Source organism: Vulpes vulpes, unplaced genomic scaffold (assembly GCF_048418805.1).
Source record: "Vulpes vulpes isolate BD-2025 unplaced genomic scaffold, VulVul3 u000000652, whole genome shotgun sequence".
NCBI classification, from domain to species: Eukaryota; Metazoa; Chordata; class Mammalia; order Carnivora; family Canidae; genus Vulpes; species Vulpes vulpes.
Genome location: NW_027325771.1, coordinates 2,166,675 through 2,310,853, shown reverse-complemented (window position 1 = coordinate 2,310,853; position 144,179 = coordinate 2,166,675). Strand labels below are relative to the sequence as shown.

General features: G+C 47.0%; 1 protein-coding gene across 1 annotated transcript; it reads right to left on the bottom strand.

Moving 5' to 3' along the window:
* Positions 1–47,303: 47,303 nt before the first annotated feature.
* On the bottom strand, positions 47,304–117,678 carry ZNF366 (zinc finger protein 366). Its single transcript, XM_072745387.1, has 5 exons — positions 117,480–117,678; positions 66,933–68,194; positions 63,603–63,794; positions 54,435–54,609; positions 47,304–51,334 (listed from the first exon to the last, which is right to left on the bottom strand). Exons 2-5 carry the CDS (start codon positions 68,166–68,168, stop codon positions 50,844–50,846), a joined length of 2,094 nt encoding a protein of 697 aa, XP_072601488.1. The 5' UTR covers positions 68,169–68,194; positions 117,480–117,678; the 3' UTR covers positions 47,304–50,843.
* Positions 117,679–144,179: the final 26,501 nt, after the last annotated feature.

Genomic DNA, 144,179 nt, shown 5'->3' with positions numbered 1-144,179 from the left:
TTTTCTTTTCTTTTTCCTTTCCTTTCCTTTCTTTCCTTTTCTTTTCTTTTTTTTTTCTTTTCTTAGAGAGCGAGAGAGAGAATGTGAGAGCAGGGCTGTGAGGGGGAGAGGCGGAGAGTGAGAGGGAAAGAGGAAAGCTTAAGTAGGCTCCATACTCAGGTGGAGCGTGACATAGGGCTCAATCTCATGACCCTAAGATCATGACCTAAGCCAAAATCGAGTTAGACACTTAAGTGACTGAGCCACCAGGCACCTCAAGGGGGCTTTCAAAGTGACATTTATCCCATGAGAATTCAGGGGGGCTGAAGGCCTCATCTTCAGCCTTCCAGACACAGAACCTGGTTTGTCCTATACTAAGGGAGGGTCTCCTTCTCTGGGACTCTGTGTTAACTGAAGTCACAGAGATTAAAACATGCTAACCAGAATGCTGGATCTTTAACTTTCAGTGAAAAATATACCAGTGGTGGTGGTGTGGTGGTGGTGATGGTGGAGGAGGAGGGGAAGGAGGAGGGACAATTGATTAGGAACACAAAACAAGAGATGTCGGCTCTACAAGGTCAATTTTTAGGGGACACTAAAAGCTTCCTCCCTCCATCTCTTACAACTAGAGCATGCTAGGATGGCCATATCCAGTTTTTCATGTTTTAGATTCCATTTTCTATATTTTATGCTGCTCGGTTCATGCATCTTTCTCCAAAGTACAGTAACATTCCAGTTCTTGAGTTCTCCTGGACCGAAATCCTTGGTGCCCTCAGCTCTCAAATCATACAATTAGATTTTGTGGCCTATTCCTCACTACATGGGAATGCTTCTTCCTCTGGCTGATGTTTCCTTCTTTCTGAGAGAATATCATTTATTATAATGGCCTGGACTTTCTTTCATTCCCCCTTCACTCACACCCTCCCCCTCCTCATCCCTCAGGAAGATGGAATGGCTTCTCTTCTTGGTAAATTTTTGGGGGAAATGAGTATACATTTTCTTTTTGTCAGTAGACCTGCTCACAGAGAATGGAACTTCTGTGCTCCACCATTCATGCTTCCCACATAAGAGGCCCAGCACTACTCAAGGTGGAAAAGTCTACTTCATTCTGGGGTTCAGAATTAGGGAGATTCTCACATAGATAAAAGGCTTATTCCCTGATCTAGGTTTTTCAGGGAAAAGGTGACTATTTTGACCTCCATCTATCTTTCTTATTTTATGTCTCAATTGTTTCAGAAGTTGAGCAGGTAATAAATAATGCTATTTATGAGGCCCTATCAAACATCCTGTGGCTGTTAGATGTTTACCAAAGCCACTTCCACTTCTTGCAGCACTAGAGTGATCAACTCTAGTTGCTCTGGGATATGGACCTTCAGATTCCAAAACTGGGACCATCTCAGGCAAACAGTATGATTGTCTACCCTACTGGGTTCACAGGAAGATTGGGTTTCCCAGTTTCTTTTGTAGTTGGTTGAAATGGAGTTTGGGTGGTAATGAGGCCCCATCATAGTTTCCACAACCTTCCTTGCCTCTTTCCTTCTTATCTGCATGCCTGAAAATAAAAGATTCCAAGATGGTGGGGCCATTCCATGAAAGAAACCCAAGTCCCTGGATTGTCGCTTGGACAAACAATAATTTTTTTTCAAAAATATGGAATTATGTAGCTAATATAAAGTGTATCTTGCAATAGCTTTATGGTTAATTTTCCATATTTTGAATGTAGGTTCTCATAAAATAATGATTCCTCTGTGTGACTTTGACTAAATCTTTACAAATATACAAATAATTTATTGTTGAAAACTAAAGAAATTTAAACTCTGATTGTTTTAATACTTCTATTTGTGTGAACACACACACAAAAAAATCACACTGATTATAAACATGAGTGGAAGGAGACATTGATACATAAACTTTTAAGAGAAGGTTAAAATACTTTCCTTATTATTTTTGAGTACAGATGTGCCAATAATCCTGGAATTCCCATTGTTTCAGATAAAGTGAGGTCATTATGAAAAGATTTGGTTTGGGAGAGCTGAGTCATACTTCTGTATCCTGTCCTATCAGACTGCTCCCTAGTCTTTAATCTCATTAGAAAAATTGATAGTTTACACCCCTCAAACTGAGGGAAAGTGAACCTAAGGAACACCTCTGTCTCAAAGCTGGCCATTCTCTATATCCTACCTCCTTGATGTTGACCTAAAATCTTTACTTACAGATTTCAACAGGAAAAGAGTTAATAGATTTAGACTACTATTGACAAATTAATTGTCCAATGGAATAGTTGACAGCCTTAACAAGAATGTTAACGCAGTTTTTGCTAACTCAACTGATGATATAGTAGGAATTCATAACCTGAACTTTCATGAAAAAATAATCCAATGGCATTTGTTAAAGATGGTAAGGCTGACTTTATTTAGGACCATCATGATAGATGTAGGGACCACTTTGATGGAATTTTGAGGTGATGGAGAGAGATTGGATTCAACTTTGAAAGCAACATGGGCAAGTGGGAATTTATAGCTAAGGAATAGGGTGGGAATCAGTGCATGGAAGATTACTTAGAGGAAACATCAGGGATCAGGGGTGTTTGGCTAAACCAACCTATCAGCATTCTTACTGAAGATAGGCCAGGGATATGGGACACCACCTGGGGAATGGCTGAGAATGATCAACCATTGACAGTGGCAGGTTCTGATTAAACTGATTTGGCAGGGTTCTTGTTAAGACTGGATTTTGCAAGGAAGTGCACAGAGGGGCCTAGAATAAGGTTAAGCAACCTGACCCAAGTTTGATCAAGACAAGAAATTTCATCAGTTCCTCAGCCTCTAGGGCCTCTGGTGGGTCAAAGCATTCACAATGCAAGTTCTAGTAGACCATTCCTATGTGGAGTTTTCAGTCACCTGGGGAGGGAGACAATAAGCAAATAATTATAGAGTATGATAAGTATTAAAAGGGCACAAATAGAAAGCTGTAAAGGAAAATAAGGAGGGGCCACTTTGGTAAACCCATCAGGGGAGACGTTTTGAGGAGGCTTTGAGTAGAAGAAAGAGAAGGTGCTGGTCAAGAGACGAAGCCAGGGGGTGGGCCCCCAGGCCTAGGAGAACAGTGGTGGCATTGCTTTGGCACTGAGACAGGATGAGCCTGGTTTAGTTTCTGAAGCAGGGCTGGAGTGCATGAGGGACAATGCCGAATGCTAAGATGGAGAGCGAGCCAGGCCCAGAACACACTTTATTCGATATATAGCGGTGAACCAGTGAAGGGTTTGTGAACCAGGCTGAGATTGGATCTTATTTGCATTTTATTTACTTATTTATTTATTTTCCCATATAAATAGATGTTATAAGATACATGTCCATCACAGGTAAAAGCACCAGAATCAGATGGTGTAACAGGCAAATTCTGTTATTCTTTTTTTTTTAATTCTTGTTTTTTATTTTTAAATTGTTTTTACAGTTTTTATTCAAATTTCAGTTAGTTCACATGCAATGTAATATTAGTGTCAGGTGCACAATATAGCGATTCAACACTTCCATCACCCGGTGCTCGTCATGACAAGTGCCCTCCTTAATCCCCATCCCCTATTTCCCTCATGCCCCCTGCCTACCTCCCCTCTGGTAACCAGTAGTTTATTCTCTATAGTTAAAAGTCTGTTTCTTGGTTTGCCTCTCTCTCTCATTTACTTTTCCCTGTTTATTTGTTTTGTTTCTTAAATTCCACCTATGAGCGAAATCAAATGGTATTTGCCTTTCTCTGACTGACTTATTTCATTGCATTTTGAAGTGCCTTCTGTGAAGAGAACCAGTTGTAGTGGTTCACTTTGTAGTGGTTCATTTCAAAGCAATGAGACCAGTTAGGAGGCATTGCAGCAGTGAGTGAGAGATGACTGGGCTTCTGTGAGGCTGATGGCAGTGGGGCCCTAAAAATACACAAGCAACTATTTCTACAAGCAAATATCTGATAGTAAATACATGCTTTTTAAAAAATAATGACAATTGAGTATTTTATTTTTTTAAGATTTTATTTATTTATTAGAGAGAGAGAGCACAAGTGGGTTGAGGGGCAGAAGGAGAAGCAGACTCCCCACTGAGCAGGGAGCCCATTGTGAGGCTCGATTGGGGTCGATCCCCAGGCCCCAGGATCATGACCTGAGCTGAAGGCAGACGCTTAATCAACTGAGCCACCCAGGTGCCTGGAGAATCAAGTATTTTATTGTTAATGTTGCCCCCAAGGAATGTATTAACATTATGGAAAAAATAAATGCCCAATTTCCATTAAGTGCATAGAATTGGCATGTAATTTTTATGTAATATTTACTGGATTCTCATGCCCGGGCAGAAGAGAACACCTACACTAGCCTTAACCATAGGAGCTTAGAAGTAGTGACTGATTCTTCTGCCAAGCAAACTCCTGTTCTCTGTGATTAGCAGAGGCTGAGTCATGCAGGCAACAGGCCTGTTTATATACAGTTGTCTTAAAATAGGCTGGACGGTAGAAGGAAGGGAAAAGGTGGAAATCATATTCCCAAGTTGTTCTTACTAATTTCCTTTCGGGGGCATTGGGTGCAGAGGGCTCCATTATCAAAGATGTATCAGCTTATCCTGGGAGGCTTGCTTGGGTGATTGAGATGTTGGAAGTGGGACGAAGAGGGACTGCCCTTGAGGCCAGAACAAAAATCTGGAGTCAGCTTGGCTCTCATTTTTCCACAGGGCAAAGCAGTCAATTGTCTGTTTGTTTACTTAGTCACAAATGACATTTTGTTAGTGCGGAATGAAAGGAAAATGATAAGATTAATAAGTGATATATAAACCATCGTTTATACATACTCATACATAAATAAATAAACTATAAGGTAATTTATTCCACAAGATTTTAAACATATCAATAAAGCTCTAGTCCAGGATATAGAAGATACCACCACCAAATTATTCAAAACTGGTGTTAATTGTTGAGGAAATGCTGGTAAAAATTTCAAACAACTTCAGAAGCATAGGGAAAAAAATCAAAATTCCCTTTCTCCCTCTCTGTGGCCCCTCCTCCTCTCAAAGCAACCGCTGTTACCTGTGGTCCATATCCTTTCAGATTATTTCTATGCTCACACAAATTCATGTGGAATAGGTAACATAGTACTAACACATAGCATACAGCATAGATTTTTTGTTGTTGTTGTTTTTAGAGCAGGGATCCTACTACACATATTATTCTGTAAAATGCTTTTTTACTCTCTAGACCCTGTATGTACTTAGAGAGCCACCTCATGCTTTTTAATGAATGCATTGTTATTTTCCAGCATCCGATTGGTAAACAGCTAGGAAGTTATTTTCAGGTAATTTTCTAGGTAGTGGCAGGATTCTTTCTATGTGAGGGTAGACTGTACCCGTGCTGTCGTACGGTTTGCTTCTAAATGCTTTTAAACCAAGTATGGAAAAAAAAATAAATAAACCAAGTATGGGTAATGAACTGAGAGCCATTTGAGCTTACGGAAGACAAGGTTCTGAGACTCCAAGGTTGGAGAGGGCTGAGCCTTCCGCCTGCTTCTCAGTCCCGGGCCTTTCCTCTAGCGCCAGCAAAGCCACCATCCCCTGGGGACTGAAAGGGCACTGAGAGGGGGAAGACGCTTCCAGGGGAGAAAATAATACAAGGAAAGGAGGCAGGAAAGTGACACAACGGGCAAGGGAAGAGGGAAGGACAAAGGGAGTCGGTGACCTGGCCGGGGGCCCTCGAAGACAAGAGGGAGACTGCAGGAGGGACTAAGGAACTGTGTGAAGATCCTCAGAGCCATGTTTTTCAAAGGATATTCTGTTGCCAAAATAAAATTTGAGGGAGAATCAGAAAGCATGCACGTAGGAAGGACATTGTGAAACTTTGATTGAGTCCTGGCAGATGACTCAAAGAACATCGCCATGACTCAGATTGGAATAAAGAAGCATGATGCGAGCCTGAGGAGGGGAATGATTTTCACGTAGTTATTTTGGGGCCTGTGCCCAGCAATGATGAAGGCTGTAAAAACGATGTGTGTTGCCTCTGGACAAAATTGCAGTAGAGGTACCAACCCTGTCTGGGCCCCCCTTCCTCATCCTCAGCCTTCTTCCACCTTGGATGGCACCTCCATCTTCTAATGCCCTGAGTCACAGTGGTAGCTCCCCAATTTCTATAGTGGGGGCATTGGGGTCTCCCCAATTTCTATATGACATTTGAGAATGGTATAAAGCCAGAAAGACAAGCAGTTTCCAAAAGATGTTGTGATTCACATTCCACATAATATTAAGAGAGTTAGTCACTTCCAACAATATTTGCCTTATGATTTTTTTTGCCTTATGTTTTTAAAAAAATATTTTATATATGTATTTGAGAGAGAGAGAGAAAGAGAAAGAGAGAGAGCACAAGCAGGGGGAGCAGCAGAGGGAGAGGGAGAAGCAGGCTCCTAGTGGAGCAGAGCCCGACACAGGGTTTGGTCCTAGGACCCTGGGTCATAACCTGAATCGAAGGCAGATGCACCCCTATTTCTCTTACTTTATATGAGTTGTTTTGGAGCATTGGAAAAAGTGAAATCCTGCCCAAGCCACACACTTAATTATTTGTACTGCTAGCCATGGTCCTCATATTCTCTCCGCTTCCTTCTCAAAACTTGTTCTGAGGACTGGTGAGGATGAGCTGGGGTAAGGCACTTCTGGATCTGGATCATAGGCTCAGCTGCTGCAGTGACTGGGCTACCCACATGAGTCGGGGAACGAACCCTAACCCAAAGAATCCACCCATTTGGAGCGCAGTGTTAGTTGGTGGAGTGAGTATTCTGAAAGAGAAGTTGGTCTTCAGAGGCCCCAGATATTTGTCTGCCTCTCCACTTGCTCCCGAGGCCAGGCTAAACGAGAGTCCAGGGATTTAGTCGATGATTTTATTTTTTATTTTTATATTTTTTAAAGATCTTATTCATTTATTCATGAGAGACACAGAGAGAGAGAGAGAGAGGCAGAGACACAGGCAGAGGGAGAAGCAGGCTCCCTGCGGGGAGCCCAGTGGGGGAACTCAAACCCAGGAATCTGGGATCACGCCCTGAGCCAAAGGCAGACGCTCAACCACTGAGCCACTCAGGTGTCCCTTAGTCGATGAATTTAGGTTGGGGAGAAATTACACTATCATTGGTAGAATAAATAAAATATTGGATAGATTCTTGAAAATGTTAAGATATCTAAACAAAGATATCTTCATTGTGAGTAGAATGTGCTCTTTTAAATACACAGGGCCCTTTTCATACGATCAAGCATGATAAGGACATAGGAGCTGGGGGAAGGTCCCTGCAAGGGCTGAAAATAGACACTGCAGTCCCGGAGTTTATAAGGGGATGTTAAGATGGAAGTTTCAGCCTCGTTGTTGATGTTCCGCGAGTTTCATTCTCTACTGCCTTTCCTAAGGGGCGCAGGTGGATTAGTCAGAGACTGTGTGCAGGAAACAGAGACTACTCTAGATATTTTAATCAAAATGAGGATTATTTCAGGGAATTTGGTGGTTAGAAAGTTGTAGGAGGGCTGGAGGAATAGATTTTAGGTGAGGCCTCCAGAAATAACTTTTGGGACAGACACTGAATAGACCTCCAGGGGAGCTGCTACTCTGGCCGCTGCCTAGAGATTAGGAGTCAGGAAGCTAATGCTAGAACTTAGAACCACGCTGTCAAGCTCATACCATTGGAGCTGTGATCCTGAGAGAAGGAAACCTCTACTGTGGACTGATGCACCTGCTCCTTAGTGGCTGTGAAGCTAATGAGTGAACACCGGATCATGGAAGCCAAAAAGTAGTATCTCTATCTCTATGGCCTTGTTTGCAGGGAGAGGGTCCCTTGCCCCACCTCCCTGCTCCATTCCACCTTCTAAATCTTATTCAAGTGCCATCAATTGGCAGAACCTGATTCATATCCAGAACCTAACTGCAGGAGAATCTGAAAAGGATTATTTTCAAGTTTGCAGTATAGGGAAGCACACAAGAAAAGAAATTGTAATTGAGGACCCATTCACCACATCTGCTCCAGCAGGGAGGACGGGGCTGGGAGTGGTATCAGGGGCATGATTCCCATTTCCTTCAGGTCCAGGGAGAGGAGCCTCAGGGATACTAGTCAGAGAGCTAGAAATGTGTCCTCTGCAGTTTGCAGTTTTGGAGAGGGGAGCGGGGGTGGGGGGGAGGGTCCATTCTGACCCCTGCCTGGGGAACATAAGAATGAGAGGTGCTCTGACTGCAGGAGCCAAGGTAGTTTTGGTGCTGCATTATGCATTCAGGTCTGTTCTCTCAGAGTTGGGGATTCACAAGGAAGAAAGTAAGAGGAAGCATGAAGTTTCCAATGGACATAATGGCCCCCACTCAAGAGACAGCTGGTGTGGAATGACACCTGTGTGTGCAAGTGGGTTGTCTGTAGTGGAGGGGGAGCTGCAGCAGGAAGAGGGTGGAGGTCAGCTCTGAATTCTTAGGGTTTAAGCAAAGAGCCATAAGCATAAAGCAGGAGGAGACTGTAACAACCATATTTAAGAAGGACTCTCAAAAATTGACAGACCTTGCGCCTAAGAGAAAGAATCAAGGCCTGGCGAGGGCGCTAAAGGCTCCGGTCAGTTTCAGACAAGTACCAAATGGTCCCGCGTCCTTATATCTCCTCTCTCCCCAAATTCATGGGTCAGAAACTAGGGACCAGAAGGGAAGAAGTAGGAGTCGCGAGGTGGTGAAAGTGTCATGGACTCAATTGTGTCCCCACCCTCAATTTATATATCGAAGCCCCAAGCCCCAGGGTAGCCGATTTTAAGACAGGGCCTTTAAGGAAGTAATTATGGTTAAATGAAGTCATAAGGGTAGAGCCCTGATCTAGCAGGATTAGTGCCCTTATAAGAAGAGATACCAGGGAGGTCTCTGTGCCCCTCGTTAGGAACAGAGAGAAGGCAATTGTCTGTGAGCCAGGAAGACGGTCCTCACAAGGAGCTGACCTAGCCAGCACTTCCATCTCGGATTTGCAGCCTCCAGAACTGTGAGAAATAGATTTCTGTTGTCGACACTACCCAGTCCGAAGTACTTTATTGTGGGTAGCCCGGACAAATGAACATAGAAAGAAGCCCGTTTCTCTGTCTGATTGTTAACTTGAGTGTTAGGGGAAGTGCAGGTTCTCAACTTTAAAATGAGTTTGGAGTTTCCATGATTATATAAAACTAGGTATTTTGCTTACTGAACTGAGAACATGTTACATATTCCCAGAGAGTGGACAGAAACATCATGGGATTGTTCCAGATTTTTTTTTTTCCAGGGACTAGAGAGGAACTAGCCTGAAGAGTGAATTTAAAAAGAGACAGTGGGGACAAGAGAGAAAGTCATTTAATGAGTACATCCTAAGAATTGTTCTTGTTCAACATATTGATTACAAATTAGCCTCAGAAACCAGTACATCATGTTTCTTAGTCAAGATAACCCACATATCCTTAAGGAGATGGAACGACCATAGGCCATGTAGAAATGACTGTACCTGGCTGAGTGCACCAGTCAGAACTGGATCGGCTCACCATGGAAACAAAGACAAAGCGAGAGGGAGAGCAGGGTGAGGTTGTTGACACCCATCCAAGTCCAGCACAGGGGATGAGACTCTTGGCTCCATAGCCTGAAATATTTCCATTTCCATAGCAAACTGTCCCTCTGGTGGGTGAGAAGGCATCTGTCTTTCCAAGTAGAGAGATGCTCCTTAGGGTTGATTACTTACCATTGTTGTGTTCCATCATCACCTTTGGATAAACTGGCTCACCATGTAAGGAGAGAGAGAGAGAGAGAGAGAGAGAGAGGATGAGAGGGGTTGGGGGGAGAGTTGGGGGAGGGGGGAACAAGATGGTGTGGTGGGGGAAACCTAAGATTATTTCAGCCTCACAGTCGTATTTCTCATTGCAAATGAACACACTGGACACACTGTACTTCTGATTATACTTGGGCTTCCCATGGCTCGGGATGAGAGGAGGATGTACCAACCTGCTAAGACACGTTTTTGACTCTTTTGGATGATGTGACAATTCACGGAAAATTCATAGATTGTCATCCTGGTTTGTGTATATCAGTCCCAGTGAACTTGGTTAATGTGAGTCTGGCCCTACAGGAGGAGTCAATCCTCAGTGTCTGCCAAATATCAATCAATCAGTCAAGTACTAGGTTGATAAAATTTCTATGTACTAGTAAATTATCAAGGTAAATACTTTATTGTGAGTCTCTTGGCAGCTAGCGACATGCATTATCAAATGCATCTCCCTTTTCAAATGTACCAAAGGCCTATATAAACAGAGGAAGAATCTAGCTTGTGAGCCCTCCAAGAATCCATGCAGATCATGGCGTTTAAGTTGGAGTTGTTCAGTGAATCACAACCTAATTTTTTCTATTATTCATGGCTGTTTTGTTGTTGCTGAAAAAATGTTTACCAAGCAAAGAATCTTACAGCTTCTTACTTTAACGTATTAAAAAGCATTTGGCCCATGATAGGTAAACTGCCTCAGGTGTTCAGCACAGAGACCATTTATAATCAACGTGGAAGCAGCAATTGTGTAAAAGGTCTGACAAGGAAATGTACTTTCTTTCCAGGTACTGAGAGCCAAATCAGGGAGAGTGTACCCATTAGCCACCTCTTGTCTGGTTTCTTCAGCCACTTTGGCCCTTTTCTCAAGCAGGATAATTCTCATTACTAAAATAGCACAGCATTAAAGCAGGCAGGCCACATGATGTTTAGATGGAGTGAGGACCCGTGGCAAACATTCCTGACCTTCTACCAACATGAAACCAGAGTAGGTTAATGCCCTCTTTGCAGGAAGAAACCTTATCTGGTGGGTAACAGAGGATCCAGATTTCGATGAGAAAAGTTGACCCTGATAAAAGCAAAATATGTGCCCTCTTTTCACCACTTGTCTCTAAATCTTTTAAGTGACTGAACAAAATGAAACCATTCTTTCAGGCTTACGAATCAGCATTTCAAATATGTCTGTTTGTTTAATGTTAGATTTTGAAGATGTTTGACTATATTTTCAAAATTGGTATACCCCCTGAAGGAAATCAACACATTCTTTGAAGTCTAACTGTAGTTTAGATTGCTCAGTTGCCAAGCAAGGGACAACACAATGTGCTTGGACCCCCTCTCCTAAGTAGTAAGTAATTCTAGTAAATTCTAGAATTTAACCAGGAATGAATAAATGCACAGGAAAGTCAGGTGGATTTATGAGTTTAAAAGTCAATAAAGCTAAAGATAAAAACTTAGCAAGATTGAAATAAAGGACAATTCTCTAACTTACATACCATAAAATTTACCCATCGTGAGTGTTCAGTTATTTTTAACCAATTGGCAGTTGTGCAGCCATTTTTAGAACTTTCCTTTTGCCCCAGAAAGTTATCTCATGCCCATTTGCAGTATATTTCCACTCTAGCCTCAGGCTCAGACACTAATCTAATTTCTGTCTTTATAGATTTCTTATAAATGGAATACAATATGTACTCTTTTGTACATTTGGCTTCCTTCAGTTGGCATAATGTTTGGCTATTTGAATAACACTGTGATGAACATTTTGTACAAGCCTCTGTAGATGTTTGATTTTTACTTCTTTTAGGTAGATACTTCAGGGTAAGCTTGCTAAATTATATGGTAAAGTTACGTTTAACTTTTTAAGAAACTACCTACCAAACTATTTTCCAAAGGGGCCTTTCCATTTTATATGCCCATCAGCAATGTATGAAGGTTTCTATTTCTCCATGTCCCCTCCAACACTTGTTATTGTCTGCATATTGATTTTAGCCACTCTGGTGAGTATGAAAAGGTAAATCATTGTTGTTTTAATTTGCATTTCTCTGATGAGTGATGACATGAACACCTTTCATAAGCTTATTGAATATTGCTATATCTTCTTCAGTGAAATATCCATTTAAATCTTTTGCTTATTTTTTATTGGGTTATTTGTCTTATTATTGAGTTGTGAGAATTCTTTATATCTTTTGGATACAAGTCTTTGGTTAGATATGTGATTTGCAATTATTTTCTCACAGTCTGTGACTTGTTTTTTGTTTTCTTAGTGGCATCTTTTGAAGAACAGAAGTTTTTAATTATGATGAACTCCAATGTATTAATATTTTTATTTTACGGATCATCTTTTGGTTGACTGGGTTTTTCTTTTCTTTTTTGGTTCTACTATAAACTGATTCATGGGAACATATATTCTCCTCTGTCCCCTTTGCTATATCCCTAAATTTGCACAGAAGTATTCTACTGAAGGAAAACAGTGATAGGGAAGGATTTTCAGATTGGCACAATCGCTAAAAGACTGTATCAAGAATGGAGAAAAATGAGCCTGCATGATAAGGAGTGGGAACAAAACCAATGACACAGCATGGAAGTTACCATGAAACAAATGATTCAGGAACCCTGACATTAAATTAGTGTTCACAAGAGGATGGAAAGCAGGAGAGAAGTGGCTAACAATTAACACTATTGATTCTTTCTGGTAATTATTAAAAAAAAAAAAAAAAGCAGAGGCCTCTGGGGGGAACTTGAGTCGAGGTGGGCCATGGGAGGGGCAGGTGATGTCTTCCCTCCACCATCCTCTTATCTCCTTTCTCCTTATCTTCTTATCTCCTTATCTCCTAGATTGAGTGAGTTAGTAGAGTGTCAAAGACAGGAGGGAGAACAGAGGACTCAGCTGGTGACATACACAGAAAGTAACAATGTAGGAAACTTGGAGTCAGAAAGGCTGACTCCAGGCTCATATCCCGGCTCTTTCCTCAGCTAGCTAAGTCTCCTCAGGCCAGACGCTTGATCTCAGAGTGTTAGTTTCTTCCCCCTTTAAAATGGGAATAATAATTCCACTTCACAGGGGCTTGTGAGGGTCAGGGGTGTGTGTTGGGTGTGGGGGGATGCTTGTCAATGTGCCCGCCGCACAATAGGATCTCAGTAGACTCAACTACAAGGACCCAGAGAAGTGCTGAGGTGTGGAAAGTGTGCTGGCATTAGGTCCCAGAAGGCCCAACATCAAAACAACCATTCACAGCAAAATTCTACACCCCTACTGTAAACCTACCCAGACCCCAAGAATAAGAATCCCGGTGTCTTCAGTGATCTGATTTAAGAAGTGGAATATAGGCCAGGCTCTCTGGGAGAAAGAAACCCCATAGATTTTGTTGTTTTTTTATCTCAAGTTATTAGAGGTACAGCAGATCTTAGACTCCAACTGAAAGATAAATGATACTGGAGAATAAACGGGAGAGGAAGAGATTAGTTGAAATCTAAGCACTGTCATTAAAAAAGAAAAAAAGCAGGAAGAATGTTTCTCATCAGTCAAATGAAGGGGTTGGCATAACTAACCTCTGAGACCATTTCTTGTTTATGATTCTACCGTGAGGAAAAGCTTTTCATAGAAGCAAGACTGCACTTACCAGAAGGAGAGTTTCCAGAGAGATTTTTAGGTGGTTGATAAGATAGAGTTGCCCAAAAAATTCCCTAAACAGGAGATGAATTCTGAGTTAAATAAGAAAGCAGAAATAAAGAATTCCTACTGTAAGGCACATGCCAGTATTGAAAAATTACCATATAGAAAACACTGAGGACACATTTAATTCTATAGGTAGAATCTTTTTTTTTTTTTTTTTGCATAAGAATTCAGGAAACATCGATATTTTGGAATGTGACTTTGGGGTTGGCTAACTTTCAGATTGCAACGTTAGACATAGTAATTAAATTTGGAAAGGCCTGGAGATTTGCAAATGGGTTATGTGAATCAGGAAGACAATTGAGAGACAGATCATTTAAAGGGCCTAGACCTACACCTGGGCTTGAGGGAATACTGCGGCCCACATATGTCACAATTAAATAGATGGTCATTCAAAAGAGTATTTCCAGAAACTGGCAATTTGCCCCTAATTCTCTAGGTCTGCAAATCTGGTTGCCATCACCCAGCCGCTTACACCTACCAGGCAGATTTATTTGTGGCGTATATAATGGCTGTGACAAAGTTTTAAAATATACACTTCAATACTTAAATATGATGTTCTATAAAAATATAACTACTAAAATAACCTAGTCCTTGCACCTGTGCTGAATATTTCTCATTCTCCCCTCCATGTCTTCTCTTCATCCTTCCCTCCTCTGCTCTGTGCCCTGGGAGGTGGCCCCATTTGGCCTGTAGCTCAGGGCTCTTCCCCCACTAGGTCCCTGTGGGACCCTGGCAAGTACCACATCTCAGTGCTAGGTGTTAGGAAAGAAATCGGATTATATTTGTCAGCCTCGGGAGAATGGGAGTTTTGCCTGGGTGAGTGAGTGAGTGTGCATGAGTGCGTGTATACGTGTCTGTGTGTGCGTGTATGTGTTTAACTATAATAGCAACATATGCTGAAAAATTTCTGAGTGTATCAAACCATGTAGAGGAAAAATTAAGAGGCATCTTTTCCTTTTGAAACAGAAGTTCCTAAAGTTTCATACAAATAACCTACGTCATTTTATTTCATAGTTATCAGCACTGTCTCTACATGCGGCCTTTATACTGTGGTACTCACAGAACTTGGTTGTATACTCACAGCCGAAACACAAGTGAAGGAAATGCAGACTATTTTTTAAAAGATTTTATTTATTTGAGAGGGAGAGAAACAGATCGAGAAAGCATGAGCACGGTGAGAGGCAGAGGGAGAAGCAGGCTCTCCGCTGAGCAGGGAACCCGACGCAGGGCTCGATCCCAGGACCCTGGGGTCATGACCTGGGCCAAACAGACTGAGCCACCCAAGCGCCCAGGGAATGCTGACTTTGAACAATACTCTCCCTGAGATACATGGTCTCTCACTATCTCAGTTCTCTTCTCTCCAATGAATAACCATTTTGTTATGAAAACCCTGATAACTATAATCTTAGGGGAGTCTTTTCCTTTGGGACAACGTAAAGGTATTTTTGAGTGGAAGAAATATTTTAAAATTTCAAATATAATACATCACTGAGGTGCCTGAGTGGCTCAGTGGGTTAAGGGTCTGTCTTTGGCTCAGGTCATGATCTCAGGGTCCTGGGATCGAGTCCTACATTGGGCTCCCTGCTCAGTGGGAAGCCAGCTTCTGCGTCTCCCTCTGCCATTCCCCCTGCTTGTGCACTCTCTGGCTCTCTCTCTCTCTCTGTATCAAATAAATTAATAAAATCTTTAAAAAAGTACATCATTATGAATACTTTATGTTTCTTAAGATTTTATTTATTTATTTATTCATGAAAGACACAGAGAGAGAGAGAGAGGCAGAGACACAGGCAGAAAGAGAAGCAGGCTCCATGCCGGGAGCCCGACGTGGGACTCGATCTTGGATCTCCAGGATCACGCCCTGGGCCAAAGGCAGGCGCTAAACCACTGAGCTACCCAGGGATTCCCCATTATGAATACTTTAAGCAAAAACAAGTAAAATAAAGGTGCCCTGTTCCCCTCCCAATCCTTACCCCCAAACCGCCTCAGTTCCGTACTCAGGGATAACCATTGCTAAACATATTTTGAAAATACATGAATAAGTAGAACACATTTTCTTAAGACGTTTTTAAGATATGAAGAAAAAAATAGGAGAAAGAGAACTATCTCGTATCTTGCCCATTTGAGACTGGCAGAAAGGGTGACAGTGACACGAAATAGATTCAAGGTGAGAACGAAGCCTACAAAAGGGGGAAGCAAAGAGAACAAGAAACAAGGTTAAAAAAACATCTTGAGAGAAAAGTGTACCTCTGGAGAGGAATTCAGTTTGTTGGAGGGAAATGAAGAAGAGATTCAGTTTTACCAAGTTTTAAGAATTGAAACTTCCAGGGAGAAGTAGAGATAGAGTGCGGTTCACACAGCATGGGAAACGGCTCACTCAAGGGAATGCGGAGGGCAGGGGCAGAAGCGTGACAGGGTCCCCCTGGGCCATCCGTGAAATGAAGAGCGCAGGAGGTGACATCTGATTGCTAGATGCTCAGTTTTAAGTCCTTGGGCACAACCCATGCAGCACAGAGGCAAAGGGATGATGGGATGGACAAACAAAAACAAAGACAAAACAAACGGCTGGTTATGAGACAATATTTAAGCAGACACCAGAGATCCTGACATTAATGACCCCAATGGTACACTGGTGTTTTTTTAAGAGAAGGAGATTTGTAATTAGGAAGTATGACTAAGAAGATAAAGAGTGATGTCTACCAAGGAGGGCACACGTGAAAATCTTTCTGTTTGTTTATGGCTGTGACTGTTTGCAGACCCTACTAGTACTGATTTGTAACCAGACTTCTTAGACTTTCCTTTTTTCCTCCCCAGAATAGCCACCTCATTTTTGGAGATCATTGTGCTGAGATAGAACCCTAAAGGCATTTTGCATGAGAAAAGTTTGAAAATAAGATCCCGCACAAGCTTTCAGAGGACTAATTATGGGCTTGAGCCCCATTTAGGAAAGAGAGAAAAATCCTCCTTAAGGGGAAGTGGGAAGAAAAATGAGGAACAAAACTGCAAGAAAGAGGTAGGCTAAAGATGTTTTTGCTTGGTAGCTTTGTGTTATCAGTTTCTGAGTGTGGTGTGAAAAAAATTAATAGACGATGATTGAATAGGAAGTTGAAAAGTGGATAGAAAAGAATGAATTCTCCAAAGTAGGATTGAACTATTTTTGTTATTGTTATTAAGTACTTATTATTCATTGAGCTAGGTTTTTGTCTGTTTGTTTGTTTTGTTTTGTTTTGTTTTGTTTTGTTTTAAGTATAGGAGTGATGAAGGTAAGAAAGTTGTTGTCCAGGAAGACATAAGGCTTGTTTCATTACTTTTTTTTTTTTTTTAAACCTCCTTTGTAGCAAGACAAAAAAAAAAACCTCCTTTGTAGCACTTTTCCCACTAGAATATGTTGATCATTAGGTTGACATCTGGCTTTGAAAAGTCGGCAACCCTATTTCCCCTAATTATGGAGTAAATGGATGCCTAACTGTTGAACCTCAAGACCAGAAGGGAAGACTTTAGAGCAGGCATTTCTTCAGGCGGGCAGACCCAAGCCTGCTCGGCTGGCAAGTGAGTGTTTAATAGAAAGTGACAGTAAATAAAGGAGCAAAACTAGCTGTTTCTACCTCTAGTCCAGAGGAGCTGTCTAAACCCAGGGTACCAAAATGGCAATTTCACTGAACTACTCTTTGCAAATCGCACATGCTTATTAGTCACACGCTTTAAAAAAGAAAGAAAGAAAAGCCTACTTGCATTGAAGTCTGTAGAATATCAAGAGCCTCTGATATGGTTAGAATTCCTTTGATTATAAGGCACAGTGTGTCACGTGCTAATGCAAAAAAAAAAAAAAAAAAAAAAAAAGACCCACATGCTGAGATCCAGGGAATCTGATCACCAGGCTATGGGAAGGGTAAGAACCAAGTGGGCTTGGACACTGGCTCTGTTCTCTCCCCATCGTTTCCCTCCATCTTCTGGACCTTCTTTCCCTTTCCCTCCTCTCCTCTTCTCTTGGCCACTTCCTTCTTGCCTCTATCTACTCAGTGGACCCAAAATGACTTCTCCTGGGTAGCCCGCCTTCTCTCCCTCATCCCTTTATCTTTGCATGTGCTGCATCTTCACCCTGGAAGAGCCTCCCTTCTCCTTTCTAGCTTGGTTGGATCCTGTCTGCTTCTTCAGAGTTTCCTCAGGCGAAGCCTTCTCCAAGCAGCTGCCTAGATCCCCCAAGGCTGAGCAAATGCCCGCCTTCTAGGTTCACCCGTACTAACTATTTTGTCTTATGATTTTCCATGTATTGGGCTTCCCTGACCACTGTGCCTTACTTCCACTGCACTGGGAGCTCCTTGAAGGCAGGGACTGTCCCTTGTCCCCCTCGAGCTTTATACAGAGCATGGAAACATCTGTGAGTGGCATGCCCTGGGGTCATACAGTGCCCCTCAGACCAGAAGCTCAATAAACACTCCTTGAATGGATGAATGAATGGATAAATGAATTTGGTGCCTCCACTTCAGGATTACACATCAATTGCTTGTACTGTCCCCGCACCTAGTCTTCCCATTGTTGTTTTCCTTATCTTGGCATCAAATTCACTTCTGTTTGGAGTTCAAGCCTGGTAATTTTATAGTGCAAATCAGGACAGGTCTAGCTACGTAATACTGCACTGAAACCAACAGAGAAGGACACTGACTCACTTCTTGGAATCCCTGACTGAGAACTCCAGCTGGCAAAGGAATAGCACACCTGCAGGGAGATGACCCCAGATGAGTGGCTTTGTCTACATCCAGGATACAAGGTTTGCTTTGGATCTCAAATGACTGAGCTGGTTGGTGCTCCTCTTGAAAACTTCCATTCCCAACCAGAGAAAGTGTTGTAAAGAAAATAATGGTTTGTAATTTATATTTTTGTGATTTTAGGAATATTCCCAGGAGGCGCCTTTGTGTTCATTTGTCTCACCAGGCTTATAAAACTCTTGTTTGGGTTCTTTACCTAAACTGCAGAAATTGGTTTTAATGTTTCCTATTTGACTTCACTGTAGTCTGCGAACACCACATATTAGCCTTATCTATAATGCAAAAATAGTCTGTTTTACAGTTACCGGTTCCTCGAGGAGTCATTACTGCCCATGATAATCTAGGCTCATACTCACCTGTACAAGGAGGGTATAAAGTTGATTTGAACCCTAAAGTATTTCACCATCTAGTATAGGTAACACTATTCAAGCTCTTTTCCATAAGCAGCAAATTTTACTGCTGAGTTACAGGTGTCATAGTCCCAGTGGGGCTTATTGTGAATTCTTGGGATCTCAACATTAAGAAAAATCATGTCCTATTTCTAATTGGAAGCAAAAACAAATACATTGCATTTTTTTTAAATGAGAAAGTGGGATTTCACTCCCAAAGCTCATGGGGGAAATTCTTGGCTTACTTGATTTTGCTGCCACAACCACGGAGGTCAGAATGTCCTTAAGGCTACTCTGTACCAACTTGAGTATTAATTTCTCTCATGGCTAGTTTTGGTGTCCTTGTCCATAGTCATGTTTCACTCTCAAGCATCCTTTACTCAAAATAAATAAGTACCCAAAAAATATCCATAGTAGCCTGAGGGACATTCCTTACACAATGAGCATAAGAGGAGTTTCCAAGAAGCAAGTGATGTTCTAGGATGGGAAGGTCAGAGAGAAGCAGGTCAGTCTTGATTAAAAATAGCTACTTAAGCTGCAAGACTCTAATAGGGGTAAGCGCAAGGAATTTTGCTTTTATGAAGCCATGTAGATGCCTACGAAATATTTTGATTTATTTATTTCAACTCCAGCTTTTGGTTTCTGGGACATTTTGGATCAGGAGAAGCTGAAAGGAGGTAGCTTATAAGAAAACAATTTCCTTTTGCTGTATAAATAACCCGACTGGTGTGTGTTGGCTGATGGCCATACCCACTCATGAAGCTCCAAGCCAAGATTTGTTCTTTCCTAGGTTAAGATTTTTCCAGATTTTTAAGATTTTTCCACATTTAGATGCAACTGCATCCTTCCCTTATTAAGACTTGAGCAACTGAAGGAGGAATGGAAAAGGAGGAAGCTTGTCTGTCAGCAAGGTCACTAAATATTTCATTCCAGAAAGCCAACTGGCACTTGGTCAGCCATTCAGAGTTGAAAGGTCACCAAGCACCTGGATCAGGTGCTTCCTTCCTTATCTTAAGGGTACAGTTGCCATATGCTTGGACAGTATCAAATGTGAGCTGACCAATCAGCCTCCCAAATCTCCCTGCAAATCACACATCAGGCATATTAGATGATGCCAAGAATACTTTCTCTAGGCAAAAACATCTGCCCCACTTTCCAGTCCCTGATGTCTAAAATACCAGCAGTGAAGATTTTTATCTTTGTATTAAAGAACTGGGTTTATAAGCCAGAGGCGTGGGATTGGGTCATTGGGTTATTGTTGCAAGTCACTTAACCTCTTTAAGCCCATTTCTCGTCTATATGAGTGGATTAATAATGCTTTCTTTTAGGCTCTGAGGATTAAATGAGATATTAGCTGTTCTCAAATCTTGGTGCATATGAAAATCATCTCAGGTGTTGGTTAAAAGTGTAGATTTCAGGCTTTGTTCAGAAGATAATTATTTATTAACTTATTTTATAAATGTAAGGACATTACATATAAATATAAGTAATTGCTCTCATTATCCTGGGCATTCCTGGAAGGGTTAACATTTTGAATGTTCATCAGCCTATTACATATCAGGAAAGGGACTAGAGTTAAAGAAATTGATATTCCTTGAATAGCTAGCATGATCTAGACCTATTGCCCACATTATTTAAGTATATGAGGTAGGGATTATTATTCCCATTTTACAGATGAGGAGTCGAGTCTGAGAGAAGTGAACATTCTGCTTCAGCCTCAAAGGGCAGGGTCTGTGATCCTGCTTCCAAAGTCCAGGCTCTTTCCACTATAGCAAAATTAAATCACTGACAGATATGGGTCCTTTTCTTTCTTTTTTTTTTAAAGATTTTTATTTATTTATTAATGAGAGACAGAGAGAGGCAGAGACCCAGGCAGAGGGAGAAGCAGGCTCCATGCAGGGAACCTGACGCGGGACTCGATCCCGGGACTCCAGGATCATGCCCTGGGCCAAGGCAGGTGCTAAACTGCTGAGCCACCCAGGCTGCCCGATGTGGGTCCTTTTCTAAATGACCATAAGTGAAGATCAGACTCTTGGAAGAGGAAAAATACAAGTAAAAAGTCCTCAAAGTGGGCTTTCCAGAACAATATCTTTAGCATCATCCTGGGAACTTGTTAGAAATGTGGCGTGGACCCCACTCCAGACCTCTGGATCAGAAACTGAGGCTGGACATAGTTCCACAACTTGCCCGAAGTCGCACAAGACTCCAACTAGTTCCTCTCTACTCTCCCTTTATGACTTTTGGACAAACTGTTCAATGAACATATTCACTCTAAAGAACCTTGGGGTCACAATCCTTTTTGTTGCAATCCCATTCCTGATGATGCACCCTTCCAGCAGCCATCACACATGTATCCACCGTCATTGGCTCTATGGCTGCTGGATGTGCAAGTATGAAGGGGCTCTCACCTGACACCTTCATCTATGGATGAAAAAAGACATAAACTAATATTTACAGTGCAGGATGCTTTCAGAGAGGCTAGGCATATCAAACATTACCTGAGGGTGTCAGGAAACGGTTATGATGGCCAACATTTATTGCGCACTTACCACATGCCAGGAACTGCTCTAATTTTTATACTTATTTAATCATCTCAACAATCCCCTGAGGGAGGAACTATTATTATACCATCTCACTGATGAGAAAACAGTCACAGAGAGGTTATATAACTGGTCTCAAAGGCACACTGTTAGTGTAAACTAAGCATTTCTATTATGTTTTTTGTAAAAATTCAATACGGAGGACAACATATCTGAATTTTGTGGCACCTTGATATGACTCTTTTTTGAAAATGTTATTTACTTTAGAGAGAGAGAACATGAACAGGGGGAGGAGGGGTGGAGAGAGAGGGAAAGAGAATCCTAAGCAGACTCCCCACTGAGCACGGAGACCAAGCAGGGCTTGATCTCAAGTCCCTGAGATCATGACCCTAATATCATGACCCAAGCCAAAATCAAGAGTTAGACGCTTTACCGACTGAGCCACCCTGGCACCCCAACTTCACAAGACCCTGAAGAGCTGTTTTGTTATAGCTAATGTTTCAATATGTGGTAGCTAGGGTATTGTCTGTGGAAAAAGAATAAAATATGAAGTAGCCAAGGAGGCGGTTTTGATTTATTTTTAAATATTTTATTTATTTATTCATGAGAGACACACAGAGAGAGGCAGAGACACAGGCAGAGGGAGAAGCAGGCTCCCCACAGGGAGCCCGATGTGGGACTCGATCCCGGGACTCCAGGATCACGCCCTGGCTGAAGACAGGCACTAAACTACTGAGCCACCCGGGCATCCTGGTTTTGATTTTTTTTATAGTGTGGGTGGCTCATCCTTGAGAGCAATACTGGGGAGAAGAGAGTTAACTTGGTATAGACATATCATTTTCAAAACTGATAGCTAATTGCATTTAGGGGCTGTTGTGCTTGGATTAACTTTTCACTCCCTGCCCTGGCCACCCAGCCTGTCCTTTGGGAAAAGCCCCGTTTTACAGCTAGTCAAATGCTATATATCTTCAACCAGCCAGTTTGCTCTCCAGTGTGTGATAGTGGTCACAAGGGAAACTAGTAGAGATGACTCAACATGACCCATCCCTGCCACTAGAAAAAATATCCCAAACCAAGACTTACTGGCTCTGATTTCTTAGTGTCATTTATCTAAAGAGCAGCAGCATCTCATTGATCCTATAGGAATCCCCTCCAGAGAGAGGATTTCTCAGAAGTGCCTAAGTGTGCAAGATGAACAAGAATCCAAATTTGACGTGAATGAGAGAGAACTGCGAAAAAGAAGACTCAAGAGACATTTCAGGAACGGGTTGTTTGGGAATGGAGTGTAACTAGGCAAGTAAGGCAGAAATGGTCTATCCTAGGACAGGCGTAAGGTCTGTTCTCACAGAGGAACTGAGTAGGAGCTGGGAACGAGAGTAAGAAGGGTAGCAGCTTCCTGGGTAGCAGCAGTTTTCACTCTCTTGTCTCCCTGCTCAGGGAACTGTCCCCTACATGTGGTTGGGCTCCTAACTCCTGGGTCTGAATTACATGACCTGTTCTTTGTTAGGCGTGGTTGACTGGTTCAGGGGACCTCTGCACTAAATGGAGCCAATAAGATTTCTCTCTGGAGGATCTGGAAGTTTGAACTGAGAAGTATGGCTATCAGGAGTTCACGGTGTTGAGCGAGGGCAGTGTTCTGGAACTGTCTGGATCCGCCTTGGGTCCAGCCCTCCTTCAGGCTGGTTATTTAGCCCTTCCTGAGATTTCCTTATTCACTTGTTACTTACCTACCTTTGTTTAGGTTAGGTAGGTTTGATTTCCATAATTTGGGATCAGAAGCATCTAATCGAAGACTTTCAGAAAGCTGGCAAACACCTCTTCAAGCTTCAATGCCATCTTCCCAGTTCTGATTGAAACTAACTTCTCCTAAGTAAGATTGACAGCTTAATTAGCCAGAAATTAAGGATCCATTGAAGTTTGAGACTACTTAAGAGTGGAAACCAAGAAAAGTAGCCTCTGTCTCTCACAAATAATTTAAATTATATCTCAGGGAATGAGATTAAGGACCGATTGTGATTGACTGCAGCCGGGGGTAGCTGAGCAGTCTGCCACCTGATGATGGCTAACGTTCTGAGAACATGTTACTGGCTGACAAGCCAGACTTGTTGCATCAGAATATCTAGGGCCCAGGAACATGCATTTTAAATAAGTTCTCCATCAAGTTTTATGTTATGTTTGAATATTTTACATGTATGTTATTTTTTGAATATTTTATATATATTTTATATATATCTGGTATATATATATATACACACATATCTCAGGTACTTAGTTCTTCTAAATATAAATATATATTTAGATATATATCTAAATCTAAATATATATATATCTGGTATATATATATACATACATATCTTGGGTACTTAGTTCTTCTAAAACATTTATTCTCAGACTACTAAACAAATCACCACAAACTAGGTAGCTTAAAATGACAGAAATGTGCTCTACAACTCTTCTGAAGTCTAGGAGTCCAAAATCCAGGTGTTGGCAGGTGCATGCTCCCACTGAAGCCTCTAGGGAAGAATCCTACCTTGCCTCTTGGAGGCCAGCAATCCTTGGAGTTCCTGGGCTTGCAGCTGTGTCCCTCTAGTCCCCACCTCCATCACCATGTGGCCATCTCTCCTCTGTTCTCTATTTCCCTTTTAACTGAGTTTGGCTAATCTTAATTATATCTGCAAAGACCCTATTTCCAAACATGGTCACATTCATAGGTACTAGGGATTGGGACTTGAACATATCTTCTTCGGGAGCACAATCCAACCCACCGCACTTCCTGTTGGACATTTGTGTCATTTCTAATGTTTTCCACATGATAATGGTACAGTAGACATTCTTTTATACAAATCTTCGATGTCACGATGTCCAGGTGGCTCAGTGACTTGGTGCCTGCCTTCGGCCCAGGGCGTGACCCCGGGGTCCTGGGATCGAGTCCCACGTTGGGCTCCCGGCATGGAGCCTGCTTCTCCCTCTGCCTGTGTCTCTGCCTCTCTCTCTCTCTCTCTCTCTCTCTCTGTCTCTCATGAAATAAATAGAATTTTTAAAAAATGTTCACATGGGTTCTAGAAATAGCTGTGAAGGCACTCAGGACAAGTAAGGTAACTCATAGTTTAAGGCTGAAGCCACTATTATCCCTGTGAGCACCTGATGGAATCTAGAACTACCGAGAATGAGTAGGCCTGTTGGGCAGGAGGTGGATCCCTAGCAATGGATTTTCTAAGTTAGAAAGAGGGAGGGGCACTGCCTTCTGCAATCCTTTCACCCCTACCCTCACAGCTTCCCACTAGTATGTCCCTCAGCCAAGTGACCAGGGAGCCCAACACATGACCCCCAGAGGTTAGCTCTCTGCAATTCAGAGTAGATCATGCAAAGGCGGAGGTGAGCTGAGGGCAAATGAACAGAGGCTGGCCGAGGTGTGTGGCATCAAGGGTCTGCTAGATTGCTCGATGCTTTCCAGGAAGTGTCGATCAGTGTGTACTCTCGTAATAATAAGTGAGGGCTGGTCTCATAATGCTTTTGCTTCTACTGAGAATTTAAATTTAATAAACAACATTTTCCTCTTACCTTGAAGGCAACGTATATTCACTGTGAGAAATTTGGAAATTAGAGAAGCAAACAGAAAAATTTTAAATCCTCTCTGCCTTTGCCCCTAAGTGACAATCCCTGTTAACAGTGCGTCATACACGTCAGCAAGTGCTCAGTAACAGGTCCAGAAACTCCATGGGATAACATACCCATTACCCTATTACCTGCACAGTGGGAGTCCCTGTTCACAAGACTGCCCGTTTTCTAAACATTTCTCTGAACACTTGCTCTCCTCGATTCTTGAACTTGCATCTCAGCACCATGCAACTAAAAAATCCAGCCAGAAATCCCACCGGCTCGGCCTTCTCATCCCCTCGTCTCGTAGCTCATCTCTCTGGATGGCCAACATCCATGAGGCCTTTTCTTCTCCAGTTGTGGATCCCCAGATCCAGCCCGGACTGAGTCTTGCAGTAGGTGTTCCGTTTATAAGTGTGTGTGTGTGTGTGTGTGTGTGTGTGTGTGTGTGTGTGTCCACTGATAACAGAGTGGGTGCTCTTTAAAATCAGCCACACCAGCACCCATCAGCATCATATGAACTCAGAAGGAAGAGAGGGGACACTTTTCATGCCGAATTGCATAATAAAGTCACTGCAGGGTCCTCCGCAGTGGGGGAGCCTCACGTCAGGCTCTGGGCAGGCTGCAGGTGCTGGCGGTGCTAGTCCTGGGCAGCTCCTGCCCTGGGTCGGGGCTGAATGGAGTTTCGCATGAGGCAACATGCGCAAACGTCCAGGACTCGGAGCAATGGACACGCTGCCCCACGGACGTGGGAGCCTTGGGCTGTGGAGGAGACGAAGCCGTGTGTCCACGCGCGTTCACAGACGACCGAGCCAGGGTGCAGGTGTCCCTGACCGCAGCCCTCGCAGGCTCGGAGCCCACCGTAGGCCCCGTGGCTGCCTCTGAGCTCCCGTCCCCACAGCAGGGTGACGGCAGGAGGCCCCGGGGGAACCGGAAGGGCCCAGAGGCCATTGGCAGCTTTGCTGAGCGCTTGGCATGGTTTCCACTTGTTTTCCCAAAGCGCCCGACGCGGTGCAGTGGGAGGCAGGGCACCGTGGGACATGAGGTGCAGGGGCAGGTGCAGGGTTAGCCAGGGTGCGGGGGCAGGTGCAGGGTGAGGCGGGTGCGGGGGCAGGTGCAGGGTGAGGTGGGGTGCGGGGGCAGGTGCAGGGTGAGGAGGGTGCAGGGGCCGGTGCAGGATGAGCCGGGATGCGGGGGCAGGTGCAGGGTGAGCCGAGGTGCGGGGGCAGGTGCAGGGTGAGGTGGGGTGCGGGGGCAGGTGCAGGGTGAGGTGGGGTGCGGGGGCAGGTGCAGGGTGAGGCGGGTGCAGGGGCCGGTGCAGGGTGAGCCGGGGTGCGGGGGCAGGTGCAGGGTGAGCCAGGGTGCAGGGGCAGGTGCAGGGTGAGGCGGGTGCAGGGGCAGGTGCAGAGTGAGCCGGGGTGCGGGGGCAGGTGCAGGGTGAAGCAGGGTGCGGGAGCTGGGCGGTTGGAGGGGGCGCCCAGCAGGGCCTCTCTGGGAAAGGGCGTTGCAGCAAAATCCAAAGCAAAGCAGGAGAAGCAGCCATGGGGTCAACAGGGAAGAACATTCTAGATGGAGGAAACAGCAAATGCGACGGGCAGGAGTCCAGGGTGTGAGGGCTTGTCCGAGGGGTGGCAGGCAGGCGGCCCGGGCCTGGACGTGCGGAGAGCCGGAGGCTCCTGCAGAGCTTGGGCCCCAGGTGGGGCGGAGAGGGGGGCAGGGGGCAGGAGCCAGAGGCTGGGGTCCAGCGGTTCCCAAGGCGGAGCTTTCCAGCTGTGCTAACAGATGCGGGACGGGGGGCTCACAGCCGGATGCAAGTCACAGAGTTGTCCCGAGTGTCAGACAGTTGTCCTGGGTGTCAGGGTGTTGTCCCGGGTGACAGGGTGTTGTCCCGGGTGACACGGTGTTGTCGCGGGTGTCAGGCGGTTGTCCTGGGTGTTCCTGATGCACAGAGCAGCGGGCTGCCAGGTCCACGACCCCGGGGCCATCTACGTGGGGTCTGCGGGTGGAGAGGCGTGGAGGCCTCGGGGCACAGGGAGGAGGCGCTGTCCCTGAGGGGATGACGGTGACGGGGCGAGAAAGTGCTGGAAGAAAGCGGCTCCGCGGGGCTCCGTCCAAGCTGAGGGGAGAGGCAGAGGATGGGGCAACGCGGAGGTGACCGGGGCTCCCTAGGGATGTGCCTCCGAGTGTGTGCGGGGATGGGGGGACCCGGAAATCCTCTGGTTATCGGTTCCCACTGGCTACCTGTGCCTCTTCCTGCACACTGCTCCGGGTCCCACTGGCCCCCCGTATGCTGCCCCCGCTCTGGGTCCCGCTAGCCCCTGCGTGCTGGCCCCCCTCTGTGTTGCACTGGCCCCCCGGGTGCTGGTCCCCCTCTGGGTCCCACTGCCCCCCTGTGCTGGCCCCCCTCTGGGTCCCGGTGGCCCCCCATGTGCTGGCCCCCCTCTGGGTCATACTAGCCCCCTGTGTGCTGGCGCCCCTCTGGGCCATACTAGCCCCCTGTGTGCTGGCCCCCTCTGGGTCCTGCTAGCCCCCCGTGTGCTGGCCCCCCTCTGGGTCATACTAGCCCCCTGTGTACTGGTCCCCCTCTGGGTCCCACTGGCCCCCGTGTGCTGGCCCCCCTCTGGGTCCCGGTGGCCCCCGGGTGCTGGTGCCCCTCTGGGTCACATTGGCCCCCCATGTGCTGACGCCCCTCTGGTTGTATGCTGGCCCCCCGTGTGCTGGCCCCCCTCTGTGTTGTGCTGGCCGCCGTGTGCTGGTCCCCCTCTGGGTCACATTGGCCCCCCCCGTGTGCTGGTCCCCCTCTGGTTGTATGCTGGCCCCCCGGGTGCTGGCCAGGCCCCTTTCGATAGGTGTCAGCAGATCTGTGCCTTCACTCAAGGCCTGGATTCGAGGTCCCAGCTCTGCCCTGAGGCCAGCAGGGTCATCTGGCCTCTGGCCCCTGCAGGCATCACACGGGTCCTGCAGGTCAGACTGTGTCCTGTGATCACCCACCAGCCCTACTTTTCTCCGAGTATTCTGGAAACCAAGGAACCCAATAAAAATACTCTCCTCTTTTATCTTGGCAACACAAAAGGCTTTCTCCATGCAGGGTGATTCCCCAGGCCTTTGACAGTAGGCCTCTTGGGGCTGTCTTCCTAGTATCTGAATATTTCCTTCTCTCTCTCTCTCTCTCTCTCTCTCTGCAGCATCACTTGAGGCAAATAAAACCAACGTTAACTCCTTGAAAGTAAGAATAAAGGCCTAACTGCCTAGCCTTCATTTGTGGGGAGAAGGGGATAAAATCCCCTTTTCTTTCTTTCCAAATGTCTAGAGCAAGGAGGGAAAAACAAACAAAAAGGCAGTAATTACTATAACAGTAACTCCTCTTGTTACGTATTGATTCATTCCAGATTCAAAATCAGGTCACATCTGGATTCCAAAGCTAAAATAAATACAAGCCGAAAGAAAATAGTGGGGTGGTGGGAGGTGGGAGCATGTATGCTAATAGCAACTGCATTCATAAGGGGAGGAGAATCTAGAATCGAGGTGTCTAAAGACTAAGTCCAGGAGCCTACAGATTCTAAAGAGTGGAAGGAGTCATTGAGACTCTAATTTTCCTTCCAATTAAGAAATCTATTTCAGGGGATGCCCGGGTGGCTCAGCGGTTGAGCATCTGTCTTCGGCCCAGGCCATGATCCCGGAGTCCTGGGCTCGAGTCCCATATCGGGCTCCCCATGGGGAGCCTGCTTCTCCCCCTGCCTATGTCTGTGTCTCTCATGAATAAATAAATAAAATACTTTAAAAAAATAAATCTAGTTCAGGATATCTCTTGCAGATAATGACCTCGTCTCAGACTACGTAGGCATGGCAGGAAGGAGCCTGCTTCTTTTGGAGATGGCTCATTCCATCCTTGGACAGTTACAACAGCTTTTAAGTTCTTCTTTATCTTAAATCAAAAACATCCTATGGTTTGTCCTTCCACTGTAGTTTTGCTTTTTAGGAGTAATACGGAATAGGTCAGCACAGCATTCAAGCACTTAAAGCCGTTATCCCACTCTCCCATCTGCTTCTGAGTTCCCCCGTGTCCATGGCCGATACTACCTGACCCTCCCTGCAGGTCGGTCAGGGTGATACACACACAGACACACGAGTGTGTGTCCCATTTAATACTGGGAACTGCCCTGTGAGGCAGGTACTAGTTTTATCCCCATTTTACGGATGAGGAAGCTGAGCTCCCAAAGCTGCTGCTGGCAGAGCTGGGCCTCAGGGCCACATTCTGGCTCCGGTGCTCATGCGTCCTCACTAGCTAGTGCGTCGCAGGCCTGAGTGCGCAGCAGGACCACAGAGGGTCCGTTCCAGCCAGATTGCCCAGAATGTGCGTTTCCGACTCGTCGCTGGGTTGTGTTGGTGCTGGGAGCCTCAGAGCCACTAGTTGGTGCTAATTAAATCCTCTAGGTCTGCATTTTTGAGTCCTCTCTTGGGTCGCCTGCCCGCCCCCTGGACAGCTCTCCCTACGTTCCCGAGGAGGACTAGGCTCTACGCTCTGCTCCGAGATAACCCGGGCACTACTTGCTTTCCTGAATCTCTGCCTATTGTCATCTGCACGGTTTCCTGTTCTCTGCCTTCCTCCCTGCACTTCCAGATGCTAGAAATCGCCCCAATCACAGCCACTCCGTGTGGGGTTCATCTTGTCCGTTGATTCTGCTCTATCCTGATTCCTGACTGAGCTGTGGCTATGAGAGCTTTCATCCCTTACACCTTCTCTGACCAGGCACCTGGGGGGCTCAGTCAGCTCAGGCCATGATCCCGGGGTCCTGACATCGAGTCCCACATGGAGCCCTCTGCTTGGTGGGGAGTCAGCTTCCCCTCTTCCCTTTGTCACCTGCTGCCCTACTCATTCTCTCACTCTTGCTCTCTCTCAAATAAATAAATAAAATCATGGGGGGGGGGCTTGTCTGACCTAAAACAATTCATGGAGTTTACATGTTCACAGGTAGCATGTCTTCCAACCTATCGCTGTCCAGCTGAACCTCTTCCGACCGCTCTCGAGGCCACCTGTACTCATTTAGCATGTGTCTGCTCAGAACTACACGCAGTGCATCATATGGGCTCTGACCACAGTTCACTGCAACCATCGCTTCTTTCTTCCAGACTTTTATATCCTGTGAACACTTCCCATGATTGCATCAGCTTACCCTTTTGGCACATATTGAATTTCGACCCAAAACTTCCAAATATTTTTCAAATAAACCATCCCCACACCCATCTTCCCTCCATTTTATGCTTCTGTAAAATCGTTTTCATGCTGGCAGAAGACTTTACAGTCACTCATGTTAACTTTCATCTGGTGTGTTTTTGTTTTGTTCCAGCCAATGGATTTTTATTTTCTTTCTGAAATAAGTCTCTTAGTTATTTTTTCTCATTATGAAGGGAACACTTCTTCATTACCAACAAAGTCATAAAATATAGATAAACAAAAAGAAGAACATTAAAAATTATGCCACCCACCCGAAGTTAATCGTTATGAATACCTTGGCGCATCTTTCTACAGCCTTGATAAACATCCTTCCAAAATGTTCCAAAACATCCCTCCACATGTTTCTGTATGTAAATGATCCATAGAGATTATTTTTTTAAAGATTTTTATTTATTTATTCATGATAGAGAGAGAGAGAGAGGCAGAGACACAGGCAGAGGGAGAAGCAGGCTCCATGCAGGGAGCCCAACGTGGGACTCAATCCCGGGTCTTCAGGATTGCGCCCTTGGCCAAAGGCAGTCACCAAACCACTGAGTCACCCAGGGATCCCCCATAGAGATTATTTTTAGGCTCATTATAAATCCCATATATTTTGTATTCCTTCTAGCTCTGCCAGCCAACAAAGTTTGGTTGATAAAATATCGTAGAGGATGGGCAGGAATGGGATCCTGCAGCACAGCCCAAGATCTTGCCCTCCAAAGGCTACTGGCTCATCATTCAACGTTAATTGGGTAGCAGCTTTCAACCAGGTAGAGATCCACATGTCAGGACCCGAGTCCCATTTTCCATCTTATTCCGAGAGGCTGCATGAAAGGCTCCACCTGTGTACGTTGTGATGACCGCTATTCTGCCTGCAGATGTGACCTAAGTCTTGTAATTCCTGCAACCAGGCTTCGTTCACATTAGGCTGACTCTGTCATTTCCCAAACCCAAATTGTACTACTCTACCTCCTTTCAGAAATACAGTCATTTGTCCATTTCCAATTTTCAGGCACCTTTTCCCTTCTTTTTGATTTTCTAGAAACTACTAGCAGCGATTCTATAATTTCTTTGGTTGGTTCTCTTGGGCACCTCAGGATCGAATTCCTCCAGGTCTGAAGAACGAGGTCTTTAACAGAGGCTTCCTCTTCCCTTACCATCTCGGCTCCTATCTTGGAATTCAATTACCTTTTAACCGTGTTTGTTCCACACTTTCAGCTTTGAAGATCTTTCACTTTCATGGAGAAGATGGAAGCAAGAGTTGTGAGGAAGTTCTCCTGCACCCCCCCACCTCACCCCGCCATCATCTGTTACCCTTAGAACATCAGATTCAGTACATTGTTCTGGCCACTTTGCTCAGGTCATTGCCAACAAAAGACCATTTTGATGCCTCTTGATTTTTTTCCATGTGCTTTGATTTATTTTTTTTTCTTGGCTCAAGCCTTCCAGCTATAATTTTAACTCTTTTATACCAACCTTTCTTTTTCCCTAGTAATGTATGTTCTCTGACCCTGTGTGCCTGTGATCTTTCACAATCTGATTTCATTGAAGTGGCCCATTATGTGCTCATTTGCTTCCTTACATTCCTTTCTCTTTTCTTTTACACAAAGATCATTTTTTAAAATCATATTTTCAGATTTACTGTCTTATAGAGTCTTAAGCCACTTACCCCTTGATAGGCTCTGAGCTGTATCAACATATCTAGCTCTTTTTTGAGTTTTTGAAATATCAGATAGATATCTCTTTATTCCCTCTCTCTTACTTTGAGTTATCACAAAGATGATATGGAGTGTCATATTCAATAAGGAGAATATGGATGTCATATTCAGCACGGTTATTAGGTTAGTAGCAATAGAAACAGACTATGGCTAAGTTATACAAAAATGGAATTTGTTGGAAGAGATGAAGCTCAAGACCGATGAGAAGCTTTGGAACCAGGCTGTGAAACAGAACCAAGGCAGCTCGGAGGGTTCACTCAGCAGGAATTATTCTCCCTTTGCGTCAGCTACTTAAGATCTAAAGTTCTAGGACAGACATCTGACGTAGCTATGTCTGACACCTGTGCCTTGGCTAGGGGCAGGCTGGCGACCCTGCTTAACGTGCCCAATAAGACTGTCCTCATCGTGAGGATATAATCACTCCACAGGGAACTGGGGTGCAGTCACCTGTAGTGGGATGAACAGGACTCTGAAGAACAACAAATGTCCACTTGCTACTGTCTACCAAGGTTGACCTCACTTTTATTTTACCAAGAAGTTCAATCTTTTCTCTTGGAATTAAGCATTGGTCAGTATTGGCTTTATTGATCCATCTGCTTCTGAAAAAAGATTTTGTTAGCAAGGGGTATTAGGAATTTGTGAGATGCTCTGCTTTTACTAGCAGGAGACTTCCCACGGTTATCTGAACAGTGGAGGTCCCAGGAATACCAGTCATCTCTGTGCCAATTTTAACAATACCTCTGAGGTTCTATTTATCTTGTGATCTCAAATCTTTTAGAAAGGAGTATCCACAAACAAGTGCATTTATCTTATATTAAAATATTTTATTACTTTAACAATCATGTTTTGGGCTTACCAGACATTGGGAATCATATATATTGCTCCTGAATCTTTCCCATTATTTCTTACCCAAAATTATGAGCCATGCCCTCAGTAACATTAATAACCACCCCCATGAGAGTGCTGACTCTGGACTACCTGATACTCCATTTCATCTTTCTTATCCATACCTAGTACCATTTGTAATCTTTGATATTATGGTCTTTCTTGGACTTTTTCTCCTTTCTCATCATTTCAGGAATGTCATTTATTGCTCTCCCATTAAATGTGTTCCTTCAAGCCTCCATAAATGGTCCTTAACTTTTGCCAGGAACTTATGCCAGCCAGGTAGCTAGCTGACCATTTCTCATGACCATATTCCCTTAAAGATAGAATCTTGCAAGGAGGGATAAAAAAAATTATTGTGATGACTAGTTCTTTAATTTCCTATCTAGAGTCAGAGATATGAATGTTTCTTCCGATTTTACCATTTGCTCCCCTGTGGTAGTTGATTATAGGGAAGCTTTCCTTGTCAAACATCCTCCAAACAGACAACCCAATTCTAAAGTGACCAGGACAGGTTAGTTATAGTCATCTCCTTATTCCTCACCATAGATAAATTCTACAAAGCACATCTTCCGCCTAGAAAACTATTAGGCATATAGATGTTGGAGAAGTAAGAGCAATTCGTAGAATCACTGATTAAAATACAAAGTCTTAGGAGGTGGCTACAGTGGTTAGAAAGATGAGACCAAAGGGGAAACAGTAAATAGAGAAGAAGAGGGCAGCCCTGGTGGCTCAGCGGTTTAGTGCTGCCTTTGGCCTAGGGTGTGATCCTGGAGACCCAGGATCGAGTCCCGCGCCGGGCTCCCTGTGTGGATCCTGCTTCTCCCTCTGCCTGTCTCTCATGAGTAAATAAATAAAATCTTCAAAAAAAAATTCCTGATGTTTTTCTGTGAATGAGTTTTCTCGTATTATCCTGGAGGTCTCCGCTGCTCAACAAATCAGAAAGACAGTGGAACTGGGAGATTTTTTTTTTTTTTAAACTTCTGGCTTCCAGGGACTGTATTTGAAATTGAAGCCGAGCACACGAATAGTCCTAAAAGCCATACACAGGTGTCATCAATCCCAGAAAGGCTTGAACTTTATCAGAGAAGCTGGTGACTCTTGAGAAAGCACAGCTGCCTCAAGGAATTGAGCCCCATTAGAAGTTTACACTGGGGGCCCCCGGGTGGCTCAGTCAATTAAGCATCCGGCTCAGGTCATGATCTCAGGGTCTTGAGATTGTGCCCCATGTTGGGCTCCTTGCTGAGTGTGAGGCCTGCTTAAGATTCTCTCTCTCCATGCCCTTCAGTCCCCCTCACTTGTGTGCACACTCTTTCTCTCTCTCTCTAAAAAAAAAAAAAAAAAAAAGAGAGAGAGAGAGAGAGAGAGAGAGAACTTTACATTGGAACCTGTCATTGGGATGCCCTTTTAATTTCTGAGACATAGTAATCTGGAAATTTGAAACTTGCCTATGATTCAGTTTCCTTTCCTTTCAACTGTCTTTAATGAATTTATGAGATCTGACAGTGGCCAAGCAAGCAGCCACGGATAGCGCCCCGGCTCTGGCACTTACTAATAAGCAAAGTAGTTTTCTGTGGTACTTACACGCGAGGGAAGCTGAGGGCAAAATAACACCTGTTCTAAGAGAATGATAAGTGTCAAACACGGGAAGCCAAGGTCATGGTCCAAGGATTCAAGAACAACAGAAGAGGAGAAAAGGCGGGAAGAAGGAAAGACCATTTTGCCCTGAATAGGGCTGGGAGAACGGAGCATCGACTGAGTCTCTAGGATGTGGGTAGGGCAGCCTGGGTTGAAGGCACTGGACACACTGAATAAGAGCCACTGGTTTTAAAGAAACATCCTTTATTCTTTTAAACTAACAACCAAGTAAAGATCTAGAGACTCCCTTCTAGAATGTTCCACTCAGTGAGTAGAAGATGAAAAGTCAAAGGGATAGTTTGTCTTACAATGTACCAAACCCAGCAGCCACTCCTGCATGTCTTTGTAGGATGGTCTTAGGAATGAAGACAATGTTGGTAGAAGGGGCTACGAGGCTTTACCTGAAGCTAGATTCAGTCAGATTGCGCATCTATTTTGGGGTAGCACTAAGGTTAATGGAGATGGGGGCTGATGGCCACACAAAGGCCAGAGTCTTCAAACAACTTCTTGGCATTACTTCCTTTCACAATTAAATTAGTTTACTCCACTGGTGACTATTGTGAAAGATGTAGAGAACTGAGGAAAGATGTTTGTAGGAGGCTGCGATGGTGCTGAGTGCAGGACACACAAAGGTACTGCCTGACTCCAATAATTTGACTTATAATGTTGCAGCGGAATACAGTTCAGATTTTCAGGCTATATTCCCATTTTCATCTACGCAAATAGGGCATTGATCTGGGCAATAGAATTTCCAGGAGGTCTCTGGGAGAAGAGAGGCGCTTGTTCTGATAGGGCTTAGCGACAGCCCCTCGCCCTTACACTCTTCTCCCTGCCTCACACATGGTAGGCACAGCCGGGCTTCTCAACCGGACACACCCTGCACCAGACTCTGCCTGGCATGTTGACCGCAGCTGACATGTGGACCAAACTCATCAAGGACCATTAGCCAGACGACCCCAATCAGCTGCTCCTTGACCTAAAGGATAATAATGTTTGTTGTTTTAAGCCTTTTTATTTATTTATTCATGAGAGACACAGAGAGAGGCAAAGACCCAGGCAGAGGGAGAAGCAGGCTCCATGCAGGGAACCCAACATGGGACTCGATCCCCAGACTGGTGGGATCATGCCCTGGGCCGAAGGCAGATGCTCCACCGCTGAGCCACCCAGGCGTCCGGCCCTGTTTGTTGTTGTTTTAAGCCGCCAAGCTCTGGGGGCTAATTCATTACAGTAAACAACCAACGTAATCACTTGTGGAATGGAAGGGACGCAGCCAGGTTGGGGCAGAGGGAGCAGCTGAGCTGTGATGGCCTCCGCTGACCCTAAGAGAGGTTTCCAAAGCTCGTATGACCCTTTACAGTCACATGTGTTCTTTTCTTAAACTAGAGGGTTCTTATTCTTTCTGCCCATTGGAGATCATACGTAGCTTCCTTCAAGGTTTCCACAGCTACGTGGTACCTTACCATGTGGACGTAGGGGTCCGGTCTTACTGAGACAATCTCCTCTTGCTGGACATTCAGCTAGTGTTGGTATTTCACAGCCTGCTGGAAGGTACACGTGTACACATCTTTGTGGACATGCACAAGTGGAAGCACAGAACTCACCCCTGGAGTTGGAATTGGGGGTCCTCAGGCTTCTCGCTCACTGTACAGCACCTATCCCCAGGAGCCGCCTGGCCCTACATGTGTCGTCTACCTCCCTTGTTCCCACCTAAGTGCTGGAAACCGCCTGGAGATCCCACCGCCCTCATCACATAAAGGGCAGGTTATGTGAACTCAGAGAAAATTCCTGGAAACGTTACGGGTGAGTTCTATCAAGACATGAGCAGAGAACTGTCTCAACAAGTCCGCCACCGTGCCTGGCACAGACTTTTTAGGTTAAACCAATGTTCTCAACCCTCTGTTGTGATAGGACACTGTAAGAAAGTCAAAAGAAGTTAAAGACGTGCTTGTTACTCTCAGGAACTGAAAATCGAGTCTACCCCATTAGCTGAAACCCAGAGGAGCTGAATCCAATCAGCTAGTTTTTCTTCCTCACTGATAGGGCTCCAGTTACCAAGAGGGAGGAACTGCCCTGAGGTCACCGAAGATGTGAAGACATTCTTCAGTAGGCTTTCCCTCTCTCCCACTACTGCCCTTCCTCCTTCTGTCCTTTTCTTCCTCTCCCCTTCCCCCAACACATTTTTTTTAAGATTTATTTTTATTTATTTATGATAGACATAGAAAGAGAGAGAGAGGCAGAGACACAGGCAGAGGGAGAAGCAGGCTCCATGCAGGGAGCCCGACGTGGGACTCAATCCCGGGTCCCCAGGATCACACCCTTGGCTGAAGGCAGCGCTAAACCACTGAGCCACCCGGGCTGCCCTAGAATAGATATTTTCTATTGTAGTCTAGTCCTTTTTGTAGAAATGCTGGTCTTAACCCAATTGACTTCATGAACCATTAATGGGTTGCAACCTATAGTTTGAAAAACCCTGCTGTCTATGCCACACACCACAGGCCTGGGGTAAATTTTAGGTGTCCTTTGCTCCGTGTAATAAAAACCTTAAAAGCCAGTGCTGTCTGCTAGCTAAATTGTTCTTCCTTTAAAAGTTAAAAGTCATCCTCACTAAATGTACTGGAAGCAACATAAATCTGAGACTTTCTCAGAAGTTGGCATTAATGTGCTGTAATTTGGTGCCAGCGCTGGGAGTATCAGTGAGTGCACCTGGCTCCGTCATTCTGCTTGATTGTCTGTCACAGTTGGGGAGGTACTTTCCCTCCAGACTCCCTCTGATGTAGCCTCATGGAGAAAATGCAAATGCTGGCGAGCTCTGGCCAAGAATCCATCTCCCTGTAGCCGATTGGATTACTCTGCAGAGGCGTGTGTTTCTGTCACTGGGAAGAGGGAAGTGTTGTCGGGGAAGCCAGGGGATAGGCCTGCGAGGCCCAGGCAGGGAAAGGAGGACAGGTGTGAGGGACATCGCCCTGACCTTAGGCCATCAGAGCCGACATGCTACCAACGATCCCACACTGTGTTCACGTCCGTCCAGGAGGATGGGGGACAGAAGCTGACAGGGTCTGGAAAGAGCCTGTGTGTCAGGCCCTTGTCCGGGCACATTTCCACATGGTCACTGTAGTGAGGACGTAACACGGGTTGAGGACCTATTTTATTGCAGGCATTTATTTGCATTATCCCGTTTAAATCTCACAATTCTCTGAGGCAGATGCTATGTGACTGTCAGTTTTGCAGATGAGAAAACCAAAGCTTAGGGAGGGAGGATAGATTCCTCCAGGTTATGTTGCCAGTGAAAGGGGGAGCCGGGATGGGAGCCCCGATTGCCTGAGCCCGGAGCTCGGGCTCTCCACTACCCGCAGCATCTCTCTGGCAGGCAGGACACGGACTCAGAAGGGTCGTGCCCAAGGTCACGCAGCTACCAGGCCGCAGGGCTGGGATTCCCACAGAGTCTGCGCCGGAACCGCCCCGCGCTGCTGTGTCGCAAGCCCACAGCGCCCTGGAATACTTTGGGGGGGAATGTGGTTCTCCCAGGAATACAAGCCTGAATGGGGGGGCAGCAAGACAAGCCCAGGGCCGCCCCGAGGAACACGTGCCCCGGTGTGACTCCCCGCAAGCCTGCCAGGAGCCGAGGGTCAGAGGATGCATGTCTCCGGGAGATCAGCCTGAATCTTCAGCAACGGCGCAAGCTTGCGGACATAGCGCAGTTGCGGAGGATCAGACCTAACTGGGAGGGCTTCGAGAACGTTGTAGCTCAGTAGGAAGACTCGACTCTTCAAATCCCTTCCTACACCGTGCGTCCTATGGAGGCCAAGAGGAAGGTCCCGCACTTTGCTGCTCAAACAGAAACAAATTCCGGGGGGGCAGGAACCGTGCTGCGTGGGACTCAGACTAGTTGGCAGTCAAGTCTTTCTCCACTGTTACCCTCTAAAGCCCCAGAAAAGAAATTTCTAGTGCCAGGGAACATATTGAAAACTTGGGGAGCGGGGAGGCGGCAGCCCCTACCAACACCACTGACGGCAGGTAAGCAGTGCCTGTTAGAGGTCAGGGTCCTGGTTCACGACAGAAGTAGACCCCGGGAATCATGCTCTCAACTGGGGAGTAATTATTCTGCTTAGAACTTGGACATTCTCTGTAGAGGTGATGTATTGTTGTCACTAAGGAGCTCACACCGAGGGCCTCTACTTACATCGGCCTCACGAGCTTACCTAGAACAGTGACTGTGTCTGCAACGCCCGCTCTGGCGTCCGCAGAGCCTCCCAGCACAGCGCCTGTCACACAGCAGGCGCCCGATACCTACTCCCTCTGTGAGCAGAGTTGTTGGTAGATGCCCCTGCTTGCAGCACCAATGGGAAAATAATGGGCAAGTCCTGCAGGCATATCTTTAACTTAAAAAGTGTCGGGATCCCTGGGGGGCTCAGCGGTTGAGCGTCTGCCTTTGGCTCAGAGCATGATCCCCGGGGTCCTGGGATCGAGTCCCGCATTGGGCTCCCTGCATGGAGCCTGCTTCTCCCTCTGCCTGGGTCTCTGCCTCTCTCTCTAGGTCTCTCATGGATAAATAAATAAAATCTTAAAAAAAAAAAAAAAGTAAGTGCCAAGGTTTTGGTGAATGAATTCTGTTCCATAGTTTTAGGGGTTAAGTGGAGGTTTTCATCATGAAACAACTCATCTTAGTACAAAATTAGCCATGTTGGTTCTTTCCACGCAAACAAATGTGTCATAGAGGTTTTTTGTTTTGAGGGGTTTGTTTTTTTGGTGGGGTGGGGGGAGCTTGTACAGTTTTAAAATTTGCGACCTCAGAGAGGGAGACAGTTCCCGGAGGCTTGCACTGTGACCGAAGGTGAGTTGTACTACTAGTGCCACGTGCAGGTGTGTGTCTACCCTCCCACCGCCACCCCCATCCCCACCCCAAACAGAAGATGCATCTCTCCCTGCTGTTTACAGACATGTCCCAGGAAAGACTGCCCTCAACCTTTTTTTTTTGGTACGGGTTTTATAAGGGTGACCCAAGGGTACAGCCAGCTTGCTCTAGCTGTTAAGTTACTTGACAATTCAGGGTCAAGGGAAAATAGTGTCGGAGGCCCAAAAAATAAAACAGACTGGTTAGAGATAAAACAACTGGAATAAAGACTTCTTTTCAAAATCCAAGCAGAATCCTTGCCCTTCGACGAACAGAAGGTACAAAACAATGGCAAGACAACAGGAATAAAAGCCACATAAATCACTGGGCTATTCAGTTTCTCTTTACAAGGAAGAAGCTCCAGTTCATCCTTTATTTTCTGTTTATATTCATGAGCAAAACACAAGGAGCTTATAAAACTAAATATGGGTCTCAGCATTAACAGCCGAACAGATGAAGGGATTTAAATGTGTTGATCTAAAAATTACGATCACAATGAGATGCCACTTCATACCCATTAGAATGGCTGTTACCCAAAAGATGAAAGATTGCAAGGGTTGGAGAGGATGTGGAGAAATTGGAACCTTCGTGCCTTGCTGGTGGGAATGTGAAATGGCGCAGCTCCTGTGGAAAGGAGCGTGGTGGTTCCTCAAAAACTTAGACACAGAGTTACCATAGGACCCAGCAATTCCAGTTTTAGGCACATACCCCAAAGAATTAAAAGTCAGGACTCAGAGACCTTCCTACACTCACGTTCCCGGCAGCATTGTTCACAGCAGCCAAAAGGCAGACACAACTGTTCACCATAAGACAAGAGAGCGGATAAATGGAAGTGTGGTCTGTACATTCAATGGAATATTATTCAGTCTCAGAAAGGAAGGAAGTTTTGATGCCTGCTACACTCAACACGGCTGGACCTCAAGAAGGTTATCGCTGGTAACTAAGCCAGGCACAAGGGGAAACCGTGTAATTCCACTTATACCACTTGTTATTTACAAGGAAAGAGCTGCGGTTCATCCTTTATTTGTTGTTTACATTCGTGAGAAAAACACGAGGAGCTGATAAACCTAAAGGCAGATCTCAGTGCTTACAGCTGAACGGATGAAGGTATCAAGAGTAGTCCCATTCATAGGGCCAGAAAGTGAAATACAGGTTACCAGGGGCTACAGGGGCAGGAGGAGATGGGGCGTTAGTGCTTAGTGGGTACAGAGGGTCTGGGGTGAAACAGTTCTGGAAATGCGCAGTGGTGATAGTTCTAGGATGGTATAAATGTACTTAATGCCACTGCATTGCACACCTCAAAATGGTTAAAATGGTCATTTTTATGTTATGTATATTTTATCACAATCAACAAGAATACACCGTACAACGTGTGAATACATTAATTACGTTCCCAGTGTTGGACAAACATCACCCCAGCTGCTACCGCCTCCCCCAGAGCCCAGAGGCAGGGGACACGGGAGGCACTCTGCTGGCCTTGAATGGCTGGAGGACACAGGAGCTGCCCCTTGGCTTCCAAATCCCTGACACACGGAGGTAGGGAAAGGGGGTGGCACCCCTGCCTGGCCACCCACCCGGAGGCCTGCACGGAGCTGGGGAAACGCGACTTGCCATTTGGCCCTGGAGCTCACTGAGCTAGCCTTGCACGCCTTGCACGACGCGGATCTGGGTGGGTGGGCTGGGTGCAGCCGCGCCTTTCACTTCTACCGACTTTCTGTAGGTTTTGTTGGATAAATATTTCTTAAATTGTTGACCGAAAAGGTTCGGTCAACCTCCAGAGATTTTGTTTGATTGTCTTTGCGAGCTTTCCATAGTTTGATAGATGTCTCCCTGGAGTTGACGTTTCACTGGGATCCTCACTTGACCATCCTGGAAGCTCTTCCTTCTCCGTAGAGTATTACCGACCATAACGGGAAGATGCACGTTCCTGGACAGCAGCACCTTGTGCACGTCCCTCTGCAGGATGTGCCTTGTAAACCCATGCATCAACCCTACACCGCTCTTGCAGTATCCCAAGGAGAAGCGGAGGTCGTGGTCACATCAATCTCAGGTCTGTCGCAAAACTTGGAGGTGACATTATGATGGGCAAGCCCTCTACTAAGAGTTAACAGTCTGAATAAGTCAAAGGATTTGATTAGGTAAACCTGAGATCAAAAGTAAAGCGTCCCCACAGGAAGGGAAGGGGATTACCAGCCTGGAGGCCTGCAGAGCTTTTGGAAGGACAAGCCCTTTGAAATCCGCAAAATCATCTGTGGCTCAGATAGGGGCTTAGAGTGACTTCTGAGGGGATTAGACCCTGCCGGTGGTGCTACTTCCTAAGATGCATCATTATTCGCTGTGATGTTTACCGAGTGTCCCCTGAGAGGCTGCCATCGTCATTATCTCTTCCGAAGTCTCTGCATAACCTTGCTTTGATTTTTGTCTTTTTCTTTCTTTAAAGACTTGGCCATTGCTAGAGATTTCATGACTCTTTTATGTTCGGCTGGTTTTTAAGGAGAAGAGGCAGTTGACTCCATGCTCTGCGCACACGGTCTTCGCAAAACCACGGCTGAGGATTTTAAATATTAGACCGATTTGGATCACGTGCCACTCTAAGCGGAGCTGTCTTCTTCGCTAGGCTGGCTACTGGTTGGAAGGGAAGCCGTCCTTCAACGATGGCAAATGACACAGCCATTATCTCTGCAAGTCCAGAATGATTAATAGACTTCACCTCATCTGTCCCCTTCTCTGACTCAAGTTGGAGAACAGTTTCATTATTACTACTTTCTGGAAGAACAAACAAAATTATTTGCCAGGATGCTTGAAATGATGAATTGCTAAAAACGAGAGAAGTATCTTTACGATCCTTGTAGATGCCTCTTAACGTACCTCTTCATTTTCCTTCCAAAGGCCATTTGTTTATTAGGATCTTCCCAGCGAAGGCTCCCAATTCATATTTCAAACATCAGTTTAAAATGATTCTTCAGGTGTGATGCCAGAGACTTCAAGAGCGCCCTTCGCAGCACTCCGGTGTTCCCCGGCATGTCCTTCCAAGCTCCCTCCTGTCGCCCAAGTGCCTTCTGAATAACAAAGATTTCTGGCTGGACAATGCTTGGGTCCAGTTCAGAGAGTGTTCTTGTGTTTCTTTCATCATCTAATAAAGATGGGTGTGTGTGTGTGCTGTGGTCAGGAGCAGCACGTCTTAGGGAGGAAGGGTGAACTGAGATCCTTGGATTCAAAGACGGTGACCCCATCACTTTCTCTTACATAAAAATTGTATTCATCCCACACTTCCTACTGCAAATCACTCTGGTACGACGTGACAATGCAGCAGATACCCAAGGACTTTTCCCACATCATACTACAAACATAGCCACCCTCTCTGGGGAGCCTAAGAGAAACTTTGGGGCTTCCACTTCCCCTCCATTTGTTTGAAGGATCAAGAGAACACAGTTCCATTTTCAACAAAAATTAAAAAGGAAAATCATGAAAAGAACCAGCCTCCTCTTTTTTTTTTTTTTCTCTCTTAATATATTGTTGCATCCAGGGAAGAGGAAGCTGTGAGCGCCACTGATACTGGGTCCCCAGGGACCCTACAAGGGTCACTCCCCAGCTATCAAATGAGCATGTCTTCCTCCACCCGCACAGCAAGTTTGTAAGGGGACTGGAAGTTCCTTTTGGCTCCGCTCTGCTGTGCAAAGATATGAAATGCCACAGTGCTGTAGGGACTCAGGCTGTGTTCACACCTGGGTTTTCACAGGGAAGACAGTTTTTGGTTTTAAGGCTTTGGAGATTTGAAAAACCATTAGCCATGATCCTGCCAGCCTCACGGGCCTTGCGAGGAACTGTGTGTTCCTCAAGGACAGGAGCAAATTCCTTCCACACGTTTTTGATTTTCTTATTTCTCCATAAGGCGAAATAAGTGTCATGGGCCAATTCAATTCAGGACATAAAATGTGACAACATCTCATTTATTCTGCATTGTTATAAAACAAGGCGTGCACCGGACAAGAATTTCCAAATGACTGTACTGTCACCCTTTGAAGCTTAAAATGAAAATGGATTTGGAGTGCATTTGGCTAATAAACAGGCAGGTTCATTATTGCCAATGTGCATTATTTTACTGGCTGCATCAGAGATGTAGGGCCTAACTGGGTGACGGGCCCTGAGGAGGGCACGTGATGGGATGAGCCCTGGGTGTTACGCTGTATGTTGGAAAATTGAATTTAAATTTAAAAAATTACCTTTTTTTAAAAAAAGGGAGATGTAGGGCCTACAGAGACCAAAGGGACTCTTTGCAGAGCCTCCTCTGTGGTGTCGGACTTCTAGCATCTTTCCTCAGTTTTCTGCTTCCTGACTGTGTACTCGGTTGTCCTTACTTCTGCCGTTCTTTCCCAGGATCTGTGTCTGAGAAGCTTCATTTTCTTCTCTGGTCCTGACTATTTACTTCATCAGCAACTGTAACTCAGAACAAAACTGAGAGAGAACGGATGGGCTTAATTCTACATACATTACCTGGTAAACATGCTCTTTTGCTAACTGAGTAAGGAGCATGGGTTTTATGATAGCTCTGAGATTCTAATTCATCCCTTCTGTCATTATGTGAGGGAATGGCCTTTGTATTAAGCGGCATTTTGTTTTGTACTTAGAAAAATATACACTTTTGTTATTGTGACAATTAGCGCGCAGCAGAACAAATCAACTGGACCCCAAACAGATTTTGAACCACCCACTTCTAACCCTTCCTTGCTACCTCCTTAATCAAGGCCAATGTCATCATTCACAGACTATTTTTTTTATTTTTAAATATATATTTTTAAAGATTTTATTTATCCATTCATAGAGATGCAGAGAGAGAGAGGCAGAGACACAGGCAGAGGGAGAAGCAGGCTCCATGCAGACAGCCCAACGGGGGACTCGATCCAGGGTCTCCAGGATCACGCCCGGGGCTGCAGGCGGTGCTAAACTGCTGCGCTGCCGGGGCTGTCCCATTCATGGACTATTAAAACTGCTTTTTAATGGCCTCCTAATACCATCCTGGCTTTCTTCCAAACTGTCCTCCACACGATAGCCAGAAAGAGCGTTAGAATACGTAAATCTCATCTTTCACCACCACGCACCAAACCTTGCTCAGTGGTTTCCCGTATCAGCTTCACTGTACATCACTCTCCTGCTCCCGCCGAGTGCCACCACACCGTCCCCGCTCCTGGGCCACGTTCCCTCTCCCACAGCCTTTGGCATATACTTTCTGCTCTGTCTGGCATGCTCTTCCCCTGGTTTTCTTCATGGATGGCTCCTTAGATCTTTAAGTTCTCAAATTAAATGTCACTTTTTTCAGAGAGACAATTCCTGACCACGCCAATTCACTATCATTCTCTGCTTAGGGTGGAAGGACATATGAGAGTGAACACAAGTATGGAAAATCTTTGTATCACATGTCAACATCCACCATGTAGCAGGCACCATGGAGAGTCGTTAAAAAATCAGGCAATGACCTTGCCAGTTGACTTCAGTCCTTTACCAATAGCCACCCTGGTGCTAAGACAAAAAACAAACAAACAAAACCATATGAATGAAGTAGCCATAGTGATACATATGGAGGCTACCCATGTGCCCAACAGCATAACGTACATCTACCAAGGCCGATCTAACTCCTGTCACTGCCGAATATCCAACACCCCAGCAGCCAAGGCTGATGCTGAGCTTCCAATATGGCACCGTTGCTCAGGAAGATCAATCAATCACTTGGCGAGAAGTTGACCATGTTGAATCCTTTTCATCTTGAAGAGCCAGTGGTTTGTTTTTTTTTTTTTTTTTTTTTTTTTTTTTTTTTGTCATAGGAACAGACCCACATTTGCCAGGATAGAGACTGGAGTGGCCCCACTTGTCAACACCCACAGTAACACACCGTTCTACTGCTCACTCCTGTAACTCTGAGTTCTGCAGTGTTAGAAATTTTCCTCCTCAAAAAGGGATACGCTTTCACCTGGGGATATAGCAAGGGTACCACTGAATCATAAGCTACAGCTGCCATCTGGGCATCTTTTGTTCCTTGTCTCCAGGGACCAGCACAAGGGATGGGGTCACCATTTTGGCAGAGGGAATCCACTCAGTCATCAGGAGGGAAAAGGCTGCTGTTACAAAATGGGTCAGAGAGGAGTACACGTGGAACCCAGGTAACCCATTCGGGTTTCTTTTGGTATTTCCTTTCCCACTTGTGACTATAAATGAACAAGTATAGCAACCTCATTCTGAAAAGAGGATGTGTCTTAGTCCACGCGGGCTGCTATAACGAACCATCACAGACTGAGTAGCTTAAGCAATAAACATTTATTTCTCACAGTTTCGGAGCTTGGGAATTTCAAGATCAAGGTGTTGGCAGGTTCTGTATCCAGTGAGGGCCTGCCTCCTGGTTTGCCTTCTTGCCGTGTCCTCTGGTGGTAGAGAAAGAGAGAGCTCTGGTTTTCTCTTCTTCCTGTGAGGACACTAATCCCATCATGGAGGAAGCTCCATGTTCATGATTTCATCTAAACCTAATTACCTCCCAAAGGCCTTATGTCCAAATACCATCACACTAGGGGTAAGGGCTACTAATTTAGGGTGGGAGGACACAAACTTGTAATCCTGAGCAACATGGTGGTCAAAACTCAGACCCCTTGGGGATGAGAACGTGGGTCACACTACCTGAAAAGCCACTAAGACCGGCAGAGGTAGTATCTGATGGAGACAGGGACCCAGACAGGTAATGGAGGAAGGAGAAGAGGAGTACTGGCTGCGTCTCCTAGACCAATTACAGCCGTGGGGGCTAAAGTTTAACCCACTCATCTTCCACTTCTAAGTTTTCTTTCAGAAAGATGGGCCCACTGGTATCCTGGGGGAGATGCTCCATGGGTGTGCATGAATAGGTGGACCGGAGGAATGCAAGGGGGGGCTGTAGTAGACACTGGGGCGAGTCAAGCCATGTCTCTTCAAGGAAGGACACAGTGTACGGAGCTGCCAATCAGTAGACAGCCTCTAGCCATTGGCTCCCTCGGGGTGTGTCCCTGTTTACAGAGTCACACCTTCTTGAGGTCATTCCCTTTCCAGGGCAGCCCATACCTGGTGACTGAGCAAGAGGGGTGTGCACAGGCCTGGGCTTCTCTGCCCAACGTGGCACAACTCTGATGGGCAATCGTTGCCCAGAGCCACCTGCCATGCTGGGTGAGGCTCGGTCAGGCCTGCATCAGTTTGTCCCCTCTCTTTACTTGAACTTCTCTCCCCCCCCTTTCTTTTCACTGGTGCTAATCCTTATTAAGCATCTTGCACCCAGATTTGTCTCATTGTCTACCTCCAAAGAAACCAACGTGGTACATGCTTTGGTGGCAAATAAGGAACTTGCTAGCTAGGTCGTTTGGAGCAAATTATTTCACTCTGAGGAACCTCCATTTCTTTGGCAGTAAAATGTAAATAACATTTACCTCTCAGGGTTGGGCTGTGTGAGGTGTGGAGAAAATCAGGTGTGTGTCACCTGGTCCAGCGTACAGCATAGAACAGTGTATGATGTTTGACAAGGAAGCCCTCTCAGAAATGATGACTTCCCATGCCGACCCGGCTTTGTGAGCTCTCTGCTGGGAAGGGAGAGATGAGTGTTCTGTTTTCTGGCCGCTTTGTTCCTAATAATAACGGCGAGTTCTTGAACAGCATGCACCACCAGCCAGGCACTTTGCAGGTGTCTTGCATATATTAACTCATTTAACCTGCAAACAACTTGGTGAGGAAGGTTCCTAATCCCATTTGACAGGTGAGGAAACAGAGGCACAGGGAGGTCCACAAACTGGCCACAGGTTCCAAAAATGGCAAGTAGGAGAGTTGGGCTTTGAACCCCGGAACCTGACACCAGAATGTGTGCTCATTCCCAGTATAAATATATGGCCTCTTGGTTAAACTTTACCGTACAAAGAAGTTGACATGGAATAAGGCAGTCTTGCTGCTAACTTCCCACTTCTTCATGACACCCTTCCAGAACTAGTTTTTCTAAATGGGAAAGTGAAAAAGAGGCTGAGGAAGATGTCACCTGCCTGCGGATGGTGTGAGGTTCAGGAATCCTTCCCGAAGCCCTGAGGCAGGGAGAAGTCAACATCTGTACCTCCCTGGGGTCGAAGCCCCGGGGGAACCACTCTAGCAGAAGGTCTGAGGGCACGAGCGTGACGTTGGCAATGGTCGCTTCCTTGCAAAATTTCAGATATTTGCAAATAATTAACTCAGCATTTTCGACATGTCTTTATTTGCTTAAATTAACAAAATATAGGTTACATGCTATTTTCAGGTAAACTGCTTTTTCCACTGAAGCAGAAAGCAATATTCACAACTTGGGTGACTACACACTTGGAGTTTTAGTATTTAAATAGCAAGCCAGAATTCTGTACAAAATCAACATTTGGTGTAATGCTGTCCAAATATGCGAAGGTTTTTAAATGTTAGCTCTGTTACATTTTGTTCCAGCAAAGCAGACAGAGATCATGATTCAAAATTCGATGTTAATATTTTATTAAATTCCTTTAGGGCTTAATAAATATAGTATGCATATTGGGCTTCCTCACGCAGCGACTCATATACAAATATACCAGTTACCCCTGCGGGGTTACGAAAGGTCAGCCTCAGTCTCATGGCCAGTGGGGATTCAATTTTTTAAAAAGAGAGGATGAAAGAGGAATTAGAAGGCAAAAAAGAGGGGCGTAATCATAGACCTGAATAAAAAGGATAAAAGAAAAATATGCCACTTGGCTGATGAGTTGGCTGCTTCAGAGCGACAGTGGTCAAAAGCCTGGGAAGCACGTGGTAGTGACCTACTCTCAGAGTGCCACAAGAAGGTGGGTGCCACGCTGCCCTGACCCTTAGACTGCTGATAACCTTGGGTGCTTTTACTCCTTAATTCTCTTGGGGTGATCCCCATAAGTCTGTCCTTCAGGTTTGCGTTCTAGTTAATTAGCTCAATAGGCAAGTTGGCCCACCCTTCCCCTAGCTCAGCACTCCTACAGAGGGTGTCCATATAATTTATTACCCAAACTGGGACTCTTTTGAGAGTTGACGTGATACTCTTAGTAATTATCCTGGGGCAGAGGTATAAACCAGGGTTGCTCCAGGCACACCAGGACGTTGGTCACTCATCAGCACATAAAACCAAGCTTTTAGCCTTAGTTCTCACAAAATCGGTATCTATTTACCATCAGGCTAGACTTGATTGAGTCTCTCATACCCAAAGTCAGGAACTAAAAACAGGCTTTATAATACACTTCCTAACACTTTTTAAATTACTTTCCTTAGACCTTTTTTTTTCCTCCCTCAAAATGAAATTTTACTTGGAAGGCTCACATGAAAAACAGATGAAATGTGAGCCCCGTGGAGTGAAGTGGGCATGAGAGCTGAGTTTCTCCTTTTCCCCTCACAGCTTTGTAGGGGCCTAAGAGGGACCTCTGGCTCCTTGCTCCACAACTTGGAAACCACCCTTCTAGACCGTACTCTCTCCATCTCAACATGAACTTGATCCTCAAACATTCCCACATGATTCATTGGTTGGAAGACACTAGAGCTTGCCATTCTGGATTCCCTGGTTCCAGCGAGGCATACCCAGAACGAGCTGGAAGTCTGAAGCCCCGACAGCAGGTCTACAAGTGCTCTAGACTACTGAGAGAATGACCTTGTAAGAGAACCCAAGAGCTGGAGGGTCACAGAGCATGCCACCGGCCTCCTTGTGATGTTATCAGGGGCACTAATGAGCTATATTCATAAGGAATGGAAGGCAAGTTGCCCCTTGGAGGACCTGGGACGGTTTCCTGGCACAGAGTTGTGCTTGTACCCACAACAACCCACTCTATCGCCGTCAGCATCCCCTTTGCAGGAGCTTGACCTCAGAACAGGGGTGGCAGTAGGAAACCCAAACAGCTTTGGCACTTTGCGGTGGTGGTGAGGCTGGAAAAGAAAAAAGAGCTTTAGGCGAGGTAGCAGGAGAAACGTGTCAGGGATCCACGAAGCCCGTGGGCAGATGATTAGAAGTAGATGCGACTCCGGGGGAAGAGAAAAAGCCGGCATCCAGCCGTCAGAGACGACGGGCCAGGCCCTCCAGAGAGATGTCCTGGCAACATTAGGAGGAGAGAAAGCCAAATCACAAACAGTACCTAGCTCTACAAATAAGAGTTGAAACTACCACCCAAGAGGCAGTTTTTACATAAACACAGACACAGTACCAGAGGGTTAGTCACAGGTGGGCGACCCCCGGGGAGGCGGCTCTACCCGGCGCCTGGCCTGGGGAAGCCTGCCCGCCCGTTAGAGTCGTCACCACTCACTAGCATCATGATTCAAGAGTCTCGGAGGAAATAATTAGTCACTGCGGGCTGGCTGGGTGTGTTTTAAGTGTATTAAGTGACCATAAACATCACAGGCATCATCTTCTAGAACAAAAAGCGTGTGTTTATACAGTGTGTGTGCGGGTGTGCCTGTGCGTGCACACATGCGTGCGTGTTTGTGTCCTGATGAGGCTCTTACACGACAGATAAGAAGCCCCGAGTCAGCGGTATGACTTCAGAGTCTCCTACTCTATATTTTAATGAGTCTGAAGCCAGAAACATGTATTTACGGAGTTCCTGGGACGGGTCTTGGGAGCCACCATGTTAGCCCGCTCAGTCTTTCTCAATCCTGGCTGCACAGGAGAATCATCTGGAGCAACCTTAAAAAAAAAAAAAAAAAAAAAAAAAGCACAGGAGTTGGCGCTCCACTCCAGACCAAATGAAATCAGAATCTCAAAGGTTGAGGCCTCAGCATTGGTTACTTTTTTTTTTTTAAGTTCCCCTAGATGATTCTAATGTGCAGGCAGCATTGAGAACGAGTCCTGAATCCCCCTTTATCAGTAAGTGGCTGATGGTTATTCTAATATTCTAGATAAGCAACACTTGGATGGCAGGAATCCCTCCCCGCACGCCCAGCTCCGGCCCTGGGGAGAAATCCAGGGCCTGCAAACTCTTGGTTGTGCAGCTGCTTGGTGGGCCGCAGGCCCCAGAGCAAGGCCTCCAGGAGGGAGCTCTGTTCAGGCCACGGAGGGTGAGCCTGCAGACGCTGAGCACTCTGGGGCCACCTGGGGAGCGGCTCCACGCGCCCCGCCTGAGGCAGGGAGCAGTCGCAGATCAAGACAGACAGGCAGGCATCTGAGTTCTGCTGGGTTTTCACCTCTTTACAGGCATTCACATTTTCTTGAAATTCTATCTTGTATCTGCAGCAACTATTGAGAGCATCCGCGTCAATACCTCACTCTCCTTGTCCTTTCTGGTATGTCAGATTATTTAATGACAGTGATTTATATATATATCTATGTATAGATATATACACACAACTACTAATGTTTTCACCTATCTGGAAAAATATTGTGAGTTCCACCCATTCAACTAAATCATCATTAATAAGGTAACGTGTCAAGCACCATATTTTTGCAACTAAAAAGAAATTTACCACGTATTGCGTATTAGTCAAAGGAAGACAGAATTTCTAAAAGCACCTCAGCGTCAGCATCCAGTTCGGCCCGGCGAGCACGTACAACATACTGTCCGGCAGGAGCACGCGGTAGCACCGGGGAGGCCGGCGTGTGTGCCGGAAATCGGGGCCCTGGCGTGGCCTGCGAGGGAAGCATTTATGTGGCAGGGGACAGTCCCCGCTGGCGCGGCCCAAGGCCCTGGCTGCGGCAGGTGACAGCTCACGCAGAAGGCGCTCCTGGCACGGCCTCGCTCCCATTGTCCAGATGTGATTTGAAGACCGTGCACTTAGATCCCTAAAAGCACCGCTTGTTTTTCCATCTTCCTCTCCAGTAATTCCTTTAAACTCTCATCTCTGTGCTTGAAGTACAAGTAATCGGGGAAGGGGGGACCCCGCCGGGCACCGAGCAGAGCCCGTGGGCGGAGGCGCTCCTCTCCGTGGGCTCGGTCCCGGTCCCTCTCCCTCTCGGGGCCGCCCTCCGGCCCCGCGCTGTCCTGGCCCCGGGCCTTGGCCTCTGCGCCCGCCTCGTCCTCGGCCTGGCCCGCTGAGCAGGGGGGCTGCTGGGGGTGCTGCGGGCCCGGGCTGTGTCGCCAGGGCTCACGGTGGGGGTCGTCCTCCTCCTGCTGGGGGCGGCAGCTGGCCCGCGAGCCCTCCCCAGCGGGCTGCAGCTGGGGCACCCCGGGCCCGCGCTTCTGGGACAGGTCGAAGGGCTCCTCCTGCTCCAGCCCCCCGAGGGCCGCGGCCACCGGCGCCAGGGCGAGCCTCCCCCGGCCGAAACCTGCGGGAGCAGAGCGGAACTCAGGCTGGGGCGCAGGGAGCCGGCCCGCCCGCACCCGGCCCCAGGACAGCCGGGTCTGCACCCCAGAAGCAAGCAAAGCCCCGGTTAAGCATCCGCTCCCCAACCCCAGCCCAGGTCTTAACCTCAGGGTGCTAAGCTCAAGTCCCGCAGGGAGCTCTGGGCTGGGTGTGCGGAGCCCAGCCAGAAAAAGTTAAATGAGGTTAAAATTAAAAGTAAAATATATATTGGCAAACTGAACTCCAATTAAAAAAAAAAAGCTGGTATTAAAAAAATAAAAATAAAATAAAATATGCTCCCAGTAAAGCTGTGGAGAGACGGGCCTTGTCACGGATGTCGTGGGCATCAGGAGGGCTCCTTTATGGTAAATTTGGCAACAGGCGCCAAAAGCTTATAATAAGCAGCTTCTGACTTAGCAGTTATACCACTGAGAGCTTAAACTATGGAAATAGTCAAGTGCACAAAATGTGGAAGGACGCTCCTCTACCACATTTTTTTTTATAGTGAAACTGAAAGGATAGAGGTTTTAGATAAATGATACAATGAACACATGTAGATGTAGAGACCGACTAAGGGTCGTAAAAAGCTAGTCTATATATTTTAAGTAAAAAAAACCTATATTTATCATATATATTTATAGTGTAGGCCCCATCTTATCTGTCTTCATCAAAAAATATCTGGATGAATTTATGTCAAAATCTCACAAATTAGGTGATTCTGACATTTTTCTTTTCATTTTTTTAAAAAAGATTTTATGTATTTATTCATGAGACACAGACAGAGGCAGAGACACGGACAGAGGGAGAAGCAGGCTCCATGCAGGGAGCTCCATATGGGACTGGGTCCCAGGACCCCGGGGTCACGCCCTGGGCTGAAGGCAGACGCTCCACTGTGGAGCCACCCAGGGATCTCTCTTCTCACTTCTAAGATATTCCTTATTCTATTATTTTCAGTGAGCATATTTTCAGTGAGCATTTTACCATAAGAAAAAAAAAGCATAGCAAAGGTATTATCATCTTGAAAAATACATGTGTCTACCACTTGGAGCCAAGAAGGCCACCCCATAACGGGGTCCCCGAGCACGGCGGAGGGGAGAGGGCCTGAAGAGACCCAGAGCCCCCGTGTGCACCCCAAGGATCCGTGCTGCTGAACTCTGCGGTGCCAAAGGGCCTCCCTCTCAGCCTGGGGTTGAGGGCCCTGTGAGGGGGGGACCTTGCCAGAGCCCAGGGACACAGGCCTGTACCCCTCACCCCAGGTGTGATCCCGGGGAGCCAGCAGTCAGGGCCCAGGCGAAGGCGGGGGCTCCTACAGGAGCCGACGTCCAGCCCAGGCTGCCTTGTGATGTCACAGGCAGCGAAGCCGCCTGCAGGTTTAATCATACAAGGCGCGTGGGGAGGATCTTTTTAATCCGATTCAGGATTTTTTGGGGCCGTTTCAAACACTGGATTGCAAAAGTGCTCACACCGTTTGTAGATGAAAACATTACAAATTGTTGAAAGTCTGTTAACTTTCAAAGCATCTCTCTGATACGTAGTGACACTCTTTATTTTTCCACAAGAATGACAGGCTCGTCAGGTGCCTTTTAGGATCCGAGCCCCCCGTACGGGGTAAGTCACGGTCACCAGGTTGGGCTTTCCAGCGGAGGGCCCTCTCCTCATTGCCTTCTGTTCCCAGCCCCAGCAACTGGACAAACTTCACCAATTCTGGAAAAACCCAGGTCTAGGTTGGAAGTTGGCTCAGGCAAGGAGAGATGCAGAGAATACTTCGGGAGAAAACCAGTCTCCGCAGGGTGGGGTGGGGACTGCTTTTGTTTTTTAACTGGAATTTTTTCAGGGCTTTTGCATGAACTCTAGGCTTTGCTCTGTGATGCCCACAGCTCCCGTCACTCAGTTATCAGCTCCTGTCACTCAGTTATCAACACGGATGAAAACTGCCTTCATTCTGTTTCACACTGTGGGGGGAACATGTGTGTCCTATTTACGCATATGTGCGCCCACTGGCCACCCCCCCGGGGAGGGCGGGACAAGGGGCAAACGTGAGACCGTCACCCCGCGAGCACTGGCTTAGTGCAGCAGGTCCTGATTGAGCCCCGGGTCCAGGGCCGCACAGTCCACAATGCCGCTGGGCCTCAGTACGGCCTAGGCTGTGGAGTGGGAATCACCCAGGCCAGTCTGGGGGGCGCTGGGCACCCCTGGGGCGTCTCCGGAGTACGGAGCACTGTGCAGGGAACAGCAGGGCACCGTGGGGTCTGCAGCCGCGAGCATTGTCCGCTGTCCCCGTGCACACACCCGCTGCTGTCGCCTCCCTGGTCCCTGGCAGCCGCACCTGCCGCCCATTCGTGGCACGACCGCCCAAGGGGGGCAGCCCGCCCAGTGGGTGCGCGAGCCACATAAGGCCACCTCGGCTCGGCCCGGGAGCGGAGCGGGAGGGAGAGGGGTCCCCGCACAGTCCAGGGAGGGCTCCGCGGGGACCCGAGCGCCGTGCCCTGCGCACGGGCCACTCAGCCGACCCAGCGGGGAAAGCATGCCTGGGCGCCCCGCTGTTTTGGAAAGGGGAGAAAGATCCCTCGCCCTTTAACGGCAGCGTGATGGAAAGGATCTACCCAAGGCGTTAGTTCAGGGTCAGGCAGCTCTGCGTTCGAGTCTTGGCCCTGCCGCTTTTCAGGGAGGTGGCTTTGGGCAAACCAGTATCCTGCGGCCTCAGTCACCCCATCTTACAAAGCTGGGGCTGGGAGACATTCCTCTAGCCTTGCGCTGTTGAAAGATTAAAGGGGACGGGACACCCAATGTGGCATCTGGAGCAGAACCTCGTCCCAGTCCTGGGTGACATCATCATGACACTGTGAGGCTTCCCTGTGACCCCTTTCATGCACCACCTTCCAACAGCAGCATTGCATGTGCTGTGGTAACGTCAAGAGCCTGCTCCTCCGCCCCTGCTGTGGCCTTGACAGTTGTGACCCCTTTTAACAAGAGGAATAACCCATCCCCCCCCACGGAAAGTAAAGCCCCCTAAGTGCAAGCTCAGCTCCCGGGTGGTACCCGCTGGCCTCAGCGGGCTGGGCACCTCCCAGAGGAATGCTTACCTTGAGAATGGAGGCCCCGCTCCATGACCCCATGCTTGACTTTCATGTGGCGTGTCAGGTTCCCCTTTAGGGTGAATTTGCTCGGACAGTAGAGACACTTGAAGGGTTTGCTGTCGGAGTGCAGGTGCATGTGGCCCATTAGGTTGTGCATCCGGTTGAACTCCTTCCCACACAGCTGTCGGGGGCGATGGGGAGGACGAGACAGGTTATTCACGGCGTGGGCTCCCCCCCCACCCAGATGAACCCGCACCCAGGCCTGCATGGGGCTGCATGCACTGCTGCTGTGTGGGGGTCTCGGCACGGTAAGTGGCCCCCAAGGGAGGTGTCCCCAGTGAAGCCGGGGATGGCCTGCACTGGGCCCAGGCTCTGACGCGGAGCCAGTAGGAATGGAGTCATGAGACCGTGGTCCTGCCACCTGGTGAATTTGAACACGAGGCAAAACCCTGCAAACCTACTACAGCTTCTTTTGCATGCAGGCCGCACAGAAACAGAAAAGCCGACCTGAAAAGTGATTGCTCAGAGTGGGCTCTGAGCAACGGCGCATACACGAGTACGGGCTTCCTATTTGCACGGCGTTCGTAATGCAGAAGGTCCTGTGCTAAGCCTGCCATGGACTGTCACCTTTAGTTCCCCCACCAGTCCCAGGAGAAGGCTGCGGTTATCGCCCCCAGTTCACAGATGGACAAGCGGAGAGATTAAGGCACCCGGGCCAAGACACACAGCTAATGGGTGCCCGAGCTGCGACAGCAACCCCAGAGGCCATGTGGCCAAACACCACCCCGTCCTGCACCCCCTCGACACCACTCTTCTGCTAGACTGTGTCATGCAACGCGTTTCGAATCTTCTTACTGCTCTTGGGGATGGACGGCAACACTAGAAGGGACAGAGAGACCTCAAGCAAGGCACGTGTCTTCTCTGCGGGCTGGGCTTTGAAAACACGATCTCAGCTTTACCAAAGGCAGACGTGTGCTGTTGTTCTTTCCTTTCTTTTTTGGTCGTGCTGTTGTCTCTGTTTCCCACAAAGTGCAGACGCACCATGGACCGCGACCGTGGTTCTCCCACTGCTTTTGAAAGAACAGAACCGCCTTTTCTGAAGGCAATCTATGCAGACGCCCAGGGTGCACAACAGAGCCCGCTGCTCTAGGGTGTCCCTTCTTCCCCTTGTTCCCCAAGCCCTGGCGCAGCAGGGTTCCGAGGATCCAGCCCTTCCTCGGCCGTGTGCGGAAGAACACGGAGGAGGGTTTTCTATGCGTGTGAAGAAGGCCAGGGCGCTAAGGAAGGAGCACATTCCCTCCCCCCCAACCCCAGAGGCCCGTGTCACCCGGGCAGCCATATGGAGCAAGAGACGACACGGAGGGAGGACTCGGGCCACAGTGGCCCCTGAGGCTGACACCAGTTTTCCTCTCTCGCTGAGAGATATTTTCAGGGACAGTGTTGGGGATCCTGGGTTGAATGTTTATTAACCAAGGAACTGTTTTCCTCAAGCAGCCTTGGAGAGAAGAGTTAAGCTGGCCCTAGAAGAATGGGTCGGCGCAACAAACAGTGGCCTTGGGAGACCCGCTGGAAAGGATGCTAGGTGGCATGAGAGGGGGCCGGCTGGGGGTGACGGCTCTGTCACAGAAAATCCATGCATGGATAATGAATAACAGGTTCTGTATTTTTTTGATGATTCATATTTGGGGATTTTAAGTCCTTTTTCTCTTCCCTCTTTATTTCCTTGCTGGCAAGGATGAATTTGGCACACCAGTGTCCCACGCTCGGGATTCCGAGCACCTGCACACCACGTTCCTTTGGAAACAGTGGCCCAGGAGGGAAAAGATTGAGAGTGCTGGTTGGTCTAATTTTAATGTCCTGGGGAGAAGCCCCGCATGTGGGATGGGGACTTGCTTTCTTTTACTCTCAACAGGGGACTAGTTAGTGAGATGAATCAATCTGTGACTCAGCTTTTCACATGTGCGGACGTTCTGGGAGACTTCTATTTATTACCTTCATCATCCAATTCTCCATCCTGGCTACAGGGGATAAAAAGCTTTGAATCTAGAGAGCCTCTGTTAGGTATTTCCACTCACGAGTCATTTTAGGGAGAAAAAAAAAGTACATCTCATTTGGTTCGTGGGATGGTTCCTGATTATTTGGAGCGAGGCGGCCACAAAAGATCTGAAAACAGCACAAGCCCTGGGCTGTTAAGCACAAGATACATGGGAGCAGAGGAGCCGGAGGCTGCAAGATTATATACTACTGCACTAGTCCAAGTGCATACAGGTCTCAGGGTTGTTCAAGCCAGACAGAATGGAAGGCACGGCACCTTCTGTACCCGGCTACTATGAAGGGGAGCTTCTACTTTATCATCTCTAATTGCTAAGGTATCAGCAGCCGGACTAGTCTGAAAAGGTTTTTATAAAGGGGATGGAATTTCAGCCTAACCTTGAAGAATGTATAGGGCACCATTTGTTTTTGTTTTGCTGCAGAATAAAGTCTCTTCAAGTATTTTCAGGCACTTTATTCAACCTTGAACGGTGATTGCAGTGGTGCTAACGACCGCCTGTTTGTTGTTTCCCCAGCCGCTGCACCTTGGAGGTCAGAGGGACTACGCATTTCACCTGCCCCGTGGTCCCCTCTCCCTGTCCCTTTCCCCGCCCCACTCCCACCCCAACACACAGAGCTGTGCACACGTCACAACGGCTACTGGTAAGCACTTTCCACATTCTTCCTTAGCTCTAGACAAGCCACGGTGTATGATCCTGTAACACAGGATCATGTGTCTACTATAGCGTTATTCTGACTCAATCAGTTCACTCTTGAACATTGTGGGGGCATTTTTAGTGGCACGTGAGTATATCAGGACATTAAAATGATATGGTCCCCTGAAGTCAAAGAATGTGGCTTTGGGGAGGGTCCCCTGTAGGACATGACTGCTCAGCTACATTATCTGAGGGTGATTGACAGAGGAGACTTTTGTGCTGTTGGCAAAATTTATTTCGTGCATATCAGAGTTATCCTTCATGGTTGATGGTAGCCTATTGGGCCAACTGATGGAAAGCTTTTGCAGGGTTGGATTGAAGGTGTCTCAACTCTGAAAGAGGTCTGGGCACTACAAGGAGCCCTAGGTTATCTTCCAAAATGCAAGGGCGACCTTCCTTTCCTATGTGGCCAACCTCAGTATCAAGCACAGGGCTATGCACACAGTAACATTTAATAAATCTCTAAGTATTTAGTTGGGAGACCAAACAAGTCAGGAAAATATCCCTACCCTGTGCAAAAATTCCAAAAAGCAGCCATCACATCTCTTCCTTTCCCCTACTAAAATGTCTATAACCCTATACACACTAGTTTGGAAACCAAAATCCTTCATGGCAGGAGGACAGGGACAATTACTCAGGCCCCGAGGCACCTGGACACCAGTCACATCTCCGTAGTGGGCACGCTTAGCTTCTTCCTTTCAGCTCTTGACCCTTCCGCAAAACCCTTCGGCCCTTATTCGGAATACCCAGCCTCTTCATCTTTCTCAGAAGGCCATCCTCACATGACAACAGATGAGTGTAGAAGATACTTTACGTCTATGAGATCCAGAGAAAAAAGACCCCTCAGCCACTGTTAGTAAAGAAAGGCCAGAGAGAGTGAACTGGGTAAATCAAAGATGGCACCCTTGGGTGGGGTTTCAACATGTGAGCCCCAAGAAGAATCCTTATAGGAGTGAAGGGGAAGGAGACCAGAAGGAAGAAGGAGAGTGATCTGGGAGGGATCACCAAAATGCTAGTTTCTTCTCCCGGGGAAAGCAGTGTGTGTCAAGGCCCCCTGTAATCATGAGGTGTGAGGTCAAGAGCTTGCCCAAGTCAAGACTTGCTGAACCATCTCCTGCCAAGGTCTGCGCGAATTAAATCAGGGTGGCTGTTGTTGATACAGGGAGCTCCTGGAGTGGAGAAGTCCCAGATTTCATGGTGCAGGTGGTCATCTTTCAACCAGTCTGCCCCTCCTGAACTCTCAGTTGCTCTAATGAGGGGTACGAGTGTGCCTCTGACTCAGCCTTTCCATCAATACCAACTCTAATGCCTACTTTTTAGACAGAGGGGGAAACCTCCACATTTAACAGAACGTTGGAACAACTGTTTTTGAACTGTGCTTTGCAAATGGGCTGCATGGATCATAGGGCTTTGAGACAACAGCTCAGAGAGGTGATGGCGAGACCCTGGAAGGATGGAGAACTCGCTCCATTTTCTCTTCTGTAAAACGTCAGTGATAATAATAGTTTCTTATGAAGGTTGTTGTAAGGATCAAATGAGATAATTCATGTAAAGGGCTTGCCAAGTAGTAAGAGCTCAATAAATATTAGCTCTTATGATTATCATGTACATAGTAGACTCTTATACATTCTGGAAAGAGACAGATCTGTAAAGGTAAGAGTGCTTTTTAGGCCAAGTTATTTGGAGGAAGTATTACAGGGAGGCCAAAGCGAGGGATCCTTCGGGTAAATACTTGCCGGGTCGCTGGAGGCTGCAGAGGCAGTCGTGCCCGACCCAGCGCGGAGAAGTGTGGTCGGAAGGAGAAGCTGCACCCTGGCCCTGGGTTGCAGCCTTTGGGAGAGCCCCTCATGTGGCTCCTGGATCCCCAGCCCTTTAAGCAGCCGGCAGATGCCGTTCCCTGAGCCAGATCCAGGCCTCCCCGGGCCCCTTCGCGCCGGTCCAGGGCCCGGAGGCACCTCAGGCCACTTGTCATGGGCCGCGGAGACAGCGTGGACAGCCAGTGACACTGTGTGCAGGGGCGGGGTGAGGGTGGCGGCGGCCCCGGGGGAGGCCCGCAGAGCCAGGAGGCCGGGGTGCACCCGGGGGCCTGGGGGTGCAGGTCCCGGGAGAGCAGGTCGGGGCGCCAGAGCCTGCGGCCCACGGGCAGGGCCCTGCTAAGCCGCCCTTGCCTACGCCTCCTCTCGCGCTCTCTCTCTTTTAATAAGAAGGGTGTTCCTTTCCTCAAAGGGCGAGGGAGGGAGGGAGGGAGAGAGAGACTGTAAACTGTCCAAAAGGACCGTGAGAAAACAGGAAGCTCTGAGAAGTACAAGAGAAAGCAAGATGAAATCTGGTCGCAGGCGGCCCCCGGGGACTCGGAGGCATTGTTAGGCAGGCGGTCCGAGCAGCTATATCCTTCCTTCTCGAGGAGGGCTTGGCTGCCGAAAGGCTGCTATCTGGTCACTGCCTTAACCCCCTCCACGCCAGCCCCAGGGCCCTGGCCCAAAGGCCCAGCCCCCGAGCTCCCCCGCAGCGTGCCCCCCACGGGGCGCCAGGGCCCAGGCGGGGAGCGAAGCCGCGCGGCAAAGGCAGTGGGGCCCCGGCCAAGGAGGCCTCGGCCCTCGGCCCGCGCTGCCCTCCGCCCGCGGGCCCCCGCCCTCGCCGAGGCTGCGGATGACCTGGTGATTCATAACTCAGGCAGCTCCCGGCTTCACCCATCATCTCAAAGGAGAATTTGTCCCGGAAATTCTGGATGGCTGCTTTTCCTGGACAGGTTTCCCAAAGACGGCAGCTGGCTCTTCGCTATTATGGAGCGCGGCTGCCACAGGGATGGCATCCAAATCAACCCCTGCGCGCTTACGCAGAATCTGGGAAGCATATTTCTGAACCGTGGCTCAAGTCTACAGGCACGGGTCTCTGGAGGCACTCCAGCTGGCTCCAAGAAGCAGGGAGGCCAGAAGTGGAGCCAACAGCAAAGGAGTCCAGAAGGGCAGTAATGGGTTTTTTTTTATACAAGAAAAATATATAGAGAGAGAATGGAAACCTTTCCTCTCCTCTAATTTTCCATCCTATTGTGAATGCTTAATCTCACCGTGAGCGCATGTTGCTGCTCGCTGAGGACAGCTGTTGCCACTGAGCTCGGGGCCAGAGCGAGCCAGGTCACGCTGCAGCAGGGGGAGGGCTTTACGTCAGGAGGACTTTTAGCAGGGAGAAACCCAAGAGATTAGGCCCTGTTCCTTCAACACTCTCTCCCTTTCTACAAGCTTTTGGGCAAAGCGGACAGATCTAACTCCTGGGGTATGACTGTGGCAAGGTCTGCCTTTTTTTGTTTGTTTGTTTCCAGCCACGTCAATTCTGTGACGCGACTATCTCTTCCCTGTTACCCACGATAAAGCTTTTGGGTTTAGTTTTCTGGGCCTCTCCTCCAGCATCACTATGCAGTCAGCCAGCCACTCATCTGGGATTGGCTATGGTTTTCGTGGTGATGAGCAAATGGCCCTCCGTTCTGTACCCAATGCCCAAAGTTCCACGGACATCCACCGAGGGCCAGGTCTCCAAGAATCCACAGCAACACTGGTGGTGAGCAAAGCACATAGGACACCGTCTGGAGACAGCCTGTGCTGCAGGGGGATCAGGGGCCGGCTGACAAACACGGAGCCGGGGTACATACTCTGTAAACTCAGACATGCTCTGAAGCCCCTTTGAAGTGAAGAAGGGTGATGAGACCAGGAGGACACCAAGCAGGGGGGCACTTTGCAGGGACATGGGGACAGAGACAAAGACCTTGGCAGGGCTTCTGGCACTTCCCAGGAGGCAGAGGGCTCTTCGGTGAGGCAGCTGACACCTGCCCTCATTTCAGAAATGTCTAAGAATGGAGAAGGCCCGCCCATTTGACAAAAATACCCTTCAACACCCACTTATTTTTAATCCAATGACAGATACACTGTCCTAGGCAGCCTCCTGACCCGTAGTGTGGTCTCCTGGGAAAACCTCCCCACGAGGGAAAGGTGGCCTTTGCAGACGACGCAGCCAATTCCCCCACCAGGCCCATCTGCCACTGAAGAGTATAAACTGTGCATCATCTCAGAGCTGGATTTCAGTCCTCAAGCCTCTCTCATGGAATCTGGTGGTGTTAGGATACATCCCAAGCCTAATCCACCCTCAAAGAGAGATCAGAGTGAGTTTCTGAACCACAGAGTGGATCCTCAGGCACCCGCTGCACCATGTATGGTGCCCTATCATGGGGGTGGGTGGAAGAGGGGGGCAGGCATAAGGTATCAAGCAAGGTTGGCTCATTGAGCACTGGGCCCTGCTCACACCACGTCATGCAGTCTTCTATGCACTGGTACCCGAGAGAATCTTCTCAGTCCTCAGGTACCACCTGGTCCAAGAAATCCTCCAGACCCCTCTGTGTCCCCAGATCAAATCCAGCCTGCAAGCCCTTTTTCTGCATCGGCTCTGCTCCCTGACGAATCCTCTGTTTCAGAGATGCTCTCTGCCTGGTCTGACCACAGGTCCTGCTGCACCTGATGTGACGAAGGAGGTGGCAGTTGGCTGGACCGCACAGGTGTGGAAGGGATGGCAAGCAGGGCTCCCTTCACGTTTTAACAACGTACGTGTCCTGCCGCCGGCCGGTGAGATGCAAACACACAGTTCATGCTCGAAGCCCAAGAGTGAACCGAGCACAATGAAGGAAGAGTGGCCAGCAGCTCCCATTTGCACCTCCGCTGTAGGGGAAAGCAACCCCCCGGCCGCAGGACAGCTGTGCTGAAAGCAAAGGGCTCAAGTGGGAAGCGGGGAGGAAATCAAAGTGCCTAACGAGAGAGAGAGAGAGAAGGGGTGTTATACGGAGTCCCCAGGTTCCCGAGGCCACGGCTGGCTTCCTGGGCCTGTGTGCAATGCGGTCACAGAGGCCCCAACCCAGAAGGGTCCTCCTGAGTTGGCTCTAATGCTCTACTTTCACCGCCCTGAAATTCTTAATATAATGCCTAACGAGGGGCCTCACATTTTCATTTTGCACCAGGCACTAGGAATGGTGCAGCCTCATCTGCACGCAGCTTCCTCCCCCTTCGGCTCAAGATGACTCAAGACGCACAGGAGTCAACTTTCAAACCACCGGGAGCTTGAAGGAAAGGAGGGGAAACACGAGTGGGTGGCAGGAAAGGGCTGGAGGGAGAAGCCTCCCTCCCCCGCCTCCAGAGAATGCCCATTCGGGTCTAGGGAAGCTCTGGTTCCTGACCCCTCTCACCCCGTCCAGGAGTGGCCGACACAGGAAAGCTGCTGGCTTCACAGGGGGTTCCTTCAAGTGGGGAGGGGGTACGGGGACATGCTGCAGAGGGAGCAAGGCAGGAAGAGCCCCTCTGATGGGCAGCACATGGCATCTGGGCCCCATCAGACACGCAGTAGCACAGAAGGCAAACGTCCACTGCAGACACAAAGGCTCCAACGGTAGCCAAAGGCGTGATTCCCCTCTGCTTCCCCCAGCCCTGTCTTCACCGTGGGCCACCGCGCGCCTGAACCCCCCGATCCGCAGCCGATTCCCTCTCACAGGGCGAGTGGAGAAGGGAAACGGCACCAGGGAGGGGTGGAAGGACGGGGAACAGCCTGGGAGGCCCAAGCGTCTCTAAGCAGTACCTGTCACTCCTGGAGTTTTACTAATCTCCAGCTCCTACGTGATCTCAGCTACACTATCCTTAAGCCTACCCCAACCCCTAACCCTACCCCTACCCCTAACTCTACCCCTAAGCCTAAGCCTAAGCCTAAGCCTAACCGGCTGCTGAGATAAAAGTGAGATGAGGTAACACTCCAGCCAGTGAGGCGGATGCAGGCATTCCCACGGCAACGCTGCACGCCTGCTCTGTACGGGACTTGGGCACCGATGGGAACCACTTCGGACGGCGGCACTCACGGCCAGGCCTCGACCCCAACAAGCACTTCTAAGGGCGCTGGAGGCCCCAACCTTGGCCTCCCTCCCACCTGGCCTGGGAGACCCGGCCTCACATCACACAGCTCCATCCTGGTGTCCGGAGGGTGGGGGCGGGTAGTGGTGCCGCAGCCTCTCGGGCTCCCTTCCGAGGGCCACCCATCAGCTTGTGGGGGGAAGAGGCCTAGAGGCTGTTGCTCCCTCCCAGGATGGGCCGCTCCACCTCGCCTTCATCCTTTAGCCACCTCATGCCCCCGGTGGGCCTTCCGCCCTCCTTCCTCCCCTGTGCGCTGATCCCACCGTACGACCCACAGGGCCAGCTTCCTAGGGACCAGCTAAGGGCTGGTGCAAGCATAGGTGTGGTGCGCAGAGGAACAGAGCCATGGATGGGCCTGGGGTTGGCCACAGCAGCCCCTCGGACGAAACACAGTAGGACGTTTCCTGGAGATCCTCCTCTACTGGCCATTGGCACAACCCTCTACATCCTTCAGGTGTGCACCGCCCCCTCACCCCGGGCCCGCTGCCCACCTTGCATTTGAAAGGCTTCACGTCGGAGTGGACGATCATGTGTGCTTTGAGGGTCTGTTTCTGCACAAAACTCTTGTAGCAGAGGTGACACTGGTAGGCGCGGATGTTGGTATGGATGAGCACGTGTCTCTTCATGTTGGCCAGCAGAGTGAACTCCCGCCCACAGATCCCACATTTGTGCTCCTTCACACCCTGGAGAGAAGCAAGATTCAAAACACGCTGTGGTTAGCAGGTGACACGCATTCATCAGAATTAGAATCTTCACTTCTCTCTTTGCCACGCGAGTCCACGGAGAGCCTGGTGACAGATGCTGAGTTCCAAAGGGTGTGGCTTTGGCCTTGCTAATTGCCGTTTTCCTGAAAAGTGTTAGTCACATAATCTTTTCTGTTTTCTGAAAACCATGAGCTAAGCCAAACCTTTAGGGAAAAAGAAAGCTACTGCTCCCGTTGCTCCTGCTGCTACAGGGGTTAATTCTATAGTAACAGTTCTGGGGATTAATAGGATTTGGGAAAGAGCCCTGTGGAGTGATATGTAAAATGAGACTACAATCTATCTTTGGGGAAAACAAACAAACAAACAAAAAAACCCAAAAACCCAAAAAAACAAAACCTCCTCAAGTGATGATAGCATTTCTCAAACGAAGAACCATTGTTTTCTTGAGTTTTCCTTAATGGACTTGACAATCCCAGAAGAACAAGTGATATGCCCGCTTGAATAAACTGCAACTTGATAAGCACCCTCTTGAAATAGTCTCCCGGGCTCCCTCAGCTCATAGTGACCTCTGCGTGATTGGGCCATGGAGCCTCTGCTCAGCTAGCTTCTGTCCTAGAGAGAAATCTGAAGGCAGCCAGCTTTCTGAATTAGAAAACAGGGCAGAAAGAGACTTTGTACCTTCCCCGCTATTCATGGAGAGGGGCTGAAGACGTAAGCATCGGTGCCCTCAGTCGAAGCCCCTCCCAGGGACTCACAGTGTGAGCAGAGTAGGAGCGACTGCTGCCTGACCAGTGCTTCCCTGAAAAGGCCTTTGCAAGCCATCCTAACACAGAATGACTTTTCAGGAGGAACACTTAGAGACCCACGGCGTTAGAACTGAGGCTGGTACAGGATTAGAACGAGCTGCTTAGCTAACCCTTATAAAATACCTATTACCTGATACCCATAGCGACCTAGGGAGAGAGGAGGTCTAAGTGTAGCTCTGAGTCCTTTCTTCAAGGTGCGACATGATAAGGACGTACCGCTCCTCAGTTTTGGTGAGCCCACGGCCCCCAGGGGCGGGTCCAGGTCTCTGCCCAGCCATTTAGGGGCTGTGCAACTTCAGGCGAGTCTCATGTTGTTGGGTCCCTCCTCTCAAGATGCAGCCGTAGTTCATGAGAACCAGGGACTCTTTCCAGCCCAAATACCTCTTGAGTCTGGATGACTGTCGGTGAGTAGGAGTTCATGCTCACCAAGAGACGGGAACTGTAATGCCCTCCGGAGAGGGTGAATTTTAACAGTATGTTGTGTATTCAAGTAGGGAGTTTAAAATTCTGAAAGTCATGAAAGTTATATTCTTGATGGGTCTCAAGCATTACCTCAGCATCTTTCTTCTCAAGATCGCCTCCCCACTTGTCTAGGATTGTGCTGTCCTGCGACCAAGAGTGCCTACTTATCACTAAGGAGAATTCTGTGTCCTAAGTAAAATTCACATAGAGGCTGGCCTAGAACTCGTGAATGGAAGCCTGGACAAACTCTGGGAACCGAGGCAGCGACTGTGTCACTAATAGGATCAGTGAAATCACAGAGAGGGAGCCCATGTTAGGAGGGAGGGAGAGAGAGGGAGGGAGGGAGTAGAGAAGGGGAACACTTGACAATAGCGTTCAAGGGTTCAGGTGCCAGAGTCCGAGGGTCTGGGGGACAGCCCCCTGCCTCGGTGGTGTGCACATCTGCAGATCTGGAGTAGTGATACCTGCAGGGTGCTCTTAGAGTTGTTGAGGCCCTCTACAGGGCTCTTACCCAAATCCTAAATGAGAAGGAGAGCGCCTGGTCCGCAGCAAGTGTTCAACAAACACTACCTCTCACTGTTGGCTGACAATGGGAATTAAAACACATTTTGTTTCCTAATTCAAACGAGACATTTTGGACACCAGGCTGTTTTGTCCATTTTTTAATTTCATTTTCTACTTTCTTAAGAGAACTTCTGTATGTTCTAAAATTCATCTTTGATTCCTTTTCCACATATGTAGAAGCCCCTGCAACCCGCATAGGGCTTTAAATCTCAGGCCAGCTTCTTTGTGGATGGTTCCTGCGCTTGGCAGGTGCCTCCTCCCTGGGTGGTATCCTCAGGTGCCTTTCGTAGGGCAGGAGCTGTTTGGCTCTGCGTCTCCACTGCGGAGCCCCAAAATGCCCACATTGTGTCCTAACCTATCAAACGAAACCCCTTATGGCAGGGTAGAGAGGCTATCCTGGCTGGGCAAAGTCCTCCACTGGCCTTTCTAAAGAGTGTATTACAGACTCTGGCTTACTAGACGTCTCTCCTGCCAAGGGAACTACTTGAGGTCCAAAGCGTGAGGGCAGAGATCGTTGGGGCAAACCTCCCCTCTCAGAAGCTCACAGCAGCCCCAAGTTGGCTTAGCTGGCTAAGATTTCAGGGACACCAATAGGACCTCGCCTTTGTTCATCCCGAATGACTCCAGGGCTCTGGCTGCAAAGTAGGCTGGACTCGGGCCCTTGGGCCTGTATTTGTCCTTAAAGATCTGAGCCTAGGCAAGGTCAAACCAAACCCAACAGAAGGGTGTGCTCTCACTCCTCCCACCAAACAAACCACAGGACACTGTACCCAGCTGGGCAGGGGCTCCACGACCGGGAGCGCAGGCCTGGCTGGACCCAGAGCCACATGTGCACGAGGCAGTTCTCACAGCTGTGTGAGAAAACCACCCAAAAGGCGGCCACTGCGTCAGCAGCAAAGGACCAAGGGAAGTGTCTAGAAGGCAGCTCTGGTTAGTAACTCCCAGGCACAGAGCTGGTCTTGGTTCCTGAGTGTGTCCTGAGACACACTCCTGCTGATGCCCCAGATGACGTTTTGGGAAACAGGGCTTCAGGGCTCAAAGGGGGCTTGGGAGCAACAGCAGGAGGCCCAGGGGGCTCCCTCTGGCCTTGCTCACTCTGCTCTTTGCTCTGTGCACATTACTTACCCCGGGGCCCACCCGAGACCCGGGAAGGCTGGCTGGCAAGGGGCTGCAGGCCTGGTGGGCCTCCGGGCCAGGTCCGGGGTGGTGAGGCCGGGAGGGGAGGACCCGGCGAGGGTCCGCCCACCCTCCCCCCCTGCCAGGTGCCCCCCCAAGGCCCTCCTACCTTGTGGGTGAGCGAGTGCTGCTTGAGGTGGTGCGGCTGCACGAACTCCATGCCGCACTCGGAGCAGATGTAGGGCCGGATGTCCTTGTGCTTCATCATGTGGTTCTGCAGCTGGCTCGGGTACTGGAAGGTCTTGTCGCACTCGGAGCAGCTGTACTGCACGGGGCCGCGGTGCGCCGTCAGGTGCCTCTTGAGCTGCGCCAGCGTGGGGAAGTCGAGGCCGCACTCCACGCAGATGTTCTCGCGGCCGCTCGCGTGCTTGGCCTCGTGGGCCTTGAGCTCGCTGGGGTAGGCGAAGCCGCGGCCGCACACGCGGCAGTTGTGCGGCTTCACGTCGCTGTGCTGCATCATGTGGCGCTTCAGGTGGCTGGTCTGCGTGAAGGCCTTGTGGCACACCTGGCACTTGTGCGGCCGCGTGCCCTGGTGCGTGAGCATGTGGGTGTGCAGGTGGCTGAGCTGCTTGAAGAGCTTCCCGCAGCGGCCGCACGCGTGGGGCTTGATGCCGCTGTGGCCCAGGATGTGCGTGACCAGGTTGTACTTGGACGTGTAGGACTTGTCGCAGCTGGGGCACTGCCAGCGCTTCTGCGCGCCGCCCACGTCCACCAGGTAGCTGTCGTCCACGCGCACGTTCACGTCCACGCGGTCGGCGCGCGGCGGGGCCTCGGGCCTGCGCGGGGGCGGGGGCGGGGGCGGCGGGGGCGGCGGGGGCGGCAGGAAGGCGTGGCGGCCGAAGGGGAAGGCGGGCGCGGGCACGAAGAGCGGCAGCACCAGGCCGGGCGGCCCCTTGGGCAGGTAGGCGTAGGGCGCGGGCAGGAGCGCGGCGGGCCACGGCCGCTCGGGGGGCTCGGGGGGCTCGGGGGGCTCGGGGGGCCGGCCCGGCTGCAGCCCCACGTGGCAGTGGCTCAGGTCGATCATGCGCGAGGCGCACGCGGGGCGCGGCGGGGGCGGCGGGGGGCCCGGGGGCGCGTCCTCGGCGGGGGGCCGGCAGGGCACCTTGCTGGGCACGCTCTTGCGCCTCCGCGAGCCCCCGCCCTCGAAGGCCCCCGGGAACCCGTCCAGGTGGCCCGCGGGCGGCTCATACCGAAACTGCGAAAAGGGGCCCCGGAGGGCCTCCGGGAAGAGGTGTCCCTGCGGGGCCTTGCCTCGGGAGACCCCCGGCTGCAGGCAGTGCGGGAAGGACGGGGCTCGCTTCAGCCCCAGCTGCAAGGGCACGACCTCGTCCTTGATCGCCTTCATCTCCCTCGGCGTCCTGGGCCGCGCGCCTTCAAAGAGAGAGAAATGCACTGTTTTTTACGAGAGAAAAAAGGGTTCCTCGGCCCCCACGGGCGGCGGCGGGCATCAGGGCCAACTCAGGGGGACTGACCCTCTCGGCCCAGGGCGGGTTCCCGTCGCTGCGGTGCAAAGCCCCGGCCTGCTGCACGGGGACCCCAGGGCGCCCACAGAACCAGAGCGGTGGGCCGGGTGTCAGGGTGCTTTGGGAAGACACCTGAGACCTCAGCCAGCTTCGGGGTCCCCCCTAGGATGAGGGCGGCGGGAGCAAGGATGCAACCCGTGAAATGACCTGCATAGTGGGGGAGCCAGAACTGGGGTGCAGGGGATCCCTGGATGGCTTGGCAGTTTGGGGCCTGCCTTTGGCCCAGGGCACGACCCCAGGGTCCTGGGATCAAGTCCTGCAGGAACCCTGCTTCTCCCTCTGCCTGTGTCTCTGCCTCTGTCTCTGTGTGTGTGTGTCTCATGAACAAATAAAATCTTTATAAAAAAAAAAAAGAACTGGGGTGCACTCTGACATGGGTTTTCAGCCTGAGATGGCCTTGTGTCTGCCAGTGGGACTTCCATGTGTATTCGGGGTCACTCCTGGTCTCAAGGAACCAACCTCCCTGCCCGTCCGGGTCTTGAGGGCCTTGGCTGCTGGAGGAATGGGGAGCATTCAGGTCCACACAGGGGCAGAGATTTGCCTGCTGAACTCGGACGTCAGATTTCCCGAGTTACCCACTCCAAGGCAGGTGTGCTGCCGGGCGTACCGAGCGGATGGGGTCAATGTGATGAAGGAAAGCGGATCAGACAATGTCACCAAGTCATCTTGGCAACTTAAGCCTTTTCATCTTCCCCGTGAAGCGTCCGCAGGTGAAAAATACCAGGATTGTGAATCTCTGAAACTGCACTTGCATCTCCTCCTTCCCAGAGGTTTCGGGATAAAGCTCGGCCTTCACCGACTCCCGAGGCAGGTGACCTTTCTTTCCTTGCTGGGCCTGCATCAGGCATGTGTGGGAGAGGGTGTGGGCTGGACTCTAAGCCAAGGGCTCTGCGTCCTTTCACGCGGCTCCCTGCCACGTTTCTGCGCCCCTCGTGTGGATGGTGGTAGAGAGAACCGGGTGGCCGACTCCACATTTCCAGGGGGGGGCCCTTTATGCCCTAACCCTCTGAGCTTGAAGGGGATCCTTAGGGCCCTGGCCTTGGGGATGGCTACGTGCTGAGCACTGTAGGGTGAGGCTCCTCAGTATGAGAGGCCCAACAGTTTCTGGTGATTTTCTTCAGTCCTTGATGGAGCAAATGTAATTTTTGCAAGTACCTGGGTATTAACAAAACTGCTTGTGTGTCTTCATGAGAGGTTTGAGAACTGCAGCACCGTTAAAACGAAAATGGGCCTTTTTAGGTTGGATTACCAATTCCATGCACAGAGCATTCAACGGAGAGAAAAACTATGTGCCTTTATGATACGAATATTTGGTTGTTACTTAAAACCGTTACAGAAAATCATCAGAAAACTAAAGAATAATGTGTATTGATCTTTGCTTTGTATTTATGTGGTGGGGAGTTAGCTCTGGTTTGTCTTCTTTCCGTGGATTTGGGGTTTAGTAATTAAGAGCGAGAGCTTGTTTAGCAGAAGGAAAGCTCAGCCCTATGTCCCATCCCCCTTCTCCTTCCTAAAATTGTTTACCAAAATGCCAGGTCTTCCCCCACTGCTAACCCGAGGACCAGGCACCTGGGGAAGATGAGGAGAGCGGCAGCAGAATGAGTACCTAGCCTGTGAGCTTGGGGACGGCCGCTGGGTGCTGGTAGGTAGGCCCCGGGCGGGGACGGAATGGTTTCCACGGTCACTGGGTCTGGCCTCGAGCGGCAGCAAGTCCTGGCCCCTGAATTCGCGTGCGGGTCTAGAGGGGCTGGTGGACCCTGATCTGACACCCTGTTACTTCTATAAAAATATGTGGCTTCCAGACAAGGTCAGTGTGTCCTCTTGAAATAGAGGGAGGAGGAAACAATGGCAGCTCCTTTCTCTGGATTTTGTTTTGGCCACGGTTGGTTGTATTCCCTCGGTGGCGAGAAGGTTCTATTTGCAAAAAAAAGGCTTTTCACACTGGGGACAACTACGCCAGGCCACACATGACCATGGCAGACCACAGCGGAGCCCATCCAAGCGCACACTGGTCCTTTTTTATTCTGATTATCTGATTTAGAGAGCTTGATTGAAGAATTAGTTTAAAACAAAAACAAAAACAAAAACAGACCTACCAGAGCATGGGCCAGAATTTATTAGTTCGTTGAATATTTTATTGCTAAGGTATTAGAAAACGCATGGCTAATGATGTTTGACGTCTTTATACCGTGTGTGATATCTTATTACTAGAAACCTACCTACGTGGAAACGAATGTTTTCGCTCATTTTTAAAACAAAAGGTGTTTCATTATTGTCTTTGTGCGGCGTGTCTGTTTCTAGTTGTGACACGGTCTACTGATTGGGTCCCTTTACTGCGTTAGGAGCGACGTTTTTAATACAATACTAATTTCAAAAGCATATTTACGTTCTGTGTTTGCGTCTTAATTTTGTCGCCGTCGACCTAGTCAGGTAAAGACCTATTATTGAACACAGATGACGTGATTTCTTTTAATATCAACGTCAGAATTGTGTCCCCCAAATGTAGAGATTTTCCGTATGTTCATGTTAATCTCCTCCCTGTGTTGACTTGATGACGATCTCCCCCAGTGTCTGACTCCACCCCTAAAAACAGTCATGTGCCTGTTCGAGAATAAAATCATCAATTCAGGAGCTTTAAAAAGGCATGGGGATCCCTGCATGGACGTTTTCCCAGAGCTTTCAAATGGCGGAGCCCTCTGCACACCTATCGGGGGCGCCCTCCCCCGCCCGGCAGGCCCGGAGGAGGCATGTGCCTGGGCCCTCCCAGGAGGGGGGTCGCTGCTGCTGACCCCCAACAGCACAGGTGCCGAGGGGAAGGAGCCCAAGGAGTGTGGGGCGGGGAGGATCCAGGAAGGGTGGCTCCCTCGGGGCATTAATCTTGGGGTCGGTGAACTTAGGAGGCTGAGCGACCTCTGGGACACACCGACGGCCCCGTGTGCCCCACGGCGGGCTCCCTCGGAGCAGGTCCCCCTGCGTGTGGCACATGGGGGTTCCCATCGGGGCCTGGCCGGAGCCTGTGGCCCCTCCTGGGACGCAGCCCGTCGGAAGCCGGTTCCTCGCCAGGAGGAGCAGGACCTCGTGCACCACGGCACTGGCACTGTGAAAGCAGCCCCCTGCGCCGTGGTCGGAGCCCTGCGCTGCAGGCGGGATCTGGGTTTGACCTGTGTCAGCGGCTGTGAGACACCGAGCCTGGGGGGCTCAGGCCATGGGCCTGGGGACCTGGACGAAGGCTTGCACTGGGCCCCTGCTTAGCGGGGAGCCTGCTTTGCCGGCTGCTCCCCCCCCACGCCCGCCCTGGGTTCTCTCCCCACCCCTGCGGTCTTCTCCCTCTCTCTCTCTCTCTCTCACACACAAAGAAATAAAATCTGAAAGAAAGAAAGAAAGAAAGAAAGAAAGAAAGAAAGAAAGAAAGAGAAAGAAGGAAAGGAAGGAACCTAAGCAAGTTAATTTGGGGGCTTGGCTTTCTTGTCCATGACCTGGGGGTTGGGGTATTGCCTGCGGGGTGTTGAAACCTTAGAGCACATAGGGAAAGCGTGTTAAGCCCTAGACGGTGTGGTGCCCTGGAGGAGTGGGGGTGCAGTGCCCTGGAGGGGGTGGGGGGTGCGGTGCCCTGAAGGGGGTGGGAGGTGCGGTGATGCCGGCTGACAAGGTCCCTTTCCCAAGTGAAGGCTCGTGGTCGGCATCTGGGTGCCTGCTCCGCTGCTCAAAACCAAGACTTTGCTCATTTGCTCTGAGTTGCTCTTGTTGCAACAGCAGATGTGACTCCCCACAAATGAGTATTCATTCAGTGTGGACATGGACCTCCGGGTTCGAGAATAGTCCCCACCCCTTGTCCATGGCTCACTTTCCTATCCGGGCGTCTGTTCTGAGGCTGCCTTAATCACCAGCGGCTTTGGTGAGTGGGAACTAGAGGGCTAGGTGGTCTGCTAAGCCATTTCAGCTGAAGGATTGTCCCCGTCTGGTGGCACCAGTCACCTTCCCAGAGAGAAGAGCACCTGTCAAAGCTCCAGTGTCAGATACTTAAGATGGTGCTGAGCCAGCAGAGGCTAAAAGACTCCTGGAATTCCCTCTAGGCCGCGGGGCCTGCTCGCAGCAGCACGTCCAGTGCCCACTTGGTGCTTGACGCCGAGCGAGGGCTCCAGAAGCTGCTGTGGGATGAGAGGAGGGATGGAAAGGTCTTGTTTTTAAAGTCTCCACATGGAACTTTCATTTTATTTATTTATTTATTTAAGATCTTATGTATTTGTTCATGAAAAAGGGAGAAAGGCAGGCTCCCTACAGGGAGCCTGATGCGGGACTCGATCCCAGGACCTGGGGATCACACCCTGAGCCAAAGGCAGACTCTCAACTGCTGAGCCACCCAGGCGCCCCTCCATGTGGAACTTTTAAATGTATAACCTTATCTTTATTTAGACCGCAGGTGGCTTTTGGAGGCCTCCCTAATCAGATCATGAGCACACTCCAAAACCGTCGTCAGGTAGTTATTGCCCAAAGAACTTGCATGTCCTATTGCTCATCCCCCTCGGTTTCCAAGGCCTACATTCTCTGACCTGATCCTCAAACCAGGGTGCGCCCTACATCCTGGCTATTTCCAGATGCAAAGGACACAGAAATTAACACTTTGAGGGGCCATCCTCAAAGTGCCACAAGGTTCTCAGTCGTGACAAGGCCAACGGGCAGTCGTGAGTAGAAGGGCAGACCCTTGGGGGCACCTGGAGGGCTCGGTCGGTTAAGCATCAGACTCTTGATCCCAGCTCAGGCCTCCATCTCAGCAGTGTGAGTTCAAGCCCTGCATGGAGCCTACTTTAAAAAGGTGGGGTGGGGAGGGGCCCTGAATTAAGAATGTGAAACACAGACCAAGATGAAGGAGTCACCCGGCACCCTTCCACCCCAAGGAGATGCTTGGAAAGCTAGTAGCGGTCCACCTTTTGTACTAGGAGGTAAGGGTGGAAGCTTAGAAGAATCATGTATTTTCGTTGCCGCCGTCAGAGAATGTCCCTGACTTTCTTCCCTATCTGCTCAGTCACCACAGCAAATAGGCTAAGTCAGGAAGCAGATAGTTTCAGGAGGAAAATATTGGGTGGATCTGTGTTAGAAAATATTGGGTGCATCTGGAACTCAAGATGTCTTCTTTCATAAGAAGTATGACCCTCAAGAGTTAGTGATAAGGAAATGGGGAGTGAAAGGATTTTAAAAGCAAAAATCTCCTTTTGAACCATAAGGACCAATTAAAAATGCAAGGCCTAAGATGAAACTATATTTAGTTTTGGGGAAAAATTTTTTCTTTTTTTTTCCTCTTTTTTTTTCTAATAATGCCCTTTAATCAGGAATTCACCTACTGCACCAAAATGTAAATATCCCCCAGATAAAATTACTGGTATTTTGTGGTTCTCACTTGAATCGAAGGTCATTCCAGTAAACGCTCTCAGAGGAGTCATGGTGAGTCACCAATGCCAAGAGGCAGATTTACTTATCTTGACTCCGTAACACTGATTTTTGTTCATCCTGAAATTCATGAGAGAATATTCCATCACGTTTTTTTCATTCCTTGAAGATGTCCACATTGCACTGGAAAAGGGTACGTCTCGCTCTTGGAGACAGTGGCTTCTTCTCTTTTCATTGAAGAGAGTAGCACTTTCTTACGTGGTCTGCCCCGGAGCTCTGCCCTCAACGAAGATGAAAGCAGGGAGGAGGTGGGAGCTGGGGAGACGTTTAAGAATAAGGAACAGAGCTAAGAGGACCGAAGTAACAGGAGGGCAGCATGGGAGATACGTGGACCTATTACTAACCGCTCTGGCAAGAAGACCTTGTTTTAACGTTCCTCCAAAGTGGGATTTTATTGGGTCACCTGCTTCTTTGTGAAGTTTTGATAGCAAGAGAGACTTTGAATCTGAGGCTTAAACATTGTGATGATTCCACATCATTGTCTTAACACGTCTGTCGCTGTATTGCTACAGTCACATATCGTGATTGGCAGAAATGGAAGGATCTCTGTGTGCAGCTGGCAGATGGGCCAGTATGTTCCAGAGGAAGGCATGACCCTCCTTGTCACTCCCTGGGCTAGTGGTATACCTAAGACGGGGTCACCAGGCCCCAGGTAGGCCTTTCCGGATGCTCTTGTGGCCCTAACTTAATAAACCCAAATCCCTCCCATTTTGTTATAAAAAGTAACCTGTCAGCCCACAGCTTGGTGGTCAGAAGGTATTCATTGGTGATGAGACCTATTTACCTGTGAAATAGTCCATCGAACTCATATAATTTATTTTTTTTTAAGTTCCAAAATATCACCAAGATACATACGGCATAGTTGAAGTAAAATTTAGTTTTTCATCGTTCAGGTTGTCCATACACACACACACACACCCCATGTATGTATCATAGGCCTTACTAAAACAACAGCAAATTTGGTTACTAAGATGCACAGATTAAATAGATGTGGGGAAAAAAATAAATAAATAGATGTGGGTTTCATTTAGGAAAGTGCTGGATGCCTAGGTCAAGTTTCTGGAAAGCAGGAGTGAATATAATTGCTTGAGCCCTGGAACAGCTGCTGGGGTGTTGGGGTTATCTCTACCCTCGTGACCCATTTAAAGGAAGGAAATGAATTGGAGATGTGACTTAGCAGTTTTCTTTCCCAACTCTCAGAGCTAATATATCTTTTGTGGATGGAGCTGTAACTGGAATGTTAGCACGTTTCTCCTACTTTCTTTTGGGGGAAAATGTCCTTAGGATATATATCAGGTTTTTTTCTTTTTTCTTTTTCTTTTTTTTTTTTTTTTTTTTTTTTTGGTTTTATGCTCTTAGATGAAGTAAACTTGATGTACCCCCTCCTAGCAAAGCAAATAGACACATGCATGTTAGAAAGTTTCATTTTGTCTATCTCTGGAAGTGATAGCATAAATTGTTAGGTAAGCCTTCGAATGGGTAGCTGATGCCAGAAAATATGACCCTCTGGCAAGCAAGAATGGTTAAGAACGAACACATAATAAATGAGGACGGCCATTTGTGGAAGGAACCTATCTTCAACATGTAACTCAAGGCGGTGTTTTTGGGAGAGAGGTGTCGAGAACTGTTTTGTACTCAACGGGGGTGGTGGTCACACAACTTTGTCGAAACTCCTAGAATGCAAACGAATTTTACTGTACGTAAATTAAAAATAAGTCTGAAAATGTAAAAGAGACATACCCCAAAATTCTACTCTGTGCATTATTGTAAAGATAGTAACTGAGGATACTTGGGAAATAGTCAAGGTGAGCAGATTGTTAGAATGCTCCCAGTAATGATATATGAAGTCTTCTCTTTAGAAGGCACCTGTCCATATGGTATATGAAGAGGGGCTCTCAGTTACAAGTTTTCGATGATCTTAATTATTGGTCTTTCCAAAGGGGAGACTTTGAATATGGCAGATAGACCTGCTTTTTTGTTTGTTTTGTTTTGTATGTTTTCTATTCTGCGTAAATATTATGGGGACAGGGATGATGCCTTAAATTATCCTCCAAGGTCTAATTTTTGGCCCCGATTGCATATTCAGTAAATAATCTTCCATTATTTCTCCAACATTTTTGTGATGTACATCTAGCACCAGTGGACAAAATCCTTCTGGTCGTTAGGAAATCTGTTACTACCCCTTGTCAATCAGTAGGTTGGTATTGACATGCAGGTCAACAGATGACTCTTGTGAATACATCATTTCCTCTAAAAGTGGTTGACTGAGTACTTTTATGGAATGGAGGACATGAATGTCCAAACCCACAGCCTAAATCCAGAGTCGTGGCAGCTCCAGCAGGTGCTGCTGGCCCATGGAGTCCCCCTGAGCAGTCAGCACCTTCTTTCTCCGATACCTGTCACTGGATGTATTCACCAGTCTGTCCCCAGACTGTACCAGGCAGGAGGTAGAGAGAACCTCACCTGCTGGAGGCTTTTCTGGAGACACTCAGGTGAAACTTTCCTTTCTATCAGAGCTGGAACAAAACTGCCCACGTCTCTGATGCTTATCACATTTGCCTGTTGAACTCATTGACTGGCTGCTGTGCCGCTAGTCACCTCTCTGTGTGGGTAGGAATCTCGTATTTCTAACAATCTGGTTAGAAAGTCAGAAACTTGGCTGGTGACTGATCTATTCTTGGGACCCAACACCTGTGTGGGAATTTATTTAACAAGCCCATGTTCTAGCTTGCTCTTGCTCCCTGATGCCTACTCCGACCCGAAAGGAGGAGCTGCTGGTTGACTTGGCCTGTTCCAGTCCATCCAAGCCCAACTTCACATCGGTAAACCACCAAGAGCAACTCTGATGAGGCAGGTGATTTAGCTAAGGTGTGGAAAGACTAGGGTTTTGCTGTTCAGGAAGCATGGCCCCTTCTTCTTCATGCGGGTTTGGGTTCCTTAGCCAGTATATCCCATATTCCTTTGGCCTGAAAGGTGGAATTCAGTCCTGTTACACTGAAATAATGTGAATGAATGTGAGCGGGCTCTGCAAATGCCCAGTGATCAAATGCCACTGAGCCTCTGAGGGAGTGTAGAACATGCCCATGTTCTAGCAAACAATATCCCAGGAAGGCAGGCCACCACAGTTTCTCTCAGTTTCTCCAGAGCTGCAAGTTCCCCCATGATCTGCTGGGCAAATGCCCATTAGTTTTGTAGAAGTGCCCATCCTAATGGGTAGATGGATCTGTGACCTGGATCTTTTTATTTTTATGTAGAAAAAAAAATTCCGGCTCTATTTCTGTCTTCTGATGCTTATCACTTTTCATCCTGGATACCAGTCCCCCACACACACACACTTTTTAGTTGAAGATTAACCTGCTTCCTGTTGATTTTTCTATGGGCTCTGCCACCAAAAAAATTCTGGGAAAATATCTATACATATAGATCTATTTATTTCCTCATGTACTTGTACCCCTTGCCTGTCTCTTGGAAGGAAGTATAAGAATATTACTGGTTATAAGAATATAACCAGTAATACTGGTTACCTCTAAGGAGGAAGACTGTATGGCTGGTGGAAGAAGGCTTGGGAGTCCCAAAGTTGAGTTACCGGTTCAGGATGGACCATTGCCATCATGGTCTTAAGGTCTCCTGTGACCATATATATAGGAAGATGCCCTGTGGGTGAAGAGTTCCCTGGGTGGAGAGGAAACTTTTAATTGTATAACCCCTTCAACTTAGTACTTTTGCACGCTCTGACTTAGCTATTCAGATACTTGCATTAAAAAAGTAAAAATTCATAATGGCTTTCAAACAGCAAACATTCAGATAAAATTAAACCTGGGATCCCCTTCCTTTTGAGTGCTGAATTCTCTTGAAGCATTTCTTTGGACTCCTCTCAAGTGTTCTTCTCCCCAAGGTCTTTTGATGCCCCTGGCAGAGTTAATCCTGGCTTATACTTTGGGCGTGCAGCCTTATGACCCAGGGAGCTAAATGTAAGCGACCACGAAGACTCAGGCATGGAGAAGCCTCCCCCAAGCATTCCCTCGGGAAACCACTCTCTGTGTGGGAGCAAGAGGACAATGGCTGATAAGCCAAATGCTAACTTCAAGGAACTCATTATCTGGGAGAAGAAACTGATGAACAGTTGTGGGGAAACTACTTGAGGATCTACGGGAGGGGATTCTTGACCTGGCAGGTTGATGTGCTGGATGGATATCAAAGAGCAAGAAGCAGAATGACGTTTCTTTGACTTAAAATATTTTCTTTCAATATATGCCTTTATCTCCTTTTTGTATCATTGAAACTTCGATTAGAATAACAAGAAACAGATGAAGGGGTATCAGTGGTTGTGAGAGAAGCCAGGAAAACTTCTCCTTTCCCCAACAAGTGCCCCAGCCTTCACTACCCACATTTCCTACACAACAGAGGAAGACTTTGGTGGCTTGAAAAGTGGGCTGACCTTTGCTTAAGTGCATTAAGAAAACCAGGGTGTATAAGACAAAAATAAATGACATTCAGCCTTGCAAGCGCAGGTTAACATGAGTCTGATGTGAAGATTCACAGTAAACAGAGAGTCACACGCTGCAGATATGACTAATGCAGTTTCTCCATCCTACCCATCCCTGAGCTTTTCCTTGGCTCCCTCCCCAATGCTGGAAAGGGACTTTGGGATGCTAAGGATGACACCCTTGGATGTTGGGCAGTGTCAGTTTTTCCCCCAGAACCCCCTACAGTAATGCAGTTGCTTACAAGTTTCTTCCAGAGTAAAAGTCCAATCCTATTCCTGCCACTGCAGAATCATCAAACGTCACAGCCCAGGCACAGTCCAGCCCGCAGACAGAAGGAGTCCCCCGTTTCTCTTGGTTCCCCCAATGTGTGCCCACACCCGTCATGGAGACTCCTCCCGGCACACTTCCCCACACCACTGTGATCCCCTTGAGGTCCACCACTGTGATCCCCTTGAATGAAAAAAAATGCATTCCTAAATTTTTTCCAAGTCTTCACTGCCTTATGCAATGACTGATACTAATGTTTTTAAGCGATAGATACATTTCCAAATTGCAGTAATTTTCTAGTCATTAAACGATCTTGCTGTGTTCGTGAGTGCTAACCAGTAGATAAAACTACAAAAAGAGTCTGTGGAGTCTTGTATTCTTTCCTTCCAACAAATAGACCGTGCTTTGTGGTTGTCATTTAGGGTTAGTCATCAAAAGGAATGTAATTTGTCTTCAGATGTGGTTCATCTCGCTTATCAATCACAAACGTATTTTATATTCTAATCTGTTCTAATGACCTGCTATGTGCTGTGTGTAGACAATGGCCCTGAAAAGCAAAGCCCACATTCCCAACAATGGGCACATTCGTCTTAGAATCCGTTAACTTCCAATCTAACCCGTCTCTCTTCCATACCTCAGGTGCTTATTACGTTAAAATGTAATAATACTCTAAGATTTGTCTTATTCTCAACATGTCTCATTCTGGGATTTTTTTCTTTGTCAACTTCTCCCTTCATTAGGCCCCACATACTAACTTTGACAAATACCCACCATTTGCTTTGACGTGAATGGAACTGGAGGGTATTATGCTGAGTGAAATAAGTCAATCGGAGAAGGACAAACATTATACAGTCTCATTCATTTGGGGAATATAAATAATAGTGAAAGGAAATAGAGGGGAAGGGAGAAGAAATGGGTAGGAAATATCAGAAAGGAAGACAGAACATGGAAGACTCCTAACTCTGGGAAACGAACTAGGGGTGGTGGAAGGGGAGGAGGGCAGGGTTGGGGGTGACTGGGTGGCAGGCACTGAGCGGGGCACTTGATGGGATGAGCAGTGGGTGTTATTCCGTATGTTGGCAAATTGAACACCAATAAAAAATAAATTATTAAAAAAAAACTTTGTCTAAAAAACAAAGAAAGAAGGAAGAAAGGGAGGGAGGGAGAGAACCAAGCAGTCAGCTTGCCAACACCTTCCTCATGGACCATGCGTCCATGCGTTGTTGGATGGTTGTTAGAAAATCTTGCTCACCGTTTCTTAGAAATGACTATTAGCTTCTCTCTTTGTTTCCACCCCCAGATCTAGGACGGTAGCCTGGGTGCCCGCTTCACTCCTCCAACACTATACCGCGTAGATATTGCTATATTCATAGTGCGTAGGGCTTGCTACTTGCAGCTCCAGTGTCCAGCCCTCCTCCTCCCTTTAGAAATGGAGCTGATTTTGCTTGTGGTGACGATACGCCCAGCCAGTGCCCTAGCTCTTCAGATGTACCTTCAGGTGGGGGTTGCCTTGAGCCATAGTTCTGGCCAGTGACGTGTAAGTAGCGGGGGGCTAGCGATTTCTGAGAAAGCTCTTGTAGTCATAACACAGAAACCACCCGCGTTATCTTTTCCCCTTTGAAATCTTTCTGCCTAGAATATGGATCTACAGTTGGGGGCAGAGCAGTCATGTTGCAGCCATGAAACAAGGTTAATGACAGCGTTCCCCCCAAGGTACAGTAGAGGGGAGGACAGAAATTGTCAGTATGAAACCCCTGGTACCTTCTTGGTGCTGGTCGCTTTGTCGTTTGACAAAGCGAATCCTGTACTTTGTTAAGAAAATGTACTCGGAGCTGTATGGCTTATCACCACAGTCCCCACCTGATGCACAGGGCGATGTAAACTCCTCCCCTGGACATTCACGTCCAACTGAAAACCTCTCAACCCCAGTGACACCAGGCTTCCACGATTCTCGCCAAATGGAACAAACTGAGTTCTATCGCCTGGCCTATGTTTACACCGGTCAGCCATCCAAGAATATTCTTTCCATTGATCCATCCCATCGTTCCAGGCTTCCTCCTAGAAACCTTTCCACCTTACCCTTATGCCCAGTTATCTTTCCCTTCTTTCTTTCTTTCTTTCTTTCTTTCTTTCTTTCTTTCTTTCTTTCTTTCTTTCTTTCTTTCTTTTCTTTTCTTTTCTTTTCTTTTCTTTTTTCTTTTTTGATTTATTTATTTATTTTAGAGAGAGAGTGTGTGTTGGCAGGCATGGGGGAGGGGCAGAAAGAGAGAAGGAGAGAGAGAGAGAGAGAGAATCTCAAGCAGACTCCCGCTGAGCACCGAGCCCTACCAGGGACTTGATCTCTCGACCCTGAGATCATGACCTGAGCCAAGAGCTAGAGTCAGATACTTAGCCAGCTGAGCCACCTGGGCCCCTCCCTGCTTCCAAATCCTTGTACCAATCCCCCAAGCCCTGGGTTAAACACTGTTTTTTTTCCTTACTGCTCTCTGGATCTTTCATGCTTAGGTGTTGTTTTCCCAAAAGCTCCTTTCAGCTTGGGACTCATACTCTCCTGTCTCCCGTTGTGCGGTGCAGGGTACTAGTTACCAAGTTGCTCAGCACAGAGCTGTTGCCTGGTTAGGATTCTCTTACTCTGCACCGCTATTAAAATGCATTTGTTTGTGGCCTTTAAAAGGACATGTGACTTTAGATTCTATTTCGGTCTAGTAAGTTAATATTACCATGTTGCCAGTTGAGGTTCAGTATGCATTTGCCAGGTGGAGAAGTTGGCTGGCAGCAAGCATTGTCATTGTGGGTTATTAGTTGCTATGAGCATGATGTTGAAGGGACACGTTGTCCATAGAGCATTAGCTGACGCTACACATTAACCTTAAATCTGGGTTTTCAGCCTCAAGAGAACATGAGATTAGGACTCTTTGGAGCCCGTTTCTGTCTGTCTCTGAAGTACTACAAAGGCCAGTTAATCAACTTAGCTTGGGTGAAGGGCCACAGATATGATGTCAGGCTTCTGTGCCAAGCGGGACTGGGCTACCACAGTGGGTGGGACTGCTCAGTACTCTCCTCAAAGGGTGCCTTCCTCTTGTTTGGCTGAATGCAGGGAAAGCAAGGAGGGAGTAGAGGGGAAAACGCTACCTTTTATTAAACCTCTGGAGGTTTAGTTACTCTTCTATGAAATGGAGATAATCACTGGACTTACATCGTGGACAATTTTGTGTTCTTCCTTAGACATGTCAACTGTGAAAAACAAAAAGGACATCAGAGCAAGGAGGGGGTTCCAAATTCAGAAATGAAGGTTATTGTAATTTCCCAATTTTCTTTTTTTTCCTTAGAGATTGTATTTCTTTATTTTAGAGAGCATGGGGGTGGCGAGGGGCAGAGGGAGAGGCAGAGAGAGTCCCAAGCAGACTCCACGTTGAGCTTGGAGCCCGATGTGGGGCTCCATCACACGACCCTGAGATCATGACCCAGGCTGAAACCAAGAGTCAGACATTCAAGAAACCAAGAGTCAGTCACTCAACTGGCTGTGCCACCTAGGTGCCCCTAATTTCTCAATTTTCTATGTTAATTTAGCTTCAAGGATATATATATACCACATTAATACCCTTGCTTTCTTCCTCTCTGCCTCAAACACACATATTTGCATGCGTACCCCCACAAGCCATGTAAAGCTATCTTTATCTAATTTGTTATATTGTTTATGCCTGTTATATCAATAGATGTGGCCATTATGGAAAACAGTAGGAGGTTCCTCAAGAAATTAAAAATAGAACTACCATATGATTAGCAATCTTGCTTCTGGGTATATATCCAAAGGAAATGAAACTATTATTTGAAGAGATATCTGCCCTCCCATGATTACTGCTGCATTATTCACAACAGCCAAGAGGTAGAAACAACTCAGATGTCTGTCAAAGGATGAATGAATCAAGAAAATATATATAATGGAATATTATTCAGCCTTAAAAAAGAAGGAATCCTGGCATTTGTGACAACATGAATGGACCTTGAGGGCATTGTGCTAAGTGAAATAAACCAGGCAGAGAAAGAGAAATACTGCATGCTATCACTTATATGTGGAATCTAAAAAAAAAAAAAAAAAAAAAAAAAAAAGTGACCTCATTGAAACAGAGTCTAGAGAAGTAGTTGCCAGAGGCTTGGGTGTGGGGGAAATAGAGGGAGTCTGGTAAAATGGTATACAATTTTAGTTATAAAATGAAAAATCGGGATCCCTGGGTGGCGCAGCGGTTTGGCGCCTGCCTTTGGCCCAGGGCGCGATCCTGGAGACCCGGGATCGAATCCCACGTCAGGCTCCCAGTGCATGGAGCCTGCTTCTCCCTCTGCCTGTGTCTCTGCCTCTCTCTCTCTCTCTCTCTCTGTATGACTATCATAAATAAATAAATAAATAAATAATTTAAAATGAAAAATCTCAGCTCTAATGTAAAACATGGTGTCTATGGTTGATAACATTGTACTCTCTATTTGAAATTTGCTAAAAGAGTAGAACTTAAATGTTCTCACAAAAAAAATTTTTAAAGGGTGAGAGATGTATCAATTAACTAGTTGGGGGAGATACTTTCACAATGTGTATGTGTATCAGGTCATCACGGTGTTTAAATATCTTACAATTTAATTTGCCAATTATACCTTAATAAGCTGGGAAAAAAGGGGGAAGTCTCTTCATAGATATGTCCTTCTACTACCTTAAAATATCAGCCAAAATATCTTATTGAATAACATTCCCTAGTCTAAGAAATTGCAATGACTTTGTCATTTGGTATATTCATCTTTTTAAAAAAATAAATAAATAAATAAAAATAAAAAATAAAAAACAACAACAACAATATTTAATTAGCAAAACAAACAAAAATGATGGGGAACATGAAAAATCATTTCTTTTGTGATAGGCCTTGAGGCAAATGCCCACAGGATGCATTTATAAATGTCTGTGAGTTGCTTGGGGGCACTCTGGGGAGTCTCGGTGCTGCTTGGGAAAACCCCACCGGGCAGTCTTGACAGAAAAGAACAGAGTCCAAGCTTATGAACAGCAACACTGAGGCTTGCAGGATTCAAAGGATTCCTTGGGGCCTCAAGGGCTCAAGAGTGACGCTGCCTCCACGAACTGACCTCTGATGCAGTTATTGCTCACCTCAGGCCAGTCACGTGGGGGTGAGGAGAGAAGGGATGCTCCTGCAAAGATGTGTAAGATGCATTGCCTTTCCTCAGGTAGCTTGCCAGCTCATGGAGGAAACGAGCTAGAGATTGTAGGGTCACAGATTGTCGGAGTTGGAGGGGACCTACAAGGTCTAAAATATAAGCCACATTCTAAGTCTTTTAACCATTCAGGGTCTTGTTTTCCACATTTATGAAACAGAGCTGATAGTGCCTGCCCTAGTAGTGAAGTTCACTGAGATACTGTATCGTGTAGAGTGCCTGCGCGTAGTAAGTGTAGTTCAATCTGCCTTTAGTATCAGGTTATCACAAGTCAGCAAATTATGGTCATTAGTGATGCCGATGATAGAACATTGCTTTCACGTGGGGCAAGAGGGAGGGGGCATGCTCTGTGGGGCCGATTCTGGTTTCAGTGATTGGCCTGGGCTTTCCAGGAGGGCTCTCCCATAGTGCTTCACTCTATAGAAACAGGGGACACAGCGACACTAATTGTCCTGAACAAGAAGCAGGCATCTAACCACAGCCCTGTCACTAGCCTTGGGCACTAACAGAGTTTTCTGCAAGCCAAGAAGCCAAGTGTGAGCCCACAGTGATGATGCCCTGACCTTTCGAAAGTTATATAATCTCCCATCCTCCAGCTCTTTCACAGCCCCAAGCTTTATTCTCCAGTGGCAGTCAGAAAAATATCTTTACTGCTCATTTATTCATTCAAAAAAAAATCTTTACCACTCATTTATTTGTTCTGCCTTGACCTACTAGACCACAGTCTCCATGAGGCCAGGTCCTCACCTGTTCTATTCACCGTTGGACCACCTAGCAGAGTACCCTACCCACAGTAGGTTAGCGCATTGGAATCACTCGGGAACTTCTCAATGGACAATACCCACTCACCCCCACACCTAAAAACAATGCCAGGCCTAGACCCTTCCCCAGATCTAAATTATATCAGGAGCTCTGGGGATGGGGACCAGATACAGGTGTAATGTAAGAGTTCTGTAGGTGATTCTCACTGCCACCCAAGAACTACTTCGGGGGGCGTGTGATAAAGCTTTGTTGTGTATAAATGTTAGAACCTCTACAATAAGGGAAAGGGGAGTGGACCTAGGGTGGTAGAGGAAGGACTCTGATGGAAGAAGCCCTGTGACATGCAGTCATCCTTCCCTTTCTGCGACACAATCAGGCTACTAGGAATGCGGTGTAGGGGTGATAAAATTCTTCTCTATGACAAGGCTGAGTTGATGAGGCACAGCCCATGCCATGGCCATTTTGGGGTACAGGTAATCCACAAAGGAAGCATGCTGGGGCAGGTCGTGCTGGACCTGGTGGTGATGGGGGTACCACCGGTGCATCATTTGAGTGCATAGGAGTCTCAGACTAGAGAAGCTTCCCCACCCCTTTTTCTCCTCCCAAGCACCAACCTATCTCCCAAGGCCCTGCCTAGCCACCTGCTGAGAAGCTGGGCTGCAGATCTGGTTCCCCATAGGGATGGCTCCTCTAACCTGCAGAGCTTGACAATGCGGAAGAGAGTACAAGAAGGTTTTCTCCTGGCATGACTGATACTTGTGAAAGGTTGAGCTGTGGGATTTTTTTTTTCTCACTTCTCTCTTGGAAATCACCTCCATATGCTGATTGGACTGTAGGAAAAGACTTCTTCTTTACATTGAGAAAGCATTTCCCATTATATTTAGGAAGCGAAGTGGAGTTGCTGTTTTTTCAGCTTCCTTAGTGGCTTTTAATGCCATTTGTCAAGCTTGATTGTCTTTTGAAGAAAAAAAAAATCTTTTCACTTTTGAACAATAAGTGACTAAAGGAAAAATCTTCTCTTGTACTTTGGTTGATAGTTCGCACCTTTTAGAATACCTTGCTCATATTTTTAGAAAGAAACGGCTGGTGCTATTGACATTTAATTCCATTACAATGCCTCATCCAATTCCTCCTCTCCCAGATAGGATATGCAGACTATTGGAAAATATTCAATGACACTAATCCAAATGTTCTATTAAGTGTGGAGGAAAGGTAGAGTGTGCTTTTAATATCCTGGAAGCTGAGCTAATGGCATTGAAATGGCTGATCTTAAGAAAGCCATTATGGCAGGAAGAGACGGCTCTTAGGTGCTATTGATATCTGCAGTGAGTTAGAGGGCTTTGAAACTGGGGTTGAACGAACAGGTTTTCCTGGATCAGGATGAGTTTTATACAAGGGATGTTGCTATAAATCAGTGTTGTTAGTAGTAACATAATAGCCGTCATTAAGCAGGGACTCACCACATGCAAGGCTTTTACATGGATTGTCTCATTCAATCACTACTATCACTATCCCTATTTTCCAGAAACGGAATTTCAGGCACAATAAGTATAAATTATTTGTCTAGGGTCACGTGGCCTGCAAGTAGCAGCTCTTAGCCAGGCATTGGTAAACTTCTACTTAAAGGGTCAAAGAGTAAATATTTTTGGCTTTGTGAGACCTACAGTCTCTGTTGGGACAATTCCTCCCTGTTGTAATGAAAGCAGCTGTAGTGGCCATGCAAACAAATGGGAGTGGCTGTGTTCCAACAAAGCCTTTTATACACAACCAGGTGGTGGGCTAGATCTGGCCTTGGGGCCGTAGTTTGTTGACTCCTGCTCTTAGCCATGACACTGAGCTCTCTCTTGAGGGCCTGTTGCTGGACTCTCTTTTTCATAACCCTCTTTCAAGATTTTTACATTTACCTACGGGCTATTGCAAACACTCATCAAGCCTATTTGTACAGTGGCCTACTGGGCAAACAATTCAGTTTTTTGATGAGTTGTAATCCTCAGTGCTAGCAGCACTCCAAATGTTGTGATAGGAAAGAGCTTTTAGATGAGGGGAGTCGTAACCACACAAGGACTCTTCAGAGGGAAGCATCTTAGCTCTCAGCAGTTTGTAGGCTGGCGCAGTGGAAGAGAAGTTAGGTGCTTGCGGCACCCACTCCTTGCCAGGCATTTGCAGGGGCTGTTCACGCTCTGCCTTCGTCAAGAGGGTCTTTACGTACTACTCCTTCCAAGTTTCAAGGTGACACTTGAAAACATACACCACCACCAAGATAAAAGAACTGAAGAAGGTGGAGCATTATATAACTTACTCCTCATATCCACCCCGCAAGACCATTGTCCCACATTTTATAGATGAGAAATAGCAGCTCAGAGGGAGGTCATTTGCCTGAGGCCAAAGAGCAAATAACTGGCTGGCTGCGTTGGCCTTTCATCGCAGATACGCCCACTGTCTTGACCTGTACCCCTTCTGTCGGGCCACGCTGCCCCTTCGTAGTGGATGGCACACCTCACCTTGCTCCATAACTCAATCACAAACTCACCTGGGTTTGGAAAGCCAGTTAAATTTGATATTCTGTTTACTTCTAGTCTGTAGAAAGACTAGGAAACCTTGGTGAGCCCTACTTGCTTCACACAGCTGCTGTAATAATCAAACAAGGTAGAGCATCTAAAGGATACTTGGAAAGGGCGAAACCCTCTCTAGATGTGCGGTGGTGGCATCTGTCAGGGAACTGGTTGGAGCTGTGGTGAGGCAGGCCCCTTCACCTCTTCACCACCTTGCTGGCCACCGAAAGCATTCCCCTGCACCCAGAGGACCCTGGCCACTGAATCATTCATATGGCCCAAGTCTGCGAAGGAATTGGCCCCTAAAAATCCCCTGAAATCAACCCAAAGCTTAGGAACTTGGAAAAGGTTACAAAACAGTCATCCAGCTCCTAGTCACAGAAGTGTCCTTTCTATCCCTCCTCTCACTGCATTCGTCCTACTTCTATTCCTCTAGTTTCAAGATGGCTTTTTCTTCTCCTCAGGATGAGTGTAAATCCAACCATATCTTCCAGACTGATCCCCTCTTCGTTCTTTCAACAACGTGCTAGGGAAAGATTATACCAGCTTCATTCAAAGACTGAAACTCCCAACTCATTGTGGGGAGAGGGCTTTCATGTGTCTTTGCTTAAAACTGTGACCTTTTAAAGCCCTTGGGGGGAGGGAGTTTGAATAGTTTGATTATATATAAGGAAGAAAAAATCCTGTGTATCAAAAATCGCATAAAATTAAAAAGGAAATGGCAGACTGGAAAAATAATTGCATAATTGCAGCATATGACAAAGAAACAGTATCATTTGATATCTAAGAGCTTCCACAAATCAGTCACAAATGTGACTACTTAACGTGGAAAATTGGGCAAAAACCATCTAAAGGGAACACACATGAACAGTTCTAAAGACAGATTTAAAAAAAAATTTTTTTTTGGCTAGTCTCAAGTAACACCAGACACCTAATTTTCATGGAATCACCAGTATTGGAAATGTTTTCACAAAACATAGAGGATCATATCTGCCACTCGTAAGTTCTGTGTCTGTACATGGGCGTGTGTAATCTCTGAATAAATTCACACCTGCGTGAAGCCATTCAGGTGACAGAAGAGAATGGTACCAGAGACAAGGATTAGACCGAGTTTCAGATTTAAAATCTATGAAGACACCGTATACCAATAGAGCCAAGATTTCAAGTTTGAGACTCTGGACAAAGGAAGAAAGAAATACATCGATATTTAGGGAGGAAGATGGAAGCAGCCTCCCAAACTCTTGTCCTGCAACAATATCTGGAATGAAAAGCACAAGGCCCCAGGTTCATCTAAGGCCACGATCACACGGGGAGAAAATCCATTCATGGAACTAAATCGTCCTAATGCAGATGACATTTCATGAGGCGAGACTACAACCAAAGTGTGAAGGACATCCTCCCAATCAGTGTAAAAGTGTGAGGAAATAGCTGGATCGAAGTTGAGTAAGAATTGTGCAACAAATGGATGAGGTGGTGAGGAAAAGCCAATTAACACTGACAGCCTTACTCTGAGAGTCTGAATCTGGAAGATTCTGGATAAAGACTATTTCTTTGGAAGGGCTAGCCAAGGGAAGAATTCTCAGCGGTGCATCGCCGTAGCCGATTGTCTGTTCCTTGGAGCTTTTTGACTCTGAGGGTTGGGAACAACTCGGTCTCAGTAGATCAGTCAGTCTGTCTCTCCCCGTCCCCCTCTCTCCGTGATCTCTGGTACCATTCTCTTCCGTCACCTGAATGGCCTCACGCAGGTGTGCTTATTAAAAAAAAGAGGGCACATTTGATAGACAGCATCATTCAGTAGAGTTTTGGGGAAATAACCCTTTCAGGTTTTCATCTTCATTCATGCTGACTGAAGAAATGCTGGAGCAAATTTAAGATGGAACTATCCGATTGAGCGAATAATGTGGTGAGTAAATAACAAAACACCTTGTACTCACCCTCTGGTAAGAGGTAACTCCTGTGAATTCCTAACTTGAAAACAAAATATGAGCAAATTCAACCTAGAGTTTAGGGAATTGCCTATAATTTCTGAAACCTTTGTTTTTTCAGAGGAAAAGCCTACTCTGTAGGGATTAATGGGAAATTCGACATGAGTGGAGATGCCTCTGCCTGAGATTTTTTTTTTTTTTTTTTGCAACCTGAGAATCATCTCAGTGTAAGTTACCACAATATCACAAACTAGTTCTCTCCGTAAGCCTGGAATTATTTTTCATTTTAATAATGGGGGCTAGGGAGAGAGAGTGCTGAGGAAGGGGAAAGGAAGCGGGAGAAAGAGAATCTGCGGCAGGCTCTACACCCAGCACGGAGCCCGACACAGGGTCGATCCTGCAACCCCAAGATAATGACCTGAGCTTACAGCAGGAGCCCGACGCTCCTCCAGCTGAGCCACCCAGGTGCCTCTCTGCCTGAGAACGTTTTTAGGGAGAATCAAGCAAGCCACACTTTAAGAGTGTCGCTTGGTAGATCTTATTCTAAAAGAAATGAGCCCTGGGCCAATTCATATCTCGTGAACCTCGTGTGAAGAAAGAGTATGCGGGATATTCAAGGAAAGAAAGAGCCTCCCGTGTGGACACTAAGACTGACAGGTGAACCCTGGGTGTTATCTAGGCTGCTGGCAGAGCACAGGCATGATGTAAAGCCCACAGAATGCTGTGGTTCACTGAAGAACAAGAAGAAAGTCATGGAAGTAGTTGAGATAAGCTGGCTGTTGGTCAAGATGAATTAAAGGACAGGATGAGTTAGTTCCAGAACTAGATGAAGGTGGGCAGCTCTACACAATTTATTTTTAAAGACCTTTAAGTAATATGAATTCATTACCCTCATAAAATTTAACACTGAAATGTTTAAAGAAGAAAATGGAAATAATACTATCACCACCACCACCACCCCCCAAGAGTAACTGTTAATATTTTGGTTTGTTTCTTTCAAATATGTTTGCTTTTCCGACACGGACTATTTACTATATGTCTCAATACAATACACAAATAGCACTGCAGTGGATGACTTTATACATAAATCTTGTATGAGTTGAGTCTCTGTCATTTCCTTAGATCAGATTCTCTAGAAATAGAATTACTGAGTCAAAGGATATGAATTTTCAGGTCTTAGTATGTGTTGTTAAATTGATTCCTGGGAAGATGGCTCAAATTCATATGTAAACCACTCACTCATTTCCTTCAGTGCATCTTTTTACCTCCTGTGGATCCTTTCATTTTCCACCTGAAATTAAATAAGTTCCTAAACTTGACCCAACATTTTTGTAATAGAAATGAAAAATAATTCCAGGCTTATAGTGAGAGCTAGTTTGTGATATTGTGGTAACTTACACTGAGATGACTCTCAAGTTGCAAAAAAACCCTCTTTCATACCCGTCATTACATTTAGTTCCTATGAAAACCCCATGAGATGGAGAGATTTAATTGTAGAATGTTTGAAGCGTGGGAGAGGATTTCAGGCGTCACCTTGTTCAGATTGTATTAGTGTTTCCATGTGACAGAGACAGAGGGCGGAGAGGAGATTTTCAAAGTCTAGAGGCCAAGTGTCTAGAATCTCAGTTCATGTATTACTTGGCTCCTATACGACTTTTATCATTCCCCACTTCCTCCTCTCCTGTACCTTATTACCAATCCATTGGGAATTATACCACTCAGCCTCTCCCTGTCGTAGGGATTTGCGAATAATTGGAAATTAAGACTCAGACTCCTAAGCAGAGACAAAGCAATCTGGAAACAAGCGTCTTATCTGTGACGTGTATGAACACTTAGAAAAAAAGAAGCAAAGGGATGAAAACGAGCCAGTGGCATTGAGGTAGTCAGGGCTGAGTTTGGAGTGAACTTGATAAACCAAAGTTCATCAAGGGCAGTTTATCAAAGTTTATCAAGTCAAGGGAAACTTAGTAAGAACAAGTCAAGGGCTCCGGGCTCAGCTCCAGGTTTCACTACCAGACGGTTCTGGCCACGAGGACCGCTGAATGCCAGTGTGTGCTGACACAGGGGGAGTCATTTCCATGGATAATTCTCACCTGCTTGTGTGACTTAGGTGGCACAGGTGAGTTCTGTCAACGGACAGGGGGAGGCTTCAGTGAACACTGTCAAGGCTTCTTCTGCCCCAAAGATTTGGACACTCTTTGTGTGTTATCATCTGGTTAATGCACTACAGGATCATAGTATATTGGGTAGATGTTAAAGCAGCAGTCTGCTGATGTTTGGCAGACCGGCGTCCACCATGGCCTCTGGTCAGCTGTTGCCTTTATTTAGAAGCATCTCAGTAGTATTTCCATTTTTGGAGGGGGTGTAATTTTAATTCAAAGAGACCATTTCTTAAAATGCTTGACATTTAAGATAATCTGGCACTGTATTGCCACCACCGAAGCCAAGTATCACATGTGTAGAGAGTGGCATGGCTTAGTGTATTGCGTGCGCCAAATTTTCCTTAAAATTAACATTCGTGCCATATGTTGGTACCCTAAACTCGATACTCCTTCGGCTGATGAAAATGCAAAGGGAAAACATTCTCCGACTAAGTCCCGTCCTCTTTCTTTGTATATCCTTTCGTGTATAGACACCAGCAGTGATATCCCTCGGGGAGTGAAAATGAGGACCTGCTCTGAAACCCTTGGTGAGAGGTCAGGCACCTGAAGGCTTGAAGGCAGGAAGACCCGGGCTTGGCAGGCAAGGAGCCTGAAGGCAGTGAATCTGCAAGGCAGCCCTATGTTCAGGGTTTATCGTTCGGCTCCTCACAATGTCTCAGGCAAGAACTTGGAAGTAGACTCCAGGCTCCTCACTCCCATCACAATGTTCCAGAGGGCTGAGTGGGCAGGAGGTAGCCACAAATCTCTCATGGAACTTAGAGCGTTACACCAGAACTTGACCAAATGCCCAGGAAATCTGAGGACACGTGACCTATACTCGTACACCCCCCTGGGTGGGTCTTAGGTGCTAGATCTCCTGGCCTTGGAGGCTATGCCCCCTCTGAGTCACCTCCTCTGCTCCTACCTCTCCCTGTCACACACACGTGGCCTCCGTGGTGCAAGGAAGAGGTGATAGTCTTTATGCCCGTGGGCCAGCGGTCTGCGCCACTCTGGGTCTGCAGTGTACTCTGTCTATACCATTAATCACTCTACTCCCCAAACCCCTGGGTGCCTCAGGCCGAGTCTGCAGCTCTCCTTGGCGCAGGGGGCACAGGCTTTGCTTGTAAATATTGATCCTAAGCCTATAGCAAAGAGTAGGATGAACGAGTAAAGTCATGTTACCACTAAAAACACCAGAGATTTAAACTACGATGGGAATTTGGGGCCCATTAAATATATGGCTTTGTTCCACTGCAGTATTAAATAAGAATTGTGTGTTCTCGGTGCTTAGGTAGGCTTTGGCATCAGTACCATGAAGCATGCACAGTATTTAAGGGGCATTTTTGAAAATCCTACCTGTACTAGAACCTAAGAAAGCATGGAAATCTACCTTCAGGAGGAAAATAAAGGTTATTACATAAGTATTTAAACTATAAAAGTAGAGAGTATAATACAGTGAATCCCCATGTGAATCTCACATCTCGTTTCAATTATGGCAAATCTTATTTCTTCTAAACCCCATCATCCTAATCAGGATGATTTTGAAGTAGATCCACAACATCAGTTTATTCCATCTATAAATATATTTTAGGATGTATATCTTAAACATAAAGATTTTTTTTTTCCTAAAACACAGCCAAAACATCATTAGTTTCCTTAATCATTAAATATCCAGTTAGGATTCCAACCTCCCAAGAAAATCCAGCTCTTTTTGGGCTCAGAATGAAGAACCAGAATGAAAACCATTGGGCTCAGAATGAAGAACCAGAATGAAAACCATTATTGGAATTTTGTTCATTTGCTATTGAAGTAGCCACTTTCCCACCATCAGATCCCTTCAGATCATAGAAGAATTTAGAAGTTTGGAAGGAAAGATTTCTTTGGGAAATGATAATGAAAATAAAAAGGAGGAAAACCTATCTGGATTTCCTTAACCGGGAGGCAGTGATTGTTAAGACTGAAAAGGTTGACACGTATCACGCTCCCCGCTGCAGTTCCTCTCTGTGCACCGAGGCTTGGAAAAGACCAATTTCCTCGAATTCACCTACTTAGTCAATCACAAATTAGTCGATTTTGAAATTTAGGCTCTGCTTAAAGTATTATATACCTTTTTAAATTACTATAGAAGGACCTATATTGAAGTGTTTCGTACCTGGATTTATTGTGGCTGCTTTAATGGTTTAGAGCCACGTTGTCCAGCTCAGTACTCACTGCCATGTGTGGCTTTTGAGCGCACGGAAATATGGCTGATCCAAATTCAGGCATGCTGTACGTGTAGAAAGCACACTGGATTTTTAAAATTTAGTAAAAAAAAAAAAGTATAGTACCTCACTAATAATTATTCTTTTGATTACATGTTTCAATTTTTTTTTGATTTATTGGGTTAAATAGAATAAGTTGTTCAAATTAATTTTATCTGGTTTTTTTTTTTTTTTAAATATAGCTTCTGACCAGGGTAAAGTTACATTTGTGGCTTGCATCACATCATGTTTCTATGGGACAACTCTGGTTTAGAGATTGTGTTTTTGATGCAGGACTCCATCAAGTCCTTATACAGCCAGGTCGGGAGAGGGCTGGGGCCAGTCATCTGTCTCATCCTCTCTTTCTGGTAAGCTTGGGCATGAAACCGTCCTGTAGCAAATGTTATTTTTTTTAAATCTATTTATAGAAAAACTGATTTTCCAACTTACCCTGTGGCTTAATCTACTACAAGTAGGTGAGTTCTATAAATAGGAGAGTCTTACATCCACTAGTACAAGTATTTTAAACAAAGAACTGGGAATATACCTCGTGGCTCATCCAAACCTAGGTCTACTTTCTAAGTAGCTCCTAAATCTTGACCTTTCTTCTCATCATGACCTCCCAGCTCTCTCCGGGATCCACACCAGCACCGAGCACCGACTCACCTGAGCTGCTGCCTTTGTCTCATACTTGGCCTTCCACATCCCTCTTGCTCCACTCAGCAAGCGTGGATACCATCATTCCCTTGCTTCAAGGCCTCCAGCTGCTCCCCAATGATTTCAGCGCGAGGTTCAAAATCTGAGCATGGCCAACAAGCCCAGCAGTCTGACCCTGTCCATTTCTCCAGTTGCATTTTGCTCACATTCCCCAAGCTCTCTGCATTTTACTCACATTGACCTTCTCTCAGTTCCTCATCCATACTGTGCTCCCCCTCCCTTCAGAACCTCTGTACGTGCAATTTCCATTGCCTAGGACACTCTTCCCCTGCCTCTGCCATCTTTGTCTGCTTGGCACTTATTTATTCAGGCGCAGCTCAAGGGTGCTTTCTTTAGCACCTCCTGACCAGGGCAGATACACCGATGTTGACGCTCAGCATTTGTCACAGTGGTCATTTTACATTTATGGCTGTGATTATCCACTTAACACCTGACTCTCTTGGTAAACCATTTGCTCTATAAGGGCAGGCATCCTATTAGTTCACACGCACTGCTGCATCCCAGCGAAATGCCTGGCACATAACAGTCCCTCAGTTAACATGAAGGAACAGGGATGAAAGGCAAGATGGTTGAACCAACAAGAATCCTGCCTCTTCTTCCATTACTGGAAGCGAAGAGGGCATACCCCCCGTAACCATTCCTCCAGGGCTCACTAACAGAGTCCTGGGCAGGCCTCCTGAGCACTCAGGTATGGATTACCAATTCCCTAGGTTCTGTTTTTATTGTCCATGCAGAATCCAACCATTCCTCCCCACCTGCACTGCCCCTACCCTGGCCCATGCCACAGTACGCTTCTTCCAGGAACTTTGGCCTTTTTTTTTTTTTCCTTTTTTGGTAAAGATTTATTTATTTGTTTTTAGAGAGAGAGGGTAGGGGAAGGGGCAGAGGGAGAGAGAGAAAGAGAATCCCAAGCAGAATCCCCGTTGAGTTCAAGTCTGATGTAGGCAGGATCTAATGACTCTGAGATCAAGATCTATATCAAGAGTCAGACTCTTAACTGACTAAGCCACGCAGATACTCCAGGAACTTAGGCTTTTGCCCTAAAGTCACTTCCTAATGGCCTCCTAGTTCTTCTCCTCACTTCTAGCCTTTGGATCTCTTTAGCCGTACTTTCAACGCAGTAGTCAAATTGATTCTATTAAAATGTAAGTCAGATCTTGTCACTCCCCCACATAAAATTCTCCCACCATCTTTTATTATAGGGCCAAAGTAGGGATGCCTGGGTGGCTCAGTCAGTAAAGTGTCTGCCATCGGCACAGGTCAGGTCCTGGGATCGAGCCCCATGTCATGCTCCCTGCTCAGCAGGGAGTCTGCTTCTCCCTCTCCCTCTGTACTCCCTCTCTCTCTCTCTCAAATAAATGATTTTTTTTAAAGAATAAAAGCCAAAGTGCACCCAGTGGCCTCCAAGACTATCCATGATGCAGTTACCCCCCTCACCTCATACCCTACCATACACCCTCCGTTGCTTGCTCCGCTCCAACCCCACTGGCCTTTGGTTGTTTCCCATACACAGAAAGGAGTCTCTCACCTCTGGACCTTTGCATTTGCTTCTCTTTCTGCTTGGACAGCTCTTCCCCAAATACCCACATGGCTCTCTCTTTCACTTTCTTCAAGTTTTTGCTCATTACCACCTTTTCATTGAGGCCACCCTAACCCTGCCCCGCTCAACACTTATACACCCTATTTGCTCTCCTTTCCTCCTTTACCATTATCCGTACTTTCTAACGTAGCATTTATTTTATTCAGTGTCCATTTCCCTCCAGTAGAATGCAAGCTCCATAAGCACAGAGATGTTTGTCTTTCATTTCCTAATATACCCTCAGTGCCCCCAACAGGGCCTGCTAGAACAGGTTGTTGCCAGATAAATGTTTGTTGCATGAAAAACTGAGACTCAGCCCATGCACTAGAGAAATAGGCAGGCTTGAATTCAGCTCTCTAGTGTGAACATGCAGGCCTGGCCTTGTTGTCAGCGGGCTGATTGGCTCTACCTAGGAGCTGGTTCAGGAACCTTGGAGGCTCCCTAAGCCCAGATCAGCTGCCCAGTTTCCCAGCGTCATTCTGGTGACTGTCTATGAGGCCTAAGGAAATGGTTTGGTTCCAGAGAGCATCTAAATGTCTCCTCCCAACATCCTCTCCTCCTCCCCCTCCTTCATCACACACAAATATACCACACAACCCTCTCACTTTCCAAGGACACAATTCAGGCTATTTCCCAAACCGCGATTCTGATCCAAAACAGTAGCTTAGTGCATCTCCGTGTGCACAGGAAGACACAGAAGACCTCTGAGCAATTTCCTGGTCCTATATTTTTCCATTCCAGTAAATGAGGCCTCCTTTAGCTCAGGAATCTCTCTCTGAACCGAGCCAATGCCTTCACAGTGTCTGCCATTTGTCACTGCCTGGGGCTTGTTTCTTTGTTCTTTTATTTTCTATTTTAAGTGATCAGTGCCTAGGTCCCTTATGTCAAAGAATTTTTGATGTCCAGCTCTACCCAGTGTTGCCTACTAGTTAGGGCACATATAATGCTACTGGAGGGTTCCCTTCCTAAATAGGCATTTTGTTCAATAATACAGAATACTTCAGTTGCACTCTCTGTCTTCAAAGAGTTTTGCAGACTTCATACTCTGCTAGGCTGAGGAGCACTTTGCGTTCATGCTTTATGGCTCAGAAACCTTCAAGGTTAAATAATTTGCTTAGACTCTGGCTAGCTGTGCTTCAGACAAAGCACTTTGCTTTTTTAACAGATAAGGAAAATATAACCAACTGAAAATGTTATTCTTTAACAACTGTCTTAAAAAGCTTTCAGTTCTTTTCATGTGATTTTTTTAAACCATATTTGTCACTTGCTGCCTCAGCTGTGCTGGCTTCTCCTTGTCTCTAGATATCATTTCATGGCCTCTTTGCCCTTCTCCCCTATCGCTCTTCTTCCAACTTTTTTGTTTTTTAAAAAATATTTATTAGAGAGAGAGAGTGTGAGGGGGGGAGGTGAAGGGGAAGAGGGGGAGGGGAGGGACAGAGGGAGAGGGATCCTGGCTGAGCAGGGAGCCCGACTTGGGGCTCAACATGGACCCTGAGATCGTGACCTGAGCTGAAGGCAGATGCTTAACCGACTGAGCCATCAGGTGCCTCCGTGCTCTCTCCTCCTTTTTCTCACTTCCATCCTCTCCTGGTTTCTGGGGTTACTCTAACTGCCAAGGGAAACCCCCATATCCCCAACCTAAAAGTCATCCTTATTCCTGTCCCTCTGGGGCCCATTTTCAGGTGCTAAGCAAATTGTTATTTATGGGTAGGGAAAGCTTGAGGAGAGGTCCCTAGCAAGTGGTGAAAATCAATAAGTTTTCCTGCCCTGTTAATTTTATGTAGTAGTGAGTGATTTAAAAACATTTTAAATGCAAATAAACGTGGGCACCCAGGACCCATTACAGTCTGAAGCAGCACCTGTGGCCCACCACTTAGGATTGCTTTTCTCTCCCCTTCGCGGTACCTGGATTAGAAAAGTCTGAGGAAACTAATGCAGCCTAGCATTTCCTCTGGAGTCCAGGGAAATGGAATACTGGGATTGATTTTCTAAGGGCTGATAGAATCAGTCTTGTTATTTTGTTTCTTTGAGCAAGATTTTTTTTTTTTTTTTCCTGGAGGTTGTCTTGAAAGTAATAGCGGGAATCTGGGACAGCCTTTTCCCCAGACCTTGAACACCTACCAGGCAGCAGCCTTACCCAACTACGGGCAAAGTGGCCCTTTTCTCGTTATACAGCAAATAAAGGCAATAAGCAAGAAAACCTGTTGCCCTTGAAACTATGGTTAAAAAGAAAGATATGGCATGTGTTCAGAGATGAAACTTGTATTACATAATGACTTCACGCCAAGTGTGTTGAAGACCTTACAGAGAGGAGAAATTGGTCCAATAAAGTAAGGATCGAGCCACATTAGCTTTGATTTGACTGACCTGTTCCTCCCAGGTGCACGTGCGTACCTCCCTCTAAAGCCCCAAGGACACTTTATTTGGAGAGAAGGTGCAGCAGCACGTACGTACCAACATGCTCACAGGACGCACCTGCTGTAGGAGGGCGGAGACCCCAAGAGACCAAGTCAGAGAACCCGGCGTTAAGTGCCAACTCCACCACCTACAGACTTTCCTAAGCATCCATTTTCTCAGTTATCGTAATACTTTATTCATCAAATGTTCCTAGCTCTCCTTCTGCGCCTCTAGTTGGGTTGCATTTCTCTCTATTCCCTTTATTTGGAGGCATGGCCTTGAGACTTGCTTTGGCCAACAAAATGTGTCATTTCCTTGTGGAGTCTTTGAGACTCATGATTTTGCATAATTCTCTCTCCCCCTGCCACAGCAACCTGAAACATTTCCGGTAATAGCTGTTCCGTCAGCCTGGGGCCTAAAGTTAGGATGACCTGAAACAAAGCTACAGTTGATCCATGTAATGGAAATAAGATAAAAATCCTTGTTTCCTTTCTTCCCTTTTTCCTTTTGTTTTTTTTTTCTTTTTTAAGTCATGACAGTTTGAAGGCTGTTTGTTACTAGAGCATAATATAGTAGATGCCCTGACTACTACGCTCCTTCATGGATCTGGGAAGAGATTAGAATGTGATATGTGATAGGTAGTATGCTAGCACATAGCAGGTGCTGAGTAGGTGTTAGTTCTTTCCACCCTCACTATATTCCTGATGATCCTTCTCAGCCCTTCCTTATCAGCCCTGAGCTATTGTACTCTGCAGAGAGTGATTTTCAATTAACAAAGAATGAAAATGAACGTTAAGACTTTTTAAACAACTCCCCAATACCCTTTAAAAAGTGAGAGAGCCCGGGTGGAGCAGAGTGGGGAATTCCCAGGATGAGAAGAGAACCTCATCTTTGAAATTTATGAAAAAGAAAGGAGCTAACGGTCTTATCAAAGAAATCAGCCAGAAAGTAAAACCAAAGAACTTTGAAAATGTCCAGTCGCATATACTCTCCACCCTACAGCTCCTGCTACTATCCTGGAGCTGGAATTAGGGCACAGACATGTCATGGGATTCCAGTTCTGACTCCCCTTGAACAGGGTACCTGTCCTGGAGTGAAGTAGAGTCCTTGATCTACATGGTACCAGCTTTCCTGACATGTCCTTACAGTGAGATTAATGAAACTGGTCAGACCTCAAGCTTTCAGCATTTTCCTCGCTGGTTTCTTAAGGGACCTCTCCCTTCCTCCACCCAATCCAGACTTGTAGCTTCATGGGCCTGAGAGGGGAAGCCAGCGAGGGCCACGGATGCTGCCTGGGTCAAAACCACATCACTTAGAGTTAATCACTGCACAATCCATTCATTTAGGCTGCCAACCTAATACCTTTCTAGGGTGTTTAAGTCCACTTTAAAGGGAAAAAAATGTCTACCTAAAATTACTCTAGAAAGCCATGTCTTTGAGCTTTACTAAAAGGGTAATTCATAACTGATCAAGTTTAGAAGGCATTCATAAGGGCTGTGGGTCTCCAAATTGTTAAAAATTTTGAAAAAGAGGGGAAGGAAAGGGGATTGGAATATAGATGAGAGAGCTCTATAAGGCCTCCAGAAATTAGAATTAGAGGCAAGCTGAACAACTCTCAGAAATTCTGGTAGGAGAAGCGAGATGCAGAAAATGGGAAGGGGAACAAAGTGGAACATTCATTCACGGGATTTGTATTAAGCATCTACAGAGGGACAGGCACTGTGCTGGGCATGGGATAGTGGCAAGAAGACAGTCATGGCCCTGGCCTTCTCGAAGGGAATGTACATTATTGCTGTTTTGCATGGATTTACTGCAGCCCTTTACCATCCCTGCACATCCCCAACCACTAGATGCCAAAGGTTGGCCCCTACTCATTCTGATAACCAGGAGTATCCTCCTTGTTTTCAGATGTCTCAGCAGGGGACTGGATTGCCTCCAATTGAGAATTTCTAGACTTGAGTAATGGTAGTTGCTGAAGGTGACAGGACCGAGCACTCAACGGTGCATAAGGGACCCCAGTGAGGGTAGAAGGAGAGGGAAGTCCATCCTGACCCCTTTCCTCTCCCTGCATGGCACTTGCTGTCAACATATTTCCCTAAGGAAGACAAAGGATGATAGGAGAAAAGGACACACATTTATTGAGCACCCAAGATGGCCAGGCAAAGTACAAAGAATGTTCAAGTGTGTTATGTCACAGAGAGGCTGAGTGATATATGGCAAGAAGCGTAAACTTGGAAGTCAGGGAGCCCAGGGTTTGAATCCTCGGTCTTCCATTTAACATCTGTGACAAGCTACTTAATCCCTGAGTCCCAGCTTCCTCAGTTGGAAAATGGTGATTAAAAAATAAATAGGGATGACTGGGTGGCTCAGTGGTGAGTGTCTGCCCTTGGCTCAGGTCGTGACCCCGGGGTCCCGGGATAGAGTCCCACGTTGGGCTCCCCGCAGGGAGCCTGCTTCTCCCTCTGCCTGTGTCTCTGCCTGTCTCTGTCTCTGTGTCTCTTATGAATGAATAAATAAAATCTTTGTAAATAAGTAAATAGCCCACCTCACAGGGTTATTATGAGATTTCATAAAACAAGAAATACAAACCACTTGATAACAAAGAAAAGGCATTCAGTAAATAGTAACTACCGTTTACTGGTACTTGAGCTTCCTAAGAATGCTGGTAGGAAGATATTCTCATAGTCGTAAAGAGGAAGGAAGAAGACCTAAAAGAAGATTAGAGCTGGGAGCTAGAAAAATAATAAGGCAAACAAGTAATTCTCATTTCAAGGTCCTTGCTTTTGCCTCCAGGATCCTTCATCTGGACCTTCTGGAAGAAAATCCCAGCAGTTGCTTTGGCCCTAAAATGGGCCTCCAGGAGCCCAGTGTGTTGGTCACTGAGCCAGACCACCGGCATGGGGGAAGGGGACATTCTGGGTCAAACATGATGGACGGGGACAAATTAGAGTTTGCTGAGGTGCACAGCCTGCTGCTGGGGAGGCCTGGAGCTTCACCTCATTGAGGGGGCTGAAGGGACCTGCGGGATCTGAAGGAGGTGCATTGGAGGCCTGGGGGCTGACATTTACATACTTCAGAGAGCCGACCCTTGGAAGCCTGGATTTTTTCTGTGCGGCCCCAGTGGGCAGAAACAGGGCCAGTGCATGGGGGTGACAGGGAAGCACTCATCTCCATTCATTACAACCATTAATTTACTGGCAGCTTCTGAGAGGCTCCACCTGGATTTTATCTACTTTAGTGTCCATAGTACCAGCCCAGATCCTCACCCACACAGGGTGGCCATGGAGTCCTAGCTGCTAGGATTGCTACTGGCTGCTCTTTACGAAAAGCAGCCAGTTCTGAAAAGCTGATAGTGTCTTCACTGGCCCATCAGCCTGAGACTTGAACACTATGTCAGGGCACCTGAGAGGCTCTGTCAGTTAAGCACCCAACTCTTGGTTTCCGCTCTGTTCATGATCTCAGGGTTGTGAGAGGGAGCCCGGCTTTGGGCTCCACTCTGGGCATGGGACTTGCTTAATATTCTCTCTTTCTCTTTCTTCCTCTGCCTCTCCCCACCTCCTCTACAAAAAAAAAAAAAAAGAAAGAAAGAAAGAAAAGAAAAGAAAAAAAGCTATGTGTCAGGAGGACAGTCTGTCTTCCAAAGTCTAGCAACAGGTGCTTTATGCCTACCTTTAACACTTCACTTTGCAAACACCAACACAAAAACAAAACCCTCTTTCTGTTAGGCTCAGAGATTGTTTATGTAATAAAGCCAAGTAATTATCCATGGGATCATCTGGAAGTGAAATTTTAAGCTAGATAAACACTGAGCCCTGCTATGAGAGTTCATTCTAACTTCCTTTGACCCTCTTGTAACTGTGGTCCTCAGCATTTTGGTTTGTGGTAAGAAAGCATTGCTTCTCTCCTATCTGGGTCTCCTGGTCCTGTTTCCTCTTCCAGTTTTTAAAGAGGAATGTGGCCTATACCTCAGTGCTCAGCCCGGCTCGTTTTGCACGGTCCCTTGCATACGTGTCTTGATGCCTCTGATGCATCAAGTCAAGAGACTCGTGAAGTCTGCAGAAGCAGCAGATGCAGGAGCACCCCCAGGCCACCCTAGCTTGAGCTCAGCGGCAGGTGCAGAAGCACCCCCAGGCCACCCTAGCCTGAGCTCAGCAGAGGGAAAGCTCCCCAGCAGAGCGTCGGCACCAGAGCCGTGCCCGCCGCCCACCCACCTGTGACGAGGGAGATGCACACGAGGAGTCGCATATCCAGAATCACCGCTCCTTCGATTTCACGTTTTCAGTTACTCATTGTTCATCCCAAAAATGTCTATCGGGTCCCAAAACAGTGGCAAGTGTTGCCTGCCACAACCCGAGCATTTGCTGAGTGTTTCCATGTGTCCAGAGTGCGTGAACAACATCACACGCGTTGACTCATGTGACTATTCCGGCATCGCATCAGGTGGGCACTGCCCGCCCCCCCCCCCCCCCCCCCCGTCGGGCCCGTGAGGAAACTAAGACACATATGGGTTGAGCAAATTGCCCGAAGTCACATGGATTAAAAAGAAAGGAACCAGGAACTTTTTAAAAAAGATGATTGTTAAGTGAAGAAATTAAACAGTAGTGATGCCCACTTCCTGACACTCGACTTCCAGCCACTGTGCACACTGACCCTCCGGTAGCAGGTTAAGCATGGGGAGGCTCACTGCCACCAAAGACCTCGATTATTCCAAGTACCTCCCTGCATTTTCTCAGTGAACCCTGGTTTGGCCTCCTGCAACGTGTCTTTCGCAAGCTTCTCAGCCTGAGGGCTCCCACTGCAAATCACAAAAATAAACCCATTTTCTGAATCCCCAGTAAATTATAAAAAATATAAAATAACCCACAGCTCGATCCCTGGGTGGCGCAGCGGTTTGGCGCCTGCCTTTGGCCCAGGGCGCGATCCTGGAGACCCGGGATCGAATCCCACGTCGGGCTCCCAGTGCATGGAGCCTGCTTCTCCCTCTGCCTGTGTCTCTGCCTCTCTCTCTATCTCTCTGTGACTATCGTAAATAAATAAAAATTAAAAAAAAAAAAATAACCCACAGCTCTTTGAATTCAGTGACCTCTCCAAATCAATTTATATTTTATTGATTACCCGAGCGTACTTGGACTCCAAGAGCCGAGGGACACACACAGCCATCCGCGGCATCCTGCAGCCTGCATGCAAGTGTTAGGCGCTCAACGTGTAAGTGCAGGCCCTCCCTCGCCTCCTTCAGCTGGGCGCCCAGGCCACCTGACATCCACGGAGCTGTGTCACTTCAGCCAGTTGTCTCTTGCCTCCGAGCCTCAGTTTTCTCATCTCTAAAGTGGGAATAATACGAGCATGTGCATGGGAGCCCAGGGAGAATTAACGTGAGGCCAGCAGGGGTAGGACGGCGGGACAGGACAGCGGGACAGCTCGTGGTCCTGGGTGCCCGAAGGCTGCCGCCGCCGTGAGAGCAGAGCCCCCGAGAAAGTCAGAGCTGGGCCGCTCCCGAAAGCCCCCCGTGCCTCCCGTGACCCACTTCTGGACTGTGACCTGACAACTCGGGTCACCCCATGTGGGAAACCCCAAGCGCGGGAAAGCCGTCGCTCTGTGGCTGCCTCGGGGTCGGGCCGCACTCCCTCCGCGGCTGGGACGGGCGACATTGCGGGAACTCCAGGTCTAGGGGCTTAGAGACCTCTGTTGTGAAGCTGAGCTCGAGAGCACGCCGTGGGGATGGAGCTGTTTACTCCCGTTGGCCTCCAAGCTGCGACTCCATCCATGGACCGGCTGCCAGGGCCAGGGGGCTGCGCGGTGGCCCTGCTGGTAATATGTGCCGGTGATTCTTGGTTCATTCCAGATGGAACTTAAGCACCTTTGTCAAGCAGACTGGAACTTGTTCTTCAGCCTAAGGGTCCCAGGCCTCCCCGCCCCCCAGCCCGACAGCACAATCCAGGATTTTGCACTCGCGTGCATCACATGCATCACGCAGTCAGAATACGACCGACGCCAAGGATGACATCTTAGATGTTTCCCTCAGTGACACTGGCCGAGGGAGCAGCAGAAATCACTCCACCGGCTCCATTGGGGTTGTTGGATTAAGGAAACAAGCCACTCTGTCCCCCACAGCCTCCCAGCTCATGGCATTAGCGGGGGCACAGCCTGGTACCCAGGAGAGAGGGTCCCGTGGGCAGTGGGTCCGGAGGAGTAATTGGGGGCTACGTCCGTGACCATGGCCTCGAGGTGGGCGGCGCACTTAGTAGGTGTGGGGGTGACCATCCTAACGGCCCCGGAGGGTGATGCTGGCCTACACCTGCCGGTGGAAGGGCCGGATTGCGGGACAGTGGGACAGCAGGACAGCAGGACAGCAGGACGGCGGGGCCCTGGCTGCAGGCGGAATGGCGGGACAGTGGGACGGTGGGGCCCTGGCAGGACAGCCCACCTGGCAGGTGGGATGGCAGGACAGCAGGACAGCGGGACAGCAGGACAGTGGGATGGCAGGGCCCTGGCTGCTGCAGACAGGATGGCAGGACAGCAGGACAGCGGGACGCCGGGGCCCTGGCTGCAGGGCGTCTTGCTGCTGTGCCCTGCATGCTGCCCGCCCCGTCGCCCCCACGTGACGGCTGGAGGTTCCCCGGTGCCCAGCCGGTGGGCACCTGGTACCCGGACAGGCCCCCGAGCCCGAGGGGCAAAGCCTTGGGTGGTGGCCTTGTGCGCGGTGCTTGGTGGCGCACTGGCAGGGGACGAGCGACCTGAGCGTAGGCATGTGCAAGATGCCCGGCCCCCGGGGGATGCCCAGAGTCTGGGACCTGCAGAGACAGGTGTCCTGGGACAGCGACTGCCCAGCCCCTCGTCTGCCGTGGGTGGAGCGGCGGCCGGCGCCGGCCTGGAGCCTCGGGTCTGGGTGCAGGCCCCAAGCTCCCTCTGCCGCAGCCGCCCCTCTTCCTACCCCAGCCATCCCACTCCCCGGCCCGAAGGCTATTTCTTTTTTTTTTTTTTTTAATTTAAATTCACTGATTGGTTTATTTAAATTCTATTTAATTAATATACGGTGTATCACTGGCTTCCGAGGTAGAGGCCACGGCTCATCAGCTGCAGGGAACACCCGGGGCTCAGTCGGTCCGTGCCCGTCCCCCGCCCCACCGCCCCCGTCCCCGCATGTCTCCCCTCCAGCGGCCCTCGGCTGGTTCCCTCGAGGTCGGGGTCCCTATGGTCCAGCCCCCTCTCCGCTTTCCTCTCGTTTTGTTTTTCCTTCCCTTCCCCATGTTCATCTGTTTTGTTCCCAAAGGCAAATAAATTGTCTTAGCAGGTTTATTATACCCCTTTAGAGATAGTCCCTGTGTGCCCCAAACATACTTCTGTTCCTTTTCTTTCTTTTTCAAAGATTTTATTTATTCATGAGAAACACGGAGAGAGAGGCAGAGACCCAGGCAGAGGGAGAAGTGGGCTCCCCACAGGAGCCCGATGCGGGACTTGATCCCGGGACCCCGGGGTCCCGACCTGAGCCGAAGGCAGACGCTCAACCGCGGAGCCACCGGGTGCCCCTGTTTTGTTCTGCTCTTTACACGAAAACGGTCGCTCATGGACACTGGCACAATCTTAGTTTTCTTAGCTATGCAGGTTGGAGGTTGCTCCACTGTCACAATGTACACAACTTCCTCACTTTTTTTTCCTTTCAAAATTTTAATAGCTTTATTGAGATACAATTTACATAATATAAAACCCATATACTTTTTAAGTGTCAATGTGATGAATCTCAGAAAATTTATATAGTTGTACAATCATCACCAAAACCCGCTTTGGAATGATCCCGACTCCCCGGAAGTCCCAGGATGCTCACCCGCAGTCCTCTCCAGCTCCGGCTTCTGGCCCCAGACAACCCCCCAGCGACTTAGTATCTCGGGAGTTTATCCGGTTCTCAAAGAAGTGAAATAATTCGGTATGTGTTACATCCCTGGCCCCTTAAATGACACGGGGTCTAGCCCCTTCGGCCTGGCGGGCTGCTCTTGAGATTCATGCGACACCGCCGCACAGAACAGCAGCTCCTTTCCATCGCTGGGTCCCCCGCTGGGCAGACGCACCACCTTCTCCCTCCTCGCCACTTGATTGACCTTTGAGTGATTTCCACTTTGGGGCACTTACGAGGAACGATGCTGCGAACGTCTGCGTTCAAGTCTTTTATAGGGGACATCTGATTTCATTATTAGGGGGTAGCTACCCGGAGGTAGAAGTGCTATATATTTAACTATTTAAGAAACTGCCAAGCGGTTCTCCACAGCAGCAGTGCTCCAGAACATTCCCCACGGCAGTGCACAAGAGCTCTGGTTTCTGCGCATCCCCAGAAACATTTGGTGTGTTCAGACTTTTTTGGTTTGGGGGACTTTGCTGGATGTGCAGGTCTGTCTCATCATGGTTTTAATTTGCATCCTCATTATTGATATTGCATACCTTTTCATGTGCTTATTTGCCGTTGGTATATCTTCTGTGGTTAAGTATCTATTTAGAACCTTTGACCAGCTTTTATTTTTATTTTTTATTATTTTTTTTCTTTTACAAGCTTTTAATTGGGTTGTTTGTCCTATCCTGGAGTTGTTAAGAGTTCTTTATGTATTCTGGGAACAGGTGCTTTCTCAGCTCTGTTTTGCAAAGATTTTCTCCTAATTTATGGCTTCTCTTTCTCTTTTTCTTTCTTTTATTCTTTAAGATTTTATTTATTTATTCATGAGAGACACAGAGAGAGAGACAGAGACACAGGCAGAGGGAGAAGCAGGCTCCATGCAGGGAGCCCGACGCAGGACTCGATCCCAGGACCCCGGGGTCATGCCCTGGGCTGAAGGCAGGTGCTAGAGTGCTGAGCCACCCAGGGATCCCCTCTTTTTATTTTTCTAATGGTGTCCTATCTTTGAACAGTGAAAGTTTTCAATTTTGACAAAGTCCAGTTTATCAATTTTTTTCACATATGATTTGTGCATTTTGTGTCATAACTAAGAAATCATTGGCTAACCATGGTTACAAAGATTCTCTCCTACATTTTCTTTTTAAAATTTTATAATTTTGGGGATCCCTGGGTGGCTCAGTGATTTGGCACCTGCCTTTGGCCCAGGGCGCGAACCTGGAGTCCCCGGGATCAAGTCCCACGTCGGGCTCCTGGCATGGAGCCTGCTTCTCCCTCTGCCTGTGTCTCTGCCCCCTTCTCTCTCTGTCTATCATGAATAAATAAATAAAATCTTTAAAAAAATAAATAAAATAAAATTTTATAATTTTAACTCTTACATTTAAGTCTATGACCTACTCTAAGTTAATGTATGTATATGGTAAGAAGTAAGAGCCTAAGGTCATGTTTTCTTTTGCGTATAGATATTCAGTTATTCTAGTGCCATTTGTTTCAAAGATTGTCTTTCCCTCATTGTATTATCTTTACACCTTTGTCATAGTTGAGCATATACCTAGAATCTATTCTTGGACTTTATTCATTCTTTTTTAGGGCTGCATAATATTCGTATAGCTGTACTATGCTTAATCAATCCCTTACTGATGGACAGTTATTCTATTAATAAGCTTTTTTTTAATTTCAAATATTGTTGTGGCAATCTTGCTTTGTAGGAATGTTTTTTTTGCATCTTATGTGTATATTGTAAGATTAACTCCAAGAGAAGTCAATTTTACATTTTCGTAGACACTAACAAATTCCTCCCTGCAGTAAGTTTTGCTAATTCACTATTTACCAGGTGCATGACAATACTCTCCTGATGCCCAGAAACAGGTATGCTAACAAATGCTTCACCTTTTGTTTCATCCAGTAAAAAAAATAGTATTTCATAGTTTTAATTATTATGAAGTAGGATGAGTGTCTTTCTTTATAAATTTTAAAGCCAACTATATGTCATTTTATGTGAAATAACACTTCATGTCATTTGCCCATTTCTTGTCATATTAGGTTCCTTGTGATATACATTACGTATATTTCCCCTAGTTTTGTGTTTGTCTTTTGACCTTCTTAATTGAGTTTTGGCCCTGTAAAAGCTTTTTATTGTAAGTGATAAAATGTATGATAAATGTTAAGGCTCCTGGGTAAAACCAGAAAGATTTTTCCCTACTCTGAGATTCAAAAAAATGAATCCCTCATTTTTTCTTATTTTTTAACATTCTTATGTTTAATATTTTAAACTTTTATTTATCTAGAATTTATTTTAATGTAAGAAATAAAGTAGGGATGTAAGTTTTTCTTCTTCAAATGGCTACCTAATGACCCTAACATCATTAATTATATAATCCAACATTCCGCTCTGATATGCAATGCTGCTTTTTGTCATATACTAAATTTCCATACACATTCGCGTTTACTTATCTGCCATCTATTCATGTGTTAATCAGCACACTGAACCCTCTGTTCTCTGACTCCTTCTGTCCCGTATTTTCAAAATGACAGTGAATGAAAACCTTTATGAATTGCTTGTAACAACACTTAAGTCCTTTCTCATCTTCTATCCTGCTGTCACTAGCTAACAAAATTCAAAATGCTAACAAATTCTTTTTTAACATCCCCAAGGAAAATAGAATTAGGATAGTGAGTCTGGAATTACAGGCGAGTAATAATTGGGCACTATATTTTTGAGTCAACTAAGTAACTTGGTGCTAATCCATGCTTTCCTTTTGTTTTTAAGATTTATTTACTTATTTATGATAGGCATAGAGAGACAGAGAGAGAGAGAGAGAGGCAGAGACACAGGCAGAGGGAGAAGCAGGCCCCATGCAGGGAGCCCGACACGGGACTCGATCCCAGGACTCCAGGATTGCACCCTGGGCCAAAGGCAGGCACTAAACCGCTGAGCCACCCAGGGATTCCCTAATCCTTGCTTTCCTTCTAGAACAGCCAATGATTTGGGGTAGGCTGTGTCTCTGTGTGCGTGTGTGCATGTTTATACACATCTGTGCAACGCACAGGTGCCATCAACAGCAGAAATAGCACTTTAGTAAGGAAACCAGATCCCCTTTCCCCCAAATCCATAGTGGTTGAAAGACAAATGAGTCTGGCACTTCATGTCCTAATCATTCTGGGTGGGATGTGCTCATGGTTCAAAGTCCTTCCCAGCTTCGTGTGTTAAATATGTGATGCCAACATTCCTCACTTAGGAGGGTCGGAAGGAGCACAAAGGAGCCAGTGTAAGCCATTGGAAAGAGTGGGATGTCCGAGCACTTAGAGGTTGTGAAGACGCACTAAATAGGATTGCCTTCTTCAAAATGGTGTAGTATTGGGCTGTGTACCTTCTCTTCCTAAAACCGAGCTCTCCACTCCTTCTCCAACATACCTATTCAGACCTGGGGCCCAGGCTGCAGCCAGGGGATAAGAACTCTATCCCTGGGGACCTAGACAGAGCCAGAGGTGGGCCCCTGTGCTCAGGTGGGACTGGGTGGCAGGAGCGCTGTGGAGATGCTTCCTGAGTGCCAAGGAAGATGAGGCTCCTTACCCACCTCTCTAAAAAAACCTGGTAGGTGAAGGGATCCTGCATATATCTGTGAGTAACTGTGGAGCTTTCTGAACGTTCCCCACCCTAAAAGCTCAAGGTCTAGTGTTTCAGGAACCGCATCTTGATGGATTAAGTACAGTTCCCCTTAGCACCTTAAAAGTGTTCAACGTGTATATGAATATTTTTAGGAGAATGCTACAAGATCTCTCTTTGTCTTTCTTTTTTTGATTGGAAGAGACCTGTGTATAGGGTGTGGGGTGGGTGGGGGGCCAGGGGAGGGAGGACCCGCTATGCAGAGGGGGAAGAAAGCTGCCTGAACTGGAAAAACAGCGAGAAACAAAGTGGTGGTGTGTCGCAGTGGGTGTTCCATAAAGCGGAGTTGAAAACGTGAAGTTCTTCGTCTCCCTGCACTTCCTGTGGAAGAAGGCCAGAGGGCCGTGATTAAGGGGGAGAAGCCACCATCTCCATCCAGGCAGAGGCCTGGATGAAGCAAACCAGAGGCGATTCCGGTCCTCTCCCTCGCTCTCTTCCGGCCCTGCTTCCTTTCCCCACCCCGCCAACAATACCCCCTCTTGATTTCTGTTCTAGGACAGAACGGTGAGTCCCGATGAAAAGGAAACTTTAAGGATTCTTTCCACGGAGTTTTCTAACTGGGAGGAGTGAGGCGTGTGTGCTGGCATCTGCTCCTTGGCAGTGATGCTGGAGACCCCGAAGGGCCCCCCCACCCCGCCCTGAGGCCGACTCAAGGCAGGTAGCAGGGTCTCTTGTCCCCCATTCTCCAGCGTTCAAAGGAAGCAGCTGATAGAGTACCTCTTCTTCCTGGAAGGACTCTGAGGTTACTCTCTCTGGTGTGGTTGCCTTAAATTTTTTTCAAGCTGCTGAAAAGCTGAGTGCCTTCTGGGGCTGATGTCACCCTCAATACTTGTCACTCCCCCTGCTGGGACTTCCTTTCCCTGAAGCTAGCAGCTTGTGAAATAGGCAGATGCTAGGCCCCCTCCCCAGCTTCACTAGAAGGGCTAGGGATCTGCCCCCAGATGATTCTGATGTCTGGTGCTCAGAACACACTTGAAAGACAATACCCCAGACCTTTCCTCTCTGAGATTATCAGGTCCCTTGGTGCGAGTCCACCTGCTTGGTGAGATCACAGAAATCATGCGTAAAAAAAAAAAAAAAGAAAGAAAGAAATCATGCTTCATGTGGCTCAGAGCCCAATAAACTCCAGACTTGTCCGATAACCACCGCAGTCACTCTCCAAGAGGGAGTTACACGGTCTTGGATAAGGTCAAGGTCAGCAAATGGCTTTGTAAGTCTTTTGAACAGGGATCGACATTCTGAATTCACTCTGTATACAGTAGGTCAAAACCCTAAGGTAGTGCTGCCCAAACTTGAATTTGTACCTTAATCACATGGAGATCACGTTGAGATACTGAGTCTGACTCAGGAGGTCTGGGGCGGGGGGTGGGGGTGGGGGGTCTGGGGGCGGGGAGCTGGGAGTTCGCTTCCCTCACAAACTCCCAGGTGATGCTGTGCTGCTGACTCTTGGGCTACATGCAAGGAGCTTGAGGGATATTTAAGTCTTGAAAAATATTATTAGCTGCAGATAACATTTTCTCCTTCATGAGAAACCCAGCACAAGCAACGTCAATTTAGTGACCTGGGATCCCTGGGTGGCGCAGCGGTTTGGCGCCTGCCTTTGGCCCAGGGCGCGATCCTGGAGACCCGGGATCGAATCCCACGTCGGGTTCCCGGTGCATGGAGCCTGCTTCTCCCTCTGCCTGTGTCTCTGCCTCTCTATCTCACTGTGGCTATCATAAATAAATAAAAATTAAAAAAAAAATTAAAAAAAAAATTTAGTGACCTTACGTGAATCACGTACTTTGTCTAGTTAATCTGTTAAACGAGGTGGCTGTCTTTCTTCATTTCTGAAATGAGAGCAAGAAAGCGCTTACTTCCGCAAAGGGGAAGCTGGAGTGGAATGATGTACGGTTCTGAGCAGGCCCCAAACTTGGAAGCGGCTCCCCCATGAATGTTGCCGGTGGGGGGCGGTGCCCATTGTCCCATTCAGTGCCCATGGCCATCACAGAACAAGGTACAGGTGAGGCCACAGCAGAGCACAGAGAAATAGGAGGCTGGGTCAGAATTGCCTTTTGTGCTCTGGTGTGTGGCTTTATCAATGCACAGAAAGAGCTTTTTCATTTTCTTCTACAAATAACAGAAGCCTGAGACCCGTGGGCCCCTTGTTGTTATTATATTTATATTATATTTACCACCTTCAGTTGGCCGAGTAAGTGCAGACCTGCCTCAAAGCATGTTTGTTCATTTGATTGTCACCACTGCCTACTTACATAAAGGAAAGGGTATTGTGCACACGAGGAGATCACATTTCCCTCCCTGAATTCACCCTGCTGTGTTTGTGTGAACTCAGCCCCAGTGGCATCCCTTGACGTGAATTTACAAGCCTGCCTATAAAAAACAGAGAGCACTGAGCACTGCCCTCAAGGCTGACTTTCGGCTCCCAGCTCCTTTAGGCAAGGAAAAGCAAATGACCTCTCCCCTTCTCTCCCTCCCCTGCTGTCCCTCTCTGTCCCTCCCAGCTGCTCTCCTTCTCTCTCCCTCTCTACCCCACCCCCACCCCTGCCTCTCTCCAAAAAGAATTTGCTAACCCATCATCTGCCCAGAGAACAAACGGAAAATAAAATGCAACCAACAGCCTTCTTTGTGGATCTGATAAATGTTCATCTCCCACTAGCGAGTAGATGGGGTCCTTGCCAAGATGACACATTAATATACATAAATGCAGCAGCCCCACACGCATGCTGGGGGAATAAGCCATAATCACAGGCAACCCAGGCAGCGAATAACTATGTCAGGCTGGCGGTTTGCCATTGTCTAGACCCTAAAAAAGTTTGACTCTTTTTACTTACTAATGACTGCATTTAGCTTTATATAAAGATGGCAATCTCACTCTATTGCCCCATTACGTATTATCTATTCAGCAAGTATTTATTGTGCGTCTACTATATGGCATGTGCTATTCTAGGCCCTGAGCACATGGCAGTGAACAAATGAGGACCCTGTCCTCATGGCGTCTATTTTCTAGTGAACTCATCTGTTAACGCATATCTCCTGATGAAGACGTGTTCTTATCCTTTTATCTAAATGCCTTGGTTTTTATCTAAAAGTATTTGGTATTTGAATAGTCAAAAAAGAGCAGCCATTATTAGACTAGCTGTTTCCAGGAGCGCACATCAAAATACTTGTCTCTCTGTTCCTCTCGGATGGAGACCTGCATCCATTGCTGCTCTACTTAATTCAGCATAAACATATGAGAAGAAAATTCACTGATTTAGGTAGAAACAAACTCAGGGAAATCAGAACAACTCTTTCTTTAAGTTGCAGATTTTTCTTATAATTAAAGCAGATGGAACATGGCTCATGAGTGCTGGTTTTTCAAACACCATTGTCAGTCTTTTGCCTTTCCATGTCACCATTAATCTAGGGACAAGGATCTAAATGTCCTTAGACATTTAGAGCCTATTTTAATAGGCTCAGCAAGCATACACTGTAGAAGTATAAAAACAAAAACCTTATGAGATTAGCAATAATTTTTAAAACTCGAATAGAAAAAGTTGGCATCTGTTTTTCTTTTTTTTTAAGATTTTATTTATTTACCTGAGAGAGAAAGAGGGCATGAACGAGGGGAAGGGCAGAGGGAGAAGCAGACTCCCCGCTGAGCAGAGAGCCCGATGGAGGGCTCGATTGCATGACCCTGAGATCATGACCCAAGCTGAAGGCAGACGCTTAACCGAACGAGCCACCCAGGTGCCCTAGTACCTGTTTTTCTTGACTAAATAAACAATGCATGCTCACTATAAGATGAAAAAAATATAGAAATGCATAAAATCAAAAAGTGCTATGCATGCAGCATTACGGTATTGATGTGCCTAAGTAATTGCTCTTTTTATGATTTATGTATGGTTATAGAACACGGACGAGTATCATCAGATTGCTTGACTGGCTAGCGTATTTCTTACTTTAGAATACTAAGAGCTTCTAGAATAATGATTGATAAATTCAAAACTGATTTCTACAGAGAATATCCAACGCTGAATAGAAATTCCACTTAAAAGCATGGTCTTTACATTTTTATTTAATGTCAGTGCCATCCTGAGGGAAACAGAACAGGATGCTTACCCCTTGTTTTAGAGGATCATAGGATGTCAGTATCTGGATCTCATAGGTCATCCGGGGCAGAGGGGAGGGGAGGGTACACAAGCTCCCAGGTGAATTTTGATGCGCACCGAACACACAGAGACCACCCTGAGAATTACCAATTTGGTCTGACTCTCTATCCTTTTGTGGACAAGAAATCTGGAGTCCAAGCGAGTGAAGAAACCTTTCAGGTCACGTGTGTAGGGGATGGAAGAGGTCAGACGAGAAGAGAGCACGGAGTCCTAGCCTGCTCTTTGTCCTACTGCACTAAAACCACGTTAGAAGACACCTTTCACACATTAGTGTAGAACAACCCAACTTCAACGTGGTCTCCAAAGATTAGGTTGTTCTAACAAGCCTTTATTGTGTTAGAAACTCTGATTCCAACAAAAGAACCTCAGAGTCTCGCGTTATTAGTGACAGACTTCTGGTCGTTGTTGCGGTTGTACGTTTTCTTCGGGAAAGTAGAGAGGGAAGTTTAACCAAGATCTAGGCTGAAGTATCATTATTACTTGACGGATTAATCAGGACATACGTAAAGTTTAGGGTGAGAGAAAAACAGCAGTTGGAGGAGCCACACCCCCACCCACCCACCTCCAGCCACACACACACCCCGGTGATAATGACGTTCTTATTATCCTTGTGAAGCCAAGTGGCTCTTTACGAAAATGTTCAAGGAGAGACATCACGGAGTACACTGCCCTCGGTAGGGAGACAGCGTGTCATTTCAAGCCCTTTCTGTGTGGCTGAGTCACGGAATTGCCACGATGGTCTCCAGAGAACGTGTCTCCGGCCCTCCACGGCCAGGGGAAAGGTCACCAACGACACAGAGCGCAACAGTTTGGGGAAGTAGGTGAGAGGGAGAGGGAAACATCTACAGTGGAATTGCAGCCTCTTCGAACACGGACCGAGGCTGAAAACTTTTATTCCAAGGCAACCTTTCCCCTGCGCTGAGCTCGGGGGACACAGCTGGCATTTTAATGAGGCTGAACCTGATGTTTCTGCCATGAGCGGAGATGAATGTCAAAACATTCAACTCTGCCTTCCTTGATTTTACAAGAATTTGGGGTTCAGGATACCTTCACTCAACGTGTGCCCGATTTTCAAGCCCCGAGGAACGGTTTTGCTCTGATAGACCATTGGCACAGTATCAACCGAATATAATGACACGCATTGCGGAAGGTGTACTCTCTTCTGGACGATAAGTGCCCTTAAGTGACGTACGACTTAAAAAAAATTACAGCCGACACTGATTGACTCCTGCCCCTTGCCATGCATTGTCCGCATTGCCCGTAAGCGCCCCGGTTGGTGGCATTACATAACATAATCCTACTGAAGCCTCCCCGGTCTGTGACGTGGGTGCAGGTTTATGCTTGAGGAAGATGCGGCTTAGGAGGGTGAACAAGCCGTCCCAAGCCCCGTAGTCAGCAAGTGACAAAGCTGGAATCAAACCCAAATTCGTAGGACAACAAAGTCTACACATTCGATGCTCTGCTTACTCTCATTCGATTCGCATCCCAGCACAAAGACCTACAGGACACGTCCTAATATAATTTAACATTTACTCGACAAATTTGTGGATTAGACGCACAGTCTGGGCACGCATTAATGAAAACCTCTGCATCAAATTTTGAATCATTCCAAGCTGGAGTTCCCCTGATGATATCACAAAAGAGCCTCGGATGACCCCGAAGAAGAGTCACACAGTGGAAGTTTCCACAAATGCCAACTCCTTGGAGTTGAGTGGAGACAGATTGGTAGCAACTAGACTAAATGAATCAATGGCTTTTTTCTTTAGGTGGCTGAAGTGTTTCGCCTCGCATCAAATACTCTCATTGCAAATGCTTAACAACTCAAGGGGAAATAATATATATTTTTTTCTTTTAAAGAAGAGAACATATCCTAGGCTCCTTAATCTCAGACCACAGTGAACACGCGTGCTAGAAGTGTGGCTGGTTGCTGCACCATTGTCATCATACCCGCCTTTTGTCCTGCTCGTCTTTAGACCGTGTGACCCTGTTGTCATTTTTTTTGTCATACTGTATTGCATCTGATGATTTTGTTCAATAACCAAAACCACAAAGCATTCTATGCTGTTGCTTTAATCGAGCACAAAATCAAATATGTTGTCAAGAAAAAAATGAAACCGAAAGAAGCAAGTCAAGATCACAACCCAGAGTTTTCTACCGTTGTCACAGTTGCTGATAAAAGATGCAAAATGCCTAAGTTGGTCAGTCCTGGCTACCTTTTGACCTGAAGATCCGTGAAACGAGGTGGCTAGGATAAGAGATGGGAGCGCTGGAGAGCACTTCCAAGCCTTACTAGAATAATTTCATATCCTCAAGGAGGCAAATGCTTAATCACGTCTCTCTTACAATGCTCATTTTACAGTGCTCATTAGGAAAGCCTCTTGAAAAAAAGAAGACGAAAGAAGAAATCTGACTAAAGAAACAAAACTGACATTACAGCCTGCCCGTAGCATATTTTCTCAGTCTTATTAAGATGATGGCTCAGTTTTGAGTAAAGACTAATTACTTGATTGTGGTTAATAGGCAGTCTGGCCAAATTAATTTATAAAATAGAGACTGGTTGCTTGTTTTTTTTGTTTGTTTGTTTGTTTGTTTTTATCATACTACTCACTTCCCAGGTTCCTTGTCTCCCTAAATGTCATAGAAATGAATACTTTAAAAACTGCATGATCCGTGTCTTTCACCCATTCAACACCTCCCTGAATTAAGTGCTTGCTATTAGTAAATATACACACTCTTTCCGAGTGGCCTCGCTGGCCTAGCTTTGACAACATACCCTTGCTCCCTGGTGGCTTGCCACGATGGGTTCTTGGTAACATCATCCTTTCTGACAAATTCAACTAAAGCAAGTCCGACTTTTAAAAACTAGCTGTGTGTGTAAGCTTGACCAGTCTGCCGTGTTCTATTTGGTGCTTGGAAAACCAGGTGCCGGGTGCGCACTTCTCAATTGCGTCGGTAGCTTAGTTTCTCGCTCCTACTGTCAGAAGAGATCTGTTTTAATCCTATTCCAGTCACGTGTTCTTTCCCAAAACTAACGCTCTAAGCCCCCAAATCTTTGCCTTCTGTTTGTAGGGCAGATGACATCTTCCACTGACAGTGGGTACTACATCCACACTCCATCCACGTGTGGCCCCTGAACACAGAAGCACCCCCGTGCAGTACGATTCGCACTGACGTTCTTTTCCTTCTCCTCCAGCCTCAGTGATGCAGAATAAGTTATAAATCAACATTCTTTTTCTGGGGGTGGAGGTGGCCTTGAATGGAAAGAAAAGAACAAGAGAAGGCCACCCTCAATCTAGACAACACGTAACAAAAGCCCTAGAGCAAACCACAGTTCTTAGCAGACACCCTCCTAAGTTTCCCAGGACCCAGCACTGAGGAAGCCTGAGTCCTCCAGCAAGACGCATCGCACACTTCAGTGGCTTCTGGTCCACCCAGCCACGTTATCTGCACCAAAAAATCACATTTAACGACCTGTCCTCCTTAGCCCCCAGTGCAATTTTATTTCCAGTTCTCTCAGCCTCAGCTCTGCAAAGCAACAGTATTCTCTTAAAAAAAAAAAAAAAAAAAGTATAAGCTTAAATTCTGGGCCATCCATCAGTCCTCCCCTTTGATTAAGTATCACACCCGGCCAGGTGTTTTCTGCTGGAGGCGCCCACGGCGGTATCCATCCCAGGGACATTGAAATGGAAGGACAAACGATTGCATGGGTGACTTACCAGCTCCTGAGTTTGAATGGCTGCAGCCCCAGTGCTTTACCTGATCCCTGGCTCTCTGTCTCTCTCCCTCTCTCTCTCTCCCTCTTTCTCTCGTGTACAGATTGCAGGGAACTTAAAGAACTCGCGGGGACAATGTTTCAAATGACTTAAGAAGGAGAACAGGAACAATACTTCGTTCTCTTTTTCTCAGATGAGTACCTTCGGGAAGAAGGAAGGAAGGGAGGGGAGAGGGAGGAAGTCAACAACCCTTTGCTTTCCTGAAAAAAAATAAGGAAACAGAAGATAGACATCTCATTTTCTCTTAAACAAAATGTTGGAAGGGGCAAAGAAAAAAAAATCTTTGAAAAAAAGGAATTCCTCAAATATGCTCCCCCCCCCCCCCCCAAGAGGTTTACAGAGATGAAAAGCCCTACTGGCCCGGCCTGTCCAAACAAATGGTGAAATGGTGTTCCAGAAAGGCTGGCTCTCCTGAGCCTGCAGCCTCTGGTATCTGGTTTGCAGAACTGACTTGGCCAAAGGGGAACAAAGCATGTCATGCTGCCTGCGAGCCAAGGCCCCGTCGTCTGTCGTGCCAGGCGAAGTGGCCCTCCCTTGGGGGCCGTGCACTGCGGACCTGGGTCCCAGGGCTCTGCGGGGACACAGCTCCACACTGGCCACCCAGCCCCAGGCCCAGGGCTGCGCCGGCCTCCCACCTCTGCCGATGTTTCCAGAAAGGGGAGGAAAACCCGAACAGCCCCTGGCCACTCTGCCGTCGGGCCGGTCACCTCGGGCCAGACTTAGTCTCTCCTGGAGAAAGCGGACCAGCGATTTCTCCCTCATTCTCAAAATGCTGGGAAGCAGCCGGGGTGGGCCAGGCCCACCAGCCTCTGGGGGGGGGGGGGGCGACGGGGGGCTCCACCCACGGCAGGTGCGGCCGCTGAGGGCGCCTGGCCTGCAGCCCCCCCCAAGCCCGGGCCTCGTGGCCTCCGTTCATCTGCCTAAGGCCGCGGTCACCGCAAACAGGAACCAGCAGTAGCACAGACCCTCGCGGCGGCCCAAGGAAAACCAGCCTGAAGGTGCTTCCTTCTTTCACTCACGGAGGACGGACAGGGAGCAGGGAGCACCTGCCACCTCGGGGAGCAGGGAGCATCTGCCACTTCGACCAGCGGCAGCAGTGAAAGTAGTTCAGGGACAGCGACCTTGAGATTGGGTCTCCCTGACAGACTTCTGTTGGGCTCTCTGCTGAACAGCATTACTGTTTTATACGCCCCCCCCCCCCATTTATCTGTCCGTCCGTCCGTCCATCCGAGTGTGCGTGCCTCCAGCAGTGAGGCGGGACGGACGGTTATCACAGGCGGGCAAGAGCCGGGGCAGCCTCTTCCTTGCGTCCCTGTGGCACTGCCTCTGGCACAATATTTGGGTTTCTGGGGGGTCACCCAGCCCCATGTGCAGATGAGGAAATTCGCACCCAGGGACGAGTCTGTCCCACCTGCCCGGGTCACATGCCTCCCTGGGGAAACCCAACCTGCTGCCCTCTGCCCCCTGATGGCCTTTCCCTCTCCCTGGATCTGTGGGCCTGGGGAGGAGCACCCCAGCGGGAGTCTAAGGAGCAGGAGAAGGGTGGGAGAGAGTGGAGCCCAGGAGGAATAGGAATGAGGGTGTCCTGGGGAGCCGCAGTACCGGGGACCAGGGATGACGGTCGAGTGCTCCTGAGGGTCAGGACGCCCCCTGCGGGGATGTGCACCAGATGGTGGGGGTGGGGGTGAGTGGGGAGGAGGAGGGAGCGCGGAGGTGGGGGAGTAGGGTGGAGGAGGAGAGGCAGGGGGAGGGGGGCAAGTGGGGAAGAGGGGGTGAGAGCAAGGAGGGGAGCATGGGGTGAGCTGGGAGGAGGGAGTGTGACTGGAGAGGAGGAGGGAGTGGGGAGGAGGAGGAGTGGTGAGGAGGGGGTGAGTGGGCAGGAGGGGTAGTGGGGAGGAGGGGGTGAGTGGGGAGGAGGGAGTGAGGGAGTGAGGGAGAGGAGGGGGCGTGGGGGGAGCAGGGAGGAGGGGAAGTGGGGAGGAGGAGGGCACGGGGAGGAGGGAGAGTGGGGAGGAGGGGGTGAGCAGGGAGGAGGGTGAGCAGGGAGGAGGGAGTGTGACTGGGGAGGAGGATGGAGCAGGGAGGAGGGGATTAGTGAGGAGGAGGGGGTAGTGGGGAGGAGGGGAGCAGGGAGGAAGGGGAGCAGGGAGGAGGGGCAGGGGGCAGTGGCCAGAGCAGAGGGCCCTGGGCTGCAGGAGCCAGGGCGTCCATCCCCAAGGGCCCTGGGCCCCTCCAGCGCAGCTCCCAGCTCCGCGCCCCCCACAGCCTCAGGGTCCCCGGGTCCCCGCCCGCCGCCCCCACCATGCTGTAGACTGCAGGGCTCACCGGAGCGGGAGAGGATGCCAGGACCCCGTGACGGGGCCGGAGGAGGAGGAGGCGGGAGACCCGGGGGGCAACCCGGCCAGGGCTCCCCTGGCTTCCCGTGGCCCCGGCCTGGCGCTGTCCACTGACCCAGGACGGCCCTGCCCCAGCCGGCGGGTGAGGGCGCCCAGAGGGGCCTGGAGTATGACCCACAGTCCATGCGGCCGTTCCCTCCCCGGGGTCACACGGGCCTCACACCTGCCCCTCGGTGTAGACGTGAGTGAACTGGCTTTGAACTTGAGGACCGATGTCGCGGGGCTGTGCTGTCCGTTTTGGGTTTCCTTGCCCCGAGGCTGGATGTGTGAGCCCCCTGCCCCCCGGGAGCGCAGGTGGGGGGTCCATCCACCTTGTTTCTCGAGAGTATTTTACCTTGTGACGATGCCCGTATCCACACACGGCCTTCTGACGGTGGGTGCGGGTCGCCTCTGGTCTGGGAGCATGGTCCGCGGCGGCCGGAGTCCCTGTCCCTGCCAGGTGTCTTCTACAAAGTCTGCCTAGGAATCCCCTCTCCAGGACGGTTGTCCATTAGTGGTTGACAACCTTTTTGCTTGATTTGTGTTTTGCTTTGCTTTTGGTGTCTTTGGCATCTGCATCCTCTCGCGTGGCATAGATTCTTTTTTTTTTCTTTAATTCAAGTGAATTCAGTTGGTGGACGTAATGCCATTGGAGAACCTGGGGGTGCTGGGGTGCTGCTCAGGGCCAGGCTCCATGGACTCCCCGTCTCCCTTTCCCATCCTGCAGAGAGCCACTCCGCTCCCCCCACTCCCGGCTTCTGGGGGACCTGCTATTTTGTCGTGTCTGTGCACGTGAAGGGGGGCCGGGTCCTGGGCCTGGGCCTGCTTCCACACCTCCCCACTCTCCATGCCCTCTTCTCTTCGTGTGGCCGAGCCCCAACCTCCTCCAAGTCTCCACTCTCAAAACATGAGAACATTCATTTCTTTCCTCCTTTTTAGGTTTTTTTTTTCCAGCATGCAAAAGTGATATGAAGAATTTAAGTTATTAAAGTCTTTTTTTATGGATCTAGTTTCCTCACTTAACAAGGGGGAATAATAACATCATAACACAATACCCAGTTTTCATAGCTTTAGGAATACAGAAGAAGAATAGTCCGTGTCTTTCACATCCTTCGCAGGCATCAGGCACCACCCTAAACATGCGACTCGGTCGTCGCAGTGTCCCAGGCAGTAGGGACTCCTATTGTGGTTTCCCTCCTTTTTTTTTTTTTTTTGTGCAGTTAAGGAAACAGACACGGAGAAGTTCTCCTGCTCCCCCAACATCACATTAGTGAAGAGCTTCAGACCCAGGGCATGCTGGCCTAGAACCTCCCATTCTCTCTGCCACCAAGCTAACCCACCCTGCCCTTAAACAGACACTTCCTGTCACATGGTCAAAGCCCAGCGAAGGCCCCTTCCAATTGGAGAGTACCATGCTTTATAACAGAAAAGGTAAAAACGTGTGGCGCAGAGGCTCCTTCTGCGATCACGTCGTGAGCGTGTCCTTCCCTTCACAGGGAAGACCCTGTGCTAGATGTGCTCCGTGGGCATCTTAATTGGACTCATCCAACAGGCTGAGCGGATTGTACCTGTGTGTAGGTAACGACAGCTGGGGCAGCGCCCCGCAAAGGACATCTAGGAGTTAGGCGAGCCTACGGTCGGTGCTAGATCTGGACGAAAGGTCAGGGGAAGCCCCCCTTGGAAAATGCGTAAAAGGCAGGCAGAGCCGGCGAGTGTCCGGCCAGGGTGGGGAGGTGGCGGCTTCTGCAGGGAGCAGCCTGGTAGGCCTGAGTTCAGATTCTCACCTTGATGCTGAGACGGTTGGGAAACCATGGAGGATTGCACAAAGGGGGATGATCTAAACAGATTTGCATTTCAGAAAGCGTAGTTTGGCCACTGTGCACAGAATGGATTTCAGAGGAGCAGGAGCAAAGTCTAGTCTATGCTTGATCACACCATAAAGAGCTTATTGGGAGATGCAGGTGGGCACGTTCATGCCGAGAGAGGCCCCGGGATGGTAACAAGCGAGAGCTGTGCTGATTTGTTGTGGGACAGGAGCGGGCTGGAAAATCAATATCGATGGTGCCTGGCACACAATCAGCTGGCTTATAGAAGGCTCATGTCTCTGAACAGCAGCACCTTCTATCACATCCCCACCCTCATGCTCAATCTGCGGGACCCCCAAAGCCGAGTCCCTACCTGCCTCGCTGCACCCCAGCCTCCTGGTGTGCCTGTCTTGTTGTCACCGTCCTGCCTCAGTTCCTTAACACTCACCCAGCACTTGGACTCTAGCGCACACCCAGGGCTGTCGCTGAAAAGGCATCAGACCTGGCCCCGGAGTGGAGAGTTGGACGGATGGGAGTTCGAACTGGTATTGGGGGAAAATGTGCTCTCGGTATTCCACCTTAGAGCCCAGGCTGAAGTTCTCTATGGAAGAATCTGTTATATGTGATAGATTGGCAGCATTGTGAGTTAGCTCCGGCCTGTAAGGGTCTTATGGACTGGCCTGTGGATTTAATCCCCACGGACCATGTGCTTTCTATGGGGAAGTGCGTTCTGGGCTCCAAAAATCTGATACAACGCAAATGGGCATTTTTAATTTAAGGAATGGCAGTAGTTGTGTTAAATAGCAAGTGGGCTCCTTGTTTTGCTGGAGGTGGGCAAGCATTCTCCGCCAGGACTCATTTCCACAATTCAGTAGAGCTCATCCTTTCAGTCTTCCTCCAGAAGGGTTACAAAGGCCTCCCCCTCACCCCCACCTATGTGTTCTCTCCTAAAATTGTATATGGCTGTGACACACAAGGGACAAGAAATAACTTTCTTTATAATTATAAATTGAATATGATAAAGCTGGCTTAACAGTTCTATATCATTTTTTGTGGCTCTCGGGCCCTTCCTTAGTTTGTAACTCTTAACAGTTCTAGGAAAAACACTGAGACTTGATATATGTGGGCTGATTCGTGGTCCCCTCAGTGGTGCTGGTCGTGCTCGTGGCTCAAGGTCCTCAGTGCCAAATTCTGCATGGGAACATCTGGCAAATATTCCAAGAGCACAGTGACTGATGCCCAAATCTCTGGTTATCCTTGTCGTCTCTACAGCCCTACAAAGGTAAGACCCAAGGTTGCTGCTCCTCTAAGAAAACCTACAACCTTTCTCATTTCCTGATCTTCTGGGGTCTGAATCACACTGGTGGCCAGGCTCTTCCCTCCCTTGACCCCGTTGCCACACATTTCAGCCTCCTTGAACCTAGGCCAATGATAAACCCAAATATTAAATGAACCGCAAACCAGTGCCCCCATGCGTTACACAAGAGGGTGTGGTGGGGAGCATGGCAAATTGAAGGGTCCGTATCTCATCTAAAGTGTTTTGTGACCATGTGAGAACATAGGCCTAACGTGACCAGGTCATCTTATTTTTTAAAACTTAGAAGTCTGAATTTTGATGTGCCAATCTCTTGATTTTAAGATTTTAGAACTCAAAAGATTGTTTTTAAAAGATATCAAGGAATTATTTATTAATTTGGGGGAGAGGCAATAATAGTATGGCTGTTTTACCTTTTATAAACTTATAGGGAAGTATTAGCAGGTGACATGTGATTGGTTTTAAGATTCTACCAAAAAAAAAAAAAGATTTTATGGGAGAAAGGAACCTAAATTTGATGCATTCAAAATATGTCTACAAGGTCTTTGATATTCCTTGCTTTAAGAGAAGATGGGGCCCAATTTTCTATCCTTTGAGGTGTAATCACTTAGACTTAGTAATTTGTTTCTAAAAATAGAATAAGACAGATGTGCCAGGGAGGAACTTAGGAGACCAGTCACAAAGGCATTACGGTGTCCTCATTCACTCTCTCTTAGATTGCTTGCTCTGGAGGAAGCGGTGCAGCTTCCATGTCATAAGGACACTTAGGTAACCTGTGGTAAGGGCCACATGAAGAGAAACTGAGGCCTTCTCTAACAGCCCTGTGAGTGTACCATTGTCACAGTGCATCACCCAGCCCACGCAAAGCTTCTGAGCCAAATTCTGGTGATAGTCTCTTGAGAGCTCCTGAGCCAAATTACCCAGCTAAGCTCTTCCTGAATGGCTGACCCATAGAATCTATGAAGTAATAAATATCCGTCCTTCCAAGCCGCTAGGTTTGGGGGAAATTTGTTACACCCTGAAAAATAATCAATACATTAGCACCGGAGAGGCTGCTGGTTTACTTTTGGCCTTAACTTTTCAAACCCAAAACCCCATGTGGGAATATTTGCTAGTGGCAGTCACAGTTTGAGTCAAAGTCAATAAGGCTACTAACTGCTACACCCACATCCACCCCGCCACCAGACAAAGGGGGGCAACTTTAATGTAGTCACATACTGACTGCACTCGGCCTGGAATAGCTGAGAAGAGAATCTCCTAGTGACCCCTGGTGTGGACGTAACAGACTCCAAGAGCTCAGCTCACCATCTGTACCGTTGATTCATTTCCTTATTTCTCTCCTACATCTGTCACTGAGTGGAGATGATGCTGTCTGGGGCAAGTTCTCCTTTTAGGTGTCTTTTTTGGGGATTGATTTCAAATTGTCAGTAGTTGGAAGACCAGCAGCTAATTTGTCACATGTAGCAGCAAAATCTCCACTTGATGTTGCAAGTGTTTGATGAATATCAGTTGATGCTTTGAAACCTAGATACGGGAAATAGTTTTTTAAAGAAAAAAAAAGAATTAACCACTTTACTAAAAACAATCGTAACTCAGAGACTAGTACAAACAACAGATAACAAATTTCATGGGAACCCAGACTTTGTGAGTTCATTCTTACATCTCTAGCGTCTAGAATTTGTCTGGCACACAGAAATTGCTCAGTAGACATTAGTTCAATGAATGAATGGGTGAACGAATGAATGAGACCAAAGAAAAGCTCCATTGGAAGGGAGAGTGACATACCACCCATTAGGAGGCATTCTCCTTCGCCCTTCCTTCCCCTATCCCCTCTTGAGGGTCATCATCGCTGAGGTGCCTTCGAGGAGGCTAAGACTCCTTGAGAAACATGGTTTTAAATGCAAGGACCAAGAAGAACCCCTTGGGACGAGACATGAGGAGACCTGGCTCACCATCCTTCCACTTTCTGGCCACAAGGCCTGGCAAATAGGCTTCACTGCTCTCCTTTGGTCCTCATTTCTTCTCTCTCTCTCTCTTTAAAGATTTTATTTATTTGAGAGAGAAACACAAACCAGGGTGAGGGACAGGAAGAGAGAGCATCTCTCAAGTGACTCCAACTCCGTACTGAGTGTACTGAGTGCGAAGCCCAGTGCGGGGCTCGATTCCATGACCCCAAGATCGTGACCAGAGCAGAAACCAAGAGTCCAATACTCAACTGACTGAGCCACCCAGGCACCGCAGTCCTAATTTCTTCTTCTGCAAAATGAGATAGAAGCTTCCAGCCTTAATTCCAGAGGTGTCACGAGGTTTTTCCAGGCTTCCCCTTCTTTTAACACTCACCCACGAAGGAGGCAAGTCACCCACTTGTGAGGCGCTTTGAAGCTGACAACCCAGAGACCTCCGAGCGATTTGACCAGAGGCGCACAGCTTGGCAGATGACCTGATACGACTGATGTTCAAAGCAGCTGTCAGTGAATAGAAGGCAGCCTGCACAAAGGAGCCAGCCAAAAATAATGAGGGAGGTGAAAAGAAAAAAATAAAAGAAAGAAAGAAAACACAGGCAGGGCAGGGCTTGAGGTCACTGGTGTTTCCTCTGGTCTCACCTCCTCCCTGTCCTCCTCCACCCAGTCCTCAAACAACCCCCTTCTGCCTCCCCCAAAAGAAAAGTTAAAAGCTTTCTTTTGGAAAAAGGGTAGTTTGCTTAGACTGCTGCTGTTTACCTTTGGTAGGACAGCCATTGGTGGTGAGTTCAAACACAGGAAAAGGCCTCTGCTTACAGGAAGAGCTGCAGACAGGCCTGGAAGACTTGCTGCGATGCTGTGATGTTGCACCTTTCCCATCGGTGTGCAGCCCTGGCACCTGACCCTGGCCCGTTGCCTCCACACCGGGCAACCAAACTTCACTTGTTGCTTTGACTGCTCGACTCCTCCCTTCCCTCAGGAATATTGACCCTAAAGCATAAAGATGGTGAGGGAATGACGGGTGGGAGGGAAGGGAAGGGGAAACAAAAAGAGGAAAAGAGGTTTACATCACAAACAAACCATAACCTTATTTCAAGTCTACCATGGAAAACATAATTACAGGCAACAAAATCTGGGTTTACATTGAGGAGTTTTATTTATTTGTTTTCAGTCATTAAAATCTTCCTCTATGAACTTAAGAACTTTTCCCTGGAAAACTGATCTCTCTATAGCTACCTCTAAAACTCAGTGATGTACTGATGAAAGGGAAGGGAAAGAGCAATCTGCCTTCTTACTTTTCAAAGCACTTGCTCAGGAGACCTACCCACCCTGAGAAGGGCTAGACTACAGTGGAAGGGAAGAAAATCACACCGAGGAAACAAAGGCTGGTCAATAATCAAAAACTTCTGGGTCTTCCCTAATTCTAATTCTAATTAATTCTAATTCTAATTCTAAAATTCTAATTCTAAATCAAATTCCAATTCTAATTCTACTTCAGAAATTCTTCCTCTAATTCTACTTCAGAAATTCCCCTGGCTCAAGAAGCTCTAGACTTTCTGGTCAGGCCATTCTCAGGCTTACCATAAGGATCTCACTTCTCTCTTCCCTGATTTTAGAATTATTTATGTCAAAATCTCTCTTCCTTCAGTGAGCCTGTATCACCCAGTTCCCCCTGGGAGACTTACCCAACCAAAAGGGAAAAAAAGGGGCTATTGGTGTCCTCTCCAGCCACCCATCTCTATTTTATCTGACTCTCACTGTCAGTGAGCTCCTGACATACCTGATATGCTAAGTAGTGAAAAGCAGCAATGTCTCCAGTGAAAAATTTCTCCAGTACTCCAATTTCATTAAACTTTGGTTGCAATATTTTACTTGGTGTGAAATGAGTTTGTAAAAGTCCTTTGGTTCTTCCAAGATTTTCTCTTCAAATTTCATTTTTAGCAATTTGACACTGATAAACGTATGCTCGTGTGTGTGCATGTGCTTAAATCCATTCTGTGTGGGTTTGCTCTCCTTTCTAAATTTGTAAATTTGAATCTTTCTCCTAATTGGGAGATTCTTCATCTATTACTTTCAAATATTCTTTGCTGCCTTTTTTTTTTCTTCTCTTTTCTCCTTCAATGACTCCAATTGCACATATATTAGACCTTTTGATATTGTCCACAGGTCTCTCTCATTTAAAAAAAATCTCTCTTCTCTCTGTTCTTCATTTCTACCATTTTTTGAACTATTTTAAAGTTCACTTATTTTTGTTCTGTTCTCTTTTATTTTACTGTTAAGCCCAACCAGTAAAGTCTTTTTTAATGTTGTAGTTTTCAGTTCTAGAATTTTCATTTTTTTTTTTAAATCATCTTTTAGAATCTCTTCCTGAGCTAGTACTGCACTCATCTGTGAAAGAGTTATATGAAGAATGGTGGGATACTTTTCTTAATCCTATTTTATAACCAAGGAATTGAGAGATTAAATAGATTTATCAAGATTAGAGAGGCAGCCACAAATAGAGTCAAGATATATAATATATTCTATATAAAATAGTGGAAGAAGATAGAGGAAAGAAAAAAAAAACAGGGGAGATTAAGAAGTATGGGAATGAGGTAGAGTTTACAGTTTCAAATAGGATGTCTAGGGAAGGCCTCAGTGAGAAGAGGCACTTCTTGCCTCTCTGAAAGAGGTAATGGAATGGGTAATACCTTTTATTCAGTGGGACAGTGGGAAGAGCAAGTGCCCTTAGTAGGATATATTAGGTATATATGTTATATATAATGGATCTTCCATTATATTTTTACAAGTTGATGGGGCATAAGTTTATCATACTAAAGTCCAAAGGCCAGAAGTAGTCATGGCTTAAAGATGTCTTATAAACTATTTTGTATCATACCAGATAGGGTTCTTTGAAAGGATGCATTTAATGAGTTCTCTACAATAATTTTGGTTCTGTAGAATAAATTACATTCTTGGAATATGAAAAGTGCTTTATAGGGACTAACAAAGTGATAAACATAAAGTCAAAATAAAGAACAATGAAAATTTTCCTTTCCTCTGATGACTGAATTATAACTTGTACTCCCAGTAACTGATGGCTGGGAAATTTGGACCAACTCTCCCACTAAAAAAGCCTAAAGAATGAGATGACATATGAAAAACATCTTCTTAAAAGCCTCAAAATGTCTACAAGGTAGTGAGGAATTTAAAAACCAAAATCTAGAATAGGAGAACACAGAGACTAGGATGGATATTCAAATCTGATTTTTCCCTCTGGGCATTTGTCAATCCTAAAGGAATAGCTGCAAAACTGAAATGTACTTCTGACAAATTCCTGGGGCCAAGGGCAAAAGGAAAGACCTGCAGTCTGCCACAGGTAGGGATTCTTGTCAACCACCTTCACTTTAAACTGAGATCCCAAAGAGTTGCAGGTAAGGTGAATCACGAGTAAGCCAATCCTTGCACACGGTTTCCTTCTGCCTTTCAGTGGAAAGGCAGAAGTGGATGATCCAGGCAACCTTTAACCTTGAACTTGGTTTGAGTTGGATCCAAACTGATAGCACCTCAGGAGTCTGGCTGAAACAAATGAAAATCCTTTTTTGGAAGAAGATATTATCTTGCTAAGCCTCAAATTATTCTCGCAAATAATTTTTCAAATACAGGGCCCAGGGATCCCTGTGTGGCTCAGCAGTTTAGCACCTGCCTATGGCCCAGGGTTTGATCCTGGAGTCCTGGGATGGAGTCCCGCATCAGGCTTCCTGTGTGGAGCCTGCTTCTCCCTCTGCCTATGTCTCTGCCTCTCTGTGTATGTGTGTCTCTCATGAATAAATAAATAAATAAAAATCTAAACAAAAAAAATACAGGGCCCAACACACTGTCAAAAATTGCCAGTCATTATGGGGAAATAAAGCACATTGAGCAGGAACCAGCCGAAACAATGGACAACTCAAATAGGCCTGTAAAGACTGGAGATAATGTCTGTTGGCATTATCAGCCATAAACTATAAAACCACCTTGCATTGTCTAAAGAATAAACATGTGAAGACTCTCATATGAAGACTATGTTGAAGAAGACAGAGAGCAAAAGGTAGTATCTAAAGATATAATAGCTGAGAGTATTCAGAACTAATGAAAGACATCTTTCCATAGATTCAAGAAGCCTAATACTGTCCACCCAGTATGTTTACACAGCACTCTCACACACATTATAGTAAAACCATGCGATGCAAAAAAAAAAAAAAAACCCAAAACCAAAAACCAAAAAGCCCTGAATTGTCTATATGCCATGTATTTAAAGCAGCCATAGAAGAAAGGATGTATTGTCTTCCAAGTTAAATTAACAGCTGACTTCTAAAACCAATAATGGAAGTCAGAAGACAGCAAAATGATAGTCAACAGGCTGAAAGAAAATGATTGCCTGCTTAGACTTCTATTCCCAGTGTTTTTACATACATAAAAAACATATATATATATATATATGTGTGTGTGTGTGTGTGTGTGTATATATATATGTGTGTGTATATATATATATATATATATATAAAACAAAGATGAATGAAGACTTACTTTAAATGAGAGTGTTTGGGAAATTCTAAAAAAAATGTATTCAGGATAAAGTAAAATGATCCAGATGGCAAACCTGAGATGCAAACAAAACAAAACAAAACAAAAAAACCCAAACCAATAGAAGTATCTTGTGGAATTTAAAAATTAGATGAAATTTAAAATATTGTCAACAGCAAGAGTTGGGATGTGGGTTAAAGTGGTCTTAGGTTTCTGAATTGTATAGGCCAATAATAAAGGTCAGCATTTATATTAGATTTGAATAAGTTCAACAATGCAAGGTTAAAGATATCATAAATATCAAAAAAAAAAATTTAAGCTAACCACTAAAAGAAGAGATAATTAATGTAAATAGTAAAAGGGAAAAAATTCCAAAATAGTAAAAGGGAAAAATTAATCATAAACAAATCTTAGTCAATCCAAAAGAAATTAGAAAACAACAAAAAAGTATTGAAGAGGTAGGATATGTTTGAAATCATGAAATAAGAGGATAGCTTAAAACTCAACTATGTCAGTAATTACATCAAACGAGATGGACCAGAGTCACTATGGCTTAGCAAGTGCACGTGGGAAGGCTGTGAGGCTTGGGGGGGGCGGCACTGGGCGGAGGGTGGAAGGCCCGGACTCAGGTGCCCGTTTAGCCATCCCCTACCCGGGGAGCCCTGAGCAGCTCTCTGGACCTGAGTGCCCGCAGGAAATGAAGATGTTCGGTTGGATAAAGAGCTTCATTCAGCCCTTATAGACCGAGGCACTGCTCTTACCACCTCCTTTCTGAGAGGTCCCAGTCCCGAGATAGCCTCCGGTTGCTAAGGGCTTGTCACATTCCTGGAAGGAAGCGACGCCCTCTGCTGAGATAAAACTGAATTCTTTTAAACCTCTCTGTCAGCTGCCGGGCAAGATAGCTGAACCTGCACACGGGAAGGCCTATGTCACAGGTAGAGAGGCCTTAGTCGAAGGTGCCATACATGCCCCTTCAAGTGACTGTTCGTACCCTTGCTAGGAGCTACGCTGGTCGTCTACCTGCGATAGCGAATGGAGAATGCACCCCACTGTTCTCTAACAAGGAAGGCACAGAATTTCCAGAGCTATTTATATTCATCCTCCACATAAGAAATTTAGATATACCAACACTTGGTAGACCTCATGGCCCTGACACCCTCACTCAGTCCATATGCAGGATGGTCACCGCTCACCAACAGGGCCCAGGTTACCCTGGGGGAACCTGGGAAGTCCAGGCCGTGAGACAGGGGACCCTTACAATATCATTCCTTCGTTTGGATTTTGGTGTACTGCCACCAAACACAGCTTGTACGTTGCCAACTCATCATTTGGACATTTGGCTTAAAAGGATTCCTGCCCCCCCCCCAAAAAAAATATATATATTTTGCAAACTGAAGCAAAGAACAAGAAAACAGTGTAGCTGACATGTTCTCTATTCCTCCAACCATATTACAAAGCAAAAACAATGATAATGTAATCAGATCCTTCAAAGAAGCCTGCCAGAAATACTAAACACTATCAAGGCGGCTTTTTGAAATACAGATTTATACCCTGTGTCATTAGTGAAAACCACAAGCGATAGCAGCCCATAGCAGCTCATGATAGAAGGGGACCATCATAATTAGTAGGCAACCTTGACATAGGTTTTACTACATTTTTTCCATCCTTTTAAAATTTCTTTTGTGTACATTTTAGGATAAATGAATATTGTTTGTGTGTATAATTAGTAAACAGACATTTAGGATTATATGCTCAAATAGTGGGGCAGGGGTAGGGGAAGCAGGGGCAGGAGAGGAGACTATAGAGACGAAGAAATCTAGAGGCCGCAGCCCTCGTTAAAAACCAGATCCCTGGAATGGACCTTGAGAGAGACACGAATCCTAGGGCTCCTGGGAACCGAGCAGCCTTGGGTCATGGGCTGAGAGGGTTGAGCTGTGCAGTGCTGCGGCCCTGAAGGCAGACGGAGACCCCAGCTCCGGTCTGGGAACCCCATTGCCATTGCTGGGAGGTCCGACACAATGATTTCAGCCCCGGCCCCCGGGCTGGAGGTATTGTCCCAGCACCCTGCTTCACTCAGAGAACCTGGCCCACCGAGGAAGAGAGCTCAGGTGCCCCATTTCCACAGGGACTCTGACGGGACCTAGTTTCCGCAGGCCCCCTAGCTCCAACCTTCCAAACATTTGCCGTTTTTGATTTGAAGATGAGATTTTTCCTTTTGTTTCTGAATATATGTGATTTTGTTATTTACAATAAGAAATACGTATATTTGTTCTTCCTCTATTGTTCCTGACAGTTTCTAAAACCCCTGGAATTTTCTACGTGATGAGAGTTGGAAAGGTGTCCTTTGTTATGTTCACGAGGTGGCTTTGGGACAGCACCTAGGGACAGGAGACTCTGGAACTGACCCTAGGACTAGAGCCTTAGAACTTCCAGCCTCACTCCCACCCCCAGAGAGGAGAGAGGGGCTGGAGTTTGGATCAATAGCTGATGGCCAATGATTTAATTAACCATGAAAAGCCAGAAGGCTTCCAGGTTAGTGACCATGAGACTCAGGGAGAGCGACGCACCTGGAGAGGGCATGGTCGCTCTACCCCTTTGCCCTACGTGCTACCCTGGGCTGCCTTTCCACCTGGCTGTTCCCAAGCTGCATCCTTTTATACTAAATTGGTCACCCAGTGAGGGAACTAGTTTCTTGAGTTCTGTGAGCCACTGTAGGAAATTACCTGGACCTGAGGCTCCCCTGGGGAGTCCCAGGGACCTCTGATCTATAGCAGCTCGCTCAGAAGGATAGGTGACGAGCTGGACTTGTGACTGGTGTCTGACATGGAAAAGGGGTGGCGGTGGCAGGCGTGCTGGGCCCGGTCCTTACCCTCTGGGAACTATCTTCAGGTCAGAGCTGAGTTGAACGGAAGCACAGCCTGCTAGCTGATATCCCAAGAATTGCTTGGGGGTATATTATGGAAACACCCCCCTATGCACACACAGTAACACACTGGAATTGGGTCTTGAACTCTTCAGTATGATATCTATTTTTTAATATTTTATATTCCATTTGTGTCACCATTTCTATGTGTTTGTATGAGAGTAGAGAGAGATACTCGTGTGATTGCTTTGCTGTCGCATCTCAAAATCTTTGCATGTTCATTTGAAAGACCGACCACCTGAAGCCCAGATGGGTTAGTGGAACTTACACAGGTGCCAGAGCAAGGTATTATTAACGCCAAGTCTCTTGGCTAAGATACAGTATTCTCTCCACTTCACCACGTCGAGCTGTGGGATTTTATTTGCTTTGTCTTTTGATGGAAAATGATTTATTAAGCTTCAGTAGCCTGGGGATGCACACAGAATAGCATCCCTCTTGTATTTCCGACTAAAGCAGCTTGGTCAGGGTAGTAAGTGTTCAGTGGCCCTGGGCCCTCTCCCTGATTGTCCAAGAATGTCGGGGTTGTTTGGTCCATAAGAGCCATTCCTGCGGGCCTGGTGCTGGCTCTTCTCTCCCCGGCAGATACTCGCTCCAGATCATTCCCAGCCATTCAGTATCCAGTTATGTAGCCAGTGAGTGGTTCAGCATGGACATTGTGACCCAATTCTGGGCAGTTAAATATGAGAGGAAGGGGAGAGGTGGGATAGGAGAGACTTCTGGGAAAGATTTTCTCACTCCTAATAAGAAAGATAAGACAAGAGTCCTCCTCTTTGTTTCCTCTGGACATTGAAAAAGTCTGGATGGGACTTTTGGGACTTGCATAAATATACATTGATCTTAAACCGAGCCAGATGACAGTAGAGAGGGAAGGTGAGAAGAATGAACCCTGACGACGCCATTGAGCATCATTAGCAACCCTAGCACTTCCCGCCTCTGTGTTATCTCTCCAAGATAATACATTTCTTTACTACTTATTCCACTTTGGGCTGAGGTTTCTGTTGCCTGAACACTAAGGCATCCTAACTGATAATACCTGCTTTCCAGTGGCTCCAGCAGTGAGAATGGGATCATCTAGACTGGTGTTGTCCAATAGAAATACAATGCAAGCCACAAATGTGGGCCACATATATCATTTAACAATTTTTAGTTGCTGCATTAAAAGGAAATTAATGTTAATAATGTATTTTTAACCTACTCGATGCAAGATACTATCATTTTGACAGGTAGCCAGCATAGAAATTGAGATGTTTTATAATATCCTAACAGAAAATATAACACAAACTGTAAGAGAAAAAGGTTTTAAATCAGACTTCATCAAAATTAAAATTTCAGGTTCTTTGGAACCATTAAAAAAATGAAAAGACAAGTCACAATCTGGGAGAAAATATTCATGATACATATATCTGATGAAGGATCAGAATAGGGCAGCCCAGGTGGCTCAGTGGTTAAGCGCCTGCCTTCACCTTAGGGTGTGATCCTGGAGTCCTGGGATCGAGTCCCACTTCAGGCTCCCTATATGGAGCCCGCTTCTCCCTCTGCCTCTGTCTCTCGGGAATAAATAAACAAAATCTTTTTTTAAAAAAAATGAAGAAAGTGAAGCCCACTGAGGTTATAACAAAGCTTAAAAAAAAAAAAACCCAGAATATATAAAGAACTTCTACGACTCAATAATAAAACAAGCAATCAATTAAAAATAGTCAGATTTGAGCATTCACTTCACAAAAGAAGACCTATGAATGGCAAATAGCACATGAGAAGATTCTCAAAAATGCAAATTAAAACCATAATGAGATACAACCAGCCTCTAGAACGGCTAAAATGAAGAAGACTGAAAATACTACATATTGGTAAGATTATGGAGCAACCAAACTTCTCACCCATTGTCAGTGGGCATATTTTATTATATGTAACTTATACCCCAGGAAGGCCTTAAAAAAAAAAAAAAAGAGTTAAGCCAATGAAGTTTCAAAGTAATGGCAAATGATTTATAAGAAAAGCAAAAAAAAAAAAAATTACAAATAAGTAATGGAGCCACTGATAATATTTCAAGAGGTGCTATTTAAATCTTTGCTATATTTATCTCTTGAAAAGAGCCCATGAGGTGGGTATAATTATCATAATTATCTCCATTTTAGAGATTGAAGCTTATAGAGGGCAAACCGGAGCTTCCAGGGATTTAGTGCTCAGGCTGCAGCTAATGACAGTACTAAACTCTTAAACATTAAGCCAAAGAAACTAAAATTAAAATGAAAACTAGATTAAACGTGGTAAAAGAAGATGGCAAGGATGTGGTTTGACAAAACCAGTACAACAGTGGCTTCCAAGTGTGGGTGACCATTCTGGTTTTGTCTCTATAGCTGCGGTGTATCCTCTTCATGTTTTTTCATTTGTAAAAGGGAATAAAATATGTCCTTACAGATTTATGGTCAGGACCAAATAAATTAACGTATGTAGAGTACCTAGCACACAGCATACACTAAGATAGATTTATTTTCTTCTTCTTCCTAACGGAAAGCAATATATTTCGTATTCTGAGAGAAAGTTAACCCTCAGGTCATACTGCAGTCTTGAGTGCAGAACAGACCAAATGGTTTGGATTTTGAGCGTGACTGTAGATGTTCCCATTCATGTTCGTGGCCTACTCCCAAACAAAACCCCATCTCCATGTAAATTGTTCCAAAAGTGAGAAATATTTATTCTAAGTAATCCCTGATGTTTGAGAATAATCAAAACATGCTCATCATTTCAGGGTCTAGGTACAAACATAGGAGGAATCTGGGTCCAGTTGACCTGACGACTCTCCCTTGGAGCGCAGAGGTTGGCGGAAGTTACAAAGAACAGAGCAGAAAGCAGGTTGATTGGATTCTGCAAAAATTCAGACCAAACCCAGGGCCCTTCCCTGGTGCACCTCTAGCTCCAGGAGCTCTGTGCCCTCTGATGGGCGATGCGTGTCCCCCCAGACCTGGCTATCACGCCCTTCGTGCACCTGCGGAGGAGGGCAAAGCCTTTTTCCACTAAGAGGACTGGCGGCTGGTGCACATATGTGATGGCAAAAGAAAACCAGCCATCAGCTAGTGTCTCTATTTCTCCAAATTCTGAAAAATAAAATGGGGTGTGGAGTTACACCTGACAGCAAGGAGGTACTTAAGTGAGCCAGGAGGAAACTTTCTGATCCCGCCTCTAGGGGTGTGTGTGTGTGTGTGTGTGTGTGTGTGTGTGAGAAGAGAGAGAGAGAGAGAGAGAGAGAGAGAGAGAGAGAGAGAAAGAGAGAGCAAGCATGAGGCCCGGAGAGACGGTTATCACAAGTGGGCAAGAGCCGGACAGCCTCTTCCTTGCGTCCCTGTGGCACCGCCTCTGGTACAACATTTGGGTTTCTGGGGGGTCATCCAGCCCCATGTGCAGATGAGGAAACTCACACCCAAGGATGAGTCTGTCCCACCTGCCCGGGTCACACGCCTCCCTGGGGAAACCCAACCTGCTGCCCTCTGCCCCCTGATGGCCTTCCCCTCTCCCCGGATCTGTGGGCCTGGGGAGGAGCACCCCAGCGGAAGTCTAAGGAGCAGGAGAAGGGTGGGAGAGAGTGGAGCCCAGGAGGAATAGGAATGAGGGTGTCCTGGGGAGCCGCAGTACCGGGGACCAGGGATGACCGTCGAGTGCTCCTGAGGGTCAGGACACTGCCTGTGGGGATGTGCACCAGACAGTGGGGGTGGGGGTGAGTGGGGAGGAGGGGGCTGAGTGGGGAGGAGGGAGCACGGAGGAGGGGGAGTGGGGTGGAGAAGGAGGGGCAGGGGAACGGGGGTAAGTGGGGAGGAAGGGGGAGGGGAGGAGGGGGGAGCCGGGAGGAGAGGGGAGCAGGGAGGAGGGGGAGCAGGGAGGAGGGGGTGGAGAGGAGGGATGAGCGGGGAGGAGGCGGCAGAGAGGAGGGGAGCCCGCGGAGGAGGGGAACGGGGGCGGGGGAAGGGGAGGGGTGGCGGCTGGAACAGAGGGGCCAGGGGCCAAGGGAGCAAGGGCGTCCATTCTGAGGGCCCTGCACCACCACCCCCACCCCACCCCCCAACATTTGTTGTTTCCTGACTTGTTAATGTTGCCCATTCTCACTGGTGTGAGGTGGGATCTCATTGTGGTTTTGATGTGTATTTCCCTGGTTCCAGGTGATGCGGAGCATCTTCTCCTGTGCTTGTTGGCCACGTCTATGTCTTCCTCTGTGAGATTTCTGTTCATGTCTTTTGCCCATTTCATGATTGGGTTGTCTGCTTCTTTGCTGTTGAGTTTATAAGTTCTTTATAGATCTTGGATACTGGCCCTTTATCTGATATGTCATTTTGTTTTGCTGAACCTTCTTAAAAAATAGAATCGCATGGGACATACTCTTTTACATCATTTTTGTTACTCAAACTTGGGTTTGTGATAGCCAACCTGTGATAGCCAACCATGTTGTTGGTAGTTGTGGTTTGTTGACTTGCACTCATTCTTGTAAAGTATTCTGTTGCTTAAACATGCAGGATTTACATATTCCTTCTACCAAACAGGGCATTTGGGTGGTCCAGCCTGCGACCATGTGCATAGTGTTGCCATGAACATTCTAGCACATACCATATCATATTTTATTTTTTAAAATATTTTTGTTTATTTGAGAGAGAGAGAGAGAAAGAGAGAGAAAGAGAGCACAAGTGAAGGGAGGGGCAGAGGGAGAGGTAAAGGGTGAGAGGCAGACTCCCCACTGAGCATGGAGCCCAAGGTGAGGCTCAATCACAGGACCCCAAGATCATGACCTGAGTCAAAGTCAGATGCTTAGCTAAGCCCCCAATTATATCATATTTTAAAATTTTGGTGCAGGACTGCCCACTGTTGCTCTGATCCTTATTATCAGGAAGGTGGTTTGAGTTACCCTATTTTTATTTCATTAGGCACCTACTTCCTCCCAAAATGATTGTATGGCATAGATGTTTTTTTTTAAATAAAATTAACCTGGTTTAAAGACACGGCAGTTGTCATCAGCATGTTCTCCCTTCTGTGCGCCCTTAGCAGCTTGTTCTGCACAAAGTAAATAATTACAACATTTATTCAATTGCAATGAATTGTTTGAGAACCACCTCCTCCATATACCCTCCACGATTTCTACCTCTCTTCATCTTCTCAAAACAAAATGCCATCACTCTCTTAACTATAACAACTGTATTCCTTTATTTTGCTTTGCTGCTCAGGGTAAAATATTTCTTGAAAACACATACATAGTCACACAGGCTGGCATCTAAAATCTTTATCATCAGTTTAAATAAATCAAAAAAATGGAATTTCTGGAATATTTCTAATATTTTTAAAATATTATTTAAAAATTTTAAATTGTTTAATACTTTAAATTTTGTTTTAGACTTTGAAACTATGAGCTTAGCTCATAAAGTTTACGGAAAATGTCTACCACCTTACGTGTTTCACAAAGCTGTCCTCGTGAAAATCGATTAGCAAATTCAGACTTACTTTCATTCAGATGTGGCTTTCTGCTTCTTATTTCTATCATCTCAAATAAACCTGTTCATACTTATTCCCCGGCAAACATTACATCCAAATTTAAATGCTAAGCTACATGGATGGATGGGTGGGTGAGTGGGTGGTTGGAACCTCACCGTGACCTTTTTCCCTTGGATGAAACAAAGAGCCACACTTTGATATTTCCTCCCAGTACTTTCTTGGCTTTGCTTTAATGTGACTCCCAGAAGGGATGCATTCTTGGGTTGTTTGTTTGGTGCCCAGATGTCTTTTGCACTCCAGATTAATAGTGCTCCACGGTAAGACCCAGGCTGGGTGACAGGTCTGCTTTTCTACTTTGTTCAAGTGATAGAAGGGAAAGGGGAGATGGACAGCTATACTGTGAGTTTGCTCCACACTTTCTTTCTAAAACTATATGGAGGAGAAAGTGGTGTGTTAAAGATGTTGGGTCACTTTATTTCCTCATGCTATTCAATAGGCCAACCAACCTGTGATGCTTAGCATCACCTTTATGTCAGGTATAAAAGACCCATGGGAATCTGGAAACTAGACAAAGGATAGGTTTTCCAGTCTCTCAAGAAAATGGACTTTACGAGATTTCCTGATAGAATATTTGCTTTTCTGGCATTTGGAATGTTTAAAATTCTCCTTCTGAATTATTCTATTTTGCTTGTTTAGACTGTGTTCAGGTGTTTTCTAGGTGGTTTTTAGAATCAGCACTATCATCAGTTCTTAATTATCTAACAATATGAATTCTGTTTATTACTTGAGGTCAGTTTTTAATTTGGGTTGAGTCTTTCCTGAAATTCAGCACAACAAACCTCTTGGGTCATTTGCCCCCCACAGCTCAACTAGTCTTTGAGCTCATGGAATGCAAACTAGTCTTAAAATAAGCAGGGGGACTCCAAAGGCAAGATTTTTGCTGCCAAATAATAATAATGATGATAATAATAATAATGCATTAAGAGCCAACTGATATTACTCTGACATCTGGCACCTCCTATTCTCCTCAACATATATAAACCTGAAAACATCCCCAGGAGCCTCTGGGAGTGAACACTCTGGAAAGATTCAAACCTTGAAGTTGCAGAAACACAAGGCAACCTGCTCTTCCCCCAGACACCAGAGCATGCCCAGGAGAGCAGGACCTCGAAAGGTCATAAAAGCCAGCCTCGGAGAATCAGGTGGGAGAAAAACAGGAGCAGAGAAAAGTGATGAAAAATAAGAAGCAAGTGGCAAAAAAAGAGAAGCCAGAGTGAAGCCTAAAAATGCAAATGATTCAGGAAGAAATAGACTCCCCACAGAAGAGCAAGAGGGACCTAAGGAAACCCAAAAGACAACCAAGGGAAAGTAGCAGCAGCCTGAAGAGCAGAGCAGATGGGAGGCTTCAGTGTCGGCGCCCCCAACCCCAAACACCTCAGTTTTCTGCGGGCCTCTACACAATATTCAGTAAGAGTCTCTGTTTCGCTTCTGTCTTTTGGGCTTTAAGGACCAAAGGCCCACTGAGGACCCTAGGGAAAAAAAGGAACTTCCTGAAAAAAATCTGTTATCAAAACACAATTTAGAACTGGAAAGCTATCGGGAAGATGCCTTAAGCAATTAGCTAGTCCCTCCTCTTTCTGGTCGCAGGATCCCCTAGACCCTGCTGCTCTCTGTTCCCCATCCCTCAGCCCTTTATCTGCTTCGTCACACTTGCTGCTTCCTCCTAGCCGTGCTTACTTACAGACCGTCAGGGGGTCTTCAGTTCCAGCTTTCATGGCCCTTAGCTTGCCAAGAATCAGCCATGTGTTTCCATAACCCTTTACAGCAGGGGTGCTTTTATCATCATTTTATAATTTAATTCATAGGTAAACTCAAAGCATATGAATAGAAAAAAGTTCATGTTTCCATAAAAGCTAATTTGGATGTTTTGGAAAGACTCATAAAGTTGAATTTCCACACATGCAGAAATCTCACTATCAAATTAGGTGTGATAAAGACCATTCTAAAAGACTCGGGGGGAAAACACCTGAAAAATCTGGAAATATTCGGCACCCAGCCCACTTACAAATTGTCTTTAAGATGTTGATTCACTTGAAAGAAATCAAAACTGGAAATGGTAGCGGATTCTCTACGAGTGTGATTTATTCCAGAAAGACTATACAGAACTTGAGGGAGCCAGTCCATGATCAAGGCAAAGGTCTTTGATTAGCCTTACACGAAAAGATGGCAAGCAAACTGACGCGTACACGTATTTATATGAACTCGGGTTTACTTACTAATCTAAATATATGTGTACAATTAAAATAAAACTTTTCAGGTGATAGTGTTTAAAAAAATTTTTTCCCTCAGTGACTACCAGGCATCAGTGCAGTCAGATTGGGTAGGAGGACTTCTGCGGCCGATTTCATCCATTCTGGCTCTCCCCACTCAGCACCTTGCCTGGCATGGGCTGCATAATAGGCATTAAGAGACCCTTGTTCCTGGACAATCTCAAAGGAGGTGAATGGGCCAAGCAGCGATAACCTAGACCCTACCCCCAAATTATCTTTCTGGCCCAATACTCCCCAAGCACTGAGCCAACTATAAGCAATAATGAACTAAACCCAGTTCCAGGAAATAAAATAATGTAATCTCTTGTTTTGAATTCATTGTTAAAGGACTTGGCATGCCTTTAACATCCCCCCATAGAGCAAGGAACCTGCCCTAAACCATGCCCTATCCCTGGAGGTGTGAGCAGGAAAATGGGAGCAATACAAAATAGAAATCATGTTTGTTTGGTTTTTTTGCAACATCAGCCTGTGCAGTGGGTAAAAGCACAGCTCCTGAGTCTGAAGTTCCTAGGTATTGATTTGCCAGCAAATCTGTTTTCTCTTTTGTAAAATAGGTTTTCATAAGAACTAGACGACGTAATGCATGAATAGCAAGATAAGGTTTTCTTTCCAGTCCTCTTTCCTTCTCTTCCTCTACCCACTTATCCACCATAGGGTAGGGGAATGTGGCAAACACGGGGAAGAGAAGAAACACCAACCTTAATGAGGCCTAGAGTCATACACAGAGTGGTTAACAATAAGAGGAAAGAGGAATATTATTCTGGCTGCACTCTGAAAAATTACAAAAGACCTGAAACCTCCTCAGCACCTTGCTGTAAGGCCCACATTGGAGCACCTTGAAACTCTTCTCCATACAATCATTCATCCATTCAATGAGTACTATTTAAGTAACAGGAATTGCTTCAGGCACAACAGTGACTAAGAACCAAGTTCTCTCTCTCGTGGAGGTTATATGGCATTCCACTTGAAGAGAAACCAGAGACTAAGAGGTTACCTATTAAAGCCATGCACAAAGCCTGTACAAAGTAAGCACTCAGTAAACACGAGCAATGTTAATTTTTGTTATCAACCCAGCTGAAAAATCTAATTTAGGGTTTAAAAATGTGCTTCTTGACTTCACACCAAATAGAGGTTTTATATTCCCTAAAGCTGGACCCACCATCTGACACTAGCTTCCTCACAAACCAACCTCAGGACCCCAGCACCTGTGTCTATCTCAGCACAGAGCTCCTTGTATTTTATGATCTTTCCCCTCTCCTACCTTTCTACCTCTTTTCAGAAATAACAACCTTTTCCCAGCTCTTCAGAGGTTAGGCATGGAAGCTGGGGAAGTCAGAGCTATAATGTTCTATTAAAAAATGAGGAATTGGTATTTTTGATAGGGATTGCATTGAATCTGTAGATTGCTTTGGATAATACAGACATTTTACATCTTCCAATCCATGAGCATGGTATATCTACATTTGTTTGTGTGATCTTCAGCTGTTTTCATCATTGTCTTATAATTATCAGAGTGTAAGTCTTTCATCTCCTTGGTTAAATTTATTTCTAGGTATTTTATCTTTTTCGGTGCCATTGTAAACAGGATTGTTTTCTTAATTTCTGTTCCCCCCAAACCCACTTTGTTGATGGTTTTATCACCAATAGATGTTGTATTTTGTCAAGTTCTTTTTCTGTATCTGTTGATCATATGGTTTTTACCTTTCCCCTTGTTAATATGCTATATCACATTACCTGATATGCATATATTGAACAACCCTTGCATCCTGGAATAAATCCCACTTGATCGTGATGAATCATTTTTTTAATGTATTGTTGTATGCTAATATTTTGTTTATGATTTACAAATACTTTATTTAGGATTTTGCTATTATTTTGTTGAGGATTTTGGCATCTGTGTTCATCATGGATATTGGCCTATGGTTTTCTCTTTTTGTAGTGCCTTTGTCTGGTTTTGGTATCAGGATAATGTTGGCCTATAGAATGAATTTGGAAATTTCCTTCCCCATGTATTTTTTAGAATAGTTTAAATAAAACAGGTATTAGATCTTCTTTAAATGTTTGGTAGAATTCATCTGTGAAGGCATCTAGCCTTAGATTTTGTCTGTTGGGGGTTTATTGATTACTGATTCAATTTCAATTTTAGTAATTAGTCAAGATATTGAAGCTCAAAAGTCCATCAATAAAGAATTGATAAAGAAGATATGATATATAGATATAGATACATACACACACACACACACACACCTAGAGAGTATTATGTGAGGTGAAATAAGTTAGAGAAAGATAAATACCATATGATTTCACTTCTATATGGAATCTAAGAAACAAATGAACAAACAAGAAAACCAAACTCTTTTTTTCTTTCTTCAAGTAATCTCCACACCCATCATGGGGCTCAAATCCATGACCCTGAGAGCAAGAGTTGCATGCTCTACTGACTGAGCCAGCCAAAAATCACACTCTTGAGTACAGAGAACAAACTGATGGTTGCTGGAGGAGAGGTAGGAGGAGGGGTGGGTGAAATAAATGAAGGGGACAAAGAAGTACATACTTGCAGCTATAAATTTTATAAATGTTTAAATATGAATAATTTATGGTCTACCTCACATCCTATTCTAGAAGTAAAAGCCTCTCTGCAAAGATCTCTAACTCTGTGCAAATCTGTGAACGCAAAGAAGTGCTCCTGAGAGGCTGCCCTGGGTCGGAAGCACTGATCTGCATGTGGCCTAATTTCCACCTGGCAGATTTCCATTGTGGGTCCTCGGGGGTGCAGCCTGGAACCCACCACACTTTGATCAACCTCATCCACTTATCTACATGGTTATATCACCTTCTAACATGTGATTCCCTTATTAATGAGGTTCTTTATTTTCTCTTTCCTCCATGAGAATGCAGATTTTTAGGAGGGCAAATAGGTTTTGTTCATTAGAACAATGCCTGGCACATATTAGTCACTCAGTAAGTATTTGTGGGGTGAATGAATGAATGAAAGCTTCAGAGGAAAAAGCTCTTTCAATCCCAGACCGGCCTTGGGGCCCTTTTGGGAGGCCACTGAAATGTGAAACCAAGCAAAACTTGGACAACTGAGACTGTATTTCTCTCGCAAACTGGAAAGCAAGGGGAGTGGAGGCGGCAGCTCCAGCCCTTCGGCCCCGCCCCAGCGAGGAGGAGGCCAAGGCACAGAGCCAGTAACCGCCCCTGCGGCCTCCACGTGCTGGCGGGGCCGGGCCTCCTCCTTCCCATCCCTCTATGGCTCTATTCTGGGGTGTGCCCTTGTGGCCTGTTCTCCCCACAGCATGGCTGCTGTGAATAACTACGTGGGGCAGAGATGAGTGCATGCCCGCTCCAGCTTCAATAGCAGGTCCTGGGGACCCGAGACATCGGAGACTGGGCCCGGGGAGCGCCACCTGCGGCTGCCAGGGGAGCGCCCAGGGGAGCCCCGCAGGAAGCCCCAGGTACTGCGTGGGCCCAGGGGGGAAGGGGGAGGGGGAAAGAGGGGGAGGGGGTGAAGGGAGGGAGAGGGGTGCTAGGAGCCTGCTCGGCCGCCTTCCCTTCTTGGGATCTGCACCTTTCAGGTGCTGCAGTGCCTGGAACATGTCCCACCTTCATCTTGGGACCACGTCTCGGAGTTGCGTTGTGAGACCCGTGAGGAGCCACGGGTGCCCTCCCTGCAGCCTGCTCCTCTGCCGTGCTATGGGCTGCTGTAGCTGTCTTGGCCCTGGGCCCACGGCCAGAACCCCCACCCCGCGGCGAGGACCCCCACCTAGGGCAAGGACCACCTGCATGGGCGTCGGCTCAGCCAGGCCAAGCGCAGGAGCACCCAGCGGCCGGCACGCGCAGCCCTAGTCGGTTGAATGGCTTCAGAAACACGTGGAGGTCATCGGGGCGCGGGGGGGTGCTCAGCGGTGGGCTTCTGC

Bases quoted from the DNA above. Each gene is read 5' to 3' on its own strand.
- ZNF366 (XM_072745387.1), bottom strand. From the start codon at position 68,168: ATGAAGGCGATCAAGGACGAGGTCGTGCCCTTGCAGCTGGGGCTGAAG. The intron at 63,795-66,932 runs GTAGGAGGGCCT...GCTTCTCTCCAG, and splicing joins AGCACTCGCTCACCCACAAG to GGTGTGAAGGAGCACAAATG. The intron at 54,610-63,602 runs GTGGGCAGCGGG...CGCCCCCGACAG, and splicing joins TGAAGCCTTTCAAATGCAAG to CTGTGTGGGAAGGAGTTCAA.